The sequence below is a fragment of the Vitis vinifera genome, chromosome 12 (genome assembly GCF_030704535.1).
Source record: "Vitis vinifera cultivar Pinot Noir 40024 chromosome 12, ASM3070453v1".
Taxonomy (NCBI): Eukaryota; Viridiplantae; Streptophyta; class Magnoliopsida; order Vitales; family Vitaceae; genus Vitis; species Vitis vinifera.
Window position 1 is genome coordinate 6856049 of NC_081816.1, and position 141029 is coordinate 6997077.

Below are 141029 nucleotides of genomic sequence, written 5' to 3' on the forward strand. Positions count from 1 at the left end.
TTGAAGCTTCCTGATATTTGCGACCGACATTTTGAGATTTTCTGAGATATTTTGCTTTAGATATTTGATGTCTAAATTCCCAAAGTCTCCTTGTAACCCACCTATCATAGGATTCCTTAATCTTTAAGTTAGAACAAAGGGTAAATAAACCCATATATATAGTTTGTAATCTTTTCGAAAAAGAGATCTCTGGAGCTTGTTCTTGGAGACAACCCTTTGAATAAGTAATATATACACAGAGCACTTGCTCTGTTTTTCATAAATATATATTTGTGTTTTCTCGTTCTTTTTATTTCTAGCCAAACAAGCTCTGAGGAAGTTTCTTCAGAGGATGAGTGGCTAGAATTTTAGTTCCTTGGAGTTAAGGTTGTCGGGAAAGGTTCCAAATGCAAGAATTAGTAGCTTTGTGGTTTTAGCCATTAATGAAGAGAAAGTGTGACTCGTTAATGATTTCTATCTTTTTAGTTAACTTAAAACGCCTTTAAATCACCTGGGCCAACACTTGATAAGGCAAGTGATCTCCTTCCATTGAGATGCACTAGTTTATCTCTTGTGAGCCTTTGGGAGGTGGTTTGAAGGTAGGATTTTCTAGAATAGCCAACACTTGGTAAGCTTTTGGACTCCACGGAGACATCCATTAGTTATCTCTTGCGAGCTTTTGATGGGTAATCCAAGGTTAAGGATCACCTTGAATGGCAAATGCTAGGTGAGAGGCACGAACCATTGCAAGGTGCATCAGTGAGAGGGATTTAATGTTTGAACCCATTAAGGGGAAGCATCTGTACAACACTGGTTAGAGAATTGACTATATGTTAATTCTCTAAAGGGAGGAAATGAACCAAATGACCTGAGTTCTGTTTTTTGCACGAGGAACCTACCTTGTGAACCTAAACCTCCAAGGAATACTTTTCTTTATAAGTAATTTCTATTACTTTCTTTGCCGTTAGATTACATTAAACCTTTTTCAATCAAAGTTTATGTTTTCTTTTGAAGCTAACCTTGAAATGAAAAGACACCAATTTAGCTTTGAATTGGTATCATTTATGAATTGAAAACCCTTCCCAGTGAACGATCCTAGAGCCACTATGCTATAGTAGCTTTGTCTTTGCTACCCTAGTTCATGGTGTAATAGGTTATAAATTTTGTTGATTACTCCCTCAGCCAAGGAGCACCAGCTGGACATAAATCAGCTGATACACCGACTGGGCATGAATCAGTGGCCTTCTCTTCCCGGTCAAGGTTGAACTTCAACCGGTCGAGGTCTAGTTGAGGTCCGGTTGAGGCCCAACGGTCACTTTTCCTAACGGCTAGTCAACTGGTCGAACCCCCAACGGCTAGTTTGACTTTTTTCTTCTATAAAAAGGCTTCAATCTTCATTGTTTCATGAGTTTAACCTTCCCAAATCATTCTTGATTATATTTGAGCCTTGAAAGAGTGTTTTTTGAGTGCACCATTGTTTCATAACTTGCATATCTTTAGTGCACCATTCAATCCTAATTTTTCTTGTATTTTTTAGCCTAAAGTTCTATTACTAGGATTTTGAGAGATCATTATTTGTATATCTTTGTGAGGAATATTCTCAAGTGTGGGATATCACTTGAGGGGTTGTTCAAAAGTGGGATAACTCTTGAGAAGTGTAAAGGGTGCTTGGAGCCAAAAGTCCAAGAGGGTAAATTGGAACCATAATCCAATTATAAAGAGATTGGAAGCTTGGTTGAAGTTTCAAGATAGTGGAACCCTCACTCGATTAAGAGGTTGAGAAGAGTGGACGTAGGCAAGGAAGTGTCGAACCACTATAAACTCTCATGTTTGCACTCTCTCTTCCCTAACTCTTTTAAATTATATGCAATTGGGTTTATTTTGTTTATTATATATTTGCATATAATTGTCTCTTATTTTTACAAAGTTTAAATTTGTGAAAAAAAGATCATCACCCTATTTACCCCCCCTCCCCCCCCCCCCCCCCCCCCCCCTCCTCTAGGGTGATTACCATAAGTTGGATTAGCCTCAAATTCTTAACAATGGGTTTTTTGGCATATACATGTCTAATATATAACAAATATTGTTCTTTATTATATAAAATATGTTTCAATTGATTATAATTTTCAGTTTTCAATTAAAATCCAAATATATTCATTAATACCCAAACAAAGTGGTTCCAAACAAGCATGAAACAATTGAGAAATTTTTTTCTTCTGCCATGTCAAACAAGTCACAACAACAAAACTAAAGTGCAAACCTTTTCAATGGAAATCAATAATAATCATATCAAACGACCCACCCGGAAAATAAATTAAAAATAAAAACACATCTTCATATGACCAAAATAATATAAAAAATTAAAAAAAAAACAATTAAATAACATTTTACACAAAAAAATGTAATTTCTTTCTCACAACCTCCTTCAATATTTCAAATTTACATTGTTAAAATTATTAACATTTCGTTCCTTCAATCCAAATTTTAAATTATTTATTTATTTATTTATTTATTTGCATAAACTGACATATTTTTATTTTTTTGTCATTTTTTTTTTTAAAATCTTACCTTTAATGGATTTCTTGCTAGATTCACACAAAAATACAAGCTTTGTGGAGACGGTTTTAGATCATAACCTAAAGTGCTGAAGTTTTTTCCTCTTTCCTTTTTTTTTTTTCTTCAATACTGACATAAGAAAACCAATGAGACTAGAAGGCATTTTAATGTTTACCAAAGGAACAAAGAATTTAGAGATGCGGTCTGCAAATTTATGCACAGGAGCTTTAGCCATCGGGGCTGAGTTGTGGCTGGTTTGGGGGTCCCGCGAGGGGGGTTATGGTCAATGGGATCATCCAGAACGTGCCAGCTGCAACAGCGTTAGGTGGGATCATCATTCCGGCGTTTCTGATAGCCTATATGGGTATGAGTCCTTGTGGGGCCAAACTACAATTGGGTTAAAGAAGAATTTTTTATTTTTATTTTTTGCTGTTGCTTTTCACTTATTAAGGGTAGTCTTGGCATTTAAACAAAATAAGGCCTTTGAAAGAATTATCATAATTTCACCCTACCTTTCAAAAGAATTATTATATATACCCACCATTCTCGGTCATATGTTTCCCCAACCTACCCTAAAGGATAGTTCTCCCAATTTTAAATCAAAATTTTGGTTTAACCCTTACAATTATTATATATAATGATAGTATAATTTGTTATTTAAATTTACTATTTAAAACAAAAATACTTCTAAAAAATATTTTCAAAATATCATTTATTGTTTGTTTTTTTACAATTTTTTATTTTTATTCTAATTTTTAATTTTATTAAGAAAAAAAATAAGTTTTATAATTATATAATAAAAATGATGATTTTTTCATATATATATATATATATATATATATATATATATATATATATATATTTCAATTTTAAATTGATAAATTATGTTTTTATATTATATTCAAGAGGATAAAATGTTTAATTTTTCATTCGGATTATTTAAAAAAAATAAGAAAATGATGGAGAATGTTTAATTATTTTTCATAATAAAATAATTTTTAAACATTTATATGATTTTTTTCTCCTTTGCATAGTGTTTTTTTTTTCTTCTTAATTTTCATATATAATTTTATTTTTTTTTCTTCAATGCATCGAGTGGAAGATGTTAATACATTTGATATGTTGAATATTAATGAGGTATAAAAAGTGATCTTCAAGATTATTACTTTTATTATAAAATATAGGTACAACAAAAATATATTATAATTACAATATAAATACACTTACATTACAATACATTATAATAAAACCTAATTAGGAAAATTTTGAAATTTTTTATAAAAATGATATTTTGTATGATCATACCATTTCACAACATACTTATATCATAAATATTTTTTTTTTAAACAAATGAAATATTAATTTGAATTCATGAGACTCGTAGTTTTATATATACATACATATATATATATATATATATATATATACAAAAATTATTAAATAATTTCAATGCATTAGATGAATGTTGTTAATATATTGATACGATGTGTTAATACCAATAGGGTATAAATAAGCATTTTTAGAATTATTACTTTTGTAATTAAATATAGGTACGACATAAATACATTATACTTACAGTACAAATACACTATCATTACAATATATTACAATATAATTTAATTTATTTTTGTTTAATTTTTTCACGTGCTATATTCCCCAATGAATAATTGTGAATTCCATTTAATAGTTGTGTGTTAGTCAATTGAATATTTATATATTATTCAATTGATGGGTGCTCATAAAAAATAATTATTCATTCTATTATGGTAACAAAGTTTTTAATTGTATGTTCCATATATAAATCGATATAATAACTTTAGGATATGATTTTTATTTATGAGTTATTGAAAATTATTTTTTTTACAAGGTTCTTTAAAAAATCTCAATTTTTTTGAAAAAAAGAAAAGAAAAAAGAACAAATTTTTAAATAGTCACTTGATTGTTCAAAAGTGAACAACCATTTTTTTGGGCCCATAAAATACTTATCATCATGTATGGGCCCCACATCATTGACAGTTTTAAATTTATTTATAAATAATATAAAAAACATATTCAAGGATAAAATTGTCCTCTAAAAATCCTTGAGATAAGTGAGTCTTCCTAGTAATTATACCATCCAACTTACCCTATTGGGTAATTCTCCCTTTAAAATTCAAGACTGTGTCATCCATACTTAATACATACATGCAATGTACATTGGTTGTGTGATGGTGTTAGTTGTAATGAACGGAATGCGCAGTATTGAACACATGACGTGGTTAAGTGAGGGTAAAATCATCATTTTCATTTAAAGTATAATAAACCCTATTTTAAAAAAATAATTATTTGAAATGGTATTTTCAATAAAAATTTAGAAATCATATTTTTTAAATATAATTTAAGACACATTTGAAATCCAATTTTGAAACCATGGTTTCTAAATTTGTATTGAAACCATATTTGGAAAATGCGGTTTCAAACTTTTTTTAAGAAAGAGGAAAAAGATGGACTAATTTGTACAATGATTTCAAAATATTCCAAAAGCCTATGTTTTGTGCTAAATGCCAATTTGAACTAATATTCTCTCTCTTTTGACTTCTATGTTTATCTCTTTATGTATTTCTTTTAAAGCTCATGCACCCACTCAATCATCTCATTATTAAAAAACTAAAGACATTAGTTATTTTATGGTTTATACGTGCTAAGTTAACAATTTAATTTAAAAACTCGAGTTATTATGTAATGGACAAACAACATCAATGGTGTTTGCTTTTTGGTAAAATAGAAAATGTCAAAATATTTGACTTTTTTTCTACAAAATTAAAAATAATATATTATTGATATCAATTAATATAATTAAAGTGAATTTGTTATCAATAAGTTCGATTTAGTTATATTAATTAATATCAATATATTACTTTTACCTTAATAAAAAGTCAAATATTTGTGTACGCTCACTATTTGAAAAAATTGAGAATTAATGTCTAGTATGGAGTTTTGAGAAGTGTTGCAAAATCAATTAAAGACAACAAAGGGTGAGGGATGATGTGGGCTGGGCTTGGGCTTTATGAGGCTTATCCCAAGGTTAAATGGAGAAACCTCAGAGAAGTAAAAATGTAAAACAACGATTAGGCCCAACTAAAGGCCCATATCACTGAAACAATAGTGAGTGAAACAAATTTTAGGGCTTCTGGTTTACCCTGGCTTGGAGACAGTGGGCAGGCCCCCATATGGGCCCAACATAACATGGAAAGCCCATGTTCCCAGGACCCATCATCACTACAAAACCTAAAACCCTAGCTTTTAGGGTTTTAAGGGTTTTAAGAAGCATGTAACGTATTTTCCCAAACAATTCCGCTGAGTCTCACAAACTATTTATATTTCACCATTTTCTGTAGCTATGGATACCCTCTTTTCTGTCGGCCCGCCAAAATTTCCCCTGCAGAGCACTTGTTTCTGTGTTCGGAGATGGTAGGATTCGTCTCCGGAGACCTCAACCAAGGTTCAAAACTCAAGGACTCCGACGACCCGCTTGATCCATATGAAAAAATCGATGATTGTGGTTTAAATTTCGCGGATTCTTTTCTCGATTTTGAAAATATAGACAAGTGGATTGAAGAAATGTCAGAGCCGGATGGGGTAGGTTCAGAGAAGGTTCAACTTGCGGGCGCTGAGAAGTGCACTGAGATGGCGGAAGAAGGGTCTTGTAAAGAAACTACGTTTGGGGGTCCAATTGCTGATGGGTCTAAGCCAAGTGTTAATAGTTCGGAGCAAATTCTTGATGGGTCTGATGGTTGCGCGAAGAAGTTAGGAGGGGAGTCTATGAAATTTGGGAATTTGGGGTCTTTGATTGAGGAAGAGATGGGGAAGGTTAGTTTGGTCGGGTTGGAGAAGGATTCCGTTCGTGTTGGTGGAGACGGTATGGAAAGTGGTCATTTAGTAAATAATTCGGATACTCTGAAGACTGATGATTTAGTCAGGGATGGTGACGAGAGTGAAAGTAGTTCGGAGTCTGAGAGTTCAACTTCTTCTTCATCATCATCATCTTCATCAAGAAGTGGAGATGATGATGATGATCCCGCGGAGGAGGAGGAGGAAAAGGAGGAAAAGGAGGAAAAGGAGGGAGGTGAGGAAGAGAAGGAGGTGATGGGTGTGGAAGGAGAAGTAGAAGAAGGGGAGATAAGGGATGACTACGGCCATCATGATGATGATTTAGAAGAAGATGATGATGATGATGAGGAGGAGGAGGAGGAGGAGGAGGAAGAGATGATTGCTGGAAGTGATTATGATGGGGAAGATGACAGCTGCGGGAATGTTAAGGGAGGAGCAATTAAATCCAAGAATGAGATTGAGGTAAATAATTATAGCCTTGGTGATAGTTTATTTCTATTTTAATCCATTGAAATTGTGCTGTATTTTATAATACATAATAAATGTAGTGCGCATTGCCTACCAGAAAATGAATGTAACACAATTTGTTGCATTTCATATGTCATGCACGTAATTTATGGACACTTCTTTCAGTATCATTGCTCCGTTAGATGTTTCCGAAATGACTTAGTTTAATTATTGATTCTTCTTGTTAACTTTTTTAAGATCATATGCATGAGATATTTATGCAATTGTCTAGTTATTTGTTTGTGGGTTAAAATACAAGCATTAACTTGATGGGTTGATTGTGTGTGGTCCTAGAGTTCTCTAGGAGAATAATTTGGTTAGCTGGGGCTCTTATAGCTTGCAGCTGCCATTACCATGCAGTAGGTATATGTAACTCGTCTTTATGGGCATGGAAAGGGTAGGAAAGTTCTACTAATCCATTTGAGTAAACAAGAACAAGGAGGGATCAATGGATGAAGCTAGCTTCTGGTTACCTCTTTTGAACTTTCAGAGGATAGCAGTCATTTATTCAGGATTATGTAATATCAGGATTATGTAATAAAACATCTTCTTCCCCACATTTTAAATATTATATTGTTATGAGATTCTGTGGTTAGCGTATGAAATGTAGCACCAGCTAGTTGTCGTTACAAATGCCTTGGATTTGGGTTGACTTAGGCTATTTGGACCTGATAGTGCATTGACATTGGCTGTGTAAACTGTGTGTGAGTAACAAATACAGAAGTTAGTACTTTTTGAACAGCTACTTTGATAATCTATGACATATATTTGTGTCTTGAACTCAATTCATAAAGATGCGAAAGTACATGTGTAGGAGAAATCTCTAGCCTGTTTTACCATGTCTAAATATTAGTGAACCTCTATGTTTGGTATTTTTGTTCTTTCATTCATAGCATCGTGCAATTCGATTTTTCTGATAATAATATTGTCATTGTCCTGCAGGCTCTCCCTCCAGTTCCTCCATTGGATGTAACCTTGCAACCACATCACCAGACCCTGCCTGTGGGAGTTGTTTCATCGGTAAGCTCATGGAAATCCATAAACTCTGGGATAGGAAAACAAACCTTATATTTTAAGCATAAATGCTGATGATGTCTCAATTGTGCATGATGTTTTTTACTGAACTGATTGATCCATTCTCTAACTCGGTGTTCATTTTCGATATATTTTTAATTGGATTAGCTTGGTGTTATATATGAGTCTACAGATTATTGGTGCCAAAGTCATTGTAGAAGGGGCAGAGAAGCACAAACCTCTTACTGAGGGTTCTATTCTCTGGATAACAGAAAGCAGGTCCCCATTGGGGCTGGTTGATGAAATCTTTGGTCCTGTCAAGAACCCTTACTATGTGGTTAGATATAACTCTGATAGTGAGGTCCCTGCTGGGATCAATGAAGGCACTTTCATCTCATTTGTTCCAGAGTTTGCCAATCATATTCTCAATGAGAGGAATCTTTATAAGAAGGGATATGATGCATCTGGAGAGAATGATGAAGAGGTGTCAGATGTGGAATTTTCCGATGATGAGGAAGAGGCTGAGCACAAGAAAACGCTGAAGATGATAAAAAGGGGAACAAATGACCAGAAGCCTGGAAACAAGAAGAACAAAAGAAAGAAGGTTAAAAATAGGGATGGGGCCTGGAAAAATGGTCAACATTCAACGGCTGCGGATCAGTTCTTTGATGATAAACATTCAAAAACTCCTGATCATGACCAACATCATACACCACAGGTGGCAGCATCAAGCCCTTTTGGTGTGGGGCAGTTCTTCGCTGGTGGAGGACTTGTTCCACCATATCCGCAGATGGCACAGGTTGCTGGTTTTATCCCACCTCCAAGTGGAATCTGGGCAAGTGGAATAATGCCTTGTCAGCAGCAACAAAACACAGTCTTTCCTAATAGCTTTCCCACAGACACACTGCCATGGCCCCCACAGAACCATCACCCGCATCCCTTCCAAATGCCAATGCCGAATGGAATGCTGTTTCAGCAGCAATTTGATCCTGGTCATGCAGCATTTCCTAATGCTGTCTTATCTTCTGGGCAGGCAAATTTCTTCATGAGGCCCACATATCCACCTTGGCCTGGGTTGGGAGCTCAAAGTGGCCTCAATCAAGCAGCATTTGGGATGGGTTTGCAGGGCCAACATGCACGCCCCATCATAAGTGCAGGAGAGCAAGGAGCTTTGTCCAGCGGATTGCCTATGGGACAGAGTTGTGATGTGCAACCACCTGCTGTTACTCAGGGTAAAATCCAAGCTTCCCAGCAATTTAATCAGCGAGCATCCTTTGGTCGCGGGAAGAAACCATTTCACAGAGGGGGTGGTCGCTTTGCAGGTGGAAGAGGAGGAGGACGAGGCCAACAGCAATCCAAGTGAAGTTTACCATGTGTCATCTATCAAAAAAAAAATCTAAGGGAAGTTTACCATGTGTTCTACAAGTCCCTTACAGTAGCAGGTCTTACAATGTTTCTCACGTAGCTTCGCTGTGTTCTTATGATGAAAACCTTCGCAACCTGAAAAAGTAGAAATGGTAAAAGCGTAGTAGTTCCCCTTTTAACTTTCCTACGTTGTCTCAAGGTTAATATTAAGTATATTGGAAAACGAGAGCTTTACGATTTTGTGGGTATTCACTTTATGACTTGGATGTGACACATTTGAAAGTTGAAACTAACATGACAGATTGCCCCTCAATAATTTCCTCGGTTTTTTTATTACCCACTGGTCCAAGTTATGTGGTTCTAAGTGCAGGCAGAGCAGTCAGCAGATTCCATCATAAAATCAAGGACGAAGCAGATTCAGTTTTAGTACCAAGCCAAACAGAACCCTTAATTTCCTTGCCATGCTCATTAAATTATAGTACTTTTGTCAGCATTTTTTGAAATCTTTCCCTTCCTCTGAAACTGGGATGCCAACTGGTTAAAGTTCACCCTTGAAGCACCTGCAAGTGTCTGACAGAGTGGCAACACATGCATTCAGAGTATCAGCACCACCTTCATCTCCACTGGTTACTTCTAAGGTCCTATATTTCCATAAAGCATATGGTTTCAAGGTCCAACTGTGATTTTGCCTTACTGTCCTATGCTGAGAATATGGTAAGCTACTCAATAGTCAATACCAAATTTTAAGTACATACTTGCAGAAAGCATAAAAAATAAAATAAAATGGAGTAAACAGCATAAGATTAGGACACCGAAAATGGAACATCTTCTTGGAATGCCCAATGTAAATTTCCAATTTAGAGAATAAATTACTGAATTCTCAGGTTCTAAACTAGTCATCGAGCAAGCAGAAAACTGAACTCGAAGACTAGAACTTCAAGTTTAACATAGGAATTGTCACTGATGGGAATTGTGTAAATGTGGGGTTTGGGGCTAAGCAATGAAGCAACAGGAAAAAAAGGGTCCCACCAAAATGGAGAAAGGAATATTATGACTTGAAAGGACTCTGGAGTCTCAAGCTACTGCATTCCTTGTGAAGTCGATGCAGGTCTGGCAACTGCAATCTGAGAAGCGGCAGATTTCACATCCAAAACATACACAGGAGGTGCAACCCCTGCATGTAGGAGATCGTAAGCAACCTCTGTACACCCTGCGGCTTGCACGTTCTTCTTCGTCCTCACATGTTATTCTGAAACACAGGAAAGCCTGGGATATCAATTCATAAATTAAGCATTTGAACAAATGAACTCCAGAAAAATAATGGCACGGTGTTGACTAGTTGAAACAAGTGCATGCACAGCAGAGGGCAGTTGCATTCTTAACACCCATTCCCCTAATTCATAATTCAGCACATATGCCTAAAAGGCCACTATAGACGTAATCATACCCAATTAAGTTTCTATAATAAACTTTTATTATTTCAAAGTTCAAGTAGCTCCCCACAAAAACAAGTACCACCTGGTTCTTTGAGAAGTTGACAAAGAAGTCCACTAAAATTAAACTATATTTTAATCTTCTCTTTTCGATCACAGTATGAATTTGAACTAAGCAACCATAAATTAAAGCAAGTAGTTACTAGTCAGTCTTCCTTACACCTATTGTTTATTAAAACATGCAATGAAGTGTTTAATGAACATGGGTTAAAAGCAAATCTTTGACCATTCCACCAAAAATAGTACTCAGGGTCAGGGTAGGCTCAACAAGAAAACAATTTTAATGAATATTTAATACCATGATTAGAAGTCAATCCATACACAAGTTCAGTTGTGCCATCTAGGTTGATAGATTAAGCATGTCGCGTATTTAATGGGTTAGCATGGCATTCTTGGCATAATATTTTAGCAACATAGAAATTTGCATTCTTGAAAGTTAAAAAAAGGAAAAAGATTATTTCCCCAAACAAAACCAATGCCAGAAATGCACACATAAATTTAAAAAATACGTCACTGTAAAGAGATCAAGGCATTAGAAATACTAATGCAAGCCTGGTTTTCCATATCAATTTGTTACTCCACAACAAAATATTAACAAAAGCATCTTTATGTGTCAATGACATCAAGTGATATCTCAGTTTCAAACAACCCTATGAATGCTCTCCTTGCAGCTCATTATGGATGATTTTAAGGTTTTTACCCAAACAACTAAAAGTCATTTTCCTTGTAACAAGCAATGACAGATCACCAAAATATGAAACAAGTGAATTAGAAAAGCGATTCACCAAGGGTTATCAGTCCATAAAAAACTTAGCACTCTCATTTCCACACAAAGGCCCAGTTTCACTTGGAGACTATTTAGGACTATTCTTTTCCAATCAGTATAGAACCTGCTCATGTGTGATTTGACTAAACTATTTTTTTGCTCTCAGCCAGCGCAAGTAGTTACATCAAATAAAGACAAGAAAGGGGTTTTGGCTCTCAAATTCTAGAATGATTTATATAAAGCATTGGCATAGCTTTTCAACACATTCCAGGGTTATAGCTGTTTTACATAACATATGGCTGCTCCCACAACAATATATGGTGGCTATTTAGGCCTCCTTCAAATCCAACAATACCACATCATCATAATGGTTTTGTTGCTTTTATAACAGTCAATTATATGTTGTAACTGCTGTAACAGGGCTGCTATAGCGCCATTTCTCATATTAAAGAAAACAAAATAAAACTAGTGAAACTTGCATATTTGTTCTACCAGGAGTCCTCTACAAGTCTAGAGTCCCAAATGTAAAAACCTTTAATCTCTTCATCCTTCACAAACCTCTATACTCCTTTTCTTTCCAACACCAACCACGACCATGCTCCCCCTCAGTTTAATTCACCCCCCTTTTTCCTCTTACCCACAAAGATCATCAAAATAAGCCCCCATTCTTCCAATTTTCTATTATAAGCCTTTCATTTATCAAGGGAATCTATTATGTAAGGCAAGATTGCAAACCATTTCAAACTCAAGTGTTGTATCTCATACTGATTCCAACCTTGAAAACAACCTTTTGCATGAGGAATGAAATTTAACAAGGAAAAGAATGTGACAGAATCAAAAGCAGAAATCTCCTTGCAGAGAGAGGAAATTCAAAACTTCATTCGACTATATTATGTAGGACAATTTTTCTTATTGAAGATTGATGTGTCAAGCACCAGTCATCATGACACCAGCATCCACATGCATTGACATGCATCCTACACTCCTTGAGACATGATATGTTACACCTTTACTCATATTAACTTAGCATCCTTGTCTTACATAACCATTAGGTTGACCTAACTTAGACTTTCTTCCTGTGAGGACTTCTGATTTGATCCATCCTTCAAAAATATCCTTGTAACACATTCTTCTAATTCTGAATGATAGGAATACACATAATCCTCTCACCTACAACTCATTTAATAAACAAACCATACCTTGATTTCATAAAATTAAAATTATCATGGACTATATCTTTATTCATTATGACACTCATCTTATCATTGCAATGCCTTTACTGTGAATTACATCGAACTAATAGATTCACACCAGCACACTTTTAACAGAAAGATGAGCTCTGCTATTACCTATATAACACATTCTTTTAATTGCTAATGATGCAAATACACATAATCCTCTCACCTACAACTTGTTTAATAGACAACAGACCATACATTAATTTCATAAAATTAAAATTATCATTGACTATATCCTTATTCATTATGACACTCATCTTATCATTGCAATGTCTTTATTGTGAATTACGTCGAACTAGTTGATTCACTCCAGCACACACTTTTAACAGAAAAATGAGTTCTGCTATTACCTATACTTTCTTTAGGAGGGACACAAAGTTGTCTTACTCAAATTTTCAATATAAACCAGTTTTATTGCAGCAGTCGTACAACACATGCATAAAAATATTTGACTATAATTCAATGAGATTCTGATAAATATAAATATGCAATAATTAATCACTTACATGGTCTACTGAATAGTTCACTGACTTGGGAATTCAACAGCAATGCATACATATACCCAGAAAGATTAAATGTCCTTTTAGCAAGAAAAGTTGTTACAACAATTCAGCTGGCACCATTGTACCACAAATTCAATGTTTGTCATGATAATATTTTAGAATCATCAATCCTTACACAAACCCAAGAGGGACAATGAACCATACAGCAGCTAGAACTTATAATTGTCTAATAAATGAAAAGTCCTTTTTGGGGATTGTAAGAGATGTATGAGGAAGAAACCAGAAATATATTGGAAGCGATCATTATTACTCACTCTTTAATAATCACTATGCTAATGCGTGAAAGAGAATAACACACACAGCAGTTAAATTTCCAAATCTGATCATTCCTATGCCTAATGGCATACAGGTTGATTCACATTTCATCCAGTGGACATTGTAAAACAACCTTCATTTTCTGTGATGTTTGGATCAAAGAATAAAAACAAGTTTTTACATTTCAACATCTCAAGCCTCCACAGATATTTAGCAACTAGAAAAAGCCTCTGAAAAACAGATTGGAGTCTTTTGATTTGAGATGATAAATTCCCTAGCCCACTAGTTCATGTTTTCTTCACACTTCAACTATGACATGAGAAGGGCCTTCTTTGGACTTAGACAGTTACCATTTACCAAGTTAATCAACATTACTAAGACTCCAATACACTAAACTCCACATTCCTTGAATTGTATTGAGCAACTTGTATCTCCAACTAATGACTTTAGGAGGAAAACTGCCACCTTATAGGTTAGTTACAGGCACAAAATACTTCATGGTGCTACAACTGAAAATGCCCTTAACATGCAAATGAAACACTAGACACTCGATATCAGCAACTGCTCTTGCCTATGGTAGTATAAAAACAGGTGAACATGTGTACGCAGCCTCTGCTGCTGGTAGATCCACTGTTTTATATCCCAGGGCTGCAAATGAGGATAGTGCTTGGGAATGCTACACTAGCTCAAGTACCTTTATTACACTAGAACGGTGGGTGGAGGAAGGGATTCAAGAGAAGCTGTTGTAACAATATAAAGAATGCATAACATGGACCGAAATCTGGGACAGGCCAGCACAGGAAGCAAACAATTAAGATACAGCTGCAGCTGGAACTAACAAAGAAAAGCAGCTGAAAATGATTAGCAATCTCCACCATTTTTTTTCTTTCTGCTCTCTAAATGGAACTGACCTCATATTTCTATATATGTTTTAGTGGGGTGAAAAGATAAAATTCAATAACATAATCTAGAATGCTAATGGCATATATCAGAAAGAACAAACTCTAACAGGTATCATTAAAAAAAATGGAAAACAAGTTATTTAAGAAGAGCAGGATGGAATCATACTTGTCATATGGCAGATCAGGACATTTCCAATTCACATCTGCCAAAGCATCATGGTGAATTCGGCATTCCTCTTTAGACCGGAGACGAAACCTGCGCTCCTTGTTACACCTAGTACAGCGAACAAATTCATCTCGATGACATACTCGTCCATTATGGGATCTGTGAGACCCATTAGCATTTTTTGATGCTTGATTGTAGTATTTAAGCAGCACTGTCTTTGACAATGGAACCTTCTCCCCATTAACTATTACCCAGACATTGTTCTTCCATTTCCTAGCTGTCTCTCTTCCAGAATGCTTCTCAAATGCAGCTGGGGTCAACTTGTCTAGTCATGAAAATCACTGATTTAGAAACATGAAAAAATTCATTTATCAAGGAAAATTAGAAAATTAAATGATCACACCAAGAATCTGAGGAAAAAAAAAAGAATTAAATCCTCAAATGTAACAATAGTATACTACAGGCAGATGTACTGGACACTGGAATACTGATGTTTCTCATGAATTGACCACATCCTGACAAGTGTAGCACATGATGGAATTATGGGTATCAACTACCACTTGTTGGGTATCGTCTTAAAGATCATATCTACCAAGATCTAAAACATTAACGCGATGCTCTTGCCCATTGCATCCACCATATTCTTTTGATAAAGTAAGAATAGGACTGAGGGTACAAAGATGAATAATTACAGACTAGATAGCCATAAGCAACTTAATGATAAGTTTTGTGCCTAAATGATCTCAACGTGGGTCCAAACACCTGTTGTGAACTTGCTCTTGAAAAGTTTGGGCAACTTTGATAAAAGAATGGCTTTTTCTCACTTTGCGTTATCCATTACTCCTACAAACAGAATCCACTCTCGGCTGGATGCCTAAGTTTTCTGGAGATGTGAAGAGAAAATCATTAGTTCAATCCTGAGCTTAATTTTTGCCATTAAAACTTCTCAAAGTTTTGAGTACTTATCCGACTTTGGCCCTTTAACTTATGTCAAACACTTGAGCTAATTTAAAACCAATTATTCAACAGGCAATACTTAATAATCAAACTTTTGCAGGAATTTTTGAACTTTTCATTAGACGCTGAATTACAGGTCTAGCCATACGACTAACCAGAAGTACACAATCATGTTAGGGCAGATTAAATTCCTTTCCACTCAGACCACCAATTGTCATGTGAGGAAATCTATTCCTTCTGCATGGTGATTTCTGATCACAGCACCATAAAAATAGAAACAAACTCAAAACACTCAAAATCACAGAACCTTATAATAACTTGAAATCCCATGTGCATGCTTCTCATTAAAATCATAAGAAGACATGACTTCTTGCCATGAAATTCTGAGGTAAAGGATGAAAAAAAAAAATATAGACTTACTGCTCTTGTCTTGACTTATCAGGAAAAAACACGACATCAGATCATAGACAAAGCCCATTTGATTCGTGAAGCTTGCCATATGATAATACAGAGTTTTACTTGGTCAAACAGAAAAAACAGAATCTTAGAATCAAATACCAATGTCAAAGAACCTACGCCAGGCATCTTACAATAGCATCAACAATGAGAGTGTGGGCGTAACCATTCCACAACGGCTCAAAGGAAGGTCCTTTAATCAATACACAGGCCATCGGTGAATCTAAACCATACCCTATAGAGTAAGAAACGTAAAGACTAGAATTGCACTATCCTGTTGTATGATAAGAAAAGAGAAGTTCGTCACTCAGACAAATCAACATACACATGAACTGTGTGACAGAAAACCTAAACATCTTACATAGACTTTCATCAATCCACATTCTATTCCAAAACAGATGAAAGAAACAAAGTGGGTGACATTAACTTCACGGCCCATGTACCTTAAAACTCGATATACACATATTCAACATGCATAAGAATCAAAACCCATTTGGCAAAAACAGTAAAACTCTTCATCAAATATACATTCTTTTTGTGGCAGCGATGAACTCCTAACCCAGTCCACCACAAACCAAACACATACACACATCAACATGCATAAAAATCAAAACCCATTTCCCAAGAAGAGCAAAAGAATATGCTTATATATGGAGAGAGGGTCCGGAGAGAGAAACCTTCCTGACAACCAGGGGTGCATTCACAGGTGATTTCAAGATCACCACCAATGAAAACCCTAAGCCGTCCAACAGCATCACCATATCTATGGCTGGTACACCCACACGTCACCTCCACATAATCTCCACCTCTCTTAACCCCACTTATCTCTCGCAATTCCTCATCACTGAACATCAACTCCCCGCCACCGCCACCCCCATTCTCCATTTCTCCTCTACCTCCAAAAAATACAAAACCCCCAGATCTAATCAACCCAAAAAAACTCACGAAATAAACCAAGAAAACCAATCAGAAAAATAACATGGGGGTAAGTCCAAGGGCCGCGTTTGGTAACATGGAAAAGCACAACCAAGAAAAAGTCTCTCAATGAGCGCGCATCTCCACGGCTCACCCCGAGAGATCTGGTGGAGAAAACGTTGAAAAGGAGAGAGAGAGTTTATCGTAGAGAGAGAGAAAGCATTTTAGAGAGAGAAGTTGGTGTGGGTGTTGAATGAGCTGGACAATCCAAAACAAATGTCGTGGGGTGGAGGGTTAAAGGGCGCTCTCTCCCCCTAATTTCTTCCCCTTTTTTTTTTTTTTTTCTGCTTTCTTCCTTTCCCTCCTTAAGGCCAACGGAGTTGATGTGGGCTTGTGCTACTTGCATGACATGACATGAAATAAAGTCTCAAACAATAGTGAATAAATATCTGTTGTTTGATAAAAGTAGGGTACCCTACGGTTTATGGGCAAATCCCTCTCATGGGAAGGGGACGAGGTTTTTTTTTGAAAGCTGTACTCTTTTTAATTTTTTACACCTACTCCTCTGTTTGCCTGCTTTCTCTTTTCTGCTAGGGTTTTTCGCTGCCTTCTCTTCAATTTTGTTTTGTCCCCAAATGCCTCCTTAAAAAGTTCATACCATCAAACACCATACATTGTTCCATCTGTTGGCTCACAAATTCACTCCCACCATCACAAATATTTATGTTATTCATCATCATTATTTGGTTTTGGTGTGATAAAAATAAGGTGGTCACATAGTTGGGTTTCTAAGAAAAAGGAAAGAGAAAATTCGTTTTTTCATGGTAAACAAAATTAGCACTTTGACGAGATTTATGTTGACATGTGGGTCAAGTCATTAAAATTTAGGTCAATAAAACACCACATGATTTTGTTTTGGTCAATGTTTTAGGTAATCTATCTCGTGCGAGAAAAATCTTCTCCTAATGAAATTATTGTCACATGTGACTTATTAACAAGTTTGAAACGTGCAGCATGAACAAGTTGTCAAGTGAGAGAGAGAGAGAGGGAGAGGGGTCATATTGATTTTCAAGCATAGGATAAGGGCACCTCTTTTGAATATAATAGAGGAAAAAGCCCTCCTCAAAATGGCATGAAAGAGACAAAGGGTTTTCTCTTTTCAGTCCTTCCTATATAGAATGGTACACCTTGGACCTCCACTGTTTCTTACATGTCAATCTCCATGAAATTCCAATCCTTAATTTGATGGGGTTTGGCTTTTTTCATCATTTAAGTATTCATTAGTTTGTTTGTTTTTTTTTTGAATCTATGAACATAAGGAATCCTCTAATGAATAATGATCATCAGCCCTCTTCCCTCTTTCCCCTCATGGCTCTCTCACTGCATTATGCACAAATGAGTTGATTTTGGGGAAGCCCACTTGATATCAAAAGGGCAACAACTCATTTGTATATGAGTACCCTTATTAAAAAGTGGGATATATGTTTAATGGGATGCAGGGGTGTTAATTACTGGCCTCTTTTTAAGCACCCAAGCTCCTTTCTTGGTACCCCACAATTCCCTTTTTTTTTTCTTTTTTTTTTATAATTGATCTTTTCCCACTCGGTCTGGGTAAATACTTCCTTTTACCTAGTCTCAAAGCTGACCTTATCTTCATGTCATGAGATTCACAAATCTCAAGAGGATGCTCTAGTCATAAAGGTCATATGCGTATGAATCCATCAATCACATAAACATGGCATCAAGCACTGATAACACTTAACAGAGCTTACATCAAGTGCTGCCAAACTAATGCAGTAAGTTTGCAGGGCCTATCATGTGGGCTTTTTAGCAAGAGGATACTGATCATCAAATGCTTTGATTTCTGGACAAGTTGTTAGTATTATGACTCAGTACTTTTATTACTGTTGCTGCAATGATCATCCGTGCTTGCAGCACATGTTTCTTGCACGTATGTATGGCCCCTTCATAGCTCAAAAACTAGCTCAGAAGCTCTTATACTTCATCAGCAGGTAGGTTCCCAGTTCCAAGTTCCAAGCTCCAAGCTCCAAGCCTCCCTTTTTAGGCTGTCCTACCAGCTGCAGTGCCTGATGCATCTAGATGCATACTGCATATACACATACACCGGTGGGCAACAAGGCCAGTCATGGCCTGCTAGAGTTTTCCCCTACCATCGTCTTCTTCCTCTTTCACTTTTCAGTGAAATACAAAAATCCTCCATTGTTCGAGATGGATTGTTTTATAGTGAATACTTCATGGCCACATAAACTTAAGCTGAAATGGACTGTATTCAATGGAAGACTGGTTCCCCAGCAATCAGTTAGAAGGGAGTTGGCAGACAGACACAACAATATTTTTCCACCTTGCAATGCTGTGGTGCAGCAGTCACGGATTTTTTTAGCAGCAACCCTACTAGAACTACATCAAACAGTATGCCTCTGTCAACTTTTTCTCAAGGAAAATAAAATTTTCAAACCCCCAGTTGGCCGGTCAGCTATATCTACAAAGTTTAGGAGACCAGGTTGATGATGATGCGTAGTGATTACAAGCGTTCTGATGTATAAAAGTCAAGGCAGCAACCCCTTTTGAAGGGGGTTCCAAGGAAGACGCCACAGTGAGTCTGAAATTAAAGAGGGGCATTCCAGCTAATGCTAGCTTGCAATGTGAAATTATACTTTGGATTCTTCTCAAAGGACCACTCAAATTTTCCAGCGTGATGGTTGGCCTACCATTTTGAAATCAGCGTATTATGGGTCTGGAGACAATGGTCTTTGACAAGTCTTTGGTACTTTTCTTAACAAATATTATTGGGTGGCCACCTAACTCAAAGGTTATGATGGGGTTCTTTTTTATAGGATCCAATGGGTTATCCTAGAGACTGTTGAAGAAGTCCAATGATGTTTGGTAATTCTACATAATTGTTAAAGTTAGCGTCAAAATCAACCCTCAATATTCCAAACAACCTATTTGATTACATCTAGAAGTCTCCCTGCCAATAATAATTTGTTTCTACATTGACTGATCTGATCGCTTACCCACAATATTGTTGGGAGTTTGATATTTAAAAGTTTCCTATTTTAAAATTAGAATAAAAACATTTTATATGGATTTTAATTGTTTTGTTAACTACGCAATTGATAGTCTTTTAAGAATTTCCAACCATTGGATATTAGACTCAGCACATTTTAAGTGGATCAGCATGTTTGTAGAGTATGATCAGTGTGAAATTAATCATCCCAAGGGTTTACCTTTCCCACCTTTCCCACGATCGAAATGAGATATTTTTATGTCGGCAATAAAAGTCTAAGCCTACAAAATTGGTGAGGATCAGATATTCTATTGGCTTTCGTAAGTAAATAGGATACATTCCCCTTTGCGAAAAACACTCACCCTCACTTATAAACTAAGTACTAAGTCATTAGACATATAATGGCCACCTTCGAGATGACCTTTGAACACACACAAAGAGCTTGGAATCTATCAAATTATATGAGCCACTTTGCGCCAAAAGAGCCTCAACATGGACTCGCTCGCCCTATTGTAGGCCACACCCTGGGGTCTCTATGTGGATTCCCCCTAAGAGAGAGGCCACATGGGGGCATTTTCAGTATGGTATGTTGGTGGTTGCCACCACCCCTTCCTAGCTATTTAATTGGGTGTTGGGGAAGTGAGGAAAAGGAAATCAAAGTTTTGTGGGGATTCAATCATTTTTACCATAAAGTAGCTCTTACCTGCTTTCTGCACCTACTAGAGTCTAAACAATCTGATATTAATATACTAAGGAGGCCAGGAGGCCAGGAATCCAGGCTGTATGGCAGAATTCCAAGTTCTGATACAGGGGAGCCAAATATAAAGAAATGGAATCGTAGCCTTGTAGCTTTAGAAATTGATGGAGGAGGCAGCTGAGGAGGGAAGAAATTGAAAAAGGGGGGAGAGAGAGAGAGAGAGAGAGAGGGAGAAGAAGAGAAGAGACGTCACTGTCATGGATGCCACATCTCATATCTTCAAATCCATATATGTAAATATTATATGATCGCATCCCCTTCTCACTCGTACATTATTAGATTCTCCCTAAAGTGCCCAACGACGGCGTTTTTTAACTTCTCCTTTTTCTCTCTCTCTCTCCTCTCTCTCTCTGATTTTCACCCAAGTCAACCTTTACTCCTCTCGTAAATTCATTATCACCTCATCACGTCAAACCCAAAACCCATGCCATGAAAAAGAGAATGGTTAATTTCATTATCTTAGATTTTGATTAAACACAATTAATTCCTATTAATTTGAAATTTTATTAAATAATTCTAGTATTTTGAATGAGAAAGAAGACGAGGGATGATACAAAAACGGTTCTCGGTTTTATGTTCTCAAGAATATAAAATATAATATATTTTAAATAATAATTTTTAATTATTTTTTATTATTTTTACTTATTTTATAAGGAATGTTTTAAAAATTAACTATATAAGTATGTAAAATGATTATAAAATAAAATAAATATTAAAAATATGTTAAAAATATTTTATTTTTATTTTATAAAACATTAAAAAATAATTTTCAAAAACTGCGTTATAAAACAATCACCAATCAAAGCCTTAATTGAGGCGCGTGGAAGAAGTTAATAAATTAGAGGTGGTCGAGATGTTTGACTAGAAATCCAAGGAAAAGGTCATACTATAAATTAGGCCACCTTTCTATAATAATAATTAATCAAGATAAATCATTTTTAATTGTTTTTTTACCTTAATTTCAGAACAGTACAACTGATTTTTGGATTTCTCTTATCAACGAATATTTAAATATATATATATATATTTATAAATTGATGCTCAGTCTCCTAGAATCAAGGTGGAACTCGGATTTAACTCACCAAACAAAGCCCATTAAAGATTACCAATAATTGGGCCCAATGGGCCATATATTTTCTGGGCCCTCGATTTGTCAATCCGTGCCTCAGGCTCTATCTGGTGGCGTTGGGTCTATTTTCTCGGCAAGCAATTGTAATAAATTGGACCAGGTTGATGTCAATGGTAGATAATTGGGCCATTGCCCCTAGAACAAATCAATTGGACCATTCATGGATCAAAGGCTGCTCATTTGGGTCAAGACATTTCAGAGAGAAAAATAAATATTGCTTCCTTATTTTTATGAGGGAATGATTTAAAACCAATTTTTAATTAAAAAAACCTAAATTAAATTTTACATAACCAGATCCACAGAGATAATAAATGAGTAGTTTATGGATTTTGGGCTATGTGGGTGAGTGGGTTAAAGAAAGTAAAGATTGAAAGACATGTGGGTGAATATGTGGGCTGGTTGGACTATGTGGGTGAGCGGGTTAGAGAAAGTAAGAACTGCAAAAATTAAAGAAAGCTATGTGGGTTAGTGGGTTGCGCTATGTTGCTGGTTGGACTATGTGGGTGAGTTGAGTTTGGGTTGGATGACACTGAAAGATGGAACAATAACATTTCTATTGTAACACATGCCAAACAAGAATTAAGAGTTGGATTGATCGGGTTAGACTCGGATTAGACTTGAATTGATTGAGTTATATAATTTAAAATATATCTATGATATTATTTTAACGTATTTATATGAAAATTTAAATAATAAATATGATAAAATTTTAAGATAGCAATAAAAGAATAAACATAAATTTAAATGACAAACATATGAAATAATATAATTTAATATTTTTTTAAAAAATGGAAAAAAAAATAAATATTATTATATAGTATAAGATGCATTATAAATATTATAAAAATATTAAATTAGGTTTGGGTTAGGTTTGATAGTTAAGATTGTTTAAATCTTATTTCAAACCCAATTCAAATTAGGCTTAGGTTGAAAAAACCTAACCAAAACCCAACTCGAATATTGAAAATGATTATTCAAACTCATCCAAATATTAGATTGAGTTTGAATCCCAACGGGGTGAATTCACTTAAGTTGCACCCCTACACATGATACCAACCTAGTGATGGTTAAAAATAGCCTTTAATTGTTTTGAAAAATAAGATTATTTGAAAACATAGAAAATTGCTTTATGTTTAAATTAGTAGAAAACAGTTTTCAACGACATCAGTATGTAGAAGGGTCATAAATGTTGGACATCGTTCCATTTTTTCAGAAGAGAAAGAGGAAAAACCCAGCACCACCAACCCAATCCATCGACTGCATACCACTTGACTTGCACTCCTCGTCAACAACGCGATTTGGGAAAGTATGCACAGTGGGAAGAAGCAACCCAACAGTGACCCCATTCCTAAATACTAACTATTTGTTGTCTGTTAATTAAATTAAACTCACCAATTAAATTAATAAATTCATTCCGTTTTTCTACACAACAAGGCAATTTATACGGCTCTGAGCGGGTCAGTAATCACTCTCTGTCCTTTTCATCTTCAGCTACATCCTCATCTTTTGTTGTGGGTTTGAAGTATATGGAAGTTATAGAAGGTTATGTTCTCCGTTTTTTGAAAACTTTTTGCCGTTGTTTATTAGTAGTAAGTTAGATCTGACAACATTTATGGATAAACCTCAGTTTCAGTTTATTGCTCAATAAATTTTGCCGGTAGAACTGAATTTGTCTACACGTTACATTACGACCACATGAACAACCACTTTCAATTCGGGTTTCTTCGTTTCGATTGAAATTACCATATTTTGTGTGGCTTTTGCAAAACCCATCTGAAAAATCATACCTTTGCTTTTGTGCATGGTGAGCGATTGAGCAGATTTTGCAGTTTTGAGCTGGGGTTCGCATCTTAAGCTTCTTTGATCTCTGTGCATATACGGAATTTGAGCGGGTTCGCTTGAAACCCATGTTTTGTTTTGGATATTCTTCAGCTAATGCTTAGATGTTATGGGTATATTTTGCTTCTTCTTGGTTTTCTACTTTTGAGAAGATTGGGGGATTTTGTGTTGATTGTGAATTATTTTACTGGGGTTCGACGATAATTCAAAATTCGGGAGGTTTGTTTTTCTGCGTAGGAGGGGAGATTGGGAGAATCAGTAGTGAATGATTATGAGGAAAAATGCAAATTTCCACCCAGGAAGGGTGTTCAGTGATACAAAATGGATTCTTCCGTTTTTTGCGAGCATGCTAGTTTCAGTTACTTTGATTTTGGTAACTCTCTTTTGGCCACTTTCCTCTCCAAATGGTGGAGATCAGCTTCCTTTCGACATTATATCGTTCTCAAGGTCAGAGGACTCTAGTGGGTATTTTGTAGAATCAGATATAAGGAGATCACTCGAGGTAAAGGGGGATTCAAACATGGAAGCGCCTAGATTAGCTTATCTTATTTCAGGGACGAAGGGTGATAGTCAGAGGATGATGAGGACTTTGCAGGCTGTGTATCATCCCAGGAACCAGTATATTTTACATTTAGATCTTGAGGCTCCACCTCGTGAAAGGTTGGATTTGACGATGTCAGTGAAGGCTGAACCTACGTTTCGTGAAGTGGAGAATGTGCGTGTAATGGCCCAATCAAATCTGGTGACCTATAAAGGTCCTACAATGATTGCTTGTACACTCCAAGCAATTGCAATTTTGTTGAAGGAGAGCTTGGAATGGGACTGGTTTCTAAACCTCAGTGCTTCAGATTATCCTCTTGTGACACAAGATGGTTAGTGCTAGACTTTGCTCCTTTTTCGGTTCAATATCATGGTTGTTATTGTTGATGTTTTTGTTGCTACTACTAATATGTTTGCATAATTTTCCGTGTTAATGTTTGTTAGGTTATGCTTTGATGATATGTAGATCAAATCTGCTTTATCATGCAAATTTGAGGTCTTATTTATATCTGGTCTGAAGGATCTGAAACTGGTTTTTATGAACACCTTCACACACCCTATGACAATTGGTATGAAAAACTATGCACACTTTAGAATGATTGGTACTTAGGGTGTTTATTTGGCTGAAATATTAGGCATGCCATCTTATTGATGCTCTTGGACATTTATATGGTTCAAATATTGATCATTGCATTCTAGGATATTTGGTAGGACTTAATTAAACCTAAATTTAGTAGGATTATGAGGGAGAATTAAAAGACAGGCTTTGCTTATGGATAACGGTTAGATGATGGTTCGGATTGACGGGTTGGAGGTTTCAAAATCAAACTATTTTCCTGCATTGACATGATTGAGTGATGAGTGTGGAAACTACAAACTTATAACTTTGGATCCTGTAAAAGGAATTTCAATCCAGTTCCCACGCACCATTTCCAGTCAGCTGAATTATAGTGAAATCAGATAGAATTGGTATAATTGGAAAGACATCCCCTTTGATTTTGAGAAGTTAACTATTACTGTTTCATTCTTCTAAGTCATTTGGAGGCCCAAGAGTAAATATAAAGCTGACACAGTTGATGTTCAACTCCTTTGTAAGAGGACAATTTCTACAGAGCAAAAGAAAGGTTTTGATGACTTTACTGCTGAATCTCCTGAGTTCTAATTGGAAAAATATTGGTGAATGTATGAAAAAATATCTAATATCATTCAATAGCATTTTGGTATATTTTCTTTGTGATCCAGAAAAAGTATAGGGTGATTTGTCTGTGAATTTTCCTATGTAAGGAGTTCTTTTCTGTTTTTTCCCCATGAAAGTTGCAACTGAATGGTTGTTTATTGGTACTTATCATATGTACTGAACCTAATTCACTCAAATGCATTTTTAGTCAATCCTGGGTTCTGATAGCCCCAACTCTCATCCTCCTCTTCCTTCTTTGGTTTGAGATTGTCTTGTGATTTGTTTTTCGGTTTTATCCATTGAAATCATTTTTGTAATTTGTTACCTAGATTTAATTGTGAAAGATTCCCTTTCCACCTTTCTTAGGTTGAGGTATGCTCAAAATTGAGTTCTAATGCAACTTTTGTGATTTGTTGTACTTTCCTAGTTAGAGATGTATACGAAATTGAGTTTTAGATTCAATTTTATGATTTGCAGAAGTTTGATGTTTGTTCTGCTTACGCAGATCTGCTTCATGTTTTCTCTAACTTATCCAGAACTCTCAATTTCATTGAACATACAAAGATTACTGGGTGGAAACTGTAAGTAAAATCATATGCAGCACATACACGAGCCCAACAAGATCCTCTTTTCTTCCAATTCACCAATTATATTTAGTGTGGATATATCATTTTACATACTTCTGCAGGAACCAAAGAGCAAAGCCTATTGTCATTGATCCAGGTCTTCATCTATCTAAAAAGTCTGACATTTTTTGGACTACCCAACGTCGGTCACTTCCCACATCTTTTAAGTTGTTCACTGGTAAGTTCTATACATGATCAATTCATTTAGCATAACATGTCATGGACATTTTCATATGATTGTGTAGCCATTGCCAACATATTCATTTCTTTGAATGCCTGAGCGGTTTGATTGGACTTTTCTTGGAGCTTACAGTCTTGAAGTTCAAAGTTAGCATAGCACATTTCTGAAGTTAGCAATAAAAATCAGAAGTAATGTTTGCAATTTGTGGGAGGAACATTGTATCTTTTTGGGGCCAAAACGTTGTTCTTTCTCTCTACCCAAACACACACACATGCATGCACAAGGTCAATACAAAGATTACAATGTGAGGTCAAGAAAAAGATGATGCTCAACTCATCTCATACGCCTCATTTGCTCCTCTTTAACTTTTGCATGTGGGTTATCCTCGGGAGAACAGATTTGGCAATTGCCATTTGACGTTACCAGTCAACTGTTATCTTCATTTTTGGCACCATCTATGGCTATATTTATAAGAATGTGTGTTGAATTGGTGACATGAATTACTGTAAATTTGCATTTGCAGTTTTTTTTAGAAGTAAAAGCAATTGTATTAAGAATGCCTAAAGAAGTACACCTGAAAGTATACACAATGTATAAATTTGCATTTGCAGTTAGCTGTACTCTTTTTAACATGCTAATTAGATTTTTGTGTGCAGTAGTGTGTTTTGAAAATGTACTGGCTCGAAGCCTCAAGTCTTCTTTCAGAACTAAGATGAGCTGGTTAGTCACCCATTACATGTTCTGCTCCTGCATCCCACTTCCTTTACCAATCCCAATACCACACAACTCCCTCTCACAAAACAGAAGCAACCCCACACACTGTGTGCACGTGTACACACAAAAGCTACACTACCAGGGTTAAATCTGATTATCTAATTCATATATTATGACTTTCAATTTATTGTGAAATTCTTATACTTGTGATTGGCTTAAATTCCATATCTCAAACACTTCTTTTGTGTTCTTTTTTCTTTTTTCCTTATTTTACACAGGTTCAGCATGGGTAATGCTAACAAGGTCATTTGTTGAGTACTGCATATTGGGATGGGATAACCTTCCACGAACTATCCTAATGTACTACACAAATTTTATCTCCTCCCCAGAAGGCTACTTCCACACTGTTATTTGTAACACTGAAGAGTTCCGCAATACTGCAATTAGCCATGATCTGCACTACATTGCTTGGGACAATCCACCTAAGCAGCACCCTCTCTCTTTGACAATCAAGGACTATGACAAAATGGTAAAAAGTGGAGCCCCATTTGCTCGGAAATTTGCAAAGGATGATCCAGTCTTAGACAAGATCGATAAAGAGCTTCTAGGACGTATAAACCGCTTCGCACCAGGAGCATGGTGTGTTGGGAACTCAGATGGTGGGGCTGACCCTTGCTCTGTGCGTGGTAATGACTCAATATTTAGGTCAGGTCCTGGTGCTGAGAGATTGCAAGAACAAACTCAGAAGCTGTTATCTGAAGAATATCAGAGTAATCAGTGTTCATAAGGAGAGTTGGAGTTACCCCAAGTGTATATTGGTGTATTCTTAGGTTACACGGTTGATGAACAATTGAATGTCTAAATTAAATGAACATTCACAGTCAAAAGCAATTTCTACTTTACAGGAATATTGAAAATCCTTTGTAGGTTATACGCCAGACATTCATTAGCCTATTTCTGTTATCCTTATCAGAATGATAACGATTCTACTGAACTGAAAGCCAATCTTCTCTTTGTTTATTGGTTGTTACTGTCAATTGGATCGAAACATAATTCTTATGCGATCTTCAAAGTTCAAACAAGTCTCTTTAGTTGCTTTCAGCACCAGAGGTTAGCTACTTAACTTTACATATTTCTCTTTGATCATCTCTGGAAAAAAAAAAATCAGTGAAGTATCCCTTCTCTACATCAGCCAAAGCCCCCTGAGTGCAACTCAAGGTTGATAGCTTCATTAGGCAGCTTCAATCATGACTACCAGTCTGCTGCAATGGGCTGTACATGGCACTCCCTCTGCTGTCATGAACTACACGACTCCAATGTGTACCACCTGGTTATAAGTCCGATCTTCGAGCCTGTTCATGATTAATCTCACTGTCAATCCTAGCAGCTCCTTCAATTGAGCCAAGAGCTGCATGGTTGCGTGATTCCGATAAGGGTGAGAAACCATCTATTTGTGACTCCCAACTAATAACGCACATCATAAGATTTCATATCATATTCATGGTTTGTCTGTAATTGTAGTTATACTTTTGTACAATTTTGCTTCTTCATCTTTTCTCTTCTTTTTCTGATATATATTAAGAGTTAGGTCAGTTTTGTGGGCCAAATTGAATGATACAATATGAAGGAACACCTGCCACCAGAAAAGAGAAAAGATTAAGAATAATCCATGAGCATCACACGTCTGGATTTATCATCCACATCTTCTATAGCAAGTATATGGGTGTGAACATTTGCATCCATCAGAACAAATTCCAAACTTTTCCAAGTTCACATCCCAACCATAAAAATGGTTCTGCAAATGAAGTGGTTATGATGGGTTTTAGCAGAAGATCAAGACGTCAGCTATCTTTTCTTTTCCTTTGATTCTCCATTGAAGGATATCACTGTAAAATGACTATACAGAAGAAAACAGAGGACAACAGACATAGAGATGCAAGTCCTGAGTGGCAGAGATAATGCAGAACTCCATACTTGCTCAACCCAGAAAAGCCCTGATCAAACACCTTCATAAAAGCTGAAATTACATAAGATAGGTCTGATACTTTTGTATTTTGGGATGGCCATGTAGCAAGGATCCAAAAGCTTACTTCAATCCATCCATTCTGCCTAGCTAGTCCGTTTAGAATAGCATGTTTACCCTTTTCTTTGGTGCTTCTTCCATTTGTCCATTAGTTTCAGATTGCTGATACACAAGTTGTGAACCTAACACTCATGACACACAAGTAAATACAAATCTGTCATCCATAAATTTAGACATTTATCTGGTTGTGACATCAGTATCATAGAAAAACACAGACACAAAAGACACCTAACAGACATTTTTATCAGAAAATCTGGAGTGGATATAACTTAGATATTTCTATGCTTTGATGTCAGTATAATAAATATACATAGAAATAAATGACATGTTCAAGCTTTAATTTCTGACTATGATTTAAAGTTTGATCAAAGTAAAGAGAACTATATTATAACTCTATGATGATGTTGGAATCATCTTATATAATATTGGTGAGCACTAAATATAAGTAAACTAATTATAGACCATCACTGGATGAGCCATCCATATCAGAATGGAAAGCTCTCCTTAATCCAAACTACACTATCATGAATCTCTAAGGTCATTAGCAATCCTGAAAAGATAAATTGAAAGAAAAAACCCAGAAAGTAAAGGAGAATATTCATACAGGATACTGCTATCACATGATGATAACTATGTTCTGATACCAATGTTTTAGAAAATGATTTGATCAACATAGGAAGCATACTGATGCCCATGAAAGTTTCATGGGCATGTTCTAGACACCATGATTAACAAATGAAACGGGAACAAGGTCTTTAAGGTGCTGGAACTTTTCGTCCATATTTATTTTTTTCAGAAGCAAAAACTATGCAATGTGCAATCCCAATCCAACTGTTTAATTGAGGAATAAAGCAAGGAATGAAAGAAATGCGGTCCACCACTCTAAGCCTGGGATGGTTTCCACAATTTATTTCAAGGTCAATGGATTCAAGATCAGCTTTAAGCCTTCAACCATGGCAAGCACAGAACAGACTCACCAGTTAAGTTTACCTTGGCATATCATTTTATTTCAAGTTCAATGCTTCTCAGAATGTGAGGTATGAAACCAACTTCTGCTCAGCTAAAAGCCAATCTCTCTTATTTAGCAGTAGTTACTGTTATTGGATAGAAAGTTAACTGTTATTTGATGTTGAAACTAATCTTTAATGGCTTTCAGCACCAGAGATGAGCTTTAAATATTTCTCAATGATCATCTCTGGAGAAAAATCAGTGAAATATCCTTTCTCAACATCCAGCCCTTCCTGAGCTGCTAGCATCTCCACCTGGTTCTGGACCCGGTCTGCTCCAATCCTGTTTGGCTCCAAGAGCATGCAAGCTATCTCAGTCGAGTCCTCACCATGAAACAGGCCCAGTGTCTGCACTGTTGGCAGCCCGCCCCCTCTAGCACTCACTGTCCGTGCAATTCTTCTAGCAGCAGAAATATCTGTAGACACTATGGGAATGTTGTACATTGAGACCCATGGCCGCGCGCCTATCATCACAATACCTCTTGCCCGAGAGACCATGGTTGGGCCTTCATCAGGCTTCTCAGAAAGAACTTCTGGCATATCCCATCCGGACCATTGGTTGCCCATAAAGTTGGGGCGATAATAACCCAGCTCCCTCCTGATGATGTCCAAAGGTTTGCCCATGGGGTGTGCTGCATCATATAGAAATACTGGCACTGCAGAAGAAAACATGAAATACACTTTCATGAGATGAGGAATTAGGTACATGGTTGCATCTGAAGAACATATGTATCTACGACCAAATTCCATGTTAATCACACTTCTACAAGTTCAAAAATTACTCCAACAATCCAGGACTATAAGATTCAGGCTTACCTTGGAACTTGTTGCCTATGTCAGCTGCTGCCATTTTAGCAAACCAAGCCGCTTCCTCCAAAGAAGCCCGAGCAAGTGGATGGAAAACAATGTCATCCACAACGCCAAGCCTAGGGTGTGCCCCATGATGCAACTCAAGGTTGATAGCTTCATAAGCAGCTTCAACCATGGATAGCAGAGTTTGCTGCAATGGGCTGTAAATGATATTCCCTGTGCTATCATGGACAATGTAGGAAACAAGAGTGTACCCAATCCTGTTATAAGCCCGATCCTGAAACTTGTTCACTATGACAGTTTCACCATCAAGCCTTGCAGCTCTTTCAATTGAATCAAGAGCTGTGTGGTTACGCGATTCAGATATATAGAGCTTACAGCAGAGTAGCATAGATTGTTTTATGCTTTTCTTGTCCTTGTGGAAACAAAAGAGTAAGAAAATTATCCACTTGCCATTCCCAACAAGTAAAAGCATCAAGACCCATATGGCTAACTACATGCATAAAGAGTTTAAAGAGTCAAAATCAATGATGCTTTCATCAGAATTGTGGAACTTACTAGAGAAAAAGTATTGAAATTCATGTCATTAATGAGGAAATACCTCATTTTCTTTCTAGCTTGTGTCCATCTCTATGAAATTAGCCCTCTTTCATCAAGTTAGGTTTCATTTTGCCAGAGAATCAGTCAGAGAACTGGGTTGGAAAAACTGGTTTGTGTCTCAGAGTGCACAAGGTTGGAAAGAAAAACACAAACTTGCACGATCTTTATAGGGAAATGGAAAAATCTAGCTAGTCAGTTACTCCATTTGTGTTCCAACTATCCCATTGTAAAATCCTTCTGCAAATTGAAGTGGTTATGGTGAACTTCAGCCATGTTTTTGCTTCTTATTCTTCATAATCAAGTCACTATAATCAGTGTATTGATTTGGAAAAAGATAATTCTATGTTTATAGATATCAAAAATGACTTTACACCAGACATAAAAGAGACCATAAAATGTAAAACACAGACAAATAAAAAAACAGAGAGAGAGAGAGAGAGAGAGAGAAATGTGGTAAGTCCTTACCTTGCAACCGGGGTTCAAATCCATTTCTTCTCTCCTTCTTGGCTTCCCCTTTTGTTGCTTTGCCTTGGTTTCACGAGAAATGGGAGCAGAGATATATATAGAAGCCATTGGAACTTAAAAAAAGTATGCTCTTGAGTCAGCATTGACGTAACACCCACATAAATGATAAAAACAATGTCCCCACAACATCACATGTCTCTACTAGAGCTCAAAGCATGAATTATATAGCACTATTTGGCAGCGTCATTAATGTTTGTCATCAACATTCAATGTGGAACAGGACATTAATGTTAAAGACAGGATCATTTTTATTTATTTTATTTTATTCTATTAGTTATATTTTTGGAAAGAATCTTAAAAATTATTTTTATTTTATTAGTCTTATATTTTTAGGAAGAGTCTAGAGATTGTGCTAGTGGATCCATTCCTTTTATAAGTATAATTCTCTTCCACTTTGAGTCATATTCTAATTACAAATAGTCTCATCGGGACTGTGTTAGTGACCTATAATTCAAAACTCGAGTTGTACATATCTCGTTTACAGAGTGCACCAAAGATGAGATTTGACTGTTAAATCTTGAAAGTAGACCACTCGTACTAGTGCACTAAGTTCATCTTCGAGGAGGGTGAATTTATTTCAAGGATAGTGTTTGTCATACCTCAACCGATAAGTTTTTCTTCTTATTAATTCTGTTATTTGTTTGTGTCTTTTGGGTTAATCATTTATTTCCATACCCTTAAATCCAACGGACTAATGATGAAGCTCAGGTGTCAAAGACCGTAAAGAGCTCTATACTTGCTCAATACCTACTTGATCAACTCAACGAAGCTTACCTCAAACATATTATGACTACCTAAGATTGAAACATCTGTGCTTTAAGAGAACCATTTAAGAATGATCCAAAAACTTGCTTCTATCTCTTTTGTGAGAGAAAAGAGGGTTTCCAAAGTATTCTTACCCTTTTCTTTGGTGACTTCTTCTACACATGCCAACAAAAAGACATTCAGAAGCAAACAATTTCTGATTTCTGGTAACAGGGAATTCAAGAAACCAGAGTTAACTAGGCGTGCAGACCTAACACCCATTACACAAAAGTAATCATGAAGATGGAAAAATCCTCAAATTTGAAACCACCCCTGAAAGCTTTTCAATCAAGAAATTTGAAAGATTGATAGGAGGGAGTATGACATTTCTGCAGTAATTTTGTTGTTGGCATAAAAAATAGAATTTATTCTAGTATAGTTGGAAATCTTAATTAAGAATTATAAATGATTTCTTAGAACTACCATTGACATGCCAACCTAATCCCCAACATGGGAGTGGGCTACCCACTGCTAGCCAGCTAAAAATCTGAAGTGGGGAGACCACAACCACTGCCACAATTTATGAGTGGTGGAGCCTTTTGGGGTGCTCTAAGCTCCTGCAATATCTCCAACTAACAAATCTTCAAGGCATTATCAAATACTTTTCACATGGTCTATTTTGGTGATGCGATATGACTATATATCAGGTGGTATACAATGGCTGAAGAGGTTTCGTGTAGCCAAATCCCAGGGATAATTGGATAAGGCTGTGCAACTAATGTGGATGAGGTTTCAACTTTCAAAGTCTAGGTGGATATTTTAAAAAGTAGAAATATATAAATCTTATATATACAATTCAAATAATTCCCAACAAAAACAAAAAAGATTATTAAAGAAAACCACAGTGATGAAAACAAAGGTGTTTAAGAACTAACAAAGAAAGTTCAACTACAAAAGATAGGCAATCAATGTCACGACAAGTATCGATGATATAACCTTATCTTTTGGTATACATGGAAGAGCTTCATTATATGAGCAGCAAATTCATAACCGCACTTATCTGAATCTGCTATTCTTTTCTTAAATAATTCAGATCTGCTAGAAATAATAATATCGGTCCATTTTCAAGCCACTGCTGCAATTGATAAGACTGGAAGCATCAACCTTGTACCAAGAGGGCTTGAAGCTCATGAAATCATAAAAGGCTACAAACCAGCTAGGGGTTCTAATCTTTATAAGTATTCAATCAAGTAAAAGGTCTCCCCCATCATAATGGTTTTCTATGCTCATCAATTCTGCACTTACCTGAAATAAGCTACAGACCTTTCTTATTTTGCAATGACCCTGGATTTTCACCAAGTTAGTTCAATTTTACTGAAAAGTTTGGAAAGGCTAATGATCCATTGCAGTGACTGAGCAAGCATCAAATAAACTTCCTCCTCTTTTTATCCCCATCAGAATATGCAAACCAGCTCATTAAGACATTCATAACTTCTGAAAGACCACAGATGAACACAAAGAATAGGAGAAGAAAGATAAACCCACTAATCCACAGTTGATCCAAGGTTAAGTATCTACCGAGAATAGTCCTTAAAAAAGAAAATAATTGTAACTTCTTAAGATCGTACAAATGAATAGAACAGACAAATTTCAGGCATATGAATGACCATTCAAACTACAAGATCAGAACAAAAAATCCCTCTTCACAAAAGAGAAAATAATATCTCACTGGAAGAGTTTTCTTATTTGGTTCACTCATGGAACAATAGTTTCCCTAATCATTTATCTTCTAATCACACAATGGATTAAAGTCCAAGTATCTCTTAATTATTTTTTCCTGTGAAAAATCAGTATAATATCCTTTCCCTGCAATCATTCCCTCTTCTTCTGCGTGCCGCTCAACTTCAAGCTGAACTTGATCTCCTCCAATTCTACTTGGTTCCAACAGGTTACAAGCTACCTCAGTGACATTTTCACCATAAGCAAGTGCCATGGCTTGTACTGATGGAAGTCCACCTCCTCTACCACTTACCCGTTTTGCAATTCTACGAACAGCAGCAATATTACTAGAGAAAATTGGGACATTATAGTTATCAACCCACCGGGTTGATCCGATTACAACCACACCTTTTGCTTGAGCTGCTTGAGCTGGACCTACATCTGGCTTCAACAGAGAAGACTCTGATTTCATACCCCCAGCCCACTGGTTTCCACTGGAATTAGGCTTGAAGTATCCCAACTCTCTTCTTATTGAATCCAGAGTCCTTTCCTCTTCATGGGCTGCTCCATATAAAAAGGTTGGCACTGCAGGCTATGTTTAAGATCATTAGCAATGCTGAGAAGGTAGACTGAAAAGAGAAAACTAGAAATACATCCACAAAGTTTCATACTTGACACTGCCCAGGTTTAGGAAATGATATGATCAACAATGATAGTGCATGGATGCCCATGGAAACTGAGTATTTTCAAAACAAAGTTTATAGTGCACTGTAGAGAAGTCATGATTAATAAATCAAAGAGGAAGAAGATATCTAGACTCTTAAAAAGCCTTTATTTAAACATGAATAAGGGGTAGACCCATTTAAATGCTAACGAGTGAATGACCAACTCATTTTGACTCCTGCATTAGAATCAATGTGCTCTGTTAATTTGGATGGGACATCCAAATGCCTCAACAGAGAAATTTTGCCAACAAAGTAATCAATCTTGTTAACTCTGCATTCAAGGTGTGGATACAAGGAGATAACACAGGCAATGCAATGAAACACTCTTGCATTTCAATTTTCTTATAATTTCTGATTTATTAATAAATAAATAAATATACTCTCCACGAACAAGGTATATATACCATGCACCAATGCCGAATTCTAGAAGAAAATGAAACTCCTCACATATAATGATCCTGCATCTAATTAACCAGTCTCAGCTTTTGATATGCTGAAATGGTGATGCAGGATTTATGCTGCCAAGCATAAATTGTTGGATTTATGGGATTAAGCACCATTAACTAATTTTCGGTTGAATTGATCTTGGTTCTCAATCACACCTAAGCATGGCCACATAAAAGAGAACACTAGGAAATTCATTGGTGCACCAATCAGAGATATAGTGTTGCTTCTCAGGCTGTGTTTAATAGGTAAGAACATTAATGAAGACCTCCTACAAACAAGCATCCTCTTAAAGGGCCACATCCAATTTATACTCATCCATTAGTTAAAGGTACTTGGGAAACATTTTCTTCCATTTTAGAAGCAGCTCTTACCATCCTACAACGTAGCTACAATCACATGCAGTCTCAGGGGCACAAACCTTGAAGATTGGAACCAATATCAGCTGCCAAAGACTTTGCAATTCCAGCTGTCTGCTTCAGTGAGGCATCAGCCAAGGGATGAAAGCAAATGTGGTCAACCACTCCAAGCCTGGGATGGTTTCCACAATGCATTTCAAGGTTGATGGCTTCAAATGCAGCTTTAACCATGGCAAGCACAGCACCTCTCAAGGCACATGTGTCTGAAGATGGCTTTGGAGCCAACTTGGAGACAAGAGTGTAACCAACCCTATTGTAAGTCTCATCTTCAAACTTGTTGATAATAGGGGCTTCTGGGAATAGCCTGGCAGCTCGTTCAATCAACTCAAGTGCAGCCCTGTTTCGGCTCTCAGATATGTATACCTTGCAGCATGCAAGCATTAACTTTAACATTCTTTCTCCTTCCTATGGCCCTTCATAAACTGCAAAAGGGATAGATATAGATGATAAAATGACAAAACAAAGAACTTTGTGGCCATAAACTCTCTGGGACCACATATCCCCCATCATTCAATGGGGATGGTGGTAAATGGTGAAGCTTTCATGCAAAAATCTCAGTAAAAGAATAAATAATGACAATAGTTTACCCTACTTGTGAATACAGTAACCAGATATAAAGCAAACTCAGATTTTGGTGCTTCATGCCTTTATTTATTTATTTTGCTTTTCAAAAGAAAACAAGGATCAATTAAAATGTTGATTATCCATAAATAATAAGTTTTCATGGTTACATGTGTAATATCCATTTGTAGTATCCATGTGCATTACTAGTGCTTAGCTAAAACACAATGAACATTCAATTTGGTCAATGAAGACACTACAAGATCATCCTTATTGGCCTAACCCATTAATCCTTAGCATAGTTTGGTAAAACCAAGAGGGTTACCCTTTAAGTTAATGAAAAGCACAAAAAGGCAGTCACAACCAACAAGAAGGCGGAGCAATCCCAAAAAATAAAGAGAGGTTTTTCAAGCTGTTCAATTTTTATCACGAAAAATATGTCAGTTGGTTTTTCCTTCGGTCACTGAATTGCAGCAGTTCTATATATAATTGTGTTGTCACAGCTTAACAAAATGTAACTGGAAGGGTGAGATCTTGGAGGAACATAATCCTCATACGGAAGCAGCCCACACAGTTTGGAATATAAACGATCTTGATATATAGCTGATCAAATTGAAAAAAATATCATAAACCCCCAAATATTTGATCAATACAAATCCACCCAAACCACCAGCCAACAGAAAAAAGAAACCTAAACCGCTAAACAGCATACCAAGCAAAATTTATACGTAGAACCACCAGAATTCCAAATTTTGAAATTACCCATTACACGGCAAACACAATATCTCCCTCAAAACTCAATATCCTTTGCCTCCGAAGAAGATTTGAGAAACCCATTATACTCCAATTTCACCGACAATGTGGCGCAAATAGCCCTAAATTTCAACCTCAGATTATCCATAATTTCTTGGGCACTCTCATCATCCGGGTCAAAATAAGGGTATTTTTGTAGCAACTCCTCCATCTGTTTAATACTTTTTTGAACCCGAGAAGAGAACCGGGTCGAATCGACTTCAATTGCCGAGTTCCAGACATCGACACAGCCCCGGTAGAACCCAAGTTCTTCACCAACTTGGAAACCGAATTTTAGGCCTACTTGCTTGGCTTCTTCTTTTCCGGAGATTAAGCCGGCGTTGTAGCCTTCAGTAAAGCCGTCGTTGAAGTGGGTTTCTTCGAGGTTTAGAGAGGAATCGAAGATATCCTGAATGGAAGCGGCGGCGGTGCCGGTGGCACCGGCGGTGACGGGTGGTTGGGAAGCCATGAAGAAGGGAGATTGAAGAGGAAGCAACAAGGAACGAGAAGTGCACGTGCTCACGTGGAACCTGTGAATCTGGTGAAAGTCAACTAATCGTCCAATCGTGTGGCCAGGATTATTTTTTCAATATCCTATTTTGCAACATGAACGAAAGTCCGAAATAAACCCAAATAAAGGCAGTATCCAGAGAGCCTACTGAGTTGGCTCGGACACTCTGAGAAGCAGAGCAAATTAAAACCGAGTCAACTCAATCCTTACAAAAAATCAACCCCACAACCCTAACATGTTTCCCATTCAATCTGAACCCCATAGAATGAATTTTTGCACAAATAACCTCCAAATCCTAAGCAGCAATGAAGAACCAAATTCAGAAAAATAAACACACGAAAGAAGGAAAGCAGATCATACCTAACCGGACGAGTTGGTGGCGAGAAGAGCTCCCGCCGGAAATGGCCTCTTGACGAACCGCTTAAGGTGGCGGTGGCTGCTAGCTCCAAAGGGGGAGGAGATGGTGTTTTTATTTTTTTAAAGATTTTTTGTTTTTCAAAATTGGGGGAATATTATATATATATATATATATATATATATATATATATATATATATATATATATATATCTTTTCCTGTCAGAGAAGAAGACGTAACGCAGTTTTTGAAGAGAAGTCTTGTGGGTAAAGAAAGGTGGGTTTTGACTCGAGTTTAAGTACGAAATAATCAATTGGTAGAAAAAAATGGTAATAATATTACTCATTTAAAATATTTGTCAAAAAGTAATATTTTGTATCAGGTAATTTCTATATGAATTTCTTTAGTGTAAAAAATCATCATTAATAATTGTGATTTTAAAATTTTCAAAAATATCCTTAAAATCACCGCTATGAATTAAAAATAATTGATTGTAATTGTAATTTTAAGCATGTTTTTAAAACTTTTAAAACCAGAGTTATCAAGGATGATTTTTTACACTTAAAAAGAAAAATCCATGTAAATGGTTACGTGGATACAAAAGCTTACTCTAACAAATATTTTGAGATGGGTAATATTCTTACTAATGAATTATTTTGAACTTAAAACTCTTTTGACTCACCAAAAGAACCCAACTTTTAGTTTTGTATTCATTTATTTAAAAATATTTTTGAGATATTTATTTCTTAAAAAATATTTTTACTTGATAATATTAAATAAAATTATCAATTTTTTTTAAAATAAATATATTATAATTAAATAAATATCATTTTAAAAAATTTCAATCTTTCTAATATTTTTAATTAATAATGATTTTAAATACTTTTCATTTTTTATGATAAAATTAAATAAAAATTTTATTAATTAGCGTCAATAATAAAATAAAAAATTTTAAGAATAAAAAATACAATTAAAACTAAAATACTTAAAATTAAATACAATTAAAAAAACTTTAAAATTTAAAAAATAAAATAACTCTTTCTCAATATCTATAGTTTCTAACAAAGTGAAAATTGATATTTTATTTTTTTATTTTTAGATTTAATTTTTTTTAATTGTAACTGAATTTTTTAATTTCTTATTTTAATCCATTTAAAAAATTTGTCTACTAAGTAAAGGTGATTTAACCTTGGTCATAAGTACAATATTTCATATTTCAGTTTCAAAACAGAATTTTATTTTTAAAATTAATTGAAAAGCGTTTTGAATTGATTAAAAAAAAATAGTCAAGAACTGTTTTGAATTAACAATGGGTAATGAAATTCTTTATCCCAAATACAGAAACGGCTCTAATTTATATGTTTGGCCACAGATCATGTGATATTTTAATTAAAAATAAGGTTTGGATTGGCCGCTAATCCCACTTCAATTTCTTAACCCCCCAGCAAAGAAGAAAAAAAAAGTGGAAAATGGGCATTGAAGTAAAATAAGAGGAAGAACATGGAAAAGCTCAAAATTCCTGGCTAAAAGTGAGCCAGAATCAGGGGTTGGGCACACATCCCATGCTCTCTCTTCCTCTTTCATCCTTGTTAACTCCGCTACTGCATGAAGGGATAGAAAATGGAGTAGTTTCAAGGTTCTTTTTTTATGACAAGCAACTAGGCCACTGTGATATAAAACCCTCTAAGAGAAACACACCCATTTCTCCCTTTGGAGAAGAGAGTGAAAAACAGAGAGAAAATGGCAGTGGGGATAAAGGGAAACACCGGTGGCGGAGGCAGCGGCAGGGGAAGGTCGTATGGGTTGATGTTGATTCTGGCGTTCGGGGCTGCTGTTTTGGGGGTGATGGTGATCCACAAGCTCAGAGACAGGCGCATCTTCAACCTCCTTGTTAAAGAGAAGGACCGTCAGCGCATTTCCCTTCAGCTCCTCTTACAGGTTTTCCCCCCCTCTTTCTCTTCTTTGCATGCCCCAACCCACACTACCATCTAGTGTTTGGAAGCGAAGAAATGAAAAGAAAATAGTCACAAATGCAAGAACAATGTCTTCTCATTGTTTGATTTGTAGTTGCATGGCCTGAAATGCTGCTTTTTATTAATTAATTAACATCACAATATTTTTTTCCGGATGAGACTTCATGATCTGAATCTGTATATATATGCTTTCAGCCATGGAGTTCACAAATCCCTTGAAGAGGGCATTGAGAAAATTTTATCTGAGAGAGCTAGTCAAGAATTCGTGGATCCATGGTTAGGATGAAGCTATGTACTGGGTAGATGTTCAGACAATAGATAAAAGTTATTTCTAAAATGTATTTGAAAATATAGAAGATAGACCAAGAATATTCTATATTTCCAAATGAATTTTTCTTTTAAAAAATATCAGAAAATTATTTTTGAAAAGGTTCCTGAACAGAGTTGTGTGGCTGGGCAGGATGTTTTGGTCGAGTCCCAAGTTGAGTATTCCTATATATGTTTAAGACTGAGGAGATCGATACATCAGTAATTGAAAATCATGAGGCTTTTCAGCTGCTCTCAGATAATCAAACTGATGATTTAAGGCAATATGATTCATATACAATATCTAACCTGCATGCCCATTTCACAGAGCAATCATTCAGCACAGAACTAAAGTTCAGTTCATGCTTATTTTCATATAAAATGTATGAATTCCAAGTCATTGAATCAACAGATTGTGTAACAGCGAGTAGAAGATTAGCTAACTAGATTTCTGACTGCTAATAATATTGTTCTTTTGTTGCACAGAAGGAAAGGGAATCCACCAAAGAAGAGAGAAGGAAGATTGAGGAGCTGAAGGCAAAGATATTGTACCTTAAAAGCCAGAATATGGAGCTTCACAGCAGGGTCATGGAGATGCAGTCTACAATTGCTTCCCTAAGGGATGAACATAAGACCTTGGAAATGGCATTCGATGAGAAGCAGACTGAGATCAAAATGTTGCAAGAGAGGGAGACAGATTCAATTAAAGAAAATCCAGAAGCAATAGCTCTAAAGGAGATCCTGAAGAAGAGGGAAGCTGAAATAGAGGATTTGAAGCACCATCTTGACCCATCAAACCCACCTGTTAATTTAACAGCGAGGGAAAATATGGGATGGGAGGATAAAACTAAAGCCAGAGAAGGTAAAGAACAGAATGAACATTTGCATGAAGCTGACAGTAATGGAAATGGTCAGAAATTAACAGGAGGAGATGGTTCGGAGAATGGAGTGGGAGTTAATTTGCAGAAAGAAATGACAGGAGAAGCAAAGTTCCAGAAGTTTGAGAATACTCAAGATGGTGTTGCCGGAGGCATCACTGGTGAAAAAAGCATCAATGCGGACCAAGGAAATAAAAATAAACATTCTCAAGATGAGCTGGACTTTGGCACCAGAGAGGAAAAGGCAGATCCAAATGCAACTGAGGCAATTTTTAAAAGTGAAGTTGGGAAAACCATTGATGAAGATGATAACAAAAAAGTAATGGATAATAAAGAACATGGCATTGTCAGGAATGGGCACCTGGAAAAACATGAAAATTCTCACGATGGTGAGGGTCAGAAACTTGGCATGATTTCTAAAGGAGTGAAGATGGAAATGCCAGGAAGCTCTATGAATGGTGCAGGTTCTGGCATTGGAGGGAAACATGGGCATGCAGGCAAAACAAAGGAAAAGAGATGGAGAATTCTTACTAAAAGTAGGGGGGTTGAGAACAATGGGAATTCTGAAAATAGTAGAGCTGCAACCACAAGGAGAAGAAGATTTTCTAAAGATAAGAGGGGCAACATTCCTAGTACTCCAGATGTAGCTGTTCCTACAAGCAGAATCAGTAGTGAAGCTGGTAACATTACAGGCAGTGCCAGGAAACTGGGAAAGGAAGTTGGGGAAGACAGAAAAAGGGAAGGTGGTGACATCCAACAAGAAACAGGCACCAGGGATTTCCATGAAGCAGCAGAGAATACCGAGCAGGCAAAGGTTGCTGAAGCGGACAAAGAACAAGAAGACCTGGAGATTGCAGATATTCATCAACAGGAAACAAAAGCGGCTAATGGTGATACCTTCGGAGACGATTTTGAAAACAATAAAGAAGGTTACAAAGATGAAACAGATGAACCTGAGTTTTAGCTGACTAACCAATTCTATGAGGTTTTCTTGCTGATGACCCATTGGGTACCTGTATGCTTCTTAAAACTGTTTACAAGTTGTCGATGCTTTTTGCTCAGTGTTTATACAACAAAATGGGTCAGGCTCTCTTCGTAAGGAAATAACAAGAAACCTGAAAAAGAAGCCTATTGTTACCTAATGCCTATGCTACAGTTCTGGAAAGTAGATGAGCTTAAAAAACCTGACAAATATAGCAGCAGCTAAAAGAGTGTCAAAAAATTCTGGAAATTCAGAAAGATCAGCATCCAAGGGCAAACTTCAATAAACAAATAATAAGGTAGATCAAAACTGAATGCATAAGGTACTTGGATTAAATCAGTGATGTATTAATAAATTGCATTATACAAGTATAAGCAGAATGATGTTCTTGATTTCTTATAAACCTTACAGAGCACAGGTAAGTTGGGTTTGACATTATATCATCTAGAAACACTTTTCAAGCAAATCACCTCACTTTTCAGCCCTACTCCCTCACATAAAATAAATTTTAACGCCCTAGCTCTTGGGCTTTTATCAAACCCAGGATTATCAAACATCAATTTGGCCTACCCTGGTAATTTTAAAACTCTCTATCAATCATCTAGGATGCTCCAAAAGCCTGTAGATACAGCAATAGTACTTTGACAGAATCACTTGATAGTCCAATCTCAACATTAAGTACCAAAGTGAAGTAATGCCCAGCTGACTAATGCTTATCTTAAACAGAGTTTCATATTTAATATTTCTTTTAAAAGAAATGCAACACTAAAGAAAGAAGAAGAAAGAAGTAGAGATACAAACTATGGATGAGATTTCCTCCTAGAAAAGAAAAATGAAAAAAGCAATTAGACAAGAGGCCTCATAGGCCAAGGGGCCCATAAAACTCCAAAATCAAACTTCCTTTCTTTCCCTAAAGATCCGCATATGAATTTTCTCATCCTGGTACCCACACAAATGTGTAGTCCAAGGACATAGAGCCTAGATACACCACTTTCTTTGATAACCTTCACATATTCAATAAGCGTTACAAATCCCAGGTTTCTCAAAATCCCACCCCACTAGTTCTTAGCCGTCTTTGATTAGGAAAGAGTCTAACATCAAGCTTCGTAAAATCAGGAGGAAGATATGGTCACAGAGAGCAATTTGAGAAAAATTGCAAAATCTAGATTCAGGGACATCGTGTTTAAAAAAAGAAACTGAAAAAAGCCATAGAAGACTCCACAGAGGGCCATGTAACTGATACATATCTAAGCAGGTGGTTAACTCATTTGAAAGTGTCCGTGCATCACCATAGATTAGAATTATTCTTTTGTATAACGAAGCATACATTTATCCGCAGGACCAATATTCCAGAAAAGCTTCTCATGTGACAACCAAATAAGACTTCCATCTATCACTAGGTTTTAGAGATGAAATGAAGTAGAACCAAATTAAGCCAACAACCAACAAAATCCAATTTATTGCATCTTCAAAAATTCATGAGCACAGTTTGGACCTTTAAAAAAAAAAAATCAAAGAGCAGTTCATTATTAGGACATATAAAGGTTCATGCATCATGTGATGAAAATGCATTACAGAAAGATCAAGGAAATGAAAGGGTAAAATTGTCTCAAAATAAAGCAACTAGAATCTACAAGCACTCATTAATCATCATTTCCCAGAAGTATATGGGCACGGAGTTGAACTATCTTCCAACAATTATAAATTGAGATATGAAGTCCAAGCAAAGCACTTTATTAACAGCAAGATTCTGGGATGATGACAATAAATCCCCCAACCTAGTGTGATGCTTCCACCAATTTCTGTCAATAAACAAGAACAAATCAGTTAAAGCTAAAATCTTATAATTACCATACAATATGTTGTACAAACACCCGCATCTCACATCTAAAGGGTTTGGGACGTTGATCAATTGATTGGATGGACCAAAATTCTGAAATTGATTGACACAACCACCTTGACATTCAGGCAAAGAAATTAACACATGCCTTTTTTATCATTTACAGATGCTAGTGAAGGTTTTAGTGCTAGTGTTCAAAATTCTTCCCATAACAAACAACCATGTACCTCAACAATCTGATTTGATGATGAGGAATTAAAATCTAAAAGGAATGTACAAACAGGTGACAATAATCTGATTAATTACGGGTCCTCGTATTTGCATGTGTTTATAAAATATAGAACATGGTCATCCAATTGATGCCCTGCTCAGCGAAAAGTCCCCATATTAATGTGCAGGTTGTGGAATTAAATTAGGTTTGACAAAGTGAAGAACGAATAAAACTTGTATATCCGACAATTAAGCCAGGTCATATGAAGCTCATAGTTTTAAAAGGGATAAGCAACTACCTCTTCCTTGTCTTTCTTGCCTCTAGTAAAGAACTTGTAGCTTCCAAAGAAAAGTAAACCCCAACCAGATAAAGAGACAATTACAAACTGCAAAATATAAGATCCAGTCATTAACAATTTCACCAATTTAGATCCAGACTAATTTCAGAGGCCACAAATATGCCCATAAGATCTATGAAAGAATGAGGTGATCTAGAATTACCAAATTAGGTTCACTACACACACAGAATTCATTCAAAAATTAAAAATTAAAAATTAAAAAAAAAAAAGAAGAGAAACCTTCATTTCAATGGCAGAGCCAGGAACCTGTTCCAGGGGGCAAAGAATATTACATTTGTTCTAGGAGGGGCAAACCATACACAATTGAAAGTTTGGCTTACTAGCAAGGCTATGTTGCTATGAGCAAAGAGGGAAAGGGGTCAAATCATGGCACATGTAAACTTTTATTTTAATTTTTCAGGGCAACCCCCTGAGCCCATCATAGCTCCACCTCGGCTTCATTTCTCATCTCAAAAACTACTTGAAATCTTCAAGACTTCCTCTAGTCAAGCCATACATCAAAATAAAGATAATAGCTAATCTAGACTTATAGGAACAAAGCTATATATGTAAAGGACAACAAAGCCCCATTCAAATACAAAAGGAATTAACAGGCTGAAGCTTACTAACTAACTAAACTTATTCTCTATTCAAATAAGATTGTAATGTTCTGAAGCTTATTAAGCAAAAGTGGACAAAGATAAGAGCAACAAAGCCCTCAACCTAAACTATTTTCTCTATTCAAATTAAAACTAAGGAAACATAGAAAAACGTTACAAAGTTCATTTTATGAGGTAACAACTGCATCTGATACTATAAATTTAGATTAAAAGTTTAAACAAAGTGACAAAGAAACAACAATTAGGACCAACTACAAGCCTGGACACCAAAGTGCTAGTTGAAAACCACTGAATGTGCCCTGAGATAGAAATCCCTTTGGAGTGCAAGGTAGTCCCAATCCCGGACAAAGAAACAATGTTTTCTAAGTTTGATCAATGCCCAAAATGATTAAATCCGGAGCACATGATTCAATTTAATAGAATATAAATTATTTCTTCTTGTTGTGGACCAAGGAAGTCATTTTAGATCTTGTACTAAAGATTGAAATAAAAACAAAATTTTATATGGAAACCTTAAAATAGATCCAACAAAGAAGTTGAAAAACCCAAACATATCAAGATTCAGAGGTTAGCCAAGTTAAAATGGGATGTAACTCCAACTCTAGGAGAACTCTGGAAGAATCAGCAATAAAACATGTACATAATTTACAAGGAGAATATTAGAATTTTCAAGAACAATAAGACTCACATGCTCTTCCTTCCATTTAGATGGACTCATTGGGTCTTCCCAAACGTTGATCCTTGGAGGTCCATGATGATCTGTTATGAAGCATAAAAGAATATATTATATTTCAGGAGTTAATAATGATTCACAAGCCAAAACAGAGATATAAATTGTAAAACTTGATGGAGAATATTCATCTTTGATAGTTTACATACAAAACAAAATAACCTAGTAGAGATAAAATTTTATAATGATTGCACAAAATACAAAACAAGAAAAAGACCCACCACCATGGAGAAGCAAAATTCAACATGAACGAGGGAGTGCGATATACACTTTGATCACTTCTAGAAAATGTTGATATAATCTCTTAAAAAGAATTGATAGGAAAAAAGTTCCTAAAAAAAAAAAAAGTCTTTAACAGCAGCCCTTTTGGGAATGTGATTCGATTGCAATTAGCATGGCAAATTTATTTGATTCTTCTTTTCTTTATTCTTATTTTTTCTCCCAAATTCTTCAACTCACATGCTTCTTTTCAAGAAGGTTACCCCATAATCAGTACTAAAAAAAATCAGCAAAAATGAGCATTTTGATTACACGGTGGATGCCCATTCATGATTCATACTAATGAGATTTTAATTTTTTTTTTCTCCTCTTGTGTTTTCATGAACCGAAACAGAAGGAAACATGGTATCAACCATCTGAGTATCTCAACTTTCCCCATGCTTTTTCAGCAGCCAACCAGAGGATTAGGGCAAATGGGCCTCCGAGAAAACACAATTATTTTCAATCAACTCACTGAATCAAAATCGATCTGATGATATATTGCAAGTATGAAATCATTTTCATTCAATGTCAGATAGACATGGGAGAAAATCACCTGCGGCGCCAGCGAGACCGCGCCGCTGGATTAGGTTAGCAGATTGAGGAGATGGCTTCGCAGAAGAGAGCCGAGTCAGAATCGCGGCTTGACGAGCCGCCGCTGCCACCCGCGACGCCATGGCTCAGAGCTGAGAGAGGGTAGAAGGAAGGAACGATCTCAACGACGGCGCTTCAGATCCTGAAAAGGCGAGAGCCCGAGCGAGAAACACAAATGGTATCAGTGAACGGGGGAACGCAAGGAAAGAAAACGACTCGTAGCAGTGCAAACGACGACGTTTTGCTCAGTTGCGCGTCAATTGGACAACTAAAACGACGTCGTTTTTTGTTGTGTTGATTTTTCTTTTTCATTTTTGTACAAGATAGAAAATTAATTAGGCTATATGTGTATTAGTTATTTTTAACTTTATAGACATGTTTTTAAGTCACGTGGATGCCTTCTTAGTCAATCCGGAACCTGAATCCCTTAGGACACAACGAGTCAGTATTACTGTATTAGGGAGTATTTGTGATACCCTTAGTTGGATAACAATTAACGGGCTAAATTTGGTGTTTGCAAGAGTTTTTGGTTCCTTGAATCAAACAATGTTGCCTTGCTTAATTTCCTTTTACAACTATGTATCTACAGAATTGCAGGAGGTGAAGAACACCATTACAGACACATATGATCCAACCATGAATCAGTCCTATTAATTTGTGTAGGGTTTACCCAAGAAGATAAGGAATTGGAAACTGGACTGAGACTCCGTATCCGGGTTCAGCAATTTCTGGAAGGCATGGATGGATGAATGAGCTAATGGGTATTTTTTCCTACAAGTGAATCATATCAAGGGACTTCAAGACGGGGAAAAGGATGACAATGATCAAACAAATGGCTAGCCCAACGGCGATGCAGGTCCATTTCCTGCTGCTCTTCTGGTAGTTCCTCGCAATCTGGAGCTGATCGGTGCCTTTTCTGACGAAGGAACTGGCATGGGCTACATGGCTTTCGATGTCGTTCAGGTGCTGCCCCTGCGCCTCTACCAGTGCGGCCATATCTAGGAACACTTGGTGAAGCTCTATCAGATTTTTCTCTATCTCCTTCACCGCCCCATGCCTCTCCTGCAATTCAGAAATGGTGTCCATGATTTGGCCTCTGCCCTGATCCTGAATCGCCTTCTGAAGGAAGGTTTCGCTTTCTCCGCTCGATATCAAGTTCTCGATGGTCTCTTCATCTGCTTTCTCCCCCGTTATAGTGAAGTACCTTCGCTCGATTGTGTCCTTGTATTCAGCATTCATCCTGACCCTTAAGTTCTGAAAATCATCCATCATGTCCTTGAGCTTCTTCCCCAGTCCCCCAACAACAGAAGTCCTGGTTCGATCTGCGGAGGACCCAGGGCCACATCCTGGATGGTTGCGGTTAGCGGCGTTGGAGCGTTCAAGGGCCTCCAGCTTCCCCTTGATGATTTTAACCCGTTTCAAGACCTGCACAACATCAGTATCCATTCGGGCCCGAAGGTCTTTCATGGTCTTCGCATTGTGGACTGTTTTGCTTTCTTCATTCAAATCTTGGAGTTTCTTGTAGAAATTTTCCACAGCTCTCATATCATCCTTGACATTCTCCACTTCTTCGAAGAATTTTTCGAGATTGACACTCTCTCTTCCAGCATCCCCACCAGCCTCAACATCAAAGGACTGCGGCTTGAGGTCTGTAAATCTTTTGAACGAACTTGAGAAGAGATCATTCATCTTTCAGCCACTTTCTTGCACTCAGCCCGATTTCTTATCAGCTTGATGTTTTTTTCGTTTTCTCCTTCTGATGGGTTGTGGGTTTGTTGTACATAGCAGTTTGGAGGAGGACGAGGAGGAGAGAAAAGCCAAAGGCTTCATCAAGAAGAGCACAAGGTAGATGTTTGGGAGGTGGGATTCTTATTAGAGGCTAGTAGTGAACATTTGATGAGGGCCAACCAAACCAACATGGGGACGCTCGTTAAAGGAGGTTAATGGCTGCGCATATTTTGCCATATGGCCTCCTAACCTTCATGAAAAGATGCTGTATAATACCAATTTGAATTCAATCATCCCTATATTAATAATACCAAGAAAGATCAATTTGAATTCACATTTGATGATGGTTTGACCTATATTAACTAGATATTAATTGATTTTAAGATGAAACCCAATCCAAAATTTGTTATAAGAATATGGAGTTATAGGTTCCAGCATCATGTAATGACTCCTCTTAAGTCAGGGAATAAATCACTCAAGTGATGGCTGATTTCAACTAATGTCTTTTTTTTATATGATATTTGGATGTCAAAATCTCCGGGAAAAGGACATTCAAAGAAACCCTTGATTAGAAGTTACAAAAACAGCAAACTAAAAAAACCTAGCTGATAATGGCTCAAGCAATTTTTTAAGAAAGAAGGGTGGGTCAGATTCTCCTGTGTAGAGAAGACAAGAAGAAAAGCACCAGCACTACCCATATATGCATATGATGTCATGGCGTCAATACACCTCATCCGAACAGTATCTTCACTCTCCGACACCATATATCTACTGTTTCTGCCCTGCAAAGGATGAAGAAAACCATATAGTTTCCTTGCCAAGGCCATGGACACTGGTACTACCTTCTACTTCGTCCCATACATCCTTTGTATCATTCCAAGTCTCCTCCTCCTCTCCTTCCTCAAAACCCTAGTAAAACCTCCCACTGCATCTCGACCTCCACCCAGCCCCCCGACGCTCCCCATCATCGGTCACGTCCATCTTCTCACCTCCATCCTTCCCAAATGCTTCCAAACCCTAGCCTCCCGTTACGGTCCCCTTATGCAGCTTCGTCTCGGTTCATCAACTTGTATCGTTGTATCCAACGCTGCCGTTGCTAAAGAAGTCATGAAAACCCATGAACTAGCCTTCGCCTCTCGCCCTGAATTCGGGTCCTCAGAACACTTCATCTACAAAGGATCCAGGTTCATCATGGCGGAGTACGGCCCATACTGGCGCTTCATGAAGAAACTGTGTCTGACAAAGCTTCTCGCGGCTCCCACCCTCGATCGACTAATCCATATCCGAGAGGAAGAGATGGGAAAGCTCATGGACACACTGATTCAGAGGTCGAGGAAAGGGGAAGCTTCAGATTTGAGCAAGGAGCTGACAACGTTGACAAGCAATATCATATGCAGGATGGCGATGAGCACAAGGTGCAGTAGAAACGGTAATGAAGCTGAGGAGATGATGGAGTTGGTGAAGGGGGTGGTGGAGCTTGGAGGGAAGCTGTCTATAGGAGATGCTTTGGGGGCTTTGGGGAGACTAGACTTATTGGGATATGGGAAAAAGCTTGAAGCAAAGCTGAGGAAATTTGACAGTTTGGTGGAGAAGATCATGGAGGAGCATCAGAGGAAAAATGGGATGGTGAAAGGTAACGGAAGAGAAGGGAGAGATCTTATGGATATTCTACTGGAGATCCATGAAGACCCTTCTGCTGAATTGAAGTTGACCAGGACTGACATCAAGTCTTTCTTCCTTGTGAGTTCTATTTACATAAATTAGATTGGTGGATTGACTTTTCCAAATGTAACATCAAATAATATGCTCACAAAGAAGTATTTTTACCATGTGGCAGGACATATTACTGGCAGGAACTGACACTCAATCAGTGGCCACACAATGGGCCATGGCGGAGCTCATCAACCGTCCACGTGTCTTCAACAAGCTCAGAGAGGAAATTGATTCAATTGTGGGGTCCACTAGGCTGGTCAAAGAATCGGACGTCCCAAATCTCCCCTACCTCCAAGCGGTTGTCAAAGAAACCCTTAGACTCCACACATCAGCACCGTTCATCCTCAGACAGTGCATTCAAGATTGCAAGATTGACGGCTATGATATCAAGGCCAATACACGTGTCATGATTAGCGCCTTTGCCATCATGCAGGACCCGAACTCGTGGGAAGATCCAAGTGAGTTTATACCCGAGAGGTTCTTGGTCAACTCGGGTGAGAACATGGTTGACCATGTGACTGAAATCAAGGGCCAGGATTTTAGGTATGTCCCATTTGGGAGTGGAAGGAGAGGATGCCCTGGTGCTGCACTTGCAATGATGGTGATGCAGATGACAATCGGACGGTTGGTTCAATGCTTTGACTGGAGAGTCAAAGATGGGGAAAAGGTTGATTTGAATGTAGGCCCAGGATTTTCAGCTGAAATGAAAACCCCACTTGTGTGTTTTACAAGCATACACTTTGATCCCCTTGGCGAAGTATATGCAAGGCACGTGGAAGGGTGAAGGGAATCAAGTTTGGTGAGGACATGTTTGTTTGCTTTGTGGGAAACTAGAAAATAATGGTCTTCTTTGTTGTTTTCCTTCTTTTTTCCCACTTTTTTGTTCATATTGTGTTGCAAATCCGAACAATACATATATAAATTGGTTGTATATATTTTATTTTCTTGCACTATTTATATTTTCTTTTTCTTTTTCTTTTTCCTTTCATTTTTAGGCATTACGATCCAAACAGTCCTTAAGAAAGAGAAAGATAATGACAAAGAAAATAATAAAAAGAAGATTTAGCATACATGGCCGGTGAAAGCCAAACAAGCGAGAAATACGTTCCACCACCAAAAGCAGGAAAAAAAATCACACACAGTAAGTTGGATAGCTACTTATTATTATTCAATATTAAAACAATAATTTAATGAGATCTTGGACGTTATAACTTATTGATTGTAATTCAACAATAATCTAAATGTTCAAGCATCTATAGACACGTTTTGAAGTTTTGAGAGTTTATTTGAATTCAGCTCGAACAATATCTATAAGATTGAGTGTTAGTCATTATAAATAGTAGGGGTAATTGTGTTTTCAACCCATATACGGTTCATAATTAAGATTAGGTCTTCCTACCATTCATAATTGATGATAAGGATTTGAGATAGTAATTGATAAAAATACTCATTTGACTTATTATTGTCTTTATTATACTACTTGCCGCTATTCTTTCTTATTTAACCATTTTTGGATTTTTCATTATTTTTTTAAACTCTTTTATAAATAATTGAAAATTTAACATTATTTTTTATTTTTAAATTATAAATAAACAAAAATTATATTAATGATTCAAAGACTATTTTGGAAAATGCTTTCTAAAAAATTATTAATTTAAATAAATAAAAATTATCTTTTACATTTTAGAAGTAAATAATTTAATGATTAAAATACCATTTAAAATAAATATATTCACTATTTTAATTTTTTTATACTAAAAAGTATTTTAAAGTTCTTTTTTACTATTATAAATAAAAAGTTTAATTTTTTTTTAATCTTCTTCTTTCCTTATTTTAATAACTTTTTGAATATGACTTTTAGTAATAAGTTATATGAAATGTTACAAATTTGTTTATTAATGATTTTTTTTAATGATTTGAATTAATTGAAAATTTATTAAAAACAAAGAAAAAAAAAAGAAATAAAGAGGATGGATGAAGAGTGTTTATTTTAAGTACTCAATTAAAATGTTTTCATATGACCTAATTTTAGAAGTGAATTATATTAATACATAGTAAAAATTGAATTTTTCTTATATAAAAGGGTTGAAAGGTATATTTACTTATTTTAGATGAAAACAAGTAACTAAAAATTATATAGATTATATTTGAGTTTGGTTTTAAAATATTTTTCTAGTTTTTATTTTTTATTTTTTATTTTTTTATTTTTTAAAATAATTTTTATTTTCTATTTTGTCTTTTTCTAAAAATACATTTAATTAAAAACTGAAAACTATTTTTAAAAATAAAAATTGAAAACCTTGTTTAGTACTATTTTTTTTATATGAAAAAAAAATTATTTATTCATTTATTGCGCCACTTTACAATTGTATTATACTAATTGTACAAGAAAAATGTATTAAGTGTACAAAGGCGTACAAACTACCATTTGTAAAAGATTATAATAGATTATGAGTCATTCCTTTATTTTTCTTATCACTCATGAATTGTGCATATATGTTATGCACTTTATTTAATTCCCACATAGAAATTTCAATACTTTCTCCAATAATTATATTTGGGGGGAAAAAAATTGACATTAAGTCATCCACCATCTTTCTCAACTAAACCATTGGAAATATGGTTAAACACTCCTATGTGAACATAGACACATAACTTAGAAGGGATATGAAATTTGTGCCATTGTATAAGGGTATTACACTAACTGTATAAGGGAAATGTACTAATTGTACAAAGGTGTACAAGATTATCATTTGTGAATTATTTTAATCAATTCTAAACCACTTTTTTATTTTCCTTGTCACCCAATGATTGTATGCTTATGTCATACATTTTATTTAATTGTCACATGAAAATTCTAATATTTTCCCTCATAATGATATTTGAGGAAAAAAAATTGATCATAAGTCATCCACCATTTTCTTAACCAAACCATTGAAAATATGATTAATACACTTACATAAACATATAACTTATGAGAAATATGAAATTTGTATCATTGTACAAGGGTATTACACTAACTGTACAAGAGAAATGTGCTAAGTGTACAAGGGTGTACAAGGCTCCTAATAGGTTTTGTACAATTTTTAAACAACTTGAATTTGACATTAAGACGATTATTAATAGTTTTTTTTTTTTTTTTTTACCAAACTATGTCATTAAGACATTCCCTACAAAAATTAACACATAGGAAATAAAATTAAAATCAATCATGTTTGAATTATTCATTATAAGTAAACTAAATGAAATATATATTTTTACTATTTTGTCTTAATAAACATAATTCCATTGTTATGAGATTAAAAAAAATCATATTTAAATAGAATTAAAAATAAACAAAAATTATTTTTATAACATTTGAAATAAAAAATCATCTTTAAAATTATAATCCTATTTATCAAATTTTTTATTAAGATTGTCTTTAATTCTTTTAATATATTTATACTCATTTATTTAAAAAATGAATTTTTTTTTTTTTTTTTTGTAAACATGTTCTATTACCTTTCAAGTAAAAAATTAGATAAGTTTGAAAGTCAATAAAAAAAATTAAATACCACTTTCAACAATTTTTAGATAAAATTTTATATAATATATTTTATTTGAAATTTAATTTCTAAAGTTTAACTAAAAAATTGTATTGACAATTTTCTTATTGTAAGTTAAAATACTTTGCATTAATCTATCTAGATAAGAAAAATTATTAATATAATATTAGAACTTCATATCTTAGTTATTTTTTTCAATAAATTTATCTTTTAAAAAATTTTAAAATAAAAACATTAAAAATTAAAAAGCTAAAAGGATATATATATATATATATATATATATATATATATATATATATAATAAAGTGAAGTGATAGTCAATTTTAAAATTTTTTAAAATATGGTTAATGTAGAAAATATAAAAATAATTAAAAATAAGAGGAAAAATATAAATGAAAGGGTAATATAAATTTAAAATAAAAAATGAAAATTAAACTAAAAGATAAATACAAAAAGATAAAAAATATTTGGATGAAAAATCCCAAAATTTTATCATTGCTTATAATAAGAGCAAAAAGATTCAATATCTTTAAAAATAAAAAATAAAAAAAACATTATTTTTTTTATTTGACATAAAATAGAAATATAGATTGGAAAAAAAAGAAAAAGAAAAGTTAGAAATGAGTAAGACTTAGTAAGGAATAGAAAAGAGAAAAAAAACACAAAAAAAATTAAAATTTACACTCACTTGTGTCTATGTAAGGGTTACAAGTATTTTAGGGATTAATGAAAGACAATATCTTTCATCTTAATTTTCATATTTTGTTTGGGTCTTTGGGCTTAAATATGCATGATATATGGACCAAATGTTAATTTTTGGGCCTAGTTGGGCCCAAAACACAATTCTCCCTAAATAGTATTAGAACCAATCCCTAATGCTCATGTAAGGGTTTGTTTGTCTATTTGGTCTCTCAATCCTAGGGGACACAACGAATACATTGTATCTGTATGAAGGGTCCCGGTGTGAGGGTTTGTTTGGCCTAGTAATTATGTCAGAGGGTGTTTGTGACATCCCACATCGAATAGAAGGGAAAGTTTCTAACACTATATAAGTATGAACTCTTCTTAATCCTATAGATGTGTTTTAAAGCCATAAAAGCTCTTTTGAGCCTAGAGAGAACGTTATTTACACGGATTGATGCAAGCTCGTTTTCTTCGCTTTTTCTTAGTTGTATTTTTTTTTTTTTTTTTACTTCTTTGATGTTCAAAATTTTGTACATTTGTTTTCAAATATGGTAGGAGTAAAAATCTTATCCAAAATTTGTTATAACAATCAAGGGATAGGTTTTTGGTGTTGAAAACTTGAGAACATAGGTCTCTATGATAATTGTTTTTGAAAATAATTTTCTGTATATTTTCTAGAAAAAAAAAAAAGAAGAATAAGTTTTAAGTGATTTGAGAGAACATTTATTAATTGTTTTCAAATATTTTTATTTATGTCTTTAGACTTATTTTAAAACATAATTACATAAATATGGAGAATTATTAGAAATAAAGTATTGCATATAACAATTTTAAAAAACACTCGATAACAGTTAATTGAGGGCTCATTTTAATTGATGTCTATTTTTCATGTAATGTTTGAATGGCATCATCTCCAATATGATAATTTGAGCACCGTTTTGTTGTCATCTAATCCAATATTGCGCTCACGAACAAAGCATATGGAACTAGATTTGTATTTTATTAAAGAAAAAGTAATGGCTAAGCAGTTACTAGTTTAGTATGCTCCTACTTTCGATCAAGTGGCCGACATCCTGACAAAGCCCTTATTAACAACTCACTTTGAACGATTAAAGAGCAAAATTAGTGTAGTTTCACCAACTACACTCAGGTTGACGGCAAATAAAACGACATGTACCTTTGCTCAATATAATCGCATTTTATATAATTTTTTTTTTTTGTTGAGAAAAAATGGTTTTCTATTATGTTTTTCACACTTTTCTTTGTTTAGAGTAAAGACATTTATACATGGCCCAATCACATTTTTTGTGAGGGTTTTTTTTAGAGATAAAAACGGTTTTCTATTATGTTTTCCACATTTTTCTCTATTCACTACAGGAACATTTATACATGCCTAGGTCACACTTTTTGAAAAGGCTTTTTATATCTCAAATAATGTATAAAACGTGATTACATTGAGAAGGACACGTCACCACCCTCAGTACTATATCGTCTTTTTATCTGGGATAAGGGCATTCAAAGAAACCCTTAGGCTATGTTTGGTTCCCGAAAAATGCGAGAGAAAAAAATTGGGAGGAAAAATGGAAGAAAAGAAAAAGCTAAGGACAAATATAAATTTTTTCACTTATTTGGTTATTTATGGAAAATCCAAGGGAAAGAAAAAAGAATTCATTTTTTTTTTTGGTTTACCAAACAAAAATCATATATTAAATGAGCAGAGGAAAAAATAAAATCCAAAAACCAATACGTTGAAAACTCTAGTTTTTTTTACTTTTTACTTTAAAAATATGGGGATGACACGTCAACCCAACAACCCATTTAAGCTGAGGCGTGTCCCACACACTGCCAATCACGACATCAATCAACTTCCTTTGGTGGGGCCATTGCACGTCGTCTCCATATGGAATCTCGATCCAACGACTCTAATTTTTCCATGTCTACTTCCATATCGTCTATCCACGAATCGAATCTCAGACCGGATGTGAATCATTACACCCCTCCCATAGTGGGAGGCTCCGACTCCGATTCGCTTGTGTGCATCTCCCGTGCTCTCACTGTGAAGCTGTTTCTTGGAGATGATTGTTTTAGCAGCTCTGGAACTCCCTTGATTGGCTTTGCTTGACAACCGGTTGGGAATATTGACTTAAGGTTCTTCCATAATCCACATTTTTTATGTTTTCCGGATTTTGATCTTACCATCTTTGCTTCCATTGCCGTCATCGCCATCTCCACCGATGATTTTCGGTCCTTCTTCGATCTCACTTTTCCCATACAAGAAACCTTAGGCGATGATGGTTCCTCTATCGGAAACGCATATTTCCCTGTAGGCTCAGTCTGTTTAAGGAACAGTAGCGTATTTGACACTAGACTCGGTGAAGACAATACCAAGAGCCCGATAAAATTTCCCCCAATTTTTTCCTTTTCTTTTTCTCTTATTTTCCTCATTATTTTTTTAAGGAAAATAGTAGGGAAAATATTATGATATTTTCTTTAATATTTTTTTTATATTTTTTTTTCATCATATTTTCCATGTCACCCAAACTAAAGAAAATAATTTTCCACATGATTTTTTTTTCTTTCCTTAGCATTTTCCGGGAACCAAACATAGCCTTAATATTCAATGTTTTCTCCAAGTGTCCAAAAGACAAAGAGAAAGCCACCAACACTATATATACATACATGATATCATGGCCTCAATATACACCTCGTAGCCCTATGAGCAATATTTTCATTCTCCCACACTATATATCTACTGTTTCAGACCTGCTAGAGAGGAAGAAGATAATATTTTAGCTTCCTTGCCAAGGCCATGAACACTAGTACTACCTTCTACTTCTTTCCATACATCCTTTGTATCATTCCAAGCCTCTTCCTCATCTCCTTCCTCAAAACCCTGGTAAAACCTCCCAATGCATCTCGACCTCCATCTAGCCTCCCAATGCTCCCCATCATCGGCTACCTCCATCTCCTCACCACCAGTACCCTTCCCAAAAACTTTCAAACCCTAGCCGCTCGTTACGATCCCCTTATGCAGTTTCGTCTCAGTTCATCAACTTGTATCGTTGTATCCAACGTTACGATTGCTAAACAAGTCATGGAAACCCATGAACTAGCCTTCGCCTCCCGCCCTGAATTCAGTTCCTCAGACCACTTCATCTACAGAGGATCCAAGTTCATCATGGCAGAGTATGGCCCATACTGGCACTTCATGAAGAAACTGTGCCTAACAAAGCTTCTTGCTGTTCCCACCCTCGACCGCTTCAAACATATTGTAGAGAACAAAGAAAATTGGGAAAAAAACTTATGTTTTTCTCATTCACCTTGATTATCTTATATACATCAGAGTCCTAAATAAGGTAAACTCCTAAAAAAGTACAATAAGAAATCTTCTAATATAGGAAAATATTAACAACAAATATATACACAATAATATTCCTGAAATTATGCCTAATACCCCCTCCCCCTAAAGTTGGAGCATGAATATCCAAAATGCCCAATTTGCGCAAAAGAACATCAAATTGATTCATGCCCAAAGCTTTTGTTAAAATATCAGCAAGTTGAACTGAAGTATGAACATATTTGGTCACGATATTCCCCGAGTTGATCTTGTCACGAATAAAATGACAATCAACCTCAATATGTTTCGTGCGTTCGTGGTATATTGGATTAGCAGTTATGTGCAACGCTGCTTGACTATCATAGTAGAGACTCATTGGTCCAAAATGATCAACACCAAGAGATCTTAGCAAACCTTTTAACCACTTCAGTTCACAAGTAGTGGTAGTCATAGACTGATACTCTGCTTCAGCAAAAGAGCGAGATACAATTAGTTGCTCCTTGGTTTTCCAAGAAATTGGAGAATTTCCTAAGAAAACGAAATATCCTGTCAAAGATCGTCGAGTTAGAGGACAACTAGCCTAATCAAAGTCACAATAACCATACAACTTCATATCACAGTGGGCACTTAAAAAGATGTCTTGTCCTGGATTGCCTTTCAAATAACGAACAACACGCAGAGTTGCTGCTAAATGATTTTGCTTTGGCTACTACACGAACTGAGCTAGAATATGAACACAGTAAGACAACTCAGGACGTGTGATGGTCAAATAAATAAGGCGACCCACTAAGCGCCTATACGGAGTTGGATCCTTCAAAATCGGACCTATTACAAGTGCTAGTTTATGATTCTACTTAAGAAATGTCTTGGTCGGTTTAGCTCCCAACAAACTAGTTTCGGAAATTATATTTATAAAACCAAGGTTTGGTTAATTTTGATTTTAATGATAACAAAACAAGGTTTAGAACTAATGATCATATTTCAAGTGTGATTAGGCAAAACGATTTCCAAAGTGGCAATCACAAAGACAAATCAAGCCAATGAGAAATCATGAAGAAGAAGACCACCTCAAAGAGAAGAGTTTTTCAAGACCAAAGCTTCATAAGATCTCTTTGTAAGGTTGTTGGTGCACTAGGACTTTCATGCATTTAATTATTTATTTATGCACCAAAATCATCCAAGAGTAATATTGTTTTAAATATCTTAAGAATTGGATGATTTCATGTTTTCAACTAAAACCTTGTGTTAAATGATTTTCAAACTTGTGTTAAAAGGTTTTAAGTTGAAAAATGTTGGGTATTGAGCCAAAAAATGGCTCAACAAGTTCAATCAGTCGACCAGTTGTGCTCGTCCGATCGATGACCAGTTGTGCTCGTCTGGTCAATGACCGATTGAGGAAGGCCAAAAAGTTTCTCTCTCTCCCAATGGCCTTCTCTTCTTGATAAAGGTTGAACCTCAACCGGTTGAGGTCCGATTGAGGCCCAACGATCACTTGCCAAGCATTAAATGCTAATTGTTAGTCAACCGGTCGAACCCCTAACGACTAGTTTGACTTTTTTTTTTCTATAAAAAGGCTCCAATCTTCATTGTTTCATAAGTTTAACCTTCCCAAATCTTTCTTGATTATATTTGAGCCTTGGAAGAGTGTTTTTGAGTGCACCATTGTTCTACAACTTGCATATCTTTAGTGCACCATTCAATCCTAGTTTTTCTTGTATCATTTGAGCTTAAAGTTTTGTGTTAGGATTTTTGAGAGATCATTTATTTGTAAATCTTTGAGAGGAAGTTTCTCAAGTGTGGGGTATCACTTGAGGGGTTGTACTAGAGTGGGATATCTCTTGAGAAGTGTAAAGGGTGCTTGGAGCCAAAAGTCCAAGAGGGTGAATTGGAACCATAATCCAATTGTATTGCTTGAAAGCTTGGTTTGGAAACCTTGGATTAGTGGAACCTCAAGCTCGGGATTGAAGTTAGAGAAGAGTGGATGTAGGCCAGGTTGCGCCGAACCAGTATAAACTCTTGTGTTTGCATTCTCTCTTCCCTACTCTTTAATTTATATGCAATTGTCTATATATTGATTATTATATACTTGCATATAATTGTCTCTTGCATTCACTTGTTTAAATTTGCGAAAAGAGATCATCACCCTATTCACCCCCCCTCCTCTCTAGGGTGATTACCATAGGTTGGATTAGTCTCAAATTCCTAATAATTGGTATCGGAGCAAGACTTCTTATTTAAGACTTAACCGTCTAAGAAGTAATGGCTAATCCATCAAGCTCATCCCATATTGAAAGCTTTTCAACCAACCAATCTCCACTTTTTACGGGGAACCGATTATCCCTATTGGAAAACCAAAATGACTTGGTTTCTCCAATCTATTAATCTTGATTTATGGGATGTCATTGAAGATGGTCCCCACATTCCTTCAAAATTAGAAAATGGAGTGATAGTTCCAAAACCTAAGCATGAATGAGATGAACTTGATAGAAAGAAAGTTCAATTAAATGCCAAAGCCGTTTTTATCTTACATTGTGCTATTGATAGAAATGAATTTAATCGTATTTGGCATTGTAAGTAGGCTAAAGAAATTTGGAGACTATTAGAAAATACTTATGAGGGAAACAACCAAGTTAAAGAGTCTAGAATCAATATCCTTGTGCATAATTATGAATTATTTTCTATAAAGGATTTTGAATCTATTGTTGAGATGTTTTCGAGGTTCATTGTGATTGTGAATGAACTTGAAGCCTTGGGAAAGACCTACACCGAAGTAGAGAAAGTCATGAAGATCTTAAGGTCTCTACCAAAGAAATGGGAAACAAAAGTGACGGCTATTCAAGAAGCAAAGGATCTCACCAAGCTTTCACTTGAAGAACTCATTGGGTCACTCATGACTTATGAGATAGAATTGTACAATCATCAAAGAGTTGAAGAAAATGAGAAAAGTATAGCCTTCATGGCTTTAACAAATGATGATGAAGAGGAAGAGAGTGAAACTGAAAGTGATGAAGACTCCATGGAAGAAGAATGCACAAATGAAGATGCCAACACGTGCTTCATGGCTTTGGAAGAACATCAAGATGAGGTAAACTCCAACTCTAACCATTTTGAATTTCAAGATGCACTTCAAGAATTATATTTTGATCTTGAAAAACTTGTTTTCAAAAATATTTCTCTTAAGAAAAAGAATTCTTGTCTTCAAAATGAGCTCAATGAGCATAATGAAAATTTTGAAAATATTGAGAAGGCAAAAATCTCTTTTAAAAAGGAAAATGAGGAGTTAAAAATTCTCAAATGGCCAAAAGACTTTTAATACATTTTTGATAAAAAGAGGCTAGCCTACAAGCTTTTCAAAAATCATTTTTTTTTAATTATTTTGTAAAGGAAGCCTCTAGTTTTTTGCCTTTAACTATTTGCAATCTTTAGAGGAGGTCACATTAGTGATATTTGTCCTTTAAAAAAAATCTCCTCGTGTTCTTCAAAACTATAAATTATTTTGGATTCCAAAGGAAAGAAATACTAACCCTTTAGGACCCAAAAAGATGTGGGTACCAAAGGTAAATTTGTTTTGTAGGGATCCATGCAAGAAGGAGGATATGCTTACCATGGAAAGAATGCATTGATGATATTGGTAATGGTATCCTTTCTAAAAGCTTAATTTGTCAATATCATTTTTGCTAACACTTGGTATATTTTTGGCACATTAATAATATATCATTTGGTATCACTTTGATAAAATTAGTATATTTGTTAAACCAAGGTTGGATTAAAAAGAAAGTTTTTTTACACCTAGGCAAAACTAAATGATCATATGCTTGTATGCCCTAAAAATGTTATTCAATGCATGTTATATATCTTTTTATATGCATATGTTCTCCCATATATATTTTTCCAAATCAATGCTTTAAATTGGGAATGCTCTAAAGATGAGCAATCTTTTATTTGGAAACTATTCTCAAATGAAAAATAGGGAGATTCATTTTCATGAGAAATCATATCATGCTTATTGTTTATTTTTTAAACTTTTGATAACATGTGATTTCCCTTATATACTTTATTGAAACTTTTTGTTAATGACAAAAAGGAAGAGAAGTAATGGTAGGTTGTTAACTTAGGAAGATATTTCAATATTGTTTTAGCAATCCTATTCATATTGATGTTATGTACTTTATTGGTTATATTTGTATGCATCATTTTTAATAATAATGTCTTGCCAAATTGCTAAATGCTTTTTATGCTATTTATGTTTGATTATATCATTTTGAGCATCCTTAATATACTCCTTGAAGTTTCTAAACTTGAAAATTTTCTAAATTCAAAGGAGCATATATTGAGGGGGAGCTTTTTAGCAACCTTGGTTTTGTCATCATAAAAAAGGGGGAGATTGTGAAACCAAGGTTTGGTTAATCTTGATTTTGATGATAACAAAATAAGGTTTAGAACTAATGATCATATTTCAAGTGTGATTAGGCAAGACGATTTCCAAAGTGGCAATCACAAAGACAAATCAAGTCAATGAGAAATCATGAAGAAGAAGACCACCTCAAAGAGAAGAGTTTTTCAAGACCAAAGCTTCATAAGAGCTCTTTGTAAGGTTGTTAGTGCATTAGGACTTTCATGCATTTCATTATTTATTTATGCACCAAAATCATCCAAGAGTAATATTGTTTTAAATATCTTAAGAATTGGATGATTTCATGTTTTCAACTAAAAATTTGTGTTAAATGATTTTCAAACTTGTGTTAAAAGGTTTTAAGTTGAAAAATGTTGGGTGTTGAGCCAAAAATGGCTCAACCGGTTCAACCGGTCGACTGGTTGTGCTCGTCTGGTCGAGGACCGGTTAAGGGAGGCCAAAAAGTTTCTCTTTCTCCTAGTGGCCTTCTCTTCCCGGTCAAGGTTGAACCTCAACCGGTTGAGGTCTGGTTGAGGCCCGGTTGAGGCCCAATGATCACTTGCCAAGCATTAAATGCTAACGGCAAGTCAACCGGTCGACCCCTACCTCGACCGATCAAACCCCCAACGGCTAGTTTGATTTTTTTCTTCTATAAAAATGCTCCAATCTTCATTGTTTCATAAGTTTAACCTTCCCAAACCTTTCTTGATTATATTTGAGCATTGGAAGAGTGTTTTTTAGTGCACCATTGTTCTACAACTTGCATATCCTTAGTGCACCATTCAATCCTAGTTTTTCTTGTATCATTTGAGCTTAAAGTTTTTATGCTAGGATTTTTGAGAGATCATTCATTTGTAAATCTTTGAGAGGAAGTTTCTCAAGTGTGGGGTATCACTTGAGGGGTTGTTCAAGAGTGGGATATCTCTTGAGAAGTGTAAAGGGTGCTTGGAGCCAAAAGTCCAAGAGAGTGAATTGGAACCATAATCCAATTGTATTGCTTCAAGGCTTGGTTTGGAAGCCTTGGATTAGTGGAACCTCAACCTTGGGATTAAAGCTAGAGGAAAGTGGATGTAGGCCAGGTTGCACCGAACCAGTATAAACTCTTGTGTTTGCATTCTCTCTTCCCTACTCTTTAATTTATATGCAATTGTCTATATATTGATTATTATATACTTGCATATAATTGTCTTTTGCATTCACTTATTTAAAGTTGCGAAAAGAGACCATCACCCTATTCACCCCCCTCCTCTCTAGGGTGATTACCATAGGTTGGATTAGCCTCAAATTCCTAACAATATCCAATGCATATTTCTATTGACATAAGAACAAACCCTCGGAATTTCGAGCCACCTCAATCCCCAAAAAATACTTCAACTTGCCCAAGTCTTTCATATGAAAGCATTGGTTTAAATAATCCTTAAATCGTTGGACAACTACCTCATTAGTGCCCGAAATAATAAGGTCATCAACGTAGACCAGAATATTCATCTGAACAATTCCATCTCGGAAAGTAAAGAGAGGGTAATCAGAACTTGATTGTTGAAAACCAAACTTTTTCAAACATTCTGCCAATTTAGCAAACCAACATCAAGGAACTTGGCGTAAACCATATAAAGACTTTCGAAGTTTACATACCTTCCTAGAAAAACTGGAAGCAAAACCAGGTGGCATTTTCATGTAAACCTCTTCATCCAAGTCACTATGCAAAAACGCATTTTGCACATCTATCTAATGCAAATTCCAATTCTTTGCAGCAGCAACAACAAGAAAAGTGCGCACAGTAACCATCTTGGTTGTAGGAGCAAAAGTCTCATGGTAATCTATTCATTCAACTTAATTATTGTCAAGTATCACCAATCTCGCCTTTCAACATTCTACACTTCCATCGGAGTGGTATTTAATCTTATAAACCCACTTGCTTCCGATTGCTTTCTTCCCAGGTGGTAGATCAACCAAGGTCCAAGTCCCATTTTCCTCAAGAGCTTGAATTTCTTTTCTCATTGCATCTCTCCAACATTCTTTTTTTGCTGCTTCTGCATATGTAGTTGGTTCATGTCCTAAGGAATTTGATTGGAACGGTGAGTGCACTAAAAGACCTGATTTGATGGTGTGAGTCACATAGTCCTTCAAATGAACAGATGACACCTTAACTCGTTGTCCCCTTCCAAGAGATTCATCTACAGTATTATCCTCTTCCACAACGTCATCCTCTAAATTTCCCTCTTTAGCACTAACATCTGCATTGGTCAACTCCCCTTCATCACAATCTACTTCAATACCAGCGCTCCAATTGTGTGTTCTGTAGACATTTAAATCATCAGTAGTAACATCCTTAAAGGCGAATGGAAAATCAGTTTCAACGAACACCACATCACAGGAAACAAAATATTTGTCGGTTTCCAAGTCATAAAGTCTCCATCCTTTCTTGTCAAACGAATACCGAACAAAGATGCATTTTTTACTTTGACTAGCAAACTTATCATTGTCTCGGTTCAAATTGTGACTATAACATAAACATCCAAAGATTCGAACACTCTGATAAGATGGTTTTTGTCCAAATAAAATTTCATAAGGACTTTTGCCATTTAACAGCACAGATGAAGTTCTATTGATTAAATAACTAGCCGCGAGAATACATTCGCTCTAGAATTCAAGAGGCAAATGTGCTTGAAATCGCAATGTTCTCGCCACATTCAGGATATGGCGATGTTTTCTATCCACTTTCCCATTCTGTTGGAGAGTACCAACACATGAAGTTTGATGCACAATCCTAATCTCATCAAAATATTCTTTCAGACACATAAATTCACTACCATTGTCACTTCGCACAATTTTGACGTCTTTTTGAAATTGTCGTTGAATCAGTGCCATGAATTTCTTAAGAACAAAACCTACTTCATTTTCCCATTCAACAAATATATCCAAACAACACGAGAGCAATCATCCACGATGGTAAAAAAATAAAGTGCTCCAAAAGAAGCTGGAACTCTATAGGGTCCCCATAAATTACAATGAATTAAATCAAAACATTATTTGGCTTTATTTTCACTAGAAGAGAACATTTCTCTTGTTTGCTTAGCTCTAAAACAAACATCACAAACCTTATTTTCATTTTTATTATTACATACTACTTCAGGAATCAATCCTAACACCTTAGAAGAAGGATGTCCCATTCGCCTATGCCAAAGCTCAAAAGAAGTAACACCATTCATCTTGAAAGCATGAACTGAAGCTGCTCCCTTGAGAAAGTAAAGACCCTCACATTGCTCACCCACTCCAATCACCTTCCTCGTACTTCGGTCCTGTATAACACAAAATTTGTCAGTTAGTTGAATCACCAAACCCAAATCTCTAAGAAGTTGAGATGCAGAAATCAAATTGCATTTTAATTTTGGTACAAAAAGAACATTATGCAATTTCAATTCTCCTCCAAGACAAACAATTCCTTCCTTCAAGGCCATGATCTCCACTCCATCTGGTAACCAACCGGACATGGATCAATATCTTTTACTTCTCTCATACATGTATACACACTAGTCATATGATTGGAAGCTCCTGAATCAATGATCCAAGGTAATTGACCTTGCTTACCCATCAACTTCTCGTTAGTACCAATTTTATGAGCACTCAACATTCCCATCAATGTGGCCCATTGTTCATCATTCAAGCCCCCAATTCCCTTTTTATCGACATCATTTGTTGTAGCTGCATTTGCCCGAGTAGTCCCCCCCTTATCATGTCCTCCATGAGCACCACGTTTATGCCCATCTCCACGTTCAGAAACGTTTGTTCTTAGTCTGTTACCCTACCATTCAGGGTACCCAATTAATTGAAAACAAGTATCTGCATCATATCCTTCTCATTTACAATTTGTGTACACCATGTTTTTATCTTTTGCTTCACTCCTTGAATTTTGACATTCTGTTTTCATCGCAAAACTCATTGGATTCCCTCTTTCTTTTTTTGTACAAGTCACAGTTCTCATCCTTTCTTGTTGCGCAACCATAGCATAAGGTCGATTCAAGTTCAACAAGGGTTCAGTGCTAAGGATATTTGAATGCACAGTATCGTATACTTCTTCATCCAAACCCATCAGGAACTGATGTACCCTCTCTTTTTCACGTTTCTTTTCCAAGATGATCATTAGATTACACTTACATCCAGCGCAATTACATACCGGTATCTTGTCATAGTTATTCATTTCATCCCAAATCATTTTGAGCTGACCATAATAGGTGACAATGGTTTGCCCATTCTATTTGCAATTTGCCAAATCTGATCTCAACTATTGCACCCGTGGTCCATTGCTAATTACTACTCAAAAAGTACTATTTGATAGCCTGTAATTAACTCTTTTAAATGCTTTTGAGTAGTAGTTATCACCTTTTAACCCAATTAACATATTAAGGACCCTTGCAATCAATTCTAATCAAATTGTGTTAAGTTTTGGTGTTTTGATAGCTTTTTGATCACCAAAGCAATCAGAGATTGAGGAGAGTTCTTTGGAATCCTTGGCAAAGCAATGGAAAGCTCAGAAACATGTAGAACCGAAGCTTTGAAGTCCTTTGCCATAAGCAGATCCGGAATACAAGGAGTGAAAGATGTCCGGACACATCATTAGAGAGCGGTGGAACATGGGCTGTGATAGTCTTTCGGAATGAAGTTTGAAATTGCAAGGCTTGCTCGCTTTAGTCAATGTTTTTTCCATCCGGACAACATATTCGGATAGGATATGCTATCATCCGGGTGTGATGTTCATGAATGCCGTGTGCTTCTCCCAGAGGGAGTCCAGATAGTCTTGCGCGCTCCGTGTCATCCAGGAGAGGGGTCCCTACACCTTGCACACGGGGAAAAATTCTATCTAGCTGGCATTCCACCTCATCCGGATATCTCACATCCAGATGGGAAAGGAGGACGTTCCGTGCTCCGACATTTTACATCCGGATATTTCACAGCCGGATGGGAGAGGAGGACGCTTCAACTTCTCCGGATAGACATATCCGAACCTTCTGATAACGCTTACCTGCATAGTTTTTCTCTCAGTATACAGTGCAGCGGTGTTCTCCTGAACCTTCCTGATATTTTCGATCGACATTTTGAGTATTTTGGGATATTTTGCTTTAGATATTTGTTGTCTAAATCCCTAAACTCTCCTTGTAACCCACCAATTATAGGATTCCTTAGTTATTAAGTTAGGAAAAAGGATGAATAACCTTGTAGATATTATTATTGTAATTTTCATATAAATATCTCTCGGGAGCCTGTTCTCGGAATAACCGGGACGAAACCTTTGTATAGTTTCAAAGGAAGAAAAATACAGAGCTTTGCTCTGCTTTTATCTTCTCATTTTTATTGTATTTTTCTTGCTAGTCAAACAACCTCTGAGGATGTTTTCCCAGAGGATGAGAGGCTAAACCTTTGGTTTCTTGGAGTGAAGGAAGCTAGGTGAAAAGTCCAGATGCAAAAGTGAAAAACTCTCGTGCTTTAAATACAAGTAGTTGGAGTTCATAAATGGCTTTTAAATCTAAAGTTTTGCTTTAAATCCCTTAGAATCACTTTGAATAGCCAATACATGGTAAGTTTTTAGGTCTCTACGGATACTTATTGCTAGATCCACATCAGACCATTAGTTATCATGTACGAGCCATTGGGAAGTGGCTCAAGGTGAAGACTCGTAGTGTCTAAAGCCATTAATGGAACTTGACTACCATTTCTATTGACTTTTTATGGATTAAATCTTCATTGTTAAACCTATACCGGTTCGGGAAACAACCATCCTTTATGTTGTTGTCCCCAATGCGAGGAGTAAAATCTGGAATTTCCCACTTTGCATTCTGAACTTGATCTTAGCAACCTTTAGCTCCGGGAGACTTCCTTTCTTCCATTTTTTATTTAGTTCTATGTTAGTTTAGTTTTAAACACCACTTTCAAAACAAATTTTATTTTCTTTTAAACTTTAAGTTTTTGACAAAGGAAATCATCAGATTCAATTTCTAATCTTGAGTCTATCACTGGTAGAGTGAAAACTCATCCCAGAGTTCGACCCTAGAGCTGCTATACTATAGTAGCTTTGCTACGCTAGTATGAGGTCATAGGATTTATAAATAATTTTGATTAAAAGACCCGACTAGGCATGAATCAATTGCCAATTGAACATCTCTCCCTGATATCATCCCACAAATCTTTCACAATTTCCATGTGTGAGATGGTTGATCGAAGTTTGGGTACGATGGTATTAAACACCCAAGAAACCAACATCGAATTCATCGTCCACCAATCTTCGATTTCTGGTGCATTCTCAACTAGTTATTTGATCGTTCCATCAACAAATCCATATTTCTTCTTGGCACGAAATGCAGTCCGCATAGCCCATGCCCATTCATCATAATTCTCTCATCTCAATTGAACCTGAGTAATTATATTACTAGGATTGCCATTCGAATTGAGAGAATAAGGATTTGACAGTTTTTCTCCTTCTTTCGATGGATCAACCATGACTCTGATACCATGTAGAGAACAAAGAAAATTGGGAGAAAAACTTTTACATTTCTCATTCACCTTGATTATCTTATATACATTAGAGTCCTAAATAAGGTAAACTCCTAAAAGAGTACAATAAGAAATCTTCTAATATAGGAAAATATTAACAACAAATATATACACAATAATATTCCTAAAATTATGCCTAATACATATCCAAGAAGAAAAGATGGGAAAGCTCGTGGACACACTGATTCAGAGGTCGATGAAAGGGGAAACCTCGAATTTGAGTAAGAAGCTGACAACGTTAACAAACAATATCATGTGTAGGAAGGCGATGAGGACAAAGTGTAGTAGAAACAATGATAAAGCTGAGGAGATGATGGAGTTGGTGAAAAAGGGGATGGAGCTTGTAGGGAAGCTGTCTATAGGAGATACTTTGGGGAGATTGGACTTGTTTGGATATAAGAAAAACTTGAAGCAAAACTGGGAAAATTTGACAGTTTGGTGGAGAATATCATGGAGGAGCATCAGAATGGGATGATGAATGGCGGCGGAAGAGAAATGAGAGATCTTATAGATATTCTATTGGAGATCCATGAAGACCCTTATGTTAAATTGAAGTTGATCAAGACTGACATCAAGTCTTTCTTCCTTGTGAGTTCTATTTACATAAATTAGACAGGTGGATTGACTTTTCTAAATAAAATGTCAAATAGTATGCTCACAAAGCAGTCTTTTTACTATGTGGCAGGACATATTATTGGCAGGAATTGACACTCAATCACCAACCACACAATGGGCCATGACGGAGCTCATCAACTGTCCACGTGCCTTCTAAAGATTAAGGAGGAGATCGATTTCATTGTGGGGTTCACTAGGCTAGTCAAAGAATTGAACGTCCCAAATCTCCCCTACCTCCAAGCGGTTGTAAAAGAAACCCTTAGATTCCACACATCAACACCGCTCATCATCAGAGAGTGCATCCAAGATTGCAAGATCGACAGCTATGATATCAAGGCCAATACACGCGTCATGATTAGTGTCTTTGCCATCATGCAGGACTCAAACTTGTGGGAAGATCCAAATGAGTTTATACCCGAGAGGTTCTTGGTCAACTTGTGTGAGAAAACGGTTGACCATGTGATGGAAATGAAAGGTCAGGATTTCAGGTACGTCCCATTTGGGAGTGGAATGAGAAGATGCCCTGGTGCTGCACTTGCATCGATGGTGATGCAGATAACAATCGGACGATTGGTTTAGTGCTTTGACTGGAGAGTCAAAGATGGGGAAAAGACTAATATGAATGTAGGCCAGGATTTTCAGCTGAAATGAAAACCCCACTTGTGTGTTATACTAGCATACACTTTGATCATTTGGGCCTACACATGCAAACCACGTGGAAGCATGAAAACAATCAATTTGGTGAAAACATGTTTGTTTATTTTGTGGGAAAATAGACAATGTTTTCAGAACCGAACTGATCATTGAATCGAAAAAGTTACCAATTCATGATTCACTGATCGAATCGGCCACTGGTCGAACCTGCGGTCGAATTTGTGACGTCATAAATATATATTTTATAAATTATAAAATTTAAAATAATTATAAAAATAATAATTTATATATTATTTAAAAATTAAAATTTTATTTGAAAATCATAAAATTAGTTTCAAATTAAAATCATAATTTTAATTTTAATTTTAAAAATTTTAAATTAATTTTTAAATAAAAAACTTATTTTAAATTTAGGAATTTATTTAAAATTTTAATGTTTTCATTAATTTAAATTAAAATCATAAGTTTTAAACATTATGAAATAAAAAATAATAATAAATATAAAAGAAAATAAATAATAATGAGATGAGGTCAAATTTTTTTTTTTTTTTTTTAAATTTGAAAGAAGAGAGGGGAAGAGCAAGCAAAAAAAGGTTTCAGTGGGGTTTTGGGGGGTGGGGTTTCCACTTCCAATGCCGGGTAGGGGGCTTTTGACGGGCAAAAATGGAAAGAGTTTTTCGGCTTTTCTAGCGTAAAGGGTTCCAGCGGGATCGCGGGGGTGGCTTTGCAAGAGGGGTGGAGGTCGTGTCGATAGGGGCTTTTCCAACGTGGGGTGGGGTAGTAGGGGGTTCCGATGGGCAAGAAGAGCTTTTCCAGCGCGCGCGAGTAAGGAGTGGTGGTGTTATAGCGGGGTTGCGGGGGTGGCTTTGCAAGGGGGTGGGGGTCATGCTGACAAGGGCTTTTCCAACGTGGGGTGGGGAAGGAGGGGGTTCCGATGGGCAAAAAGAGCTTTTCCAACGCACGCGAGTGGGGATTGGTGGTGTTATAACGGGATCGTAGTGATGGCTTTGCAAGAGGGGTGGGGGTCATGCCTGTAGGGACTTTTCCAATGCGGGATGGGGGCAGAAGGCGGTTCCAGTGGGGTTGCCAGGAAATGGGGTTTTCAAAAGGGCAAAAAAAGTTTTTCTAGCGCGGGATGGCTTTGTAAGGGGGGTGGGGGTCCTGCTGAAGGGGATTGGAGACGGTGAAAAAAAAAATTGAACTGGACAATTCCCTCCAAACCACCTGGTTAATCTGATTCGCTGGTCGGACCACCAGTTTAATTGCTCTAAACACTTTCCGGTCCAATTGATTGAACCAGACCAGAATCGTGACCCACCAATCTGATTTTTAAAACCATGAAAATAGGTAATAACAGTATTCTTTGTTTGTTTTCCTTTTCTTTTTCCACTTTGGTGCAAGTGCATTTTGTTGACTTTTTGTTAATTGACTTTTTTTCTTTATTTTTCTTTTTTCTTCATTAATCTCCAAGAAAAATATGTCATTATCCAAAAATAAAGTGAAGTTTGATTGATTGGATATGATATGCATATTCTAAAATATCATATATCATTAGATAAAAACCGTTTTCAATAAGATATAATATCTTTGAATGTTAAATTTAATTGACATAAGATCCTCATGTACTATATATCCACTGAAATATATTAATATATATTTATATGTAATTTGTAAAATAAGTAAAATATTAAAATATATATTATTTTTAATATTTAAAATAAAAATTATATTGTATTATAATATTTTTTATTTGAAAAAAAAATATGAAATTTCTTTTATATTTAGAATATATTTTATGATTAAAATATTTAAATTTTATAAAATAATACATATATTAATATTATTTTATAATATATTTTATAAATATTTTTTTAGTCTTTCTTTTTAATCTCAAATTTAATTTAATAATAAAAAATTATTTTACAATATAAGTAAATAAAAAAAATAAAAAATAAATTTATGTATATTCATCTATTAATCCTATCTCCATTGCTAATCAAATATGGGATAGCATACACCAAAGGGCAATCACCTTGAAATTTTGTGAATTAGTTTTTGATACACTCAATGGTCTGAGTTAAATTTTTCCTTGCAAACAAACAAACAAACAGGATTGGCTTTCTTATGTGAACAAAGAGTTCATGTTAGCCCAGGAAGGATTGCAGGTTGCCACAACTTTTTTGCAGAGAAGAATTGGGTGTAGTTAATGGAACTTAGTAAAATTAAAAAAAAAATGCTTATTAATTAGGTTAAAAGAAAAATAAATAAAAAATAAAAATCAAGGGCTTTATTATAATCACATATATGTTAATTCTGTAAGTCATAATCACAAATCATACCCCCCAATAATCTCAATCTCTCTCTCTAATGATCATCTCTTCCAAGTTTCTGTCTAGAGAGCCAAACCATGGCTATGACTTGAAGTGGAAAGAAGTTATGAAACAATCTCTTCCTGATGCTGCCATAAGTTTAACTGAATAACAGTACACTTTAGACTCCATTCCTGAATCTGCAAGCGAAACAAGGGAATTCAATGAAGATGTGTTGAAGAAAGCAGACAAATTTGATACAAGGTGTGTTTGGTTATTTACCTCCAGGGAAGAAATGAGTCTCAGCAGCTCAAAGCACTCCTCCAAATGGGACTTCTCCTGTGCCACCACCTCTGCCAACTCCCAAAGCAATGAGAATGTATTCCCAGCCTGTTGACAAGGTATCATCATCTCTTCACTGACTACAAATGTCTATTTACAGATAATAACTTATATAACAAACTGCTGCATACCGAGGAAGAGAAAGTAGCCAGCATTGACTTGATCGACGCAGCGAGATCCAGGGCATGGCAAAGTGCAAGGGAAGCTGATTGTGAGTTCACCTACAGGCTCAATTTCATTAACCAAAAATGATCCTAATTTGGAACTAGACACTGAAAATGAGAGTGTTTCTTTGGCCTACCTCTGCCCCTTCAATCAGGGGTACCCTACAAACAACAGAATTCAGGCAATCTTTAGTCACTGAAACTGCTGAGAGGTGTTGCCTCTCCATATCTCCCCAAGCTTCCAGTGGCCTAATCTGCAAGTATATGATTACATATCATGAGTCATTGAGTCGGTACCGAGGTTTTCTATAAGAAAGTTATCGAATTATTGAACTCATTACTGACTTGAGAGTGAAGTATGAAGTTGAGCTTCATTTCAAGATTTTCTCTGGCCAGTTGCAATTTCTTTTGTACCACAGAATGCTGCAACTGTGTGAGACTATCCAAAGCATATATTAAGTTGCTCTGCAAATATAGTTTTGGCTGTGAATCCAGGCAGACTGATGATCATAAGAGTAACGGAGAAAGTAAAATAAAATGTTTGTACCTGGGTCTGGTTGGTTATGTTTTGATTCACAGAATCGGCTCTGGCATTCACAAATCTCCATTGCAGCAACCGATTGTGGAGCAGCCGAAACTGATGAACTGTCTCTGTATTACCAGCCAGAGAAGAACCAGTACTGGGAGAAGATTTCTTGCTTTTGAACAGTTCGAGCCCCAAACTGAGAAAATTCCCCACACCTTTGGTTCTTGAAGGACTGGTAGGAGGCTTCAGACTCGAAAAAGACATGGGTATTCCTTTATTCTCCACTGTCATGGGCTGGGAACCAGCCCGCCCGGGCGACAGAGCCCACTGCGATGCTGCCCTGCCATAACCCGTCAGCGAATTCGCCCTCTTGATTGCATTTTGGATGGTGAACTTCTTCAACCTCGGCGAGTTATTATCGGTTGATGCTGGATTGATATTGATGTTTGAATCTGAGGGCCATCTTCTAGGCTTTGTTGAGGCATCGTTCAGATATTTGGAGGAAACTTCAATGCCGGATTTTCTAGAGCTCACTGAAGATCCAAAATCATTACTCCGATCAGACTCTGAATCGAGCCCATCTGAAAAAGAATCAAATTTTCGCTGAAATGCTTTCCGGCTAAGAGCTTTTTCATCGACGGAAGACCGTCCAGGAACTACACTGGAAGAAGGAGACGAATACTTGGAAGAAGAAGAAGAAGATGATGATGAGGATTTGCCCGGAAACCGAAACTTTCCGGTGTATCTCATAGACCCTCCAATGCTTGGCCTATGATTCTCTTTCAGGCTTTCCTTTTCGTCCTCAAACCTATTGAACTCACTGCAACTCCTTTGCCTGTAAAACAAAGAAGCACCATTTTTCAACGACCTTTCGGTGTCTTTGCGCTCGAGAAGGTCTTGCAGTCTCTCATTTCCCAGATGATCAGCAAGAGTGTCTAGTTTACTATTAGAAGATGACGGCAGAGAAGAAGAAGAAGAAGAAGTAGCACTAGGGCTCAATGAAGGCCAAAGTCCCCGAGCCAATCCAGAGTCTTCGAGGCTCCTATGCTTCCGGGTGTTGGCAGATGACACAGTCTTTCGCCGGACGGGAGATAGAGCTTGATTCAGAGATGGGGTTGCGGCGTCGACCAGAGAAGATGTTGAAGAGGGAGAGAGGAACCGAGAGCTCACTTCTCGAGATTTTTGCTTTCGGGGTTTTGGAGCTACTGAGTCTCCTTCTTTGTCCATGGTCATTGGAGGTTGCAGACCATGTCCATGAAGAAAATGGGAAGTAGGAACGGAAATTGCTCAAAAAGGACGACGTTTTCAACAAGGGAGAGAAGAGGGTATTTGTTTGTTAGGGTAACCAGGAGATTGAGATTTTGTTTGGTTTGAAAACGGATGAGAAGAAAAACAGGCAGTTGAAAATGGCGGCAAAAAGGGATAGTGAGCCGGCGAAACATAGGTACGGTTGTTGGACCACGAAATGGCTGAACTATCCTCATGGACCGGTTCATTTTTCTAATGTTTGCGGAAATGAGACAGGGGTAGTTTGGGGATAACAAGAATTGGAAGGTGTGAGCCGTTGTGAAGAAGAAGAGACAACACTGAGGGCACAAACTATGAAAGTGTGGCGCCGGCATTTAGTCTTCCAAGTGGCTTAGGCGGGGCCTTGCCACGTGTACAATTTTTAGGAAGCTACAGATTTGAAAATTTCGAAGATTTAGAGGAGCCTCACATGGCAACATTGGGTTTAAGATACATATAAAAAATTATCACATAAGGTGAAGGTGTGACTTGTGAGCATAGGAGAAACCAAAATTTGTCAAAAAAAAAAAAAAAAAAAAAAAAACCCAAAAATTAATAGGCAAGATTATGTGAATGAGAGAATGAAAATTATTTTTGTCAAATTTAAAATAAGAAGCAGCAACTTGATGTCAAAAAGGCAAAATAAGTAAATCAATTAGCATTAAATTGCAGAAAAAAAATCAAATAACACATGCCTTTGCCGAGGATCGAACCGGAATCATCCGGGCAACAAGCGGATATACTCACCAATATACTACAACGATCATACTCAAAATAGCGCCCAAGTTTCATTATTTATACACTTAAGTTTGTAAATTCTCGCAACCATCAGCCACACATGACGGTTTAGAAGAATACTGAAACTATCCCTGTGGGGTTCGTTTTAAAGGTCAATTACTGACATTTGAAAAATGGTCATGAAAAAGGACCAATGGTATCTTCAATCGAATATGAAACCATCTAAGTAGTGAATAACAAATAAATACCAATATTACAACAACTCCACTCTCTCCACCACTTGCTTCATCTCTCACTACAATTCTACAACCCATTCCTGTGTACAAAAATTTCAGCCCCTTTTTACGGCCCCCAGTTTTGTTGTGGAAGTGGAAGATACCCAACCACCCATCCACACCTACCCCCACCTTCCCTATCCGAAATCAATGGAAGTTGCATTGTTGCAACAAAGGATGTGTGTAGTCAACATACTTCTCCCACAGCGCCTTGTACTTTTCCATTCCAATCTTCAGCCACGGCTTTGAGTTGCCATTGAAGTGGAGCACCGCCCCCTTCTCCAACATCTGAGAGTTGACGTTCGTGTAGCCCAATCCCAGTACGTGCCAGTTGGGATCCAATGCCTCTGTCAATCCATAGAATGTTAACAATCCCGGTGGCAGTGTCCCCAGTTTCCACAATGTTCGGTCTACGTTCTTTTCCTGCCAGTAGTGGTAGATGCCGGTGACGTTCCTTTTCCTCCATTCCACCAAGTCGAAAACATTCATCCCAAACGCCCACCCACATGCATCAGGATCGAAATGTGATCGTATGAGGGGGTGAGAGTAGTTCAGGTACTTGTGGTATCTGTGAAATGTCTCCATGCATGTCTCAACTGCTCCATTGACGTTGCCATTCAGATCAATGGAGAATAAATCCGACAGATCCTTACGAACCACAACATCATCGTCGAGAAACACCACCTTCTTCAGTGCAGGAAAGACTTCTGGAATGTAGAACCGAAGGTGGTTAAGCATAGACAGATACTTGGGATTCCGAAACTTGATGGGTGTCTGCCCATTGTCAAGGTTTCCTGAGAAATAATAGTTCTTTGTGTCGGAGTCTTGGAGCTGCTTAAGAACAGGAACATAAGAAGCATTTAGCCAGCTAAAGTTTTCGATCTTTTGAACCTCGACGGTCACACCCTTGAAACTGTTCAATGAGAACCAGGCCTTCATCGGAGGATAGTTTACTTCATCAGTTACTACGTGGAAGACAACCTTATCTGGGTATTTGGAATTTGTAGCAGTTGAATTGACCACAACTGAAGTTGCAAGGATGTTGTCAGAGAAGACACAGAAATGGTAGAGACTGTTATCTTTAAGCTTCATTTCCATGTGCTTTCTATCCCTGGGTTTCCTCTGTAGATTTATGTTTTTGAACCATTCATTAGTCAAGCGAAGACCGAGGCAGTACAGACCTTTCGGGACTTCTTCAGCAGCTATCTGCCCATACTTTGAACTTTTCTCACTTACACTATTCATCTGTTCTTCAAGAGACTGAATTTTAGCCTTCAGTCTCATGATCATGGTTGCACTGTCATAATGGAGCTGCTGAGCTTGATAGAGCAAAAGAGCCATATCACGGATTGCAGTTTCTGACTCTCTGATTGTCAGAGGCATTCGTCTAATTGCAGCATTTGAAAGGAGGATCTGCGAGTTGCGGATCTGGGCACTTAATTCCCATGCAAATTGGAGATTGTTGCTTTCTTTTGCAATCACAACAAAAGCTTTGGCTAGTGAAATTTGATCACTAAGTTGCCTTGTAACTGAGTTTGGGCTCAGCATTTCATCGGTAATATTAAGGCCCTCCATAATTCTCTCCTGCCTGTAAGCTCTCTGCAGAATAAAAGCATACCAATTTGCTTAATTTTTTGCATGGAGACTATAGTTCAAAGAGAAAGAGGTAAAGAAGAAATAGATTATAACAACGTATAAAAGAAAAGAGAGCTGATAAGGACAAAGCAGCAACAATATTGACATGAACCTAAGAACTTTTGAAATCAAGCAGCCGAGGTTGCCCAATCAGAGCTCATCATAAGAAGGATATTTCCACTGAGCTTGATTTCTATCTAACAACTTTCCCAATGCAAGGACAACACTTATGAATTTTAACATGACATGACATTTATTATGAGCATTGCCTCAAAACTAGCAAATGAGTGCAGTCACATATGTGACTAAACTGCTTCCAAAACGGATGCAACAATAAGGAAAAAGCACTCAATTTATGAATGGATCTTTTAAAGGATCACTTCTCATATCCAATAAAATCTAATGCAAATACACAAACACACATATATGTACAAAGAGAGCAAACATACCACTTTCTCTTTCCTCCTGTCTCATAATTCAAATTTTCAGTGAAAACAATTATGAACATTTGTTACAATGTAAACTGATAGAAAAAGTGAAAATGGTTTAAGTAAATGTTTTATTAGTCTAGATCAGCAACAAGAAACACCATCCTAAAATAAGTCCCTAAAATATTTCCCTCTTTCATCTCTTTAACTTCCCAACCGATATGAACATTTGTTACAATGTAAACCAATAGAAAAAGTGAAAATGGTTAAAGTTAATGTTTTATTAGTCTAGATCAGCAACAAGAAAACACTGTCCTAAAATAAGTCCCTAAAATATTTCCCTCTTTCATCTCTCTAACTTCCCAACTAATCCATGCATTACATGTTCTACCACCTCTAATTAATACACACAGACAGACAAATATAGGCGGCAGACGCAATTTCAGGACCCAACTAATAAATAAGATGAATTTGAAATTGTTCAATCTATCAAAACAAGATTAATTATTTGAACTTAACTGCCTCCAGCAGGGTTAGCTCATTATGATTATAGAGTCTCTCTTATAACACAACACAGTGTTACCTAGTCTATTTCTGCTATGTTGCCGTTTCAAAATATACTAATTACCTGGGAACCAAAAATAAATAAATAAGGAAGAGATACATTGTAATTGTATAAGCATTGTCTGCTAAGGTCACATTTATATGCATAACATAATAATAATAATCATATATTAATATAACTTCAACAACACCTTTGTATATGAGAAACATTGTAATTGATTCATTTTCCAAATCACAACTAATCAAAATATGTACCACTATCTTTTACAAGGAGAATCAGAAGAATAATACTCCGTTGACTCAATTCTGGCTTGAGACCAAATTTACTCAAAGCCAAATTGAGTTGCACCTATAATCAGTAGTGATATGAAGACGATGATGGTGGTTGTAGTAGCGGCCGTGGTAGTTGGTGGCGGCAATAGTATCGAGGTAGTGATGGTGGTAGCAGCTCATAGTGTAGGGAAGGATGGGGTGGTGATGATAGTGCGGACATTAGCAATGGCTATGGTGCAGGTGGTCATAGAGCCTAGTGAAATTTGGTTGTATCAAATGAGATGCTGGTGATAGAGCTAACAGTGGCTTTAGCATCTTTTGACCTATTGTTAAGTTCTTTTAAAATTTTCCCAACAAGTAGGGCAGAAGAATTTCATCTTAGAAATCTTATATAAATCAGGAACTCCAAGATTGCAGAAGTTAAATAAATCCTTAGTTAGGAAATTAGAGAAAGCCAATAAAAAGGGGAAACTCCGAGAATGCTAATGCCGATGAAAATGCATTTTCATGATGCAACGAAGAGGCACCCTAAGATATTTTGACAAACTTTACAACCAACAAGAAGTCCCTTTCATACTTCTCTAACCTCTTCATCACCAACATCAGATTTGACAAGTGACATCTCTAATCTCTTTATCACCAACATCAGATTTGGGACATGACATGAAATATATAGGAAGACTAGATAGCATGCTCTTGATCAGAGTAAGCCTGACCCTCTTAGATACCATTTTTTCCAACCAGCCAACCTTCTTCCAAAGAAATTTATTTATTATAAAATCATCACGAAAGGGAAGAGGAAAAAGAAAAGGCGTAGAGAAAAAAAATCCAAAACAAAAACCAACTGCTCATCCTCCTTCAGCACTTAAACTAAATATTGCATCATTAAAATATTCAGATCATTTCAAGCAGCACTTCCTTGTCCTATCACCCATTAACAAGATAGTATTTTGAATGTGGGTTGAAATTCAGTGATTCATGCAAATAATTAAAAACAAAAAAACTGGGTTTTTGAAACTCCAGCATAAAAATTCAGAAATTTAAATGAAGATTGATCTGAAACATAAAAATTTTACAACCCCCTTCCTAAAAATAAATAAATAAAGCCATCCATTTGTGAAAAAAAAAAAAAAAAATCATGTTTAATCACGAAAAATCATGAGCTACTCATGGGTTTCACATTGTTCATTATACCAGTCTTACCACTCACCCATCTAAACAGCAACACATTTTGCAAACTTATCATAAAAGAATGATATTGCTTAGTGGTAAAAGATTCAATTTACAAAACACAGTTGGTCATATTATTAATATGAAGCCTTCACTTTAGTTTCACATTGTTCACTATACCATAGTCTTACCATTCATCCATCTAAACAGCAACATATTTTTTAAACTTATCGTAAAAGAAGGAGGTCTTGTGGCCAACATTCAATTTATAAAGCATAGTCAGAGTTCTAATATCATATAACCTTCACTTTAGTCTGTCTAATGTATTGTGATTACAAAACATCCATCCTAGAAAGATAAATCTGCTTTAACTACTTAAATCTAATATGTAGTAAACATGCACATATTGTTGTTGCACCAGTCATTGTTATCTCTTTCTTGATATTTCCAAGCACCCCCTTGTAATCTCTTCTAAACTCTTAGTCTATGATACCTCTTTATACAATTACACCATTGACTCAAGCTTGTTTCTTCAGAAATCCATTGGATAACTTTCCTCCAATGCAATCCTACTGACTTCTCCTAGTGTATTTTTAAAACTTGTATTTTGCATCAGTTAATACCTAGAAAATTTCCTTCCCTTAGAGTCTATTGTCTTTGTCCTAGAGTTGGCAGCAGCGTATATTATCTATAATACCTTATAAAGCGTTTAATTTTGAAAATGAAAACCAGAAGCGGGCTTTAAAAGCATATCCAGAATACTTGTTAAAATTTGATCCTATTCTATCATCTTCACTTCATTTTCCTTCTCTATAATTGACAGCCTTTTTCATTTTTCGGATGCACTAATGGTATAAGAAACAACATTGACAACGTAGTTCACATCTCCAACTGAAACACAACTGATAAATACCTCTTTCAAGGAAAGGACAAAGATCTACAGCATAGTCAGTACTCACTAGTTTCGGGATTCAGGAATTATCTGGCATTTAGATAACTTGGATATGGCATTCAAGACCATACCGGGAATATGGAACCAAGAATCACAGTAAGCTTAAGTAAGAAAACTAATAAATGTTAAAATATGGGAACAGAAGTGTCACTCCAAACTAGTGCAGGAATATTCAGTAAAAGTTGGACATAAGGGAGTAAATGGGGAACTTTTGAAATCTGTAGAACATTTTCATCCAATGAAAAACCTGAGATAAACTTGGAGATTCAGGAATCATAAAGGAATCTTCTTAATACCAGAATTCTAGAATCGGACAAAAATAATCTTTCTATGATGTGTGTTTGCAAGTTCTAACTAACTGATTTTGACATGAGAAACTTAAAATGGGGAACTTTTGAAATCTGTAGAACATTTTCATCCAATGAAAAACCTGAGATAAACTTGGAGATTCAGGAATCATAAAGGAATCTTCTTAATACCAGAATTCTAGAATCGGACAAGAATACTGTTTCTATGATGTGTGTTTGCAAGTTCTAACTAACTGATTTTGACATGAGAAACTTAAAATGGGGAACTTTTGAAATCTGTAGAACATTTTCATCCAATGAAAAACCTGAGATAAACTTGGAGATTCAGGAATCATAAAGGAATCTTCTTAATACCAGAATTCTAGAATCGGACAGGAATAATCTTTCTATGATGTGTGTTTGCAAGTTCTAACTAACTGATTTTGACATGAGAAACTTAAAATGGGGAACTTTTGAAATCTGTAGAACATTTTCATCCAATGAAAAACCTGAGATAAACTTGGAGATTCAGGAATCATAAAGGAATCTTCTTAATACCAGAATTCTAGAATCGGACAAGAATACTGTTTCTATGATGTGTGTTTGCAAGTTCTAATTAACTGATTTTGACATGGGAAACTTAAAATTCACAAGTCTCACAAATAAAATGCAATATCTGATGTATCGCTTTCAATTTACAAGGAAAAACACAACGCAATTTAACAATTTCGCAGTTACATAAATCTAAAATCACAAGAATCAAATCTTCAGTTGTTTCCCTTCCTAATTTTCTTAACAATCTGACAGAATATAAGATCCAAATACAACAGAAAACAAAGGAACAAACATTCACCTTACTCATCGGCGGTCTTGATCCCGGACCGCTTTCTCGACTGAGCACAAGAATGAGAAGCAAAACAGCCAATCCGCACAATGTCAACCAGAACACATTCGAAAATCGCCTCCTCACCGGCCTCCGAAAATCCGCGGCTCTCCGCCTCATTCTCGGGAAAACTGTTTCCCGAGAAAATGAAACAAAAACAAAGATTCAACACTGAAAACAGATCCGTCAAATTAGTGGAAGCTTCCAGGAGAGAAATGAAAAGAGAGGAGGAATTTCCAGGAAAAACTCTCCTAGGAGGCAAACAGGGGCAGAGTTAGGGTTGTTGGAGTGGATCGAGAGTTTCTGTTTAGCAGGAAGTGGAAGATGCTCTCTGGATCTATTTCCTTCTCTCTGACCGCGGACCGAAGTTTCACGATTTTGTTTTACAATCAGCATTAATTTTTACAGATCCAAGAAAATGTTAAAATTTTTATAGCAAGTATTAAAGATAAAATGAGGTGGTTTCCATTACATCCATTTTTTTCCAAGGAAAATTATAAAACTCACTCCTATCCTTTCATATTTTAGTTTACCTTTCACAATTTTTTTACAACGTATGAAAAATTTTATTGAAATAAAATTTTTTTAAATAAAGAATTTCCCGACAAAATTGTAAATTTGATAATTTAAGGAGACAACTTCACAATATCATTCCACCCTTTTTATAAAGATAAATACTTAATTCTCGATAAAAGGGTTCATCAATAAATAATAGGTTATGAAGTCTTTCAATAATAATAATAATAATAATAATATATAATTAAAGATATGCATATATTAAGATATTATTTTCGATGAGAGATAATATCTTTAAATATTATATTTAATGAACTAATATTTTAATGTATTATAGTCGATGAAATATGTTATATTGTAGTTGTATTTAATTTATAAAAATAATAAAAAACATAATGAAGATCAAAATATTTAAAATTTATAAATAAAAATATTTTATTAAAATATTATTAAATAATACATATATTGGTATTGCAATTCTTTTTTCAAACCGTAAATTTAATGTTTTTAATTAAAATTGTTTGATTTATAAAATTAGTGAGTAATATAGAAAATTGAAGAAAAAGCAAAAAGAAAATGGACAAAAAGAGTAAATTTATGATTCATGAAATATCCATATCTCATGCATTAGCATATGATTATCATATTCCTTTTAGTGGATATAAAAATAATAATAATAATATATTGAACCACTTATCCGTATTCTATATTTAGTTGAAGATAAAATATGATAACTTATGGAACGGAAAATAATTTTAAAGACAATGTTAAATCAACATCTTTATGAGTCAAACATCAATTGCTAGAAGACCCGAGAAATTAATGTTTTTGTAGGATTATTAATTCATTAATAAATAAATAAATATTTATTTACTAATTTAGAGAGATCATTATATTTCTATTGTATAATACTTGCATGTGTATAACTTACAAATCCGAAAATAATGAATATATTCAAAAGTCAATTCATAAAAGCATAAAAAAACTTAAATAAAAAAAATGATTGCTAATTATAAAAAATAGAATGATTTATAAAAGGAAAAGAAGTGATATCAAAACTTAATGCCCTAAAAGATAGAGAGCTTTCAAATGGTTCAATAAAAATTAAATCAATTTAATGTTTTTAATTAAAATTGTTTGATTTATAAAATTAGTGAGTAATATAGAAAATTGAAGAAAAAACAAGAAAAAAAAAAATAGACAAAAAGAGTAAATTTATGATTGATAAAATATCCATATCATCATCCTTTTAGTGGATATATATATATTGAACCGATTATCCTAATTCTATGTTTAATTGAAGATAAAATATGATAAATGGAGATAACTTATGAAACAGATGACAATTTTAAAGACAATGTGAAATTAACATCTTTATGAGTAAAACACCAATTGTTAGAAGACCCAAGAAATTATTGTTTTTGTAGGATTATTAATTAATTAATTAATATTTATTAATTTAGAGGGATCATTATATTTCTATTGTATAATACTTGCACGTGTACAACTTATAAATCCGAAAATAATGAATATATTAAAAAGTTAATTCATAAAAGCATAAAAACTAAAAAAAGAAAAAAAGAAAAAATTAATTCAAAAGTCAATTCATAAAAGCATAAAAAAACTTAAATAAAAAAAATGATTGCTAATTATAAAAAATAGAATGATTTATAAAAGGAAAAGAAGTGATATCAAAACTTAATGCCTTAAAAGATAAAGAGCTTTCAAATGGTTCAAAAAAAATTAAATCGAGAAAAATAGACATTGTAAAAAGTTACTCAATATTACATTATGAATTTTCATTTGTTAATTTTTTTATGTGCTTCATCTATTATTAATTTATATTTCTTTATTATAAATGAATTATTATCTTATGCATTTACTGACTCGAGTTTAAACTAAAAGATTTTATTTTATTATTTAAGTGAGGTTATTAATTTTTACATTTTAATAACCAACCCGATCCAATGACCAACTTAATTCTATAACCAGTTTAATTCAGTGACTGTCTATTTCTGAAAACATTGATAATTAGTTAGGCTTGTAAGTGAGAGTTGAGCATCCAAGTTGTTACACCTAAAAACACTTCACATCACTTGTGTCTTTTTCAACATCTTTGGTAAGCTCCACAAGGATAGTAGAGCTTGAAGGTGGGATGAAAGTACCCTAAATTCCACATCTTTGGTATAGTGATCATGATATCACATTTGCCCTACCCAATACCAAAAAGCTCACTCAGAACGAACCCATGACATGTATTAGAGAATGTGAAAGTAGGCACGAGACCTTAGGACGTTAAAAGGGGACAACAAAAGTAGGGAAGAGCTGTGAATGAAGCTCATATTCTGCAGTACATGCATGAAGAAGGAGGACATCAACAAAGGCATCTCAACCTCAGACCGCTCCCTCTTGGCTGAAAATGACATAACCCCAATGCCAAACTTCCAGAATTATTCTGATCTGACCCCCCAGACGCCTCTCACCATTCCTAGTGCTACATGTTATATGTTCCAAATTCCTTTCACTACTCACCTCAATCCCATTTTAATTCAACACCAACCAATCTTTCCATAATATAATACCGATTTTCCTTTACATCATCGATGCCCCGTCCCAATACCCGTCTCAAGGGTATGACGATCATTTTAACATCCACACGGGAGAGAACAGATTATTACAAATGATATATTTTCGAGAAAAACATAATGGGGACATGCATATCACCTTTTAAACCAACAAAATTTGTTTGGTTTTTTTTTTTTTTTTTGTTAGACCTGCATTGCGCGTTGGGGCCAATACCAAGAACTTAGTCATATACTAATCCCATTTAAAGGTAGTTAAAAAGTGGTGGGACTTGATTGAATAGGAGTACTTGACTTTGATTTATGGAGCATTGACTTTGAATAGAGCCAATGGCATTAGAGACTATTGCAAGGGCCATTTCTAAATCAATGCCATATAATATATGATTGGGAGATAAAATAAGAAACATTAACTTTGTTTATAAAATCCTTATAATAATGTGGTTTTTGGTGGTGCACTAATGGTTCTAGGGTCTTCTTGGAGGTCAAGAATAAGACATTCATGCACCTAAATATATAATATTAGATAAATACTCCATTTGCTAATATTTTTAGAAACCACTTCTAATATAAAAAACATTTTAAAAAAAATAGATTTTGATAAAATTTTAAAATTAATTAAAAAAAATCATTTGTAGAACCTTTTAGAGAAAGATTTGATGGGTAATTTTTTCAAAAATACTTCTAAAGAAAATATTTTTATTTAGATTTCGAAAAGCATTAAGAAAATAAAAAAAAAATACAAAGGAAAATGATTTTCTAGTTTATTTTAAATCTATTTTTTATTTTTCTTTATTTTTCCTTTTTTTCTATTTTTTTTCCTTCAATTTTTCGAGAACCAAGGCTATGTTTGGTTCTCGGAAATTTTGAAGGAAAATGCGAGGGAAATAAAATAGAGAGAAAAAGTGGATGGAAAGAAAATAAATTTAAAATTAATAAATTATTTTTATATGTTTTTTTAAACTCATTTCACTTAATTTCCTCCATTATATAAAGATTAAATAATTTTAAAATTTATAAATTTCTAACTAATTTTAATTATATTCAATTTTTTTAAAAAAAAAATTATAGTGAAATCAAACATAAGAAAATCATTTTCCTTTACATTTTTTTTCTTTTCTTGATTTTTTTCAAGAACCAAACATAACCCAAATATAGCCTAAGAGTATTTCCAATAAAAATATTGTTAAATATTCTCAAAATCAGGTAAAATCGATAAAGATTAGGGTTTTGTTGGGAAAAAAAATTATTCATTATTTTTTATTTTTTATGTAAGTGAGACAAGTATTTATATATATTGGGTCTTGAATGGATTTCAAGGTGCCATTGTGGTCAAGTTTAATTATTTTCTGGCCACATTTGTTACTTTTTTAATTTTTTTATTCCAAAAGAAGAAAAGCACCATCAGAACTCATCCTGATACAAAAAAAAAACCCTAATCTTATGTGCTCGGAAAGTATATTATAATTCATGACATGATATGCAAATTTACATCTTTTAAAATAAAAAAATATATATTTAAAATCTAGAAAGCTTATGATAAAATACTTTGAACTAAAAGGTGGGATGTCACAACAACCTAAAAAAAATAAATTGAAATGAAATATTTTAGCCTCTGAAGTAGAAATATTTTAGCTGTGTGAACACATATATATGGGGAATTGGTCAGAATTAATGATAAAGGCTACAGGAGGTATTGATTCTTCTTTTCAATCTGTACGGCCCAAGTCCTGCCCATAAACCTACCATCCTACTCAATTAAACCACACACCTAGTAGAATATATGTGTCATAGAAGGCCAAACATGTCTAGAGAAAAAAGAGTGAGGCATCCAAAGGCTGAGATTCCACCATCATGTTGATGTGGGAAATGATTGATGATCCAATTTGGTAAGGTGCAGAGCTCAACTTTATGCTCTAAAAATGAGATTATGGGTGTACCCCAATTATATGCTGTGAAGGAATAGGCTGGAAATTCCATTGGTATTTGCTAAATTTAGTGAATCTGATAACTCAAAAGTCACAATAAAAGCTTTGTGAAAAATTAGGCAACTTTGTCGGCAAGTTGGCTTTGAAAGACCCCACAGATATAGAAAAAATTTGAGGTAAGGTCCATGGAAAGCACCCATAACCTTGGTGATAAACACTAGCACTAGCAACACCACCACCAACAAACCATTATCAAAAGCCATATACAAAAGGTGGCCTCCCGACCCTTCTTCTCCTCACCTGTAACTGGAATCCCACAGCTCTACCTCCCCTTCATCCCCATACCCTCCTCCACCCAGAGGATCAAGAAGAAGATGTGGCACATGCTGGCTGCCATGAGGCGCAACTTCCAAAACATAAGGAAGAGCCCAAGAGTGGCTGATGAGAACATGTTTGGAGGGGGGAACCAAGCTGAATTGCCCATCTTTGGGCGCGACATGGAGAGAAGGGCGCGTGGTTGGGATGGGTTTTCAGCTGTGTATAGCATTGTCCGGGTGCCACTTTCGCTGCTCTCTTGCTTCTCTCATCCTCATGTTAATGGTGCTGATGGGGTCTGGGTGTCCGGCGACTTTGCCCATATATCAGAGATGAATCACCTTATGGTGAGCGACAGCATGCGCTATGCAATCCTGATGTAGGAAAATGTAAGTTAGAAAAAGAAAAAAAAGGAAAAAAAAGTCTGGTTTTTTCTCTGCCAGGTATGTGCATGGATTGATGATGAGTGCCTTACGTTTAGATGATGAGCCATCTGTTATTGCTCCCATATTTATACCTATAATTTCATGCCAGTAGAAATGATCACAGGTATAATATTCACACATGAATATATATAGAGTTCTTCAATCAATGCATAGCTTTCAATTATGAATCTACTAACTGCAGATTGAAGATTCTAGCAACAAGAAGAAATCTTCAATATTCAGTACAAACAGGGGAGCCCTTAGATTAATAGCTTCAATTAAGTTTCATCTCACAACAAAAGAAAATAGAAAATGACCAGAAAATAGAAGAGCAGGCCTCTTTGTAGGTAGGTATAAACAAATTCTTGGACCACAAACAACTCCTTGTGAAGAAAATCATTAAAAAGTGAAAAGAGAAAGCAGGCATAAGACGAAAAAGAAGTGGGGAAAAACTTTATGTTCTTAATTCCTTAAGGGATGTTTGAAGTCTCAAGGAAGGTAAATCCTTCTACTTTTCTTTTTCTCTGCCATGTGTTTCAAGTAAGTAATCGTAGGTATTAACAAAACAAGGAGCGACTCCTCTGGAAATATATTGAGTTAATCATATTACACAGAACATCAATCAAATGGATGTAAGATAAGTTTTTCAGATTCTAAGCATGATATCGCATATAGAACATCATGTTTTTAACAAAAAAATTTGCACCCCAATGGACGGTCTTTGAGCACATCATCAACTGCAAAAAAATTGGTTAACAGTATGATTTCAGCTTCTATTGTTTAATGGGTTCCATGGGTGCATCTTTTCTGGTCCACAAGTTGCAGCCATATAAGTGAAATCAGGATTCCTTGAAAATTATAGTGGGAATAACTGGACATCTTCCATTTCTCACATAAGGGTGAATTGGTGTGATTGACAATTTGACAGCACTCCAATATATACCACAAGGGCGAAAGAATGATATCCAGGTGCTCATGTGAATGATTTTCTCACATGTTTTTTCACTGTTAAGGTGTTTGATGGTTGTGATGACTTAGTGAGGAGATGGAAATGTATGGAGTCTTTAATCCTCCTGAGCAACACAGTTGCCAATTCTAGAAATTATGCCATCAGGGGATCTTGCTAAATGTGTCTCCCTTACATTGTGTGGTGCCTAAAAAAAAGTGAGCACTAGCATTTGAAAAAAAAAAACTAATCTTCCAAAGGCCAGTGAGATCATATACTTTGTAAATAATCCTACTTACTTTCTTGCATGCGCAGGGGCGGTTCATCTGAAAGCCCCTACTTTGAAAAGTGACCAATTTTGCCATCCCCATCATTGGTTCATTACAATTTTCTCACAGAACAAACAAAAGTAATTACATTTCAAAATCTAAATTTTTGAAAATAAGAAACCCCTAGTGAAACTTGTGATTTCTAACTCAGATTCATCACACCATCATAAATTTTGCTATTTTCATCTGCAAAACATGTTTTTACTTGGATTAAATCATCCAGAGATCATTGCTGTGGAAATCAAATCATTGAATTTTTAAATGCTCAAGGTATCCCAGATCAGTAGAGCCAAAAAAGTCATGGTGTTTTGGCAATTATGAGAGACCTAATGGAATTGTGTAAGTGTCCAAATGGGATGAGAGTCTAAAAAGGGTAATCATGTGGTTGCTGTAAGTCCATACTGAGTGGGACAGAAGGAAGTCAACTGCTCCAACTTTGTGCTGCTTATCTTGAAGAGAACCAAGGTCCACTAGTTGTGAATGCCACCCATACATAGAGCTTTGATGGTTTGGGATTTTTCTTCAACAACCCAGCTTCATCAACATCATTCTTCCATTTGATTCAAAAATCAGGAAAAAAAAAAAAAAAGGAACATGCAATTCAGTACTTGTGCTCAGCAAAAAATGGCCTAGTGATTGAAGGAATAAGGTGTTTTAGGACCATTGATCAATAAGTGCCACACTAATATGTAGTACATGTTCTTTAAATATCATACAGATTAGTTAATTAGTTTAAATAATCACTGTTTCAGTTAATTTTTTCCGTTAAGTCCATATTAGTGTTTTTCTTTTTGCCTACATATAAGTAAGGGAATCAAAGTTGTGGACCAACAGAATTTTGACGCCTAATCACTTTTTTTTTGTTTTTTTTTTTTTTTTTCACTTTGGGACTCCCAACATAAATCAAGATTTACTCAGTTATTGAGCTTCACTTTTCTGGGACAAATGCCACAAGCCACATGCAACTATCAGTATCTATAATGAACCTTTTACAATGAGTTATTCTTTGAAACCCTACTCAGACCTTATCCCTACATTTGAGTTATTCTTTGGTTTTCCAGAGAAGTTGTACTTTGATTGGTCTGCCAATTACTTCACAGTTTCTATGTTCAATCTAAATGGAATATGCCCTCCAATAAAACTCCTAGGATACCAATCTTCGCCACCCAGCAGGGTCCAGAATTGAAGAAAGTGATTAACCCTTCTGATAATTTCTAGATAGCAGAAAATTTATTTCTCACAATATATTTCCAATTATGTAATTTAATTAGAAAGTATAAATGAAGCAGGCTGAGAAAAAGGTGAATAAATCAGTACTTAATTCAAATTTTAGCTTGTTCTGAGACGATTGATTGTCCAGAAGAGGAATGATTTTCCTTTCCTTTTATTCTCAGCAATAAAATGACTGCTAGGAAAACAGAGAATTACAACAAATGATAATGAAAACATCACTGTTAAAGCAAGATCCCATCAATAATTACTAAAGAAAAATAACTAAAGTACCAGGCAACTAAAGTACCTTTTTGGGGTCCTATCTCTTATCTCGTCCTTAATAAAGGAGATTATTTAAGTGGTAAGCTAATTCCTTCCACATCTTTTCACCTTTTTTTTTTGCAAGCTGAAAATGACACGAGGAATAAAGTAGATTATCAAGGAATGATGGAAATAATTGAGTCTGGATGCTGACTAAGCTAAACTTGATGAAGAAGAACAATCAGAAAAGCTAGATAGAACTCTCAAAGATAGTGTCAAAATGATTTGCTGTTATGCAGATATTAATTTCAAGACATACAGCAAGAGGAGGACTTTTATCCATGGGGAGTATTCGTTTCCAAGCATTATGCAATCATAAGTCTGAATCAAGACATATATAATGCATGACTAGCCACAAAGGATCATATATTTGGATTTGTTGTTTGAAAGCATTATTATCAAAAACACTGTAAATATTGAAATGACTCTTTATATATCTAACACAAAGAGAACAATTGGAGGGAGTTAGTGGAAATACTGTCAACAATTCCCTTTTAACAAATTTATTCGTTTCTTTTCAAAATACACCATTTGTTAGATAAATCATACTCATTCAAGGACTTGACTTCAATGCTGCCCACTGTCACTAGATAGGAATATAGATGCATAAAACTTAAACACAAGTGTGAAACTAGAAAACCTTTTTTCCCTTTCTTCATCATTTTTTTTTGTGTTGTTTGTCTGATCAATCAACACCCTTCTGTCCCTTTCCTTATGTTTTGAGGTCAGAGATTTGGATATCTGGATAAGTGAGGAGGGTATATTGATAGAAGCAGTTATCACGGAGCCAGATGAAACATGGGCATCTTGCCTATTAAATGGTCTGGCCTTCCTTTGACCCTTTGACATATTGGTAACATTAAGTGCTGCATGCTTTATCTTCCAGAAAGAAATTTTGATAGTCCAATACCAGGCAGCTACAATTTTCCTGTCCCAACCGTGAAATAGTGCACCCACTAAGTGATAATGATCCAAATGAAAAATACATAAGGCATATCTAAAGAGAACCCACTAGAACCATTTTATGCTTCATTTATTCATGTGTTTCCTGTTCTACTGGGTTCCATTTAATCAACAACTTGGCGATTCTAGAGCCGCCGAACTTTCCAATGTGTGCATTTTTCAAATAAAAGTTCAAGAAAACTATCACCATATTCTCCCTTTTACCTATCGGCATTTTTAATCAAATTTCACTGCATTTAGTCATCCCAAAAATACGGGATTCAATCACAAGAGATAGTTGAACTAAGGGCTCAATTTCCCTAGCTGTCAAGCCATGGAAGTTTTACACCTAGGACAAGGACTTTAACTTTTCATTCCCACAAATTCATGAAAAATAGCTAAATGATTCAAGATGGAGAAATTGAATAAATACCTGTCAAGAAAAAGTACTTTTTGTTTTCTTCAACTTAGGGATGGAAACCAAGAAATGATGCTTCCTTCTGACTTAAAGATGTTCTTATTATGACAAACCCTAGCCATTCTATGATTTTCTAACGAAGGAGTTATGTTTATTGCAATGTGAACACCATTTTCTATGGCCAGGTCTCGAAACCTAGTTTGATTTTCAGAGTGCTAGTGAATGTGGATCAATGTGCATTATGATTTCTATTTTCTATTACCCAATCCTTTAGCCAAAAGGGTTTAACAAATTTTCTGTCTTCCTCAGATTGGTGCAGTCTTTCATGCGTGCAATCTTTGAAGTCCATGGCTGGGCAAAGACGAACAAAGGTGACAAAAAAGAAAAGAAGGTGGGGAGAAAAGAAGAAACAACATATATATTATACTTCTGCAATGCCTTTACTTTTGCATAAATATCAAATACATGGTGTTTAGGTCAATAACTGTAAAGGTAGGAACTTTATTCGTTGCTTGGCCTTCATTCTTTATCTATTAGATAAGAACTATTTTAAACTATCTTCCTTTTTCCTATTTAATGGCTATATTCCCAAGAAACAAACAACACCATTAAACAGGAAAGTGAAACCCAAATGTAATTCTGAGTATCATCTTTGATAACTGCAATACATGGTTTTTTTTCTTCTGACATTCATTCTACAGAGAGAAACAGAGACAGAATTAGATATCTAATTCCAATTAGCAAAGATATAACTAGGGTTTCTAGGAATCAATGGGCATCTACAAGTAATCTATTAATCAAAACCTAAGATGGGAAAACTTTTCTGGTGAAGAAATTCTTGTTGGCTTACTGGTTCAAATGGTGATTTCGTGTTCTTCATGCAATCGTTGTGTCAGACAAGCCCAATTTAGGCGGCTGATGGGCATGGGAATCACTTTTCTCCACCTCCAAGATTCAGTGGGAATCCCTTGTCCCTGACCTGATTCTCATTGTTTCCAGCCATTCCAGAGCACAGAGGAGCTGATTCTTCACTTGTCTACAACCAAACGACATCGTTTTGTCCAACTTCATCTCTTTCCTACCACATGCTCTGGACCTAAGAGGAGCAAATCAAACCTTTCATTTTGGCAGGATGGAAGAAACGGAGAAACTTTCGGTGAGGGCTTTCTCAGTCTTGGTTTCCCCTTGGTAACTACTTTCCCCATTGATGATATTCTTAATTTCGTTTTCTACGTTTATTTTTGGATACTAGAAAAAAGATGATAACATCAGAGTGTTTTAATATAACTTTGTTAACTCACGGGTGAAGTGGGCATTCAAATAAAAACGACAACACAACATAAATTCTTTGTATCAAAGACTCTCTGATAGCCATATTCTTGATAACACAAACCATATGTCATGTTCTTAAGAACATAAGATAAATTTCGTGTTCTCAAGAATACGACTACATAAACCCAAAGGATATTTTTTTTATTATAAAAAGTTATCATTCACTCCAATGGAAGATGACACATGAATACCTAAAAAAATATAAATATCAAAGAACATTTAAGAAAATGATGATGAAAAATTAGTGTACTTACGATGGGATCTAGAGATCTAGAGAGAAAAAAGGTGGATATATTTAAAATGATATTTTAAAACATAAATATTGATTTGGCACCCGTCTAGTATTATTCTTTAACATTAAAATGAAGTGATCAAAGAAATTTTAGGTAAATTCTTGTATGGAAGACACAAGTTCTTGTTACAGATGGCATAGCTTTGTAGTAGAAGGAAATGCTAATCTACCCAAATTCTTGGAGATTGGTAATGAACAAGATGAAAAGATTAATCCAAAGTTGTTGAACCGGAAGCTACGAGGTCAATCACTTACATTGTGGCTACCCTCTTCCATGTCCAATGGAGTACTTCTTATAGAAACAGGGAATTGTGACGACATTGCGGGTTACTTTTCAATACAAACTCAAGTTAAGATCTCTTAGTTCAAAATGGAATTGCAGAACATCAAGAAAGGTTCATTAATTTATACCTATGCTGGCAAACATAGGTACGAACCTCAATATCCTCTCCTATGGACGATCCAGCAACTCAACACTAGATATTATATGCTGAAGATGTTACACAACCACACTGCACACACTGGTTAGTTCATAAGAAAATAAAAGAAAACTGGAAAAAAAAAACAGAGAATTAAGGAAGAAGATTAGACCGAGTCTTGTGGAAAACACAATCTCCTTAAAACAGATTCGCCTTCTCCATAGGTGCTTTGAGAATCGCAAGGCGTCTGTCTCTCAGGATAAAACGATCTTCGAATGGCAACAACAGCACTCTGTAGCCACTCCGGCAAACTAGAAATTGTTCAACTCTATCACGGACACGGAAGGAAAGAACTCTTAAACACTCTGACAATACTCCAAAGTTTTTCTGTACTTTTTTTAAAGAAAGTCTACCACTATTTATAGACTTCAAGGAGGGAAGAACACAGACAGGTTCAGAAAGCCAAAATGAATTTGGCTTCTTGAGACTCTTAGAATTCTGAAAAATTGAATGAATTTACTTAATTCAATGGATTTACTTAATTTCATTCATCCCCTTTTTCCAACAATTCCCCACATGAAAGAAATTAAGGCACGATGAACTTTGTGATAGAGTACAACGGTTGAAACCTGCATAGGAGAGGTAGGTGTTACCCTTTGAACCTTCCCTTGTAGAAATATGTTTACTCTACTAGCTAAACAGTAGACACGATGTCCTTGAACTGTTCTGCCATTTATGTAGATGATGACATATCTCACACAGGAATCTTCCTAACATATTTCAGTTCTCACTTTTATGTTCATTTTGGCCATGAACATACGCCTGGTTCTGTAAGAGTTTAATAAGAATTGTGCCCTATTCAATTCCCTTAGAAGCGGCCCCACTTCACTCTTACATAGGTGATCTCTTAATCACGAGTAACCCGCATTACTCATAAGGATCATTAAAAGCATAGCTTACCCTTTCCTCTTACGGGCATCACTATTTTATCATAGGAATGGACTAGGGAAGATCCCCACAGTGATTTAACAAAGTCTTTACAGTTTAGTTGTCCCTTTTGAACCTAGATCTCGGGATCTCCAGTCAACTAGGTTGGGTATCCACTGTATTGACTTATTCTTTTATGGGCTTTAGTCCCATTCCCCTTGATGACTTTTCAACTAACTCTTTATTTAACCCTTTGGTTAGTGGATCCGCAATGTTATCTTTGGATTTCACATAGTCCACAGAGATAACCCCAGTTGAGAGTAGTTGTCTAATGGTATTGTGTCTACGACGAATGTGTCTAGACTTACCATTATACATATTACTTTGTGCTCTACCAATTGCAGATTGACTATCACAATGTATGCAAATTGGAGGCACAGGCTTTGACCACCTTGGAATATCCTCTAGGAAGTGGCGTAACCATTCAGCCTCTTCCCCACATTTATCTAGTGTTATAAATTCAGATTCCATTGTGGATCTGGCAATAACCATTTGTTTTGAGGATTTCCACGACACTGCTGCACCTCCTAGTGTAAACACATAACCACTATGGGATTTTGAGTCTTTAACATTAGATATCCAATTCGCATCACTATATCCTTCAAGTACAGCAGGATATCTCGTATAGTGCAGCCCATAATCACGAGTAAACCGTAAGTACTTTAGTACTCTTATAATTCCTTGCCAATGCTTGGCTCCGGGATTACTCGTATATCTACTCAGTTTACTAACCGCATAGGCTATGTCTGGTCTTGTACAACTCATTAAGTACATTAGACTGCCTATTATTCTAGAGTATTCTACTTGAGAAACACTCTCACTTTTATTCTTAGACAAATGTAGAGTTACATCCACCGGTGTTCTAGCAACTCCAGAATTATCTTTATCAAACTTTCCAAGAATTTTGTCTACATAATGTGACTGACTTAATATGAGTTCATCTGATGTTCTTTTGATTTTTATTCCCAATATAACATCAGCAAGTCCCATGTCTTTCATGTCAAACCTTGAATTCAACATGTTCTTTGTAGATGTGATCATCTTATCATCACTACCAACAATAAGCATGTCATCTACATACAAACATACAATGACATATCCATGTTCTGTATCCTTGACATAAACACACTTGTCACATTCATTGATTTTGAAGCCATGTGACAGCATAACATTGTCAAATTTTTCATGTCATTGTTTCGGTGCTTGTTTTAAGCCATACAAAGATTTCACCAGTTTACAAACTTTCTTTTCTTGTCCTGGAGCTGAAAAACCCTTAGGTTGCTTCATATAGATTTCTTCATCTAAATCTCCATTTAGAAAGGCTGTTTTTACATCCATTTGATGTATTTCAAGATTTCTCAATGCAGCAATTGCAAGTACCATCTTTATGGAATTTATTCTCGTCACAGGAGAATATGTGTCAAAATAATCTAGGCCTTCAGTTTATCTATAGCCTTTGATTACAAGTCTTGCTTTATACTTGTCAATTGATCCATCTACTTTCATCTTTCTCTTGAAAATCCACTTGGAACTTAAAGGTTTACAACCTGGTGGAAGATCCACTAGTTCCCAAGTATGGTTTTGTGATATGGAATCAATTTCACTCTTAATGGCCTCTTTCCACATAAGACCTTCTGTAGAGTTCACTGCCTCTTTAAAAGTTTGAGGTTCGCCTTCAAGCATAAAAGTTAGAAAATCTGGACCAAAAGACTTTTCTGTCCTTACCCTTTTGCTACGTCTAGGTTCTACCTCAACTTCTTCATTTTGATCCTGACTCTCAAGCATTCTTTTTTATGAACTTGGCTCTTCTTTGGATTTACATGGAAATACATCTTCAAAGAATGATGCATTCCTTGATTCCATTATCGTGTTCTTATGAATATCTGGGATATTTGATTCATAAACAAGAAACCGATAAGCATTACTATTATGTGCATAGCCAATGAAAATGCAATCAATAGTCTTAGGTCCTATTTTCACCTTTTTAGGTGGAGGAACTGCCACTTTAGCAAGACATCCCCACATTCGTAAGTATGTGTAGGATGGCTTTCTTCCTTTCCATAACTCATATGGAGTCTTTTCTGCTTTCTTTTTGGGTACCTTATTCAAAAGGTAATTAGCAGTTAAAATGGCTTCTCCCCACATGTTTTGTGGCAAACTAGAACTTATTAACATTGCATTCATCATTTCCTTTAAGGTACGATTCTTTCGCTCAGCCACTCCATTGGATTGAGGCGAATAAGGCGTTGTTGTTTCGTGTATAATCCCATGTTGAGCACAAATGTCAACAAATGGCGATTCATACTCACCACCTCGATCACTTCTTAGTACCTTAATTTTCTTGTTGAGTTGATTCTCAACTTCGGTTTTATAGAGAACAAATTTCTCTATAGCTTCATCCTTGCTTTTTAGTAAATACACATAACAGTATTTGGTACTATCGTCAACAAAAGTAATAAAATATTTATTACCACCTCTTGTTTGTACAAATTTCAAATCACAGATATCACTATGGATCAAATCAAGCGGTTCAGTGTTTCTTTCAACACTTTGAAAAGATGACCTTGTTAGTTTTGCCTCAACACAAGTTTCACATTTATGTTTGGAATTAATTTGGAATGTTGGTATATGATTTAAGTTAATTAATCTACGTAATGTATCATAATTAACATGTCCTAATCTACCATGCCATAGATTAGAAGACTCAAGCATGTAAGTAGAAGTACTAGCTTTATTCATATTTGACTTAATAATAGTCATTACATTGAGTTTCCACATTCCATCACTCATATACCCTTTCCCAACATACATTCCACTCTTGGACAAAACAACTTTGTTTGACTCAAAGACCAACCGAAATCCATGATTATTCAGCAATGAACCAGACACCAAGTTCTTGCGAATTTCCGGTACATATAAAACATTGGTCAGAGTCAACTCTTTCCCAGAAGTCATCTTCAAGATTACTTTACCTTGACCCTTGATCTCAGAGGTGGCAGAGTTCCCCATGAACACTTTTTCCCCATTCTCAATTGGTTCAAAAGTGGAGAACATTTTCTTATCAGAGCATACATGGCGAGTAGCACCAGTATCAATCCACCATTCCTTTGGGTTAGAACCCACCAAGTTCACCTCAGAGACTACTGCTGTGAGGTCAATGTCATAAACATTTTTAGTGATGTCGTCAATCACATTAGCTTCCTTAGGTTTATTCTTTTTGGGCAGTCTACAATCAACAGACTTGTGACCTTGCTTACCACAATTGAAGCATTTCCCTTGAAATTTCGACTTCTTTGAGATCCCTCCTTTAGGTCCCAACTTAGATCCTTTTCCTTTGTTGTTGTTCGTCTTTGCCTTGGAACTTTGACCATGTTCCACAAAGTTAGCCTTGGCCTCATTTAGAGTGTGTGCCCCTTTCTTTTCAGATCTTCGGTTATCTTCTTCAATGCGAAGTCTAATAATTAGATCCTCGATGCTCATTTCCTTTCTTTTGTGCTTGAGGTAATTCTTAAAATCTTTCCAAGCAGGGGGTAGTTTCTCAATAATAGCTGCTACTTGGAAAGTTTCACTCAACATCATTCCCTCAGCATGTATCTCATGCAAGATTACTTGAAGTTCTTGGACTTGACTTACCACAGTCTTGGAATCTACCATCTTATAGTCGAGGAAGCGACCCACAACAAATTTCTTAGCCCCGGCATCCTCAGTTTTATATTTCCGGTCTAGAGATTCCCATAGCTCCTTAGCTGTTTTCTTGTCATAATAATCATTGTACAACGAATCAGCTAAACCATTCATGACATAATTTCTACACAAGAAGTCAGAATGTTTCCAAGCATCTATAACACTGATGACTTGGATATCGTGCTCGTCTTCTTTGAGCTTAGGAGCATCCTCAGTCAAGAATCTTGCAAGATTCAACGTGGTCAAATAGAATAACATCTTTTGTTGCCACCTTTTAAAATTTAGTCTACTGAACTTCTCTGGTTTTTCTCCTGGTGAGACAGAGATTGGTACAGCAGTAGGCATCGCTGGCACTTGGGCCACAGTAGGGGTTGCCACTGGGGCTAATTCAGTTACAACAATGTTATCGGATTCAGTTGTCATTTTCCTGAAACATCCAAGAAAATGTGTCAATTTCTTTTTCCTTTTTTTTTTTTTTCTTTTTCAAAAACTTAAAAAAAAAAACTGAAAATCACTTTACAGAGTATTCCCAGGAAAGACTAGTGGGGTATAATGACCCAGACCAGGACTAGCTTCCTTAGACAGAATATTCAGTTCCCAGGAAATTGGAGGGGTCACAAATGGTCTCGCTTAAATTCCAATTACCTTAGACAGAACTTCTCTGTATCATAATTTCCAAATTTTCAAAAGACTTGGTACAAACTTTATAAGAAGGTATTTTTCCCAAAAAAAAAAACATGAGTTATAGTCCAATGGTGTCATACTGAGTTGAGCATGAGAAAAAGGGCTCAGGTTAAAAGTTCGAAACTTCTTTTTGTAACAAATGGTTGTTTTTTTTTTTTTTTTTTCTTCTAAAAAAAAACACAAATTTGAAATTTTTTTTTTTCCAGATTTGTTTTTTTTTTTTTTCTTCAGATAAACCCAATTTCAACAAACTTTTTTTTTTTTTTCCTTTCGAAAAAAAAAATTGTTTTTCCAAAAAAAAAAAAAAAAACCAGCAAACAAATTTTTTTTTTCTCTTTTAGAAAACAACAACTTGTTTTCCTAAAACTTTTAATTTTTTTTTTCTTCCCGAAACCGAAAACAACAAACCAAATTGTTTGTTTGTTTTCCCGGAAAACTTAAACAACAAGATTATTTATTTATTTATTTTTCCAATTACAAATTGTAATTTAATTTTTTTTTTTTTTTCTTCACCAACCACTGGTTTTCCTTTGAAAAAATCTGTTTTAAGATTGTTACACAACCACACTGCACACACTGGTTAGTTCATAAGAAAATAAAAGAAAACTGGAAAAAAAAACAGAGAATTAAGGAAGAAGATTAGACCGAGTCTTGTGGAAAACACAATCTCCTTAAAACAGATTCGCCTTCTCCACAGGTGCTTTGAGAATCGCAAGGCGTCTGTCTCCCAGGATAAAACGATCTTCGAATGACAGCAACAGCACTCTGCAGCCACTCCGGCAAACTGGAAATTGTTCAACTCTATCACGGACACGGAAGGAAAGAACTCTTAAACACTCTGACAATACTCCAAAGTTTTTCTATACTTTTTTTAAAGAAAGTCTACTACTATTTATAGACTTCAAGGAGAGAAGAACACAGACAGGTTCAGAAAGCCAAAATGAATTTGGCTTCTTGAGACTCTTAGAATTCTGGAAAATTGAATGAATTTACTTAATTCAATGGATTTACTTAATTTCATTCATCCCCTTTTTCCAATAGAAGATTCTTAAATCACACTCTTACTTCAACCAATATCCAATATCCACATTAAGATTCAAATCCTTTCATCAATAACTTGAAACTTCAAATGACCACCGTATAAAGTTTCATAGATACTCCAAAAATGCACCAGCTGGACGGTTGCATGAAGGTTTGCAACTGAAAGGATTCAATATTGCCCCAGATGTCGCATTATAATTTCCGTCCTTTCTCTCTCTGCCATACCTTTTTGTCACATGTCCTTGATTCTCCTCCTTCTCTTCCTCACTCAAAGTCTGGTTGTTCACCTTCATCCTCTCACCATTGCCCTTACTGGGCATTCTTCCTTCAACATCCTCTCTCTTTATAAGCATTCTTTACTTTGCAAAACCTTCTCTCCCTTTCATATTCATTCTTCATCAAACAGGTTGAATACTCTTCTAATGGCTACAGATGTATCTCAATGGAAAGAAATGCTGGACAATTCAATGTCCGGCAACTTCATCTTGAGTGAAAATTTAGTTGATGTCCTCCTACGATTGCCTGTGAAGTCAATTATCCGGTTTAAGTGTGTATGCCAATCATGGCAGACTTTGTTTAATGATCCTGATTTCATTAACATGAACCTCAGGCGAGCTATTACACATAACAATTGTTGCATGCTCCTTAAGTATCTGTCCAGCTCTGAGGAAGAAGTTTACTCCTTACGCTGTGACAAAGATTTTGCAGAATTCAGGAGACTACAAGTACCCGTTCCTAGCAAAACAGACTACTACCATATAGTTGGATCCAGTAATGGGTTGATTTGTCTAACTGAATCCAACAACAAGGGTTCATATGTTACAGTGGACACATTTCTTTGGAACCCTAGTGTTACAGCTCAGTGGAAACCCCTCCCAAAGTATTTGATCAACAATATGATGACTAGTCCTTTTATGGTGGTTGGTCTTGGATTCGCTTTTCATCCCCAGATTGATGACTACAAAGTGGTGAGAATTGTTTACTTTCTAAAGAGCAAAACATATGAAGTTCATGTCTACTCGTTAAAACAAGATGCCTGGAAGAATATCGATGCCAAGGTCCACTGTCACATCCATGATACCGTGTCCCGAACATTTGTTAATGGAGCTTTGCATTGGTTGGCAGCTAAGAAAAATCAAGGGAGGGGCAAATCTGATGATTTGATCCTGTCATTTGACATGGTTGAAGATAATCTTCGCGAGATGATACTGCCTGAATTTGGCTACGATGAATCATCGACCCAGAAATGTCTTGCGGACTACAAGGGTTTGCTCTCGGTCTTAGTTTACAATGCCCATCGCTGCAATGACAATTGTGACATATGGGTAATGGATGAGTATGGTGTTGCAAGTTCTTGGACCAAACGTTTTACCTTCTGCCTTGATGTTGAGATTTTGATACTGCTAGACTTCCTTGATAATGGTGAAGTTGTAGTGCAAAACAAGAATGGAGGACTAGTTGCATGTGACCCAAATGGGGGAAAAATCAGGGATCTTAAAGTTGCAGGACCTGCTTGTCTCGTTAAATACATTGAGACCCTGGTTTCACCTAGGGGAGGCAATCCACCAGTTGAGCAACCTTTTAGCTATCCTTCATTTTCCACCCTTAGTTTGAGTGAGGAGGAGATACATATTGAGGTCGGAGAAGCAGGCGAATCAAGTAAAAGACCCAGCAAGCTATCTCAGCCTTCTTGATCCCATCCTCCATAGGTATATACTTTTTTCGATACCTTGTTTTTTTTCTTTGAATTGGTCAAATGATCAAATATAAGAAAGGACTATGGCCGCTGTCAAGCGTATGGACGATTGATCTCATGTGAAAGGAAGGCATCATGGCATGACTTAACATTAATGCAACCTTCACGAGCCTGTGTGTTGTTTCTGTCCATTTTCTTATCTAGCACCGAATGGACACCGTTTTCAGATTCCTCCTGTCCCCTTCCTTTTTGCGTTTGGGAATACCTCCACCACCGACTAAGATAGCGGGGTCTTATGTAACAGTTTTGGAAGCCCTACGTCATTTTTGGACTAAGGCAATGATTCCAAAACTCTTAATTGTTTTATGCTCACTTCAATTGTCGGTGGAAATGAAATGAAATGAAATTTTCTCGAGAAAATGAGGTGACAATGATGAAGGGAAATTCAATACTAGTAGCAGGCGAGACTCATGGTCTTCTAATTTGGCCTTTACCAAAATGTAGGGAAGTTGCACTGCAAAATTGAAGTTCATGACCAACAGGTGGGTCCAACATGTTCAAGAGAGACTCGTATGAGCTTGGGGCAAAAATAATTCAAGGATTTATTATTTCTCATAGCTCTAACCATTAAGTCATGATGCTTATCAACTGCATAATTTACTTGATAAAATATTTGTTAGTGTTGATTCTGTTGAACTAAAATATTTACCCCTTGTATATATATTTCATTTTTTTATTTTAAAAATAGAAAATATTAATGAATTCTATATAAAATATAGCGATATTTCTTCAATAATTTTACTCAATTAGATAATTATTTTTAGTCAATTATTAATAAAATAAAAAGTTAGAAAATTGTAAAGTAAAATTTAAATAAACAAGTAAAGAAAAATGCGAAGAATGATAACAAATATTATAAATTTTCTATGAAACTCATATTGAGGTGGACAAATAAGTTATTTTATTAGGTTAAAAGTTAATTTAAAATTAATTTCTAAAGTTAAGAAAAAAATAACAAATTATCATAATTTTTTCATTTTTTTTTTTAGAAAAATATGTAAATTTAGATTTATTTTTTTATCATCTTCAAATTTTGACCTATTTATTATTTAAATTTTGATATAAATATATGAAAACAATAAAGTTTTTTCATCATTGGACCAACTCAAGTTTTAAAAAATAAAGTTGTGTTGGGTTTAAATTGAAATCAACGGGTTAGAGGTTAGATTTGATCGAGTTTGAATTTATTGTTTCTTAATTCATATTGGACTAAGGTTAATTAGCTATCAACTCAATCCAATTTTTCTAATTCTTGAAAGATAAAAATTTTTCAAGTATTAGAAAGATTAGAAGTGTTTCTTAAAATTACTATCAAACGGACTTATAGTCTCGAAGCCCAACTCTAAATACCGAGTCCCAATGCTAAACCCAATACCCATAGGGCTGGGCTTCACCCCTTGGATTTGGAAGAATGGACCCAGTCCAAAATCATTTGTCCAACAACTCAAAAGGCCTGGTTTGAGCCCATCTGACTCAGTCCAGGGAGGGCATTGAAAGCTTGTGTTACATGGATGAAGTGGCTAGAAATTAAAGCTTGTCGTTGAAGGTTAATGTCTAAGAACTCCATTACTGCAATGAATAACCCAGATTCTAGCTAATCTTGAGCTTTTTTAAAGCTTGTTTGATATGGAGGACCATCTGGATTGCCTTTAAAAGTTCCTTTTTAAAAAAGAACAATGACCATGTGACCCTGCAGACATATTTTCAAATATATATATATATGCTAAGCTTATTCTTCCTTCTTGACTGAGGAAACTGCAAAATCTCAATGGAGCTTTTGGTTGAGAAAAAGCACTTTCATATACTTTTGGGATGGCCACTTTCACATTACTGTGGATTCCAGTTCAACACTTTCTGGGCATTTAGAACTTGTAGCAAACTTTTTGATACACACACATGAGCATCCAAGTCAAGCCCCAGTTTGATTAGATTCAATTTGAGGATTTTTTTTGTTGAATTTTGCCCTAGAGGGAGTGATTAGTGCCTACTTCTATGTGCAGGTTAAGGAAACTTCTAGGGGATTGATTTGGTACCTATCGAACTTGTAATCCCAATTGATGAAAATGCATGATGGAAAATCTAGGCTATTTGTTGAGTACAAAAAGTTAGGACCGTATATAAATAAATGAGATCAAAATATAAAAGAATAAGATCCAAAACCAAAGCAATAGAATCTAAGTATACAAGTGACATATCGTGATTGGGGAATAATACCAGGATATGCTAGCCTCTTAACCGTTTGATCTAAATATAGGTTTTGGAGAGGGTCAAGTGGGGTGCTAACAAGGTCCTTTTGGAGTAGTTTGTTTGGCATACTTGGGTAAGTGGGCAGAGCTGCACTTGTTGGATGACCATCACAAAGGGCACAAAAGAAGAAATAAAAAAGGATGCATTTCAAAATCATACTATTTGTTTGCTGAAATAGTGGAACACAGGGTCGATATTTTCTTTTCGAAGACTTGGTGTCCCCTGCGTCACCATCAGTATGGGTCATCACTCCATTGGCATGAAGCTAGAATCATAAATTTTTACATTTTCTCTATCAGACTAAGGCCATATATGCTCGGCAGGGGATGGTTCTCATTGTTGGGTCCATCGCATTAAGGGAAAAGGAAAACTCTCCTTCAAATACCCAAAAAAAAAAATTATTCAATGGTGGTTCCCACACCCCCATTATTTCCTTGGGGTTTCCGTCTCTCTTTACAATATTAATTACCGCTTTAGCAAAGTCCACAAAGTTTATCTGCTCTTTTCTTCATCTTCAACCCTTGGCTTTCTTCTTCTTCTTCTTCGCCCTTATGCAACTGTGCTTGTAGTGATCGGCCTGCCATGGATTTGGACTTTGAGAAACCAGGCAAGAGAGCAAGATACGAGATGGGAGGAGGGGAAGGTCCTCGAACAAGCTTCATGGAGAGACTCCCCCGGGACATCATCCTGGACATACTCTCAAGGCTGCCTGTAACCTCTCTGGTGCAGTTCAGGTTTGTATGCCGGGGCTGGCGCTTGATGGCACAGGACTCTCTTCTTGCTAGCAAGCACCTCTGCCGCACCGCTCAGTACAATCCATGCCTGATCCTCCACTGTGATTACCCCATCAGAAACCAGATTTCTTTTGTAGATATTTCTGCAGAAAGCAGGGACAAGGACATGGTGAGAAAACTCACTATCCCTTTCTGGGCTTCCATGCCTGAGTTTGAAGTGGTTGGATCATGTAATGGCCTGCTATGTTTGGCCGACTCGTTATTCAAGGATGCTGTATATGTACACAACCCCTTTACCAGGGACTTCAAACAGCTCCCCAAATCCCTGCAGTATCCGGATCAAGAGGTGGTTTTTGGATTCGGATACCACCCCATGACTGAGGTGTACAAGGTGGTTAAGGTAGTGTATTACAGGAATGGATATGGGGGATTCTCTAGATTTCGTCGAATTACTTGCTCACAATCAGAGGTTCAAGTTCTGACTCTAGGCAGCCCCACATGGAGAAGTTTAGGAAAGGTATCTTACCAGCTTGATCGCTGGCCATCAGAGGCCTTGGTGAATGGAAGGCTTCATTGGGTGACTAGGCCTAGAAGATATGTTACCCGATTCATCGTCTCCTTCGACCTTGCAGATGAGCAATTCAGAGAGATCCCAAAGCCTGACTGTGGAGGATTAAGCAGGTGTAATTATCATCTACTGGTTCTAGGAGGCTGCCTATCTGCAGCTGTTCATCGCAGTAATGGGAAATTGGAAGTTTGGGTTATGAAGGAGTATGATGTTAAGGAATCCTGGATCAAGGAATTCAACATTGGAGCTCACTTGCCAAAGGGATTGAAGCAAGATGTAAATCGACCACACAGGATTTGGAGAAATGCTCCGAAAGGAAGAGGAGTTCGACTACTATGCCTACTGAAGAATGGTGAGATTTTGCTAGAGTATAAAGGAAGAGTTTTGGTTTCTTACAATCCAGAGCGCGGAAAATTCAAGGATCTTACACTTAAGGGATTACCAAATTGGTTTCAGACATTCGTTCATGTGGGAAGCCTCAGTTGGATAGACAGCAACACCGAGAGTTAAAAGGGGAAGAACTGTGAGTTTTCTCCTTTGTTTTCCTTTTCCTATTGCTTCTCTTTTCCCTTTTTTTTTTTTTTTCCGTAAGTTGTATGATTTGAATGGAGCATGTTTCTGAATTCCATACTCATGCTCCATGCTTGCTATTCATGCTTTAAATCAAAATAGGCTCATTTCAACTTCCATGAGAACAAAATGAATCTATTTTCCCATGAACAATCAGACTTAGCTTGCTGTTAACAATTGTGTGTATATCCATTGGCTGCCAAGCTGCCTAAACAAGATGCAGTCTTGGGAAGTTCAAAAGGATGTTGATATCCATGGTTCAGTTATCTTCAGAAAGAGGATACTGAGAGAAAAGGGAAAATCAGAAAATCCCCTACCCATTGAGACATTTTTGACATACCAGCATGTCTCTTCAGCCCAATTCTAACTCAATTCTTGCAACATATTGTGAAAACAGGGGTGTCATGCACCCAATATGAGCAACCTAATCATCTCTTTGCTGCTACAGGATTGTGAAAATGGGGCTATTAAGCGGCAAATATGTTAGGAACATGGATTAATTCCCGAATTGTGGATTACTCTTAAGGCTGATCGACTGTCAAACTATGAAAGGAATACTCCTGACTTATGATCCCCTTTTTTCTTACCACCATGATTAAAGCAGCCTGTTGGATATACTCCTGATATCAGCCACCTCAGAAGGGGGCCCTAAATACCCTAATGTTGTGGACTACATTGAGGATTGCCTGTATCTTCTAAAAGGACTCCAAAATTGCTTTTTATCATCGTCTCACATATGGGTTTTGCATAGCTTTCATCACTTGACTAGGCAAACTCCTTTGAGGTCCACAGTTCATTGATCATATGGTACACTAATGACCTCGGTCACCGATGAATTCTACAAATCTTCGGTTAAACAGGTTCATCTCATCATCATCTTCATGGAACCTTTGTAACCAAAATTTGATGATGATCTTATCTTAGGCAATCCCCTTTTCTTGGTGCTGTATGAAGAAGAAACTTTTGGTTTTTTCCTTTTGTCCTCTGCTTAGGGATGGATTCTTTCCCTTGTCGTGTGACTAAATGTCAATCTCTTGTGGCTTTCACTTCATTATTTAAAATTTATCTCAAGCTAAGTCGTCACATGCATGTACTTTCTTTCTCTCCAAACTGCATTACTTTATTCAAGGAGAAGACGACACAAATCAGAAGCACTAAAGAATGGAATAAAGGGTATTCCACTAACCCTGGCAATCTTGTGATTAAATGAAGTAGGACACAAACCAGAAGAACTAAAGACTCATTGCCTCAAGGTTAAGTGAATGAAGACACACACCACAAGGACTAAAGGATGGAATTCCAGTCCAAATAAGAAGTTTCATTGACCAAACTGTTTTTATAGATCTCTTCCATTTCATCAATTTTATCTAAATCCTCCTTTTCTTTTGAAAAAAGGGGGGTGAAAAATCTTTGGTGGATCCCTCTTGTTCCCCTTTAGTTTCCTCTATTTTGGATGTTCTTTCCGTTTCCACTTTTGTTTTTCCCTCACTTTCCCCCATTTTCCATTTGCAAGATTTCTTCCTTTTTCTTAGTAAGAATGGGTGACAATATTCTGCCTAAATAGTAGACATGGGTAATAATTTTGACACAAGTCACTTCTTAGATCAAATAAAAAGATTATGTCGTATAAATGTTGATCAATTAACCAACCAACAAAACTACTTGTTACAGATAATGTCTTCTTGTTGTATCAGGACATATAAATGTTGATTAACATGGATAACATTGAATTTGGTAAAATGAAATGGTTTAATAATTGAAAATTAAGATTATTCACAAATACACATTGAATGTTGAGATTATACATTTAATTTTTTGTAGTACATCATAATCAAAAAAGTGTTTTATGATTGCTTGATAAAAAAATGAAACAAAAGATATGATAGATGTCACGTCCCAAAACTCACTTCATGAGCGTGGACATGACAATCATTTCATACCTCAAGCTCGAAGATTTAGAATGCAAATGATTAAAACAATCGTCTTATAACAGGAAGGTTACAAATTACTAAATTCAAAATAATAAAATATACTATAATCTTCAAAACTTAACTTCAAAAAAAAATTAACACATTAACTACTATCTTGCGGTTCAAATAACTTTAAACTTGAATAATTCAAATAGTAATTAATTTTTAATACTTAAACAATGTCCAAAATAAAAGTTTTGAACTAAAAATTCTAATAAAGACAAATTACTAACCTAACCATCACTCTTCGTCGGAATTAAGAGTACCTGAAAATTTATCAATAAAAAAAATAGGTTAAAATCCTAATAAGAAATATTAATACAATTTTATAGATAAAAAATTTTCAATTATGAATACAAAATAAGAGATACAATTTACAATTTCATAAAAACTCTTAAGCTCGAACGTGCTAAAGCATTCAAAAATTTTCAACCAAACTTTTTCATATTTATGTAAATAACAATTTCATATCAAATTGTATCAAATGCATTTAAAATATTTTTAGTCTACCTATCAAATAATGAATGATGCACAATTAGGTTAAGATTTGTTGTCTGATTGGGTAGGATTTCACAAATAAATAACTAACCTTAAATTTGTTCATTTGAAGGCAATAAGACTTTACAAATAAGTGTCTAGTCTTAAATTTGTTCCTTTTAAAATCAACAGAACCAATCACTACTACTATAAATAAACCATTGAAGGTCATAGTTTAACACAATTACATTCCCTCCTAAAAAATGTAAAGATTAATAATCATACCTTATCGATTCGAGTGGAACAAATCAAAATCAAACAATTTTGTTTCATTTATTCGAACTTACAAAAATAAAAACATAATATCTCTGTATTTTTCTATTATAAGCAAAAGAAAATATTCTAACATATTTTTCATGTAAAACGTGCGTATTTGACCATGTAGAGAAATTAAAGTAACATTTTACATCATTCAAAATATACATTAATTTTCCTTGAATAATTAACATAAAAAAACAACTATTACTATCAATTATTTACCTAAAAATTATAAAATTGACATTCCTATTAATTTTCTATTTTAACTTAATAACAATTTAATTGAAGAGTTTCCAAATTTTGATAAAAATTGTTTTTTCCCAAAATTTATTCCCGAGAATCTATCATTTAAAAAAAAAAAAACTAAAACTCCTAAAAATGTATTCTTTCTGTTATTATATTAAATTATTATTATTGTTATTATTATTATTATTATTAACCTAGCAGGCACCCTAACCCTTAACGGATTCATACCATACTATCAACATCATGCCATTTAAAAGCATGATCTTGTTTTTTCTTTTACCCTCTTGTTTCCACCATGCAGTACCCTCTTCAATCTTCTTCCATAGCCTAACACGTCACACTCTTCAAGATACCCAAAGCATTTTTTTTTTTCCAATAAAAAAATTATATAACTAGACTTGTTTTTCTTTTCTTTTCTCCCCAATTTATTTAATTCCGACATCTATTATTCCCATTTATTTATTTATTTTATATATACACCCATTCAAATTTTTTTTTTCCAAGTGGAATTATCCTATCCAGGCCATCATGAACCACCATTTTTATGCAAGACATGCATGTCATCTCTTCTATCATAGCATTTTTTTTGGTTAAAGTTAAATACTTTTCATATTTCCGATGATCATTCATTCTTTTTTTCCCTCAAATTCCACCGATAAATCAATCTATAATTTAAGGGTTATAATCTTACTTAGAAAAACTAAACTAATATATGATTATTAAGCTTTGGAAGCTTGATGTTAGTGCAAAAAGGTTTCCATATAGAAAGTCAAAGAATCAAATTTATAATTATGGAACTATGCAATAAGAATTCCCTTTTTATAATATTCTTTATCATAAAGAATATTTGATGAAATTTGCACACCTTGCCACTAAACACAAGGATGTGATCTCAAAAGCTTATTTGTTACTTCTAATACATATAAAGAATAAAAAAACAATTGAATATAAATAGATTTATTTTACCTGTTAATCATCAAGCAAAGCAAGGCTTTCCAAGTATGTGGTTAAACCAACAGGATGCATGACGTCTTGTCTCTGTCCATGGTTGGGATAGTATATAACTAGCTTTTCAAACCTGCTTTCCAGCAAAACCCTCCTACTCTTCATATATCCCGAAGGGTATAAGAACCTTGTCGGTCCAAGAACGAACAGTTTAGACCAGGAATCCACCACCCGATATTCCTTCATCACCCATATTTCAACAAAATCATACCCTTCTTGGTTCTGGTAGTGCAAAACTACACTAAGTAATTCCTCAAACACTGCAATGTACCAATACATACTGTAATAATCATGGTGATGATCTGGTAGTGGTATTTCCCGAAACACCTCCTCCCTCAAATCAAACGCCATGATCACCCAACAGTCTGCAGACGACTCGGCCCGCCAGTGCACTGCTTCATTAACAAATGCATTGGACACATCGACGTTAGTATAGCAAGGAGGAGTAGCTCTGATTCTTCTCCAAGAATTGCTCCACAGTGAGTAAACCGTAACATAAGAATGTTGGAATGCGTTATCAGAGAAGTAGTATAAAACCTGAACTATCTTATAGTCATACTTATTATTACATTCAATACAGCCGAACCCAACAACCAAAACTTGTTGCTCATGAACAGGACGAAACCCAGTACGGCAATGAGGTAGATTTCTTATGCCAGAAATAGGAACAAGCTTGAATTTTCTTATGGCGGGGTTCCATAAAAGCATTTTTTGCCTGCAACCAGTGGCGGATAGTAGGACCAATCCATCACTTGAAGTCTCCACAGTGTAATATAGATTATCGAATAAGATTCTACAGTGTCGGTGGCCGGTAAACTCTTCGCTATACTGCATGGAGAATTGGAAAGCGTCATAGTTGTGTGCGCCATCCACTATCAAACTGGCATTATGATCGGTGAGGGAGGTGCGACGACAGTGTTTAAGATGCGCATATACGAAGGAAGAATCACGAATTATGGCGCGCCATGATTTGCAGACGCACATGGCTATTACCAGGTCCTCGGGACGCTGCTTTGTGAATAAAAGCCTCATCAAATCGCATGGCACATCGTCGTACGACACATCGTTCTCCGACATTGTTGATTACTTCTTGAGGTGTACGTGTTTGAGTCTGCTGATTCTGCCCTCGCGGTCAATCCTCGCCATAGATTTTCCTGAATATTTCGATTCTCCCGTATATATATATATATTCGGGATAAGGGAGAGATTGAATTTGGATAGTGCCATGAATTGTTTTTATATTTCGAAATACATTTTGTATTGTTTTCTACTTTCTACTTAGGTTTTAGATAGTTATGCATTTGGAAGGGTTAATGGGTTTGATTTAACTTTTATTTTCCATTAACAATTATTTTTTAATATTTGGAAACCTCTTCTTGTAAAAATTCTAAAATTCTTATCTTAGACCATTACTACTTATTCTTCTAAATATCACAATTTTTTAGCTATATAACATATTTTTTTATATTATAAAGAATTAAAATCCTAATCAAAATGAAATTTGATTTTCAGTATGATTAATTTTTCATTCCTATTTTTATTCTAAAAACAATATAATTATGAAAAAACAAAATTATTTTTCATTTTTATCTTCCAATGTTAGAATGAACTCTCAAACAAGTTCTTGACTGGCTCTTTTTTTTTTTCAAATGACATGCTAGTAATGTCTACTTGGAATAGCATTGACTTTTAGGCTTGGGCATGCTTTGAACTCACCTATAACAAGTATGTTCATGCTAATGATCACAACTCTTCAACCTAATACTAATCTTACAATTTTTCATACAATTTACAGAGTGCTCTGAAAGGCAGTTGAGTTCTGCATTGCTTGAAGTTGTAAGATTTTGAGACAAAAGGATGGAAATCACAAGAACTTGACTTTCAAAGTGATTACCATACTGCTTTTGTTGAAGGCATATATAAAATTTACAGCATATTTGCAGATTAAAGGAATGATTACCATAGACTAATGGGAAGTGCACCATGCAGAAGCTTCAAGGAAGAGTTACTTCTTAGATGAACCTCTGCAGCTTCACCCACCTAGCTTGGTTGATATGATACCTGCACTTTATATAAGTCAGATTACAAATGAAAAGAAACACAGCTCTTCCTTAAAAATGGTTCCAAAGAGGCACCTCAAAACAGCAAGCCATGGTCTTGAAAATTCATCAAGGTCCTGCTAATTGCTTTTATAATATACTTCTGAACCATTTATACTGTTCTGTTCTACTAATGATCCTCTAAGCCCCGGCAATCTAAAGATGTGATTCAAAGGATTTCCCAGGGAACAGTTAAAAGGGTCTCACCTGGTGATAAATGCCACAACTAATATAGCAGCAGTTTTAGACAAGCAGATTGATTTCAAACCACAAGCATCTCATTTGTTGTCTCCAAGCCCACCAACATCACATCAATTCCAGAATTAAATCCAAGAAAAATAAAATTGATGCAGTCAATTAATATCGTCCAATTGAATGAGAGAAAGCAAAATGAAACCTACTCCTTGATTTCTCAAACCAACTGCAATAAAGGGAACACAGTAAAATCTGTTGAATTTTGCGGCACAATGTAGAAAGTCACAAGGTTAACCAAAACCACATACCTAATAAAAACGTTGGCATTGATTAATCAAAGCAATCAATAATGAAATAAATGCTTCATAAACAAGTATGAAATAAATCAAAGCAATCAATAATGACTTCTATTTCAACTCATAATTAAACCACAGCAAGTGAGATCAGAACTGGAACTTGCAGGGAAAAAAAAAGGAGGGAATCAGAACTTTAACATGTAAGGCTTTGATATTCGTGACATCAACAATCACCGCATAAATGCTCCATAAACAAGTACGAAAAAACTAGAAAATATCCATATAGTCAATCAATCTTTAGATTATTAGTTTCACTTACGCATTTTATAGGATCCAAACACAAGTCATTTCATAATTTTCCCTATTCGTTGTTTATTTCCAAAATGCCCCGCAAAAATTTTCATCCAGATGTAGAGACAAAATCAGAAATTGATGTGCAACTAGGGATCTACAAAGGAACAATTAATGATTTCATTATTAATCTCATCTCCATCTTTCATATTTTCCACCTAATTCCCCAACTGAAACCGAATACTGTTGTTCCACTACAGATAGTAGTAAATCTACAATAGTAAAAAGGGAAAAAAAAATGTCAAAACCACTTCACTCAATGAGCCACAAGAATCTCAGGACCGAACAAATCTACAACGACCGAATCGGGCGAGTCCGACATCGGACTCGCTGGACTCGAACTCTTCAGAAATACGGACTTCGCCGCAACAAGCTTCTTCCGCTGCAAGCACCGGGGGCCGTAGTTCCTCCCGGCGAAGCAAGGAAAGGCGTCGATCTGAGGAGGCAAAGGAGAAGAGGGCGGCGAAGATGTACGGTGAAGATGGATCTGCGAGTGCGAGTCGACTCGGTGCGATCTGGCGCTGATCCGCGAATCCCTGAGTTGAGCGAGTGCGCCTGGCTTCAGGTACCGATGGAAAGCCTCATCTCGCTTGGAGGATGATCTGTGTAGGGTTCTGATTCTCCGATTCATTTCCGAAGTGCAGAGAGAGATCGAAGAGGACTTTAGAGAGAGAAAGTAAGGAGATTGGGGTAAGAGATAGGGATAGGCGAGTCAGGTGAGGATGGGTTTAGAGAGAGAAAGAGAGGGTTAGGGTTGAGAGAGGAGGGCTGGATTTTAAGGAGAGGAGAGGCGGGAAACGGATGGAGGGAAGAGCGAAGAGAGAGAAACTTGGTGCTTTAAACAGCGGGTAGCGCGCGGGATACTGAGGCCCGAAACTCACTCGCCATCTCTTTCTTTCACGTGACGCGTGGACTAAACGGAGCCTTTTTTTAAATAAGTTTAAGTTCAATATTTTTTTTTTTTAAATAATAAAATTGTAGTAAAATAAAAACATTTAATATTGGTTAAGGCTATGGTAGAATCAAAGGAATAATAAAAATTACATTTTTCACATTCTCCCAATAAAAATATTTTAAAAAATAAAATATAATCAAAATTATTTTTAAAATATTTAATCTTTATATAAAATAGTTAAAATAAATTAAAATATATATATATAATAATTTATTAATTTTAAATTTAATTTTTATTTTCTATCTTTTTACTTTTTTACTTTCTATGGACACATTATCTCTCAAATTTTTCCTAAATCGAAAATAGCCTAAAAAAGAAAAATAAGAAATGGTATACGCCTTGTACTATCTCTCCGGAATCAAGAAGAATTTTTTCACTTCTTGGTACAACTTTACCCTCCTTTTTTCCCGCCCACAACTAAACCCTAATTCCACTTTCTTTTTTTTCTTCTTCCTTTTTTATTTGTCTTTTGTAACCAAAAAAAAAAAATATATCCTATCATCACTCATCAAAGTGGGGCGGGACAAGAAAATTTTCAAAAACCTTACCCACGTTATTCTCTGCCTTAATATATTATTATTATTATTATTATTACATTTATAAAAATTTTAAAATAATATAATATATATTTTAATATCTAGGAATTTTAAAAAATAAATATTTATATTAAATATATTAATTTATATATAATTTTATAATATATAAGATTATATCCTATTCCAATGAATCTCACTTCAACGCTTGGGGAAAGATATGTTGAAACCGATTTTTTTTTTTAAAGTTTTGGGAATTGAAAACTTTTTTAGGCAAAATATTTACAGACTTTACAACCTGATAATCCAAATCTAGAGAATTCTTAAAAATAAAACTTTTTAAAATTGAAAAAAATGAATCTTCAAAATTTTGAAAAATTTTGCCCTGGAAACCTTTTGAAAAATCTTTTAACTAAGTTTTAAAAAACCTTGGTACACACTTTGCCTTAACAAATTCCAATTTGTATTTCCCATATTTTACAATGTTTACATGTGTCATCTCGATTCACTATGCAACAACATCTAGTCTTCAATAAGAAGTAAAATACAATCTAGAAAGATACTAAATTAGATAGAATATAATAGAATTGTCAAATTTAAATTATATAACCTAATGTACAAAAAGAATATAATAGGTTTTACATATTTTATAATATTGGTTTTGTTATGACTTTAATAATAATAATACTTATTCACTTTTAAATTAGTAACTTTCTATTTTAGGTATTAAGGTGATGTTTGTTTTTTAGCTTTTTACTAAAAACCATTTAGTTTTAGAATTTAGGTTGTTTGTTTTTTTACTTTTTCATAATTTATTATAAACTTTTTACTAAATAGAAAAAGCCAAAATATGTGGCTTTTTCTAAATAAAAAAAATAACACAATGGTTGTTTTTTACTTTTTAATACTTAATAAAAATAAAATACTACAAAAACAAACAACCTAATATTTAATACTATTAAGTATTAAGGTTCTATTTAGAATTAAGTAAAAAAACAAAGAAAGTTTTTTAAGAAATATAAAGAGTTTTTTGGACTAATATTGTTTTTTTACTTAATTCTAAATAGAATCTTAATGCTTAATAGTGTTAAATATTAAGTTGTTTGTTTTTGTAATATTTTATTTCTATTAAATATTAAAAAGTAAAAAAAACCAATATGTTATTTTTTTTATTTAGAAAAAGCTACATATTTTGGCTTTTTCTATTTAGTAAAAAGTTTATAATAAGTCATGAAAAAGTAGAAAAACAAACAACCTAAATTCTAAAACTAAATTGCTTTCAGTAAAAAGCCAAAAAAAACAAACACCACAATCTTATACTTTTATTCCTTATTATTTTTCTCATTGTCTAAATGAAAGTGGAACGATCAGGGTAAGAAAGGGAATATAGGAATGTAAGAAATGGAATCATAAGGAGTATAATTGACTTGAAAGTATATAATTTTACCACTTTATCCCTACACACACAATTTTTACAATTATTATTATTAAATATTTATTATTTGGGGCTTAATTAGACATCACACTCGTTTGTACCAAAATTTAAAATTTAGCAAGATGAAAATTTAAATTTATTTTTTCAAAGCAAAAAGTTTATTTATCAGGGTATATTTGGGGCATTATAATTATAGTTTTGAAAATTCCATGATTTGAATATTTAACATATATGAATGATTTTTAATAATTTAAATTCACATATTAAAATGTAAAATTATTTAATTATAATTATAATTATTATTTTTTAAATGTTCAAATATTTAATAATTATTTTTAATATAAGGATAAAAAGGTTAATGTTTTGTGATTCCCTTATTAGTGATCACATTCCATGTAAAATAAAACATATCCCTCCATGTTAGAAAATGAAATTTCTTTTTATGGAGCAATATCTCCTTTTAAATTCTCATTGCAAGCAAATAAGGAAATAAAGAGTTCAACATGTAATGACTCGTATTCAACTATATAAATATTGTTTACTTTGGATAGCGTACTAAACGGGGTTTTCACAACTTTAAAACGTGTCTACATGACGTGCTTGTCAGCTTTAAAACGTGTCAATATGAAGTGTTCGTTGTGTTTTATAGGATTACATGAATTAAATAGATAGACACTCCTTACAGAAAATAAACTCTCACATTGAGGTTAAAAGACTAATTTTAATACCATTTGTAATAACTTTTATCCAATCATGCAATAAGTCATCATAGATTTAAAATATACCTACATAATTAAGAGAAATTTATATAAGTGTCATAAACTTTTTCTGCTATCCACGATGAGATATCACATATCATGTCCCAACTTCCTTATTTGGTCTACCATTTTGAACTTTCAAATTTATTCCACCTTGAATATTCTAGAAAATGTGTTGATGTTGAAAATATAACTTGTTCCATGGGAATTCTAACCCTACTCATGTGCTTTCCATTTATTCAAGGTCAAGAAGAGGTATTTTATTTGTTCAAAAAAATAAATGTGGTGGCATAGGGACTAGCAATTTTCAAAGAGTTGTAATATTTATTGGAGACTTATGGCAGGAATTATTTGTCACTTTGTGGCCGGCCAGTGCGAGATATTTGGGAACCATTCAAAAAGAACTTTGCCTTTTTTCCCGGTTGTTGTGGAGGACTTGGCCTTCTCATTTGCGAATTAGTGGATGTGACGTCAAGGCCTTATCTCATTTCATTTTCCGAAGAATGAATTTGTATAATGAAATTTTCGAGTACCCGTCGGTCACGTCCTAACGGAACAAGTTTAAAAAATAGAAGTGGACTTTAGACATTTTGGTTTGGTACGAGTTCAAGTATTTTCTTATCTCACCTCACCCTCTTTGTATATAAAATTAATTTTAAATTTTAATTTGATTTATTTTTTATTTTCTTATTTTTAATATATATAATAATAAAAAATATTTTTCAATAAAATAAATTATAAAAAGTTATATTATTTTAATTATTTATAAACTATATTTATTTTAATGTAATTAAAAAAAATGAAATGAGTTGAGAAATTCACATCCTCGCCTTGTCTCACCCAGCCCAATTTTTTTTAATGAGATGGCGATGAAAATTACTTTAAAGTTATGTTTGGTTTTTGAAAAATTTGAGGGAAAATATAAGGGAAATAAAATACAAAGGAAAAGTAGAAGGAAAGAAAAAATGAAGAAAAATAAAAAATAGATTAAAAGTCGATAAATTATTTATATTTGTTACTTCAAATTCATTTTATTTATTTTAATTCATTGATATAAAAATTAAATAATTTAAACATGCATGAAATTTTAATTATATTTGATTTTTTTTTATATTTTTTATAGGACAACCAAATATAAAAAAATCATTTTTTTTTATATTTTTTTTTTCCTTAATATTTTTCGAGAACCAAACACAACCTAAATAAACCAGATGAGATTGAGATGGAATAATACATCCCAAACATGCTCCATTGTCATATCTATCTACAACATGTTTGCTCCATTGTCATATCTATCTACAACATTATATAATATCGACCTTAACTAAATGGCCAAGCAAAATAAACCAATGTAAGATGGGACATTACTTCCTTGAACCTTCCGAAGACAAGTTCAGTCTTCCAACCAAAAATCTAGAATCAATTATTTAAAAAGAAAAGTAAAAGAAAAGAAGAATGGGCAACTTTTTATTGGGCATTTATTCCATGCAAGGTAGGCCACTGATGTGAATAAGGAAAGGGACCACGACCATTCATCATTCACATGGGACATGAGCGCCTTTTCATTTATATATTTGTTAAGATTCCCTTTCAACAAACAAGATCAAAATGGATTGTTCCTCTACTCAAACAAAATATAGATATGTTTTAAAACTATCATGGAAGCTAACCCTCTTCCATATTTTTATTCATTTGAAATTGTATTTTAAATTTGCACAAAAATTATAATTTCAAAATATTATATAGTCTACTGAGGTAATTTTTTTGTATTGTTTAGAAGTTTTAAAAACCTTTTTATTAGAAATATTTATATTATTTGAAACATCCTTTCAAAATGGAATTATCAAACACTTATGTAGATTTTTTTAATAATATTTCATATATAAATTCTTTTAAAAGTAACTTCATTAGAAACTATAATTAAATTAATACCTCATTGAATCATTAATACTAAGAGTTCATTTTGGAGTGATTTTAATTCGTAGTATCTTGAATGAAAATCAATTAATGTTTTATAGTAGGAGCTTTTGGGGCTTGGTTTGTTGTTGATACGATCCAACAATATTAGATGGTGATTGGATAATCCACCCATTGTTATTGAGTGCTTGTAGTAAGGAGTCGTTAAGATGACCCCCAATTACATCCCTATGACAATTAAGTTAAAATCAGGTAAGGGAAGAAGGATGAAGAAACAATTAGTTATAAGACTTGACAAGGGATAAAGAGAAGATGGGTCAAAGTAATAATGAACAAAAAGCATATGTGTAGGTTAGTGAATGATTGTGTTTTAGGGAATAGACTTTGGACCTTTTGAGAGTTGTAAGTTTTGTTCATATTTGTCATGTCTTGATTGGTTGAATGAGAAGGAATAAGTTCAACACTCTGCTTGTGAAGGAGTGATAGCTGGTTAAGCTTGAGATGTGTTGAGTTTGTTAATGGATGGTTAAATATGTATCAGGTGGTGCTCAATAGGTTGCTAGTGATTTTTGCTATCGATAAGATATGTCCTTAACAAAGGGTTAACTAGTCGTATGTCGGTAAAAGAAAATGGTGCAAAGGAGTTTGAATGCTTACTCAAGAGCTCCATGCTTCAATGAGCTCTCCTCGTCTATGATCGCTCAGGATCTATGGCCCTCAATGAGCACCATCGGTAGTATATTTGGTTGATAAGCGAAATTCGACATTGATGCTAGTTGGGTGATAAAATTCAAGAATGTGGTAGCATGTTCATTGAGCATCTTGCCGATTAAGGTGACCCTAACGAAGAGTTGTGGTTGGCAAAGGGTATTCAATAATGGCACTACTTAAGTCTTTTTTAACCCTTAAGACATAGTTGGTTATGGCTAATTACACTCAACGCCTCTAGTTTGACTAATAACCTTCTAGCATGAAAAAAAATATTTAGCAAAATAATATACATTTAAATTGGAGTTTTGAACATAAATAATACATCTTACATAAAAGAAATCCCCAAATAGATTTCTAATAAAAAAAAAAATTAGCCACATGGGACTTTAGCATAGTTTGAGGATTTTCCTTTTTTCTTTGGGTGACCAAATCTTGTTCATAACTATATAGTTTTGAATATAACCTTAGGTTCATATAATTTTGACTTAAGCTTGAAACCACATTTAATGACTATGCTCTTGGACTCATTTGTAATTCAGGCTTAAATATTATTATTTTTTCTAAATGTTAAAAAAATCAAAGGAATATTTCAAAATAATTAAAAATTAGAAAGAAATTTGACTATTTTTTTAAAAATAATTTAAGAACTTTTTATGCAAAAAATCTCAATCTTTTTTAAAATGAATTTATTAATTTCTTCAATAAATTTGGGGATTTTTTTAAATAACTAAGTATGAAATAATTCAAAATGTGAAATTTTTTTTATTTAAAAATCATCTATCATCCAATAACTTAGGATCACACCATTAAACTCCCTTAGAACACAATATCTAAGAAATTGTTTGATAAAATTTTAAATACAAAATCGAAATGATAAAAAAAATTTAATTAATTTTATTAGAAAAATTATAATAAAACGAGACCTTTTGCATAAAAAAATAAGTTAAAGTAGTATATGTATAAGGAAAAAATGATGAAGCTAAATAAAAAATGAAAAATAAGTAGAAATGTTGAATAGATTTTACAAAATATTTTGTTTGTTTTAAAATTTTATTTATAATTTATATATATATATACCTTAAAAATAATTTTTAATTTTTTTTTCTAAATTTAGATTTTTTAAAAATATTAATAGGTCTATTTTTGTTATAACTTTAAGGTTTTGATGAATATTTTGTAAATACAATAATATTTATAGAAAGAAAGAGTTATTTATATATATAAAAAAAGGTACATTTTTATACAAATGTCAAGTAAAAAAAATAAAAAAGAAAATAAAAAAGGTTAGATTTTCAAAATTGGTTTGAATAACCTTTTAATCAAATAACCCTTTTTCTGTGTATTTTTTCTATATATAACTTGCCGAAACATCAGCACAACGGGCACACCTCTCAAGGTCGCCACACGCCTCTCTCTCCCACTTTCGCAGGGCGTTGATCATAGCAGAAGAAGCCATAAGCGGACGGACCGTTACTCCTCCATTACTCGATTGTTTGGGAGCTCCAGTTTTGTTTCTCTGCGAGATCCTTATCTTCTTGCTCGTTTTGATGTGCCAATCGTCATGTATATAACTGCTTCATCGTTATCTTCTTCTTTGCTCAGAGCTTCTAGGGCTCACTTCTCCTCTTCTCTCTCTAGAGTTTCTCTCTCGAGAGCAATCTCTTCCAATCCTCTCTCCTCTTCCTCCCTCGCGTGCCGTTCTCTTCGCTTTTCGTCTTCTGCATTTCGATCTCTTCGGTCTGTCAATTTCAGGCCTCCGATGAGTCTACGGGCTCAGATCGGTGCGGCGGTTCCGGTGGTTGAGCAGTTCCAGCGGAGGATCGCTACGATGGGTACGTGCTATTGGTTTGTGGAGTTGGATGTGTTTTGTTGGATTTGATGGAGTTTGGATTGGCTTGTTTGGGGAGTCTCCGTTTGCTTTTGTAGGGAATGGAGGAAAGGGTTGGGAAATGACGGCTCCCATTTTGTGTCCGTGTTTATTTTTTTGTTGTTGTTTTGAGGTTTCCAATAATGTTGGAGGATTCTGTGTTGTTTGGGCTGTTGGTTTGATCGGGATTGTCTGTTAGGCAGCTGTGGAAATAGAGGAAATGGTTGGGAAATGAAGGTTTGAATTTGTGTGCGTGTTTTGTGTGTGTGTGTGGGTTTTGAGGATTTCCAATACTGTTGGAGGGTTTTTGAATGTTTGATTTTCTCATCGAAGTGTTTCTTTCTGTAAAATACCAGCTTGATACTCTGGAAAAATGACGTCAGCTTGTGTTTATAGAAGTGATGTTCATTTTGATTGTTTATTTGCATGGTTTCAGCTCCAGAAAATGCATTTAAAGGAATCTTGACTGGTCTTCCCAAGGCTAGCGGAGGGGAGTTCGGAAAGTACTATAGCCTGCCTGCTCTAAATGACCCAAGAGTTGGTAAGCCTTTAGAAATTGTTACAAGGATTGTTAAGATGAGAACACCTAGTTGCAGAACATTTGAATGATGTCCCATGTAATAAGACAACGTTGTTTTTGTTCTATGTGTCCCATGTAGATAAGTTGCCATATTCCATAAGGATCCTTCTGGAATCTGCAATTCGTAATTGCGACAACTTCCAAGTCACTAAGGAAGATGTTGAGAAGATCATCGACTGGGAAAATACTTCTCCAAAGCAAGTTGAAATTCCCTTCAAGCCTGCTCGTGTTATCTTGCAGGTATTATCAGGAGTCCACAGAGTAAAATTATCATAATAAGCAGATCTCAGAGTTCTCAAACTTCTATTCTGTTGCCAGGATTTTACAGGTGTACCAGCTGTCGTTGACCTTGCTTGTATGCGAGATGCAATGAACAAGCTTGGCAGTGATTCTAACAAGATCAATCCTCTGGTGCGTGTCATTTTCATCTCTGCATGTAAATGGTTGTGTAGAAATAAGTGTCAGCAAAGTTGATTGAATTTGAAAATCATTTGCTTTGTCAAACTAAAGGATTTTGTATTTTAGCTTAGTAACATGCAGACAGATGCTTTTGAACTTGAATAACTGTTTCTATATATCCTGTTGCATATACTTAATGTTTCACTTTGTTATATGTATTATTAGTTTGTAATGAAACTTGTTTTCTTGACATGGTAATTATGTTGCACTATCATCATCATTTATACTGGGTTTTTCTTTGTTAACATTTCTTTGAAATGTACTGTTCTAAAAATTCATGTTGCATGCAGGTTCCTGTTGATCTTGTTGTTGATCATTCAGTTCAAGTTGATGTAGCAAGGTCAGAAAATGCAGTGCAGGCAAATATGGAGCTTGAATTCCAGAGAAACAAGGAGAGATTTGCTTTTCTTAAATGGGGATCTACTGCTTTCCATAACATGCTTGTTGTTCCCCCTGGTTCTGGGATTGTGCATCAGGTAATGGGGTTTTGAAACAGAGTCACAAGATCATATAGCAACTCTTTGATATGTTTGCTTGATGTCTATTTCATTGTTACAGAGCTACTGTAGTGTACTGATGTTATTTTTCCTTTTTTTTCCCTGTATTATTTATATTTTTTACTATATTGATATCTTATACAAGTAGAATGAACTTGTGTTTCAGATTTCTTTGAATTTTTACATAGCGTTTATCTTTGATGGATTTGGCACGGGTTAAGCTGACATGATGAAATTTCAGGTTAATCTGGAATATCTTGGACGAGTTGTTTTCAATGCAGATGGCTTGCTCTACCCTGATAGTGTGGTCGGGACTGATTCCCATACAACTATGATTGATGGGTTAGGAGTTGCTGGCTGGGGAGTTGGAGGTATTGAAGCGGAGGCAGCAATGCTTGGCCAGGTAATTAATCTTGTTACAGTGATAAATGTTTTTCCAGTCCCAAGATCTGAACTTCATGATTTTGTGTTATTTAGTATCAAAATCTCCACTATATTTCCTAAAGAAACTTATTATGCCTTGAATTGAATCAACAGCATAATTCAACCCTACGAAGTCCTATATCTGCACAGTATGGGTTTGGCTAATGATGTTCTATTTCACTATTCTGCTCTATCTAGGGCCATTTTCTGTTGAATCATAGGAAAGTGTACGTTTGTCTTGTCCCTTTTACCATATCACTTCTTATTGGCACAAGTACTAGTCTTCATTTGAGTTGTCCAAACCATCTCACTTGATTTCCTTTCATCTTGCCTCCACCAACATCTCATAGATGTGTCTGTCTCCAACTCTGCCATTTGTTACCTGTCATCCATCTCATTATCCATATTTCAGCCATGCTCTCTATGAGAATGTTTTTCCTTAAGGGCCAACATTCTGTGTCAGAAAGTATGATCCAACATTCTGTTCCAATAAAGCATGGTTGATCTTACAGTTGTCATATTAAGCTTCCTTTTCAGCTCTATAGTTTTATGCTGTTTACTTAGCATTCTGGAAGAGCCACCTCTATTTCATCTGTTCTATGCTCATTCTATGGACAATATCCTATTCAATTTCTCCCCCTCTATGGATAACTGAACTGAAAGGATGTGCATGTATCTATGCTTAGTGATAGACATTTTCAGTGAGGCCTACATAATGTGAATGCCCAATTTTTTTTTTTAATTTTATATTACATACAATTGCAATGAAATGATCTTGTGTCTAGCAGTTTATATTGCACGGTGCATTCTTAAGTAGTTCGTTTTTCTCCTTTTTTCATTTTTTGATCTCTTAATTTTATTTATTTATGGTTTTATTATCATAAGTACTCCCTTTGTCTGTACTTGCATATCTGTTATTTTGATTTCCTTGAAAATTGCATGCTTGTTTGAGAACATGTATGTATAATTCATCACCATATGATCCTCATATATGTTTAGTTTCTTATTATTATTGGTTTTCTTTGGCATCTATAGTTACACTTTCATATAGATGTATAGTTTGACCATATAACATAGTATGTTGTATGGGCTTCAAAATAGTTTCAATCCCTTCATAAATCCAATTATTTCTTGTGTTATAATTTATTTCTACCAAATCCATCAACTTCTCATGCATGTGCTCTTGAACACGTGTCGATGAATTTTTATGACTACTGTTTCTAATGGTCTCTATTCTTCAATATTGACAGCCCATGAGCATGGTGTTACCTGGTGTTGTTGGTTTCAAATTAACTGGAAAATTGCGCAATGGTGTCACAGCTACCGACTTGGTCTTAACTGTGACACAGATGCTGAGGAAGCATGGTGTTGTTGGCAAATTTGTTGAGTTCTATGGTATTTTAATGCTCATGAAGCTGATTCAATTGATCTTCAATTGGCATACTTCTGCCCTAGTTAGATTAAGGTTTTAATATTTGTATTTGCCTGCAGGGGATGGTATGGCAGAACTATCATTAGCAGACAGGGCCACTATTGCCAATATGTCTCCTGAATATGGTGCAACAATGGGCTTCTTTCCTGTAGATCGTGTCACTTTACAATATCTCAAATTAACTGGAAGAAGTGATGAGACTGTGAGTATTTTAACTTCCTGATATATAGTTGCTCGTAGGTCAAAAATTTTTTATACCATGAGTTGAGTTTCTTCTCCATTAAAATAGGTGGCATTGATAGAAGCATATCTGCGTGCAAATAAAATGTTCGTTGACCATAATGAGGTAAAACTGCTTTTCTTGTTTTTTCATTTTTTAGTGTTCAGTCGAAGTAGCCAAGATGTGCTAAGATCTAGATATTAAACTTTTCCCACCGTGATTTCAGCCTCAACAAGAAAGAGCATACTCGTCTTATCTGGAATTGGACCTTGTGAATGTTGAACCTTGTGTCTCAGGACCAAAGAGGTGTGCTTTTGTGCTCGTACATACTTCCACAAAATGAATTCTGCTTAGTTGATTTTTGATTTTTTGGTTTATATTTAATTTTTCTTGATAAATTCCTTGAATTCTAACTATTACTGCTATTCTTGTCAGGCCTCATGATCGGGTTACTTTGAAAGAAATGAAAGTAGATTGGCATTCTTGTCTTGACAACAAAGTTGGATTTAAAGTGAGTAATAACATTTATGTATATTGCATTTTCCCCTTATGTTGTTCCCTTTTAATATGTTGTGGTTTGATGCTCTCATTCTGCGGTTTGAAATTTGTTTTCATTTAAGCAGTTGCCTGTCAATTATTTTGTGACAACTTGAAGAACCACTTTGATACTAATCTCTTATTTGCTGCGTATACCATTAATGACAATAGAACCAGTGGCGGAGCCAGCTGAGGCTTAGAGGGGGCACATGCCTATGCTCAAAAATTGAGGGGGAAAAAAAAAAAAATCTTACATTGAGCTGTGATGGAGCCTTGGCCTCTTGTAGAGAGCCCCAACTGCCCCAACTGCCCCTACCCCACCACCGCACCCACCCCCCTCCCCCCTCCCCCCCAAACTCTAAACTGGCTCTGTTATTGAATAGAACCAATGGGATGATAACGCACCTGTAATTAAGTTTGTAGTTGTGATTTCAATCATGTGTGTTTATTTTATGATTGCTTTTTCTGTGAATTTTGTACCCAAAGTTCTAAATGTTCAACTATAATGCAGGGCTTTGCTGTACCAAAGGAGGCACAGGACAAAGTGGCCAAATTTTCTTTCCATGGGCAACCTGCAGAGCTCAAGCATGGAAGTGTTGTGATTGCTGCTATCACAAGCTGTACAAATACATCAAACCCAAGTGTCATGCTTGGGGCTGCTCTTGTTGCAAAAAAGGCTTGTGAACTCGGTTTAGAGGTTAGCCATGGTTGAATATATTGTGTATCTCAGACTAATCCCTGCCCACTCTCACTCCTTTCCTAAGAAAAGAAGTATCCCCATTCAAAATGGTCTGCTTGTGTTAGAAAAATATTCATAGGCCTGGATATTCTTTTAATGTTTTTGTAAAACAATCATTCTCCAGGTTAAACCATGGATAAAAACAAGTCTTGCCCCAGGCTCGGGAGTTGTTACAAAATATTTACTCCAGAGGTATTTCTTGCTATCTATATAAAAATTTCCTTTGAACTTCCCTGCTTCAATTTTACATTCATTCATTTACATGGCAAAGCGATAACAAAAAGGGAGTTTGAATTTGGATTTGCTTGATGCAGTGGGCTGCAAAAGTACTTAAATCAGCAGGGCTTCCATATTGTTGGTTATGGCTGCACAACATGTATTGGAAATTCAGGGGAAATAGATGAATCAGTTGCTTCTGCGATTACAGAAAATGGTATTGTGATTCTAATTTTTAAGGCTTCATGATTAATATTATATAAATTTATCAATTAAGCTTTGGCATAATCATTGTTGAATAAGTTTTGCAACTTTCAGATTTTCCTTTACTCTTTTGCAGGATAACCTTCTGTAGTTCATCTAATTTGTTCTAGCTCTCCTTTGCAGACATTGTTGCAGCAGCCGTGCTCTCTGGGAACCGAAATTTTGAGGGTCGTGTTCATCCCTTGACAAGAGCTAACTACCTTGCTTCGCCTCCATTGGTGGTTGCATACGCCCTTGCTGGCACGGTATATACTAAAAATAAGTCATAGATGTTGTCTATATGTAGTCAGTATTTCAAAGAATCTATTAAATATTCACAGTAAGATTAAAAAACAAAAAAAAAGAGCCTGATGCAACATTGGGAATTGAATAGAATGGGTGCTTGGAATTACATGCTGGTGTGAACCACAACTAGGATACCATTTATGCGCTTCATTTTTTCACATAAAATTAGCTCTGTCCATCTGGAATGTGAGTTAGAATTTGGAATTTCTATCTCAGATTTTCTTAATTAGGGTTTTTTAGTGGTGGGGGGAGGGAATATTGCATTGTGTCAATCATCCATCCTGCCAAACAAGATGAATGTCCAATGATAAATGTTTGATCAACATTTCTGAAAGACATGTGAATTGGTGAATAGAAAATCCACTCTTAGTGTCTGTTTGAGATTGCTTTTAACTTTTGCTTTCAGTAGTAGAAGTAGAAGCAGAAATAATTGGAAAAAATCTGCTTCCCACACCATGTTTGAGAAAAAGTAGCAGTCTCCCTTCTTTTTCAAAGTGTGAATAAATCATGTTGGCAAGTATAGCCCACATTTTGAGAGTTTCATTCAAACATCTTCAAAAGTTACATTTGATCTTCAAATGCTACTTCTAGTGCTTAAGAAGCTCTTCCAAATTGGGCTTTACCCTGTTTGCCTTTCAAATGTTTTTCAAGATGTTATTTTGTGGATTTCTGATGACTTTAATAACAGATTTTTGGATGAAAAGGGAATCCGATTTGATATGTGTATATCAAATTACATTTAGTGGGTACCCTAATATTCTGACCTTGATATTATCATTTAATGGAATGCTCATTAAAAGTGAATCCAGTTTAGTTGGTATGTACTTTCTATACCTGTGGGTTTTGTAGCTTCCCCGATTCCTAACTTCACAATATTCCAACTTCATGAAAATTCTGCAGAATGTGCAGCCAAAAGTTGAGAATATGCCTGTGATAGTCACCATGTATAGTTAAATGTCTGATTCTTTGGGTTTTTTTTCTTTCGTCCTTTTTAATCTTTTTTTAATTTTCTAATAATTGAATTTATAATTTAGAAGGATGGTTAAATTCCATCCATAAATTACATATGCTGTAAAAGTATTATACTTAAAGAGTACAATTTCTTTAACCCATTGCAATCTGCAATTTTTTCAAATCATTTTCCAGGTTGACATTGACTTTGAGAAGGAGCCCATTGGAACAGGGAAGGATGGTAAGAGTGTATACTTCAAGGATATCTGGCCATCTACAGAAGAAATTGCAGAGGTAGGTAGACAGTCTTAAGCCTGTGAATTAATGAATTTGTTATGTTCTAAAGCTTAATAGCGACCATGATCCAATTAACATGGAATGATGTACTATGTAGGTTGTTCAATCCAGTGTGTTGCCTAATATGTTCAAAAGTACATATGAAGCTATCACCAAAGGCAATTCAATGTGGAATGACTTATCAGTTCCAGCTAACACCCTATACTCATGGGATGCCAAATCAACCTACATTCATGAACCCCCATATTTCAAGAACATGACCATGGATCCTCCTGGAGCCCATGGAGTGAAGGATGCTTACTGCTTGCTGAACTTTGGTGACAGTATTACAACAGATCACATTTCACCTGCTGGAAGCATCCATAAAGACAGTCCTGCTGCAAAGTATCTCCTTGAGCGTGGGGTTGATCGCAAGGACTTCAACTCTTATGGCAGCCGTCGTGGCAATGATGAAGTGATGGCAAGGGGAACCTTTGCCAATATCCGCCTTGTTAACAAGCTCTTGAATGGGGAAGTGGGCCCAAAGACCATTCATGTTCCTACAGGAGAGAAACTCTCTGTGTTTGATGCAGCAATGGTAAGTTCCTGATTAACCATCTGCACTTTTCATGTGAACTGTTTTTCCTCTAGCGAATAACCTTTTGCTCAAGGCAATTAAATCTTACCCTATGATATGATTGTATTTCTCTTAAGACTGAAACAACCTGTTGATTTGTTATGTTTGATACTTAAAAAAATACAGAAGTTTGTCATTCAACACCATAAGATCCTGGACAATCAATTTAAAATACCCCTTTTTTCTGCATATAGTAGAGAAAACTAGAGTCTCTATTAGTATGAATCTCAACAGTCTCTTATTGTTTAGGAAGCTTTTCGTTCTGTCAAAACCTATTGACTTGTGATCTGAAGTAATATTTTGAGATTCATGAATGCCTTAATTTCTCTCACTGCAGACAATTTATCCAACTGAATCTTCTTGTTTATCATTAAACATGAGCTATCAATCTTTTGTTTCAGAAATACAAGACTGCTAATCAGGGCACCATTATCTTGGCTGGAGCTGAATATGGAAGTGGAAGCTCCCGAGATTGGGCTGCCAAGGGTCCCATGCTATTGGTAAGCATTTTGTATATGGCCACTTTCTTTTCTTTTGGTTTTGTTTTGAATTGTTTTCTCTTTTGTCCCTTTAAATAATTTTAGTGTGTAACAGGGAGTCAAAGCAGTGATTGCCAAAAGCTTTGAGAGGATTCATCGCAGTAACTTGGTGGGAATGGGCATTATTCCACTCTGTTTCAAGCCTGGTGAGGATGCTGACACACTAGGATTGACTGGTCATGAACGATATACCATTGACCTCCCAAGTAACATTGATGAGATAAGGCCTGGCCAAGATATTACAGTCACGACCAACACAGGAAAATCTTTCATCTGCACTGCCCGCTTTGACACTGAGGTACTTCTCACTTTATTTCGTTAAGCTTATCTTTTGATGCTTCAGAAAAGTAGATGCAACATAGATTTAAGAAAATTCTCAACACATTTTCAGCTATTAAAGAATAAGGAAATTTGATATTTTTCTTAGAAACCAAAAATAAAAATAAAAATTCATCATGATTTTCTCCAAATGAAATGAAAATAAGTAATGTGGTTTAATCCATGTACATTCAGAATTATTGATACATGCAAAAAATAATGGAGTAAAGAGTCCAGTTTACCAATGATTGTGGTGTGCTTGGATTGGTTAAAGAATTTAGCCATGTTTGGTTCTCGGAAAATGTGAGGTAGAGAATAAGATTAGAAAGAAAATAAAAATTAGATTTAAAGTCAATAAATTATTTTTTAATGTTATTTCAAACTCATTTAACTCATTGGAACTCTTTTATATAAAAATTAAGTAATTTGAAAATGTGGAAGTTTCTCACTAATTTTAATTATATTTGATTTTCTCTCAAAATTTTTATAGTAAAATCAAACGTGAGAAAGTCATTTTCCTTAATATTTTTTTCTTTGCTTGGTACGGTTTAGAGGAGCTAGACATATAGAACAAAGTGGAAACAATTCAACCCTAATTAGATCATGTAGGCCAATTGTGTCTGTGATCTCTTCATCCCATTCCGTGGTGATTATAGTGATTTAAGTGCTTTGTTTATTTTAACTCATCAATAAAATAAAAATAAAAAATAGATTAAAAGTCGATAAATTATTTTTATTTATTACTTCAAACTCATTTTGTTTATTTTAACTTATCAATAAAAAGATTAAATAATTTAAATATACATAAAATTTTAATTAATTTTAATTTTCTTTTATATTTTTCATAGGACAATTAAATATAAAAAAATCATTTTCCTTTGTATTTTTTTCTTTCCTTAATATTTTTTGAGAACCAAACATAACCTTAATATTTTTTTCTTTGTTTAGTAGAGTCTGTGATCTCTTCATCCCATTCCGTGGTGATTATAGTGATTTTGATTATAGTGATTTAAGTGCTCTGTTTCCATACCAGAGCTGGTTTGTGAGCTTTCTACGAGGTTTAATGTTGAAACTCCCTTTGGCTTGCATTTTCAGGTGGAGTTGGCTTATTTCAACCATGGAGGCATTCTCCCATACGTAATTCGGAATTTGATTAAACAGTAAACGATTTCATTCTTGCTCAGCAGTTTCAATCCATTGAGCCCAGCTCTTGAAATTGTATAATGCGAGATGGGAATGAAGTCTGAATAATGGGGAAAAGAAATTTCTTTTGCCGGATGGAGGTGGTTTTTTTCTTTATTTGAGGTGTGCAGGCAGGCATGCTTCAAAAGGAGGGAATTATTTTTCCTCGCATGCTTGGTTTTTGTCAACGAAAAAAGAACGAACTACTGGTAATAAAATTCATGTCCTATTGATATTTTGTTCCCTTTCTCCTGATTCCCCAGAAGGTATATGGTTGGTGTCCCAAAATTGATTGCCTCCACAACTTTTCCCCTTGGAAGAAGAAGATTGCTCCGTTAATCATGTGTTGATATTATAATCGGAATCAAAATTTCATTAATATGAAACTCAAATCTCACTCTTCATTTCTTTTTCTTCCATATGATATTGTGATTAGCTTTCATTCTCAATCTTATAATATCAAATGCACTTCAGAAGGTTATGATGCTGTCCCAAAATTGATTGTCTTTACAACTTTCCCCCTTGGAAGAAGGGGAGGGAGGGCTCCTTTAATCATATCAATTTTCAACGTTTACATGTACATGTGATTCATGTGTCCATATTTTATTTTTATTTTTGGGTCCCTAATTTGAACTTTTGGGTGTCCATTAACATAGTTGAAAATAGACATGGCTATGTTCTAATGGATCACCTTTATTTCCCAAAAAGATCTTGTAATTTGGATTATTTTTATTTTTAAAAAGAATTTTTGTGTTTGTTTGTTGAATTTTGTTCATTTAAAAAAGAGTTTAGTTGTTTCTTGTAAAAGCTTTAGTTTGACTTATATAAGAAGTTTTTCTGGCATCTAATAAATTTTTTATAATAATAATTTTGGCTTCAACTTCAAAATTTCAAATAATAATAATAATTAATTAAAAAAAAAAACTATCCCAAAAGGGTCCTAAGACATGAAAAAGTAGCATAGAAGTTGAGTATGATATGAAATAAGAGATATTATTGTGATATCACATGGCACAAGTGGTGGGGTACAGGGTACATTATTTCGAGTTATTTTGTTTTCTTCATTTTTTTTGTCACTCATTATGCAAAATAAAAGATTTTGATTTGACATAAGACAGAATATTATTATATATTTAACAACCTATTTTAAGTTTTCTATTTATAAATTTTAATATTTTAATTATGAATATTATTAATTAAAAAAAAATTGCTTACTAAATTATAAATCATATAACCATTTTTAAAACCACGTTGCATGTGGTTTGATTAAGTTTGTCCAAAAAGCTTCTGGTTTAAAAGATAGCTTAGACAAATGTAAATTATAAAAAGTTAGAAATATTTTTTAATTGCCTATATATATGCTCTCACCATCCTTCATTTCCTTCAAACCTAAATCCCTACCCAGTACATGTGATCACTTCCGACTCAATCTTCACTCTTTCCTCTTCACCAACTCAGAGAAAGCAGCTATGAAATCCTCTCCAGAGGTCGTCCAAAAGCCCATCTTACAATCAGACGATTCAGACCCTCCACTCTCATCTTCCCTGCAATCGGATGATACAAGGTCTGAGACCAGTGCACAACTAGAAAGCATTTTATCGAACACCCAGTTGCGGTTATCGGAGCGCCTCCGGTTGGCCACATGGACTGAGTTGAAGTTACTTTTCTACCTTGCTGGCCCTGCCGTCCTCGTTTACATGATCGGCTATGTCATGTCCATGGCCACCCAAATCTTTGTCGGTCATCTCGGTAACCTTGAGCTCGCTGCAGCCTCTCTCGGCAACAATGGAATCCAAATCTTTGCCTACGGCCTCTTGGTATGTTACTAACAAATTAAGAATCCATTTCACAGTGTTTTTAGAAAGCGCTTTTAGAAAATATTTCCACTGAAAAACTTCACGACCGAAACCTATTCATCTTACGCGATGCCTTATTGTGGGTGACAACAGCTAGGGATGGGGAGTGCAGTGGAGACCCTGTGTGGGCAAGCATATGGAGCTAAAAAATTCGATATGCTAGGCATTTATCTCCAGAAATCCACCGTTCTCCTCACTATAACCGGGGTCCTCCTCACTTTCGTCTACATATTCTCCAAGCCTATTCTGATCTTGCTGGGGGAATCATCCAGAATCGCATCAGCAGCTGCCATCTTCGTCTACGGCCTCATTCCTCAAATCTTTGCATACGCTGCAAGCTTTCCCATACAGAAGTTCCTACAAGCCCAAAGCATAGTGGCCCCAAGCGCATACATATCAGCAGGAACACTGCTGGTGCACTTGCTGTTGAGCTGGCTGGCCGTGTACAAGATGGGGCTGGGGTTGCTGGGTTCTTCACTGGTCCTGAGCCTCTCAGGGTGGGTTGTTGTGGTGGGTCAGTTCCTTTACATATTGAAGAGTGAGAGGTGTAAGTACACTTGGGGCGGGTTCAGTGTCAAAGCTTTCTCTGGGTTGCCTGGATTCTTCAAGCTATCAGCTGCATCTGCACTGATGCTGTGCTTAGAGACTTGGTATTTTGAGGTTCTTGTTCTGCTGGCTGGCTTGCTTGATCATCCTGAATTGGCTTTGGATTCTCTCTCCATATGGTAAGAGCTAAGAACAAAAGGGTAGCTGCCTTTTTGGATCCTATAGTTTTACTAAAAGGAATTAACCCATGATTGGAATTAGATTGACACAACTATAACTTAACTAACCATATTTTATATAAGGTAAATTTTAATTATTATTATTTTTTTAAATTCTTATAAAAAAAAATAAAAATCCTAACATAATTATTCATAAGACCCGAGAAAATTACCACTCCTAAATTTTAAGCTACGTACATACAAACATTTGTGTAATGTTTTAGAGAAATTAGTCCTTAGGTTAAAAGACACATACTAAGACAAGCTAGAAATCATCAATTTGTGAGGTCTTCATAAGTTCTTGAGCATTAGTGAGTTGTATGACTTTTAGTAAGGGAAATAGTTTTCAAAGGGGCCATGGTTGCATTTCATGATGGTGATGTTCCATGGGGTGGTGGGCTAGTGCAATGAATGGGAGGCCTTTCAATTTGTGGAGAGTGAAGGGCAACATTGGAGAAGGGTAGGGCTATGAGAAGTAGAGATAAGGGGGAAAAGTAGAAAAAGTTTTCTTTCTCATAGAAAACTTTTCTTTCCCCTTTCGAAAAGTAGAAAAAGTAACATGATCAAGTTTGTCTAATGATTATTGCAGCATGACGATACTTGGATGGGTCTACATGATTTCAGTCGGATTCAATGCTGCTGCAAGGTCAGTTTTTACTTTTTATTATTTTTCTTTCTTTTTATTTGAAAAATAACTATTTCAAAATTTTAAAACACTTAAAAGAATTTAACAACCACTGATATTTTCTAAAACAAAAATTTATTTGAAAAAAACAAATTTTATATGAGTGTTTAATTTATTTTTAATATTTATTTTATTATTTTTTTAAACATTATTTTAAAAAATAATTAAAATTTATTTTCTGAAAATATTCTATTTTTTATTTGTAAGAAGATGAAAATATATATATTTTTTTTTATTCTGAAAAACAGAAAACCTTTTTTTAACTATGATTAACAAATTCAGCCCATATTTTATTATATTTATCCCATTATTTTTTAAGAAACAAACCCTACATTTTTATTAAAGAATTTGTGAATTTATACTTGTGTTACATGTATATATATGTCATGGGCAGTGTGAGAGTGGGGAATGAGCTTGGAGCTGGGCACCCAAAATCAGCAGCGTTTTCAGTGTTGGTGGTGACTCTAACCTCCTTCCTGATATCAGTGGTGGCTGCAGTTGCGGTGCTTGTGCTTCGGAATGTTATCAGCTATGCTTTCACTGGTGGGGAAGCTGTGGCCCAAGCTGTTTCCGGCCTGTGTCCACTCTTGGCCATCAGCCTCATGCTCAATGGTATTCAACCAGTCCTCTCAGGTAAACTCATGGTGAAGGTCTAAAATATTGGAATACATTTCCAAGGTATATTCAATATCCATGGATGTTCATATGAAATTTGGGAAGATATATTCATCAACCGATATTTTTGGATATTTTATTAATATTTTATTTATTTTTCATGTTTCAATCAATATTTAACCAATATTTCCAAATATTTTACTATATTTCAATGATTTTTGGATTTTTTTTAATTTTTTGATTATTAAATGAACTAATTCTAATTATTTTATTTTTACATTTGCTTTAATTTATTACTAAAAATAAAAAAACATAATTTTCTTAATAGGTCTCTTTTATATAATCTATATATTTATTAAATATTTAAAAACAATTATACATATATTATTATTTATTTGATATCATTGACTAATTTAAATTAAAATGTGTCATAATTTTAATATTAAATATATTTTAAAATTAGGCATGTTATTGTAATATTATTATAAAATAATATATAATGCATCTTAATAATAAATGTATACTTATAAAATTTATATTTTTTTATGGACGTTGATGTTATTATTATTAGATATGATAAATTATATATATCATTTTTTTTTTATAAAAAATAACTTTAAAATGTATATTTTTTACTTCTTATATATATATTTTTAGAATTTTTCTTAATATTTTTAGAATTTTCATTAATTTTTACGTCATCGATATTTTGTATCAAAATATCCACCAATATATTAAATGTATCTATGTAAAATCAAAGTACTAATGTATTCATTATTATCGATATTTTCATCTTTGTTTATAATTAATTAACAAAAAGTTAATTTGATTCAAACCTTACATTTTGGCATTTAAATATCTATATTTCGCTTGTTTTCTCAAATTATTGTTTAAAATAGTCCATTTACCGAACTTCAATATTATAGATTTAGAAACCTTATCTTAAAAGTACAACCTTGTTTCAAACAAATTATTTAAAACTACGTCACAAAATTTAGATATCACGTCTTGATATGTTTGATAACTCTTCTCAAAAATAGTTTTAAAAAATAGTTTTTAAAAGCAGTTTTATAATATTTTGTAAAATGAAAGTCTGATTGATAATCTAAAATATTGTTAACCAATTTTTAATATTTTAAAATATTTATTACTTTTTTTTAATCACTCTACGCATTTATATAATTATTCTTTTAAAAAACTAGGGAAAACAAAAAAAAAAAAAAATTAAAAGATGTTTTTGGAAAATATTTTTTTTAAAAATAAAAAATAGAAAATAGTTTTTTTGTTGTTAAATACATATTCCTATTTTTTTTTTCGTTTTAGAGAACAGAAAACAATTCTTGAAAATGGTTAACAAACAGATCCTATATTTTTTTTTTATACAAAATTAAAATTCTAATTTTTATAAAAACCACATTTTTAAAATGCGGTTTTAAACTACTTTAAATAAGAAAAATGAAAATAAAAAAGACTATTTTAAATAATAGTTTAGAAGAAAATTTTCTATAGTTTATATTATGTTCATAAAAAATGGACCAATCTAACCCCATGTTGAGAAAGTAAAATAAGTCTGGTTTTCTTTCTCTGCACTGCCTCATGGAAACAAAAGGGTGGCTGTAGATACAAACCCTTCAACTAAAAATGCTATCAAAAGCATACAAGTATCCTTTTGTGTCTTTTTTTTTTACACAATGTATTTTAATAAGTAAAACCATGGAAGGTGTGGCTGTCGGGTGTGGATGGCAAGCTTTTGTGGCATATGTAAATGTGGGCTGCTATTACATTGTGGGAGTGCCTCTCGGCTCTCTCCTTGGTTTTTACTTCAAACATGGGGCAAAGGTACACATATTTTCACATTTCTATATGTTTGATCATTTCATATAGACATGGAGCATTGAACTAATCCTCTAACATCTACCATATGATATATGTGTAGGGAATTTGGTTAGGGTTGCTAGGTGGCACCTTAATGCAAACCATCATTCTAATTGTGGTTATGGTTCGGACCGATTGGAATAAAGAGGTAAGTCGATGTCAAGACTATCAAATTGAATTTTTGATGCACTTATAATGATAGGATATGCTAATATTTGTAAAATTAGAAACATTTATAGTACCTCACATTTTTTTTTAGTTAAACCCTATTCTCTCATAGCATGTTTGGTTCGGAAAAGTACCATGAAAAAAAATATATAAAAGAAAGTCAAATATAATTAAAATTAATAAACAATTTATATACTTTTAAATTATTTAATTTTTATATAAAATAATTAAATAAGTAAACTGAATTTAAAGTAAAATATAAAAATAATTTATTGGTTTTAAATCTAATTTTTATTTGCCTTTTTTTTTCTTTATTTCTACTTTTTATCTCTTTCTGGGAACAAAAAATAACCATGATATTTATCACAATCAGGGTCATTGATAACTCTAATTGGAAGCATGGACCAGTAGGGCTCTCTCATGTCTACGGTTCATGGGCTTAACTAGAAAAAAAATTAGGGACAAATGATGTCGAATTTCAATTTCTTTTTTTTTTTTTAGTTTTTTATTTATTTATAAAATTAGATGTTTTCATATTTTATATTTATTGAAAGAAATAATTGAAAAAACTTGTTTAAAAAAATTTGAATTAAATTTGCAGGTGGAAAAGGCTCTAGAGAGGTTGGATCAATGGGAGGACAAGAAGGAACCACTTTTGAAGGAGTGAAGGAGGTTTTTGAGGATCATCAATATTCCAAAACAGTTGGGTTATTTTCATATTGAATTTGATTTTTATTTGCTATTTTGTTGATGCTCCATGATTGGTTGAGTTTGAAGTGTAATGCCATTCCCTACAACAATATATAGGAAGCCTCCCATCCCCATTCCCTCTCATCTGCTTTTGCCCATTCTCTGCTTCAAGTACTCTGATTGCCTTCAACCAATACATTGTCCATTTGCTTTGCCTCTTCCTGCTCTCAGCACAATGCTAAAATACCCAATAAAAATACAAGTAAGCCCAAAAAATCCAAATCCAATGAATTCAAGCAGACGCAACAACAATAATAAAAAATCCAAACCCAAATCGACAACCGATACTAACGTGGTGTTTATTCTTTTGGTTTTTTTTGTTGAAAACAATTTGTTGTTTGTTTTTTTTTTTACTTTTTTATGACTTATTATAAACTTTTTACTAAATAGAAAAAATAATATATTGATTTTTCTTTACTTTTAAATACTGAATAGAAATAAAATACTAAAAAATAAACAACCTAATATTTAACACTATTAAACATTTAGGTTTTATTTAAAATAAATAAAAAAACAAACACTACCAAAATCTAATTTAATATGCAAAACTGTGGACCCCGCAATTTAGCTCATGCTTTCCACTCGACGGCGAGTTTGATTTTTATTTGAAAATGATTTTATTTATTAAAAAAATGACTTGGAGTCACTACTTATTTTTGTTTTATTTTTTTAAGGGAAAAACAAAATAAGAAGGAAAAACCCTAAGTGCGACTCCTGAAGGAAAAACAGGTCTGTGAAAAACCGAGTTTGGGTCTAGGGGTCAGGTTACTTATTAGGAAGGTACGGTGATGAGCCGTAGCATCTCTCTAAACCCGTATACATACGACATCTACTAAACGAATTAAGGGAATTGTGACAATTAATTAATTAATTATGGATATAAAAAAAAATCAATATACAAGTTATAGTGAAAATTAATATGCATAAAAACAATGAGGAAATCTAATTACAAAAATACACAAAATAAATAATAAGAGGATTATGTAAAATGATTTTATTGAACTAAAAAAAATAAAAAATAAAAAATAGTTTTCAAGAAATTTCAAAGGATTTTATTAAAAATGATTTTAAATTAATGATTTCAATTTATTTATTTACAAAAAAAAAAGAATCAATTTATTTCCTCAATTTCATTTGTATTCAACTTTCAATTTCACTTATTGTATCAAAAGAATTTATTACTAAATTTCAATTTGGGCACAAAAATGATTTTCACTTGCTTTTACTATAAAAAGAATGAATTTTTACAATTTTATTTACAAAAGTATTTCAATTTGTTTTCTTTTAAGAAAAGTGATTTATACAAATTATTCAAAAAGACATAACTTCATTTGCAAAAGGAATTTTAATTAAAAAGTTAAATTAAATCTTCTATTTCTAAATAATACTTTTAATCACATTTTAATTAAGGAAAAAGAATTCATTAAAAATATATATATATTTTTTGGAAAATTTTATTAAAAATTAATTTTTGAGACAACTTTATTTACAAAACAATTTTTATTAAATGAAGAAATTTTTGGACAATTTTATTAAAAACAATTCTTTAAATTCTATCAAAAACAATTCTTTTGGATTTTTCTGAATTTTTATAAATAAATAAAAAAATTTCTTTTATAAAAAAAAAAAAAAATTATTATTTTATTAAAACCTATTTACTGAATTCTTTATCTCATTTAAACAAAATTTTTAGGTTGTTCGATGTTCAATTCTGTACACACTCAATAAATAAATACAAATGAATATTTACACAAATTAATAAAAATAAAACCCAATAAAAGTGGGAAATAAAATATGTACCCAAATAAACTTACAACAAACTCCACATATCATCGATTTGTACTCAGCCAACGAGATTACAGAGTGGGTCCATGCAAAAACAAGAATAACACAAATGTAAATATCCAGAGATGTATAAAATCTCAAACAAATATTCAAACCCAATTTCCAATTTCAAATTAGTCTCATAGATTTCGTCAATTAAAATGAGCCCAAATTACTATAGGTCTTAACCCAGAACATCCAAATTAATAACAAAAAATACAAACACAATCAACCAAACCTAAAATTGGATAAATTAAATAAATTATACTAGACCTAAATTTAATATTTCATAATCTAAGCCTAGTTTAATATACACCACAATTGTCTCATGTCCAAATTAAACAATTCAAATTGGTCAAGTCCATATCAAATATTCAAATAATCCAACAAATCTCACCCACATTATGGGCCCCAAAATTCACATCAATTAACAAACCCACATAAAAAAAATACATGGTCAAGAGAAATAATATTCCAAGCCCAATCCAATAAGCCCAACCAAATAACAATTTAACAATAGGCCCAAGTCCAAATAAACAATATGCAATTGATATAATTCAAATATCCTCAAATTAATCACCAAATACAATATACCCAGAAACCCAAATTAACAAATTTCAAATTAATTCACTAACAATAAATTAAATCAAATTACGTATTAATCTACCCACAACAAATTAACCTCAAATTTCATATTAATTCAACAATTCAAATTTCACAAACAACAATTACTATTAAAATAAAATAAAATAACAACAATAACAATAACAATAACAATAACAATAACAATAACAATAACAATAACAATAATAACAATAACAATAACAATAATAATAATAATAATAATAATAATAATAATAATGGAAAATGAGTGATACGGGAAGTGAGATAATGAGAGAAAAGGGAGGAGGTCGCTGGCCGATGATCTTGCCGGCAGTAGTGGATGGTTTTTTTGGAAATCACAAATAAAATAAACTGAAATAAAAATAATAAAATAAAAAATAAAAATGGAAGAGGAATGGGGGAGTTGGCTGTTGGGTGTTTTTGGGGGAAGAAGAAAAAGGAAAAAAATAAAATAAAAATAAAAATGGGGGTCGACTCTCTTGGGAAAACAGGAGGAGAAAAACTAAAAAAGAAAAAAAAATGGAGAACGGAGGAGGAAGGGAAGAAAAAAAAATGGGGTCTGGTTGTGGGAAGAAGAAGAGGACTGGAGGGAGAAAAGAAAAAAAAATTTGGTCCGTTCCCCCATCTCCAGAGGGAGTAGCACCCAAAGAAAGAAAAAAAAAAGCTCCCCCCCCCCCAAAAAACTCTTCAATGGCCGGCTGCGGCCAAAAAGAGAAAAAAAAAAAAAAAAAATTCAGAGTGGGGAGGGGAAAAGAGGAAAAAGGAGAGAGAAGAGAGGAGGAAAAAATGAGAGCTTTGACCCAAAAGACTACATTTAAAAAAAAAAATCCATACAGTACCCCTATTTAAAAAATAATGCCCAA

General features: G+C 34.8%; 19 protein-coding genes and 1 long non-coding RNA gene across 23 annotated transcripts; 9 read left to right on the top strand and 11 right to left on the bottom strand.

The window, feature by feature from the left end:
* The first annotated feature begins 5717 nt into the window (after positions 1 to 5717).
* Positions 5718 to 9530, top strand: LOC104880882 (H/ACA ribonucleoprotein complex non-core subunit NAF1). Its single transcript, XM_010658981.3, has 3 exons — positions 5718 to 6867; positions 7855 to 7932; positions 8120 to 9530. Exons 1-3 carry the CDS (start codon positions 5983 to 5985, stop codon positions 9287 to 9289), a joined length of 2133 nt encoding a protein of 710 aa, XP_010657283.1. The 5' UTR covers positions 5718 to 5982; the 3' UTR covers positions 9290 to 9530.
* A 545-nt stretch (positions 9531 to 10075) lies between these two features.
* On the bottom strand, positions 10076 to 17511 carry LOC100265316 (protein ULTRAPETALA 1). The gene is made up of 3 exons (XM_002278628.5): positions 16765 to 17511; positions 14675 to 14999; positions 10076 to 10540 (listed from the first exon to the last, which is right to left on the bottom strand). The coding sequence occupies exons 1-3, from the start codon at positions 16970 to 16972 to the stop codon at positions 10366 to 10368; spliced, it is 708 nt and encodes a 235-aa protein (XP_002278664.1). The 5' UTR covers positions 16973 to 17511; the 3' UTR covers positions 10076 to 10365.
* Positions 17512 to 23078: 5567 nt separating this feature from the next.
* Positions 23079 to 28013, top strand: LOC100255014 (beta-glucuronosyltransferase GlcAT14A). 2 transcript variants are annotated; one of them, XM_010658984.3, is made up of 5 exons: positions 23079 to 23373; positions 23737 to 24627; positions 25978 to 26053; positions 26161 to 26276; positions 27272 to 28013. In XM_010658984.3, exons 2-5 carry the CDS (start codon positions 24021 to 24023, stop codon positions 27778 to 27780), a joined length of 1308 nt encoding a protein of 435 aa, XP_010657286.1. In that variant the 5' UTR covers positions 23079 to 23373; positions 23737 to 24020; the 3' UTR covers positions 27781 to 28013. The 2 variants fall into 2 exon arrangements, with proteins under 2 accessions (XP_010657286.1, XP_010657285.1); XM_010658983.3 differs by having other exon boundaries at positions 23101 to 23458.
* Positions 28014 to 30049: 2036 nt separating this feature from the next.
* LOC100260121 (uncharacterized) lies at positions 30050 to 32081 on the bottom strand. Of its 2 annotated transcripts, XM_010658988.3 has the most exons (4): positions 31959 to 32019; positions 31495 to 31730; positions 30900 to 31308; positions 30050 to 30739 (listed from the first exon to the last, which is right to left on the bottom strand). In XM_010658988.3, exons 3-4 carry the CDS (start codon positions 31282 to 31284, stop codon positions 30219 to 30221), a joined length of 906 nt encoding a protein of 301 aa, XP_010657290.1. In that variant the 5' UTR covers positions 31285 to 31308; positions 31495 to 31730; positions 31959 to 32019; the 3' UTR covers positions 30050 to 30218. The 2 variants fall into 2 exon arrangements, with proteins under 2 accessions (XP_010657290.1, XP_002278962.2); XM_002278926.4 differs by lacking the exon at positions 31495 to 31730 and having other exon boundaries at positions 31959 to 32081.
* A 2271-nt stretch (positions 32082 to 34352) lies between these two features.
* On the bottom strand, positions 34353 to 38552 carry LOC100251630 (uncharacterized). 2 transcript variants are annotated; one of them, XM_010658989.3, is made up of 3 exons: positions 38294 to 38552; positions 36072 to 36491; positions 34353 to 35066 (listed from the first exon to the last, which is right to left on the bottom strand). In XM_010658989.3, the coding sequence occupies exons 2-3, from the start codon at positions 36460 to 36462 to the stop codon at positions 34552 to 34554; spliced, it is 906 nt and encodes a 301-aa protein (XP_010657291.1). In that variant the 5' UTR covers positions 36463 to 36491; positions 38294 to 38552; the 3' UTR covers positions 34353 to 34551. The 2 variants fall into 2 exon arrangements, with proteins under 2 accessions (XP_010657291.1, XP_010657292.1); XM_010658990.3 differs by lacking the exon at positions 38294 to 38552 and adding an exon at positions 37393 to 37505.
* LOC132254757 (uncharacterized) lies at positions 37205 to 37891 on the bottom strand. Its single transcript, XM_059741167.1, has one exon. It carries the CDS (start codon positions 37889 to 37891, stop codon positions 37421 to 37423), a length of 471 nt encoding a protein of 156 aa, XP_059597150.1. The 3' UTR covers positions 37205 to 37420.
* A 1265-nt stretch (positions 38553 to 39817) lies between the features above and the next one.
* Positions 39818 to 42507, top strand: LOC100246486 (uncharacterized). The gene is made up of 2 exons (XM_002272921.4): positions 39818 to 40227; positions 41055 to 42507. The coding sequence occupies exons 1-2, from the start codon at positions 40030 to 40032 to the stop codon at positions 42408 to 42410; spliced, it is 1554 nt and encodes a 517-aa protein (XP_002272957.1). The 5' UTR covers positions 39818 to 40029; the 3' UTR covers positions 42411 to 42507.
* A 1351-nt stretch (positions 42508 to 43858) lies between these two features.
* On the bottom strand, positions 43859 to 47327 carry LOC100249870 (uncharacterized). Its single transcript, XM_002278834.5, has 4 exons — positions 46981 to 47327; positions 46125 to 46195; positions 44778 to 44864; positions 43859 to 44230 (listed from the first exon to the last, which is right to left on the bottom strand). Exons 1-4 carry the CDS (start codon positions 47099 to 47101, stop codon positions 44207 to 44209), a joined length of 303 nt encoding a protein of 100 aa, XP_002278870.1. The 5' UTR covers positions 47102 to 47327; the 3' UTR covers positions 43859 to 44206.
* Positions 47328 to 47789: 462 nt separating this feature from the next.
* On the bottom strand, positions 47790 to 48707 carry LOC100241360 (syntaxin-124). Its single transcript, XM_002272956.4, has one exon. The coding sequence runs from the start codon at positions 48705 to 48707 to the stop codon at positions 47790 to 47792; it is 918 nt and encodes a 305-aa protein (XP_002272992.1).
* An 840-nt stretch (positions 48708 to 49547) lies between these two features.
* LOC100263622 (3,9-dihydroxypterocarpan 6A-monooxygenase) lies at positions 49548 to 51255 on the top strand. Its single transcript, XM_002272982.4, has 2 exons — positions 49548 to 50486; positions 50584 to 51255. The coding sequence occupies exons 1-2, from the start codon at positions 49572 to 49574 to the stop codon at positions 51241 to 51243; spliced, it is 1575 nt and encodes a 524-aa protein (XP_002273018.1). The 5' UTR covers positions 49548 to 49571; the 3' UTR covers positions 51244 to 51255.
* A 21266-nt stretch (positions 51256 to 72521) lies between these two features.
* LOC100253339 (QWRF motif-containing protein 3) lies at positions 72522 to 75004 on the bottom strand. Its single transcript, XM_002273045.4, has 6 exons — positions 73599 to 75004; positions 73397 to 73516; positions 73189 to 73305; positions 73019 to 73108; positions 72828 to 72935; positions 72522 to 72745 (listed from the first exon to the last, which is right to left on the bottom strand). Exons 1-6 carry the CDS (start codon positions 74808 to 74810, stop codon positions 72671 to 72673), a joined length of 1722 nt encoding a protein of 573 aa, XP_002273081.2. The 5' UTR covers positions 74811 to 75004; the 3' UTR covers positions 72522 to 72670.
* Positions 75005 to 75782: 778 nt separating this feature from the next.
* Positions 75783 to 82460, bottom strand: LOC100244741 (probable galacturonosyltransferase 10). Its single transcript, XM_002279026.5, has 2 exons — positions 82040 to 82460; positions 75783 to 77476 (listed from the first exon to the last, which is right to left on the bottom strand). The coding sequence occupies exons 1-2, from the start codon at positions 82187 to 82189 to the stop codon at positions 76025 to 76027; spliced, it is 1602 nt and encodes a 533-aa protein (XP_002279062.1). The 5' UTR covers positions 82190 to 82460; the 3' UTR covers positions 75783 to 76024.
* Positions 82461 to 87146: 4686 nt separating this feature from the next.
* Positions 87147 to 87995, top strand: LOC100267059 (uncharacterized). The gene has a single exon (XM_059741238.1). The coding sequence runs from the start codon at positions 87470 to 87472 to the stop codon at positions 87791 to 87793; it is 324 nt and encodes a 107-aa protein (XP_059597221.1). The 5' UTR covers positions 87147 to 87469; the 3' UTR covers positions 87794 to 87995.
* A 3063-nt stretch (positions 87996 to 91058) lies between these two features.
* Positions 91059 to 93412, bottom strand: LOC132254768 (uncharacterized). The gene is made up of 2 exons (XR_009467131.1): positions 92854 to 93412; positions 91059 to 91571 (listed from the first exon to the last, which is right to left on the bottom strand). It is a non-coding gene; the product is annotated as an uncharacterized LOC132254768 (long non-coding RNA).
* Positions 93413 to 100864: 7452 nt separating this feature from the next.
* LOC104880883 (F-box/kelch-repeat protein At3g23880) lies at positions 100865 to 102136 on the top strand. The gene has a single exon (XM_010658993.3). The coding sequence runs from the start codon at positions 100865 to 100867 to the stop codon at positions 102134 to 102136; it is 1272 nt and encodes a 423-aa protein (XP_010657295.3).
* Positions 102137 to 104797: 2661 nt separating this feature from the next.
* On the top strand, positions 104798 to 107291 carry LOC100261870 (F-box protein At3g07870-like). The gene is made up of 2 exons (XM_002279086.4): positions 104798 to 106270; positions 106766 to 107291. The coding sequence occupies exon 1, from the start codon at positions 105028 to 105030 to the stop codon at positions 106255 to 106257; it is 1230 nt and encodes a 409-aa protein (XP_002279122.1). The 5' UTR covers positions 104798 to 105027; the 3' UTR covers positions 106258 to 106270; positions 106766 to 107291.
* A 3006-nt stretch (positions 107292 to 110297) lies between these two features.
* LOC104880898 (F-box/kelch-repeat protein At3g23880) lies at positions 110298 to 111410 on the bottom strand. The gene has a single exon (XM_010659052.3). The coding sequence runs from the start codon at positions 111408 to 111410 to the stop codon at positions 110298 to 110300; it is 1113 nt and encodes a 370-aa protein (XP_010657354.1).
* Positions 111411 to 113372: 1962 nt separating this feature from the next.
* Positions 113373 to 114093, bottom strand: LOC104880884 (uncharacterized). Its single transcript, XM_010658994.3, has one exon. The coding sequence runs from the start codon at positions 113903 to 113905 to the stop codon at positions 113531 to 113533; it is 375 nt and encodes a 124-aa protein (XP_010657296.1). The 5' UTR covers positions 113906 to 114093; the 3' UTR covers positions 113373 to 113530.
* A 6858-nt stretch (positions 114094 to 120951) lies between these two features.
* Positions 120952 to 131238, top strand: LOC100256776 (aconitate hydratase, cytoplasmic). Its single transcript, XM_002279224.5, has 20 exons — positions 120952 to 121415; positions 121887 to 121991; positions 122110 to 122270; positions 122349 to 122441; positions 122780 to 122965; positions 123228 to 123389; positions 124660 to 124804; positions 124901 to 125043; positions 125131 to 125187; positions 125288 to 125367; positions 125497 to 125572; positions 126110 to 126295; positions 126462 to 126529; positions 126652 to 126770; positions 126941 to 127062; positions 128249 to 128347; positions 128448 to 128927; positions 129368 to 129466; positions 129561 to 129803; positions 130919 to 131238. The coding sequence occupies exons 1-20, from the start codon at positions 121145 to 121147 to the stop codon at positions 130985 to 130987; spliced, it is 2964 nt and encodes a 987-aa protein (XP_002279260.1). The 5' UTR covers positions 120952 to 121144; the 3' UTR covers positions 130988 to 131238.
* A 1120-nt stretch (positions 131239 to 132358) lies between these two features.
* Positions 132359 to 137875, top strand: LOC100251658 (protein DETOXIFICATION 40). Its single transcript, XM_002279240.4, has 7 exons — positions 132359 to 132822; positions 132955 to 133586; positions 134215 to 134271; positions 134705 to 134943; positions 136646 to 136764; positions 136862 to 136948; positions 137570 to 137875. The coding sequence occupies exons 1-7, from the start codon at positions 132364 to 132366 to the stop codon at positions 137633 to 137635; spliced, it is 1659 nt and encodes a 552-aa protein (XP_002279276.3). The 5' UTR covers positions 132359 to 132363; the 3' UTR covers positions 137636 to 137875.
* Positions 137876 to 141029: the final 3154 nt, after the last annotated feature.

Excerpts from the sequence above, each read along its gene's own strand:
- LOC104880882 (XM_010658981.3), top strand. The coding sequence starts at position 5,983 with ATGGTAGGATTCGTCTCCGGAGACCTCAACCAAGGTTCAAAACTCAAG. Across the intron at positions 6,868-7,854 it reads AATCCAAGAATGAGATTGAG|GCTCTCCCTCCAGTTCCTCC; the intron begins GTAAATAATTAT and ends ATTGTCCTGCAG. Across the intron at positions 7,933-8,119 it reads CTGTGGGAGTTGTTTCATCG|ATTATTGGTGCCAAAGTCAT; the intron begins GTAAGCTCATGG and ends ATGAGTCTACAG.
- LOC100265316 (XM_002278628.5), bottom strand. The coding sequence starts at position 16,972 with ATGGAGAATGGGGGTGGCGGTGGCGGGGAGTTGATGTTCAGTGATGAG. Across the intron at positions 15,000-16,764 it reads CACCCCTGGTTGTCAGGAAG|ACAAGTTGACCCCAGCTGCA; the intron begins GTTTCTCTCTCC and ends TTTCATGACTAG. Across the intron at positions 10,541-14,674 it reads CCTGATCTGCCATATGACAA|AATAACATGTGAGGACGAAG; the intron begins GTATGATTCCAT and ends CCTGTGTTTCAG.
- LOC100255014 (XM_010658984.3), top strand. The coding sequence starts at position 24,021 with ATGATTATGAGGAAAAATGCAAATTTCCACCCAGGAAGGGTGTTCAGT. Across the intron at positions 24,628-25,977 it reads TCCTCTTGTGACACAAGATG|ATCTGCTTCATGTTTTCTCT; the intron begins GTTAGTGCTAGA and ends CTGCTTACGCAG. Across the intron at positions 26,054-26,160 it reads AAGATTACTGGGTGGAAACT|GAACCAAAGAGCAAAGCCTA; the intron begins GTAAGTAAAATC and ends ATACTTCTGCAG.
- LOC100260121 (XM_002278926.4), bottom strand. The coding sequence starts at position 32,066 with ATGGCTTCTATATATATCTCTGCTCCCATTTCTCGTGAAACCAAGGCA. Across the intron at positions 31,309-31,958 it reads ATTTGAACCCCGGTTGCAAG|GACAAGAAAAGCATAAAACA; the intron begins GTAAGGACTTAC and ends TGTTTCCACAAG. Across the intron at positions 30,740-30,899 it reads CATAGGCAACAAGTTCCAAG|TGCCAGTATTTCTATATGAT; the intron begins GTAAGCCTGAAT and ends TTTCTTCTGCAG.
- LOC100251630 (XM_010658989.3), bottom strand. The coding sequence starts at position 36,462 with ATGTTAAAGTTAATGCTTGCATGCTGCAAGGTATACATATCTGAGAGC. Across the intron at positions 35,067-36,071 it reads TATTGGTTCCAATCTTCAAG|TGCCAACCTTTTTATATGGA; the intron begins GTTTGTGCCCCT and ends CATAGCCTGCAG.
- LOC132254757 (XM_059741167.1), bottom strand. The coding sequence starts at position 37,891 with ATGGCTTCCCAACCACCCGTCACCGCCGGTGCCACCGGCACCGCCGCC.
- LOC100246486 (XM_002272921.4), top strand. The coding sequence starts at position 40,030 with ATGGCAGTGGGGATAAAGGGAAACACCGGTGGCGGAGGCAGCGGCAGG. Across the intron at positions 40,228-41,054 it reads CCCTTCAGCTCCTCTTACAG|AAGGAAAGGGAATCCACCAA; the intron begins GTTTTCCCCCCC and ends TTTGTTGCACAG.
- LOC100249870 (XM_002278834.5), bottom strand. The coding sequence starts at position 47,101 with ATGGCGTCGCGGGTGGCAGCGGCGGCTCGTCAAGCCGCGATTCTGACT. Across the intron at positions 46,196-46,980 it reads CGGTCTCGCTGGCGCCGCAG|ATCATCATGGACCTCCAAGG; the intron begins GTGATTTTCTCC and ends GCTTCATAACAG. Across the intron at positions 44,865-46,124 it reads CTAAATGGAAGGAAGAGCAT|TTTGTAATTGTCTCTTTATC; the intron begins GTGAGTCTTATT and ends TATATTTTGCAG.
- LOC100241360 (XM_002272956.4), bottom strand. The coding sequence starts at position 48,707 with ATGAATGATCTCTTCTCAAGTTCGTTCAAAAGATTTACAGACCTCAAG.
- LOC100263622 (XM_002272982.4), top strand. The coding sequence starts at position 49,572 with ATGGACACTGGTACTACCTTCTACTTCGTCCCATACATCCTTTGTATC. Across the intron at positions 50,487-50,583 it reads ACATCAAGTCTTTCTTCCTT|GACATATTACTGGCAGGAAC; the intron begins GTGAGTTCTATT and ends ACCATGTGGCAG.
- LOC100253339 (XM_002273045.4), bottom strand. The coding sequence starts at position 74,810 with ATGACCATGGACAAAGAAGGAGACTCAGTAGCTCCAAAACCCCGAAAG. Across the intron at positions 73,517-73,598 it reads ACATAACCAACCAGACCCAG|AGCAACTTAATATATGCTTT; the intron begins GTACAAACATTT and ends CTATATTTGCAG. Across the intron at positions 72,746-72,827 it reads GACTCATTTCTTCCCTGGAG|ATTCAGGAATGGAGTCTAAA; the intron begins GTAAATAACCAA and ends TTTCGCTTGCAG.
- LOC100244741 (XM_002279026.5), bottom strand. The coding sequence starts at position 82,189 with ATGAGGCGGAGAGCCGCGGATTTTCGGAGGCCGGTGAGGAGGCGATTT. Across the intron at positions 77,477-82,039 it reads CAAGACCGCCGATGAGTAAG|AGAGCTTACAGGCAGGAGAG; the intron begins GTGAATGTTTGT and ends TTTATTCTGCAG.
- LOC100267059 (XM_059741238.1), top strand. The coding sequence starts at position 87,470 with ATGTGGCACATGCTGGCTGCCATGAGGCGCAACTTCCAAAACATAAGG.
- LOC104880883 (XM_010658993.3), top strand. The coding sequence starts at position 100,865 with ATGGCTACAGATGTATCTCAATGGAAAGAAATGCTGGACAATTCAATG.
- LOC100261870 (XM_002279086.4), top strand. The coding sequence starts at position 105,028 with ATGGATTTGGACTTTGAGAAACCAGGCAAGAGAGCAAGATACGAGATG.
- LOC104880898 (XM_010659052.3), bottom strand. The coding sequence starts at position 111,410 with ATGTCGGAGAACGATGTGTCGTACGACGATGTGCCATGCGATTTGATG.
- LOC104880884 (XM_010658994.3), bottom strand. The coding sequence starts at position 113,905 with ATGAATCGGAGAATCAGAACCCTACACAGATCATCCTCCAAGCGAGAT.
- LOC100256776 (XM_002279224.5), top strand. The coding sequence starts at position 121,145 with ATGTATATAACTGCTTCATCGTTATCTTCTTCTTTGCTCAGAGCTTCT. Across the intron at positions 127,063-128,248 it reads CATACGCCCTTGCTGGCACG|GTTGACATTGACTTTGAGAA; the intron begins GTATATACTAAA and ends ATCATTTTCCAG. Across the intron at positions 128,928-129,367 it reads CTGTGTTTGATGCAGCAATG|AAATACAAGACTGCTAATCA; the intron begins GTAAGTTCCTGA and ends CTTTTGTTTCAG.
- LOC100251658 (XM_002279240.4), top strand. The coding sequence starts at position 132,364 with ATGCTCTCACCATCCTTCATTTCCTTCAAACCTAAATCCCTACCCAGT. Across the intron at positions 136,765-136,861 it reads ACTTCAAACATGGGGCAAAG|GGAATTTGGTTAGGGTTGCT; the intron begins GTACACATATTT and ends ATATATGTGTAG. Across the intron at positions 136,949-137,569 it reads GGACCGATTGGAATAAAGAG|GTGGAAAAGGCTCTAGAGAG; the intron begins GTAAGTCGATGT and ends TTAAATTTGCAG.